This window comes from Rhinocladiella mackenziei (genome assembly GCF_000835555.1).
Source record: "Rhinocladiella mackenziei CBS 650.93 unplaced genomic scaffold supercont1.2, whole genome shotgun sequence".
Classification (NCBI taxonomy): Eukaryota; Fungi; Ascomycota; class Eurotiomycetes; order Chaetothyriales; family Herpotrichiellaceae; genus Rhinocladiella; species Rhinocladiella mackenziei.
In genome coordinates this window covers 4,206-119,067 of record NW_013550603.1, presented here as the reverse complement: position 1 = coordinate 119,067, position 114,862 = coordinate 4,206, and the positions used below count along the sequence as shown (strand labels likewise).

The 114,862-nt window shown below is 51.0% G+C and overlaps 40 protein-coding genes across 40 annotated transcripts; 22 read left to right on the top strand and 18 right to left on the bottom strand.

Moving 5' to 3' along the window:
• Positions 1-4,955: 4,955 nt before the first annotated feature.
• On the bottom strand, positions 4,956-5,675 carry Z518_01847 (uncharacterized protein; the record flags this gene model as incomplete). Its single annotated transcript, XM_013418876.1, has 1 exon — positions 4,956-5,675. The coding sequence occupies one exon, from the start codon at positions 5,673-5,675 to the stop codon at positions 4,956-4,958; it is 720 nt and encodes a 239-aa protein (XP_013274330.1).
• Positions 5,676-6,780: 1,105 nt separating this feature from the next.
• On the bottom strand, positions 6,781-8,665 carry Z518_01846 (uncharacterized protein; the record flags this gene model as incomplete). The annotated part of the gene is made up of 2 exons (XM_013418875.1): positions 6,781-8,389; positions 8,448-8,665. The coding sequence occupies 2 exons, from the start codon at positions 8,663-8,665 to the stop codon at positions 6,781-6,783; spliced, it is 1,827 nt and encodes a 608-aa protein (XP_013274329.1).
• Positions 8,666-12,530: 3,865 nt separating this feature from the next.
• On the top strand, positions 12,531-13,250 carry Z518_01845 (uncharacterized protein; the record flags this gene model as incomplete). The annotated part of the gene is made up of 1 exon (XM_013418874.1): positions 12,531-13,250. The coding sequence occupies one exon, from the start codon at positions 12,531-12,533 to the stop codon at positions 13,248-13,250; it is 720 nt and encodes a 239-aa protein (XP_013274328.1).
• A 988-nt stretch (positions 13,251-14,238) lies between these two features.
• On the top strand, positions 14,239-14,802 carry Z518_01844 (uncharacterized protein; the record flags this gene model as incomplete). Its single annotated transcript, XM_013418873.1, has 1 exon — positions 14,239-14,802. One exon carries the CDS (start codon positions 14,239-14,241, stop codon positions 14,800-14,802), a length of 564 nt encoding a protein of 187 aa, XP_013274327.1.
• Positions 14,803-15,381: 579 nt separating this feature from the next.
• Z518_01843 (uncharacterized protein) lies at positions 15,382-16,248 on the top strand (the record flags this gene model as incomplete). Its single annotated transcript, XM_013418872.1, has 1 exon — positions 15,382-16,248. One exon carries the CDS (start codon positions 15,382-15,384, stop codon positions 16,246-16,248), a length of 867 nt encoding a protein of 288 aa, XP_013274326.1.
• Positions 16,249-16,556: 308 nt separating this feature from the next.
• On the bottom strand, positions 16,557-18,288 carry Z518_01842 (uncharacterized protein; the record flags this gene model as incomplete). Its single annotated transcript, XM_013418871.1, has 4 exons — positions 16,557-16,597; positions 16,652-18,092; positions 18,153-18,232; positions 18,285-18,288. 4 exons carry the CDS (start codon positions 18,286-18,288, stop codon positions 16,557-16,559), a joined length of 1,566 nt encoding a protein of 521 aa, XP_013274325.1.
• A 710-nt stretch (positions 18,289-18,998) lies between these two features.
• Z518_01841 (uncharacterized protein) lies at positions 18,999-21,197 on the top strand (the record flags this gene model as incomplete). Its single annotated transcript, XM_013418870.1, has 3 exons — positions 18,999-19,494; positions 19,662-20,170; positions 20,220-21,197. The coding sequence occupies 3 exons, from the start codon at positions 18,999-19,001 to the stop codon at positions 21,195-21,197; spliced, it is 1,983 nt and encodes a 660-aa protein (XP_013274324.1).
• A 678-nt stretch (positions 21,198-21,875) lies between these two features.
• On the top strand, positions 21,876-22,498 carry Z518_01840 (uncharacterized protein; the record flags this gene model as incomplete). Its single annotated transcript, XM_013418869.1, has 2 exons — positions 21,876-21,902; positions 22,019-22,498. The coding sequence occupies 2 exons, from the start codon at positions 21,876-21,878 to the stop codon at positions 22,496-22,498; spliced, it is 507 nt and encodes a 168-aa protein (XP_013274323.1).
• Positions 22,499-23,425: 927 nt separating this feature from the next.
• Z518_01839 (uncharacterized protein) lies at positions 23,426-24,817 on the top strand (the record flags this gene model as incomplete). The annotated part of the gene is made up of 1 exon (XM_013418868.1): positions 23,426-24,817. One exon carries the CDS (start codon positions 23,426-23,428, stop codon positions 24,815-24,817), a length of 1,392 nt encoding a protein of 463 aa, XP_013274322.1.
• Positions 24,818-27,510: 2,693 nt separating this feature from the next.
• Z518_01838 (uncharacterized protein) lies at positions 27,511-27,950 on the top strand (the record flags this gene model as incomplete). The annotated part of the gene is made up of 2 exons (XM_013418867.1): positions 27,511-27,649; positions 27,709-27,950. 2 exons carry the CDS (start codon positions 27,511-27,513, stop codon positions 27,948-27,950), a joined length of 381 nt encoding a protein of 126 aa, XP_013274321.1.
• Positions 27,951-28,133: 183 nt separating this feature from the next.
• Positions 28,134-30,993, bottom strand: Z518_01837 (DNA mismatch repair protein msh-2; the record flags this gene model as incomplete). The annotated part of the gene is made up of 2 exons (XM_013418866.1): positions 28,134-30,914; positions 30,970-30,993. The coding sequence occupies 2 exons, from the start codon at positions 30,991-30,993 to the stop codon at positions 28,134-28,136; spliced, it is 2,805 nt and encodes a 934-aa protein (XP_013274320.1).
• Positions 30,994-31,871: 878 nt separating this feature from the next.
• Z518_01836 (uncharacterized protein) lies at positions 31,872-33,088 on the top strand (the record flags this gene model as incomplete). The annotated part of the gene is made up of 2 exons (XM_013418865.1): positions 31,872-31,896; positions 31,947-33,088. The coding sequence occupies 2 exons, from the start codon at positions 31,872-31,874 to the stop codon at positions 33,086-33,088; spliced, it is 1,167 nt and encodes a 388-aa protein (XP_013274319.1).
• Positions 33,089-33,781: 693 nt separating this feature from the next.
• Positions 33,782-34,715, top strand: Z518_01835 (eukaryotic translation initiation factor 3 subunit K; the record flags this gene model as incomplete). The annotated part of the gene is made up of 2 exons (XM_013418864.1): positions 33,782-33,951; positions 34,157-34,715. The coding sequence occupies 2 exons, from the start codon at positions 33,782-33,784 to the stop codon at positions 34,713-34,715; spliced, it is 729 nt and encodes a 242-aa protein (XP_013274318.1).
• A 710-nt stretch (positions 34,716-35,425) lies between these two features.
• Z518_01834 (uncharacterized protein) lies at positions 35,426-36,938 on the top strand (the record flags this gene model as incomplete). The annotated part of the gene is made up of 2 exons (XM_013418863.1): positions 35,426-35,900; positions 35,959-36,938. The coding sequence occupies 2 exons, from the start codon at positions 35,426-35,428 to the stop codon at positions 36,936-36,938; spliced, it is 1,455 nt and encodes a 484-aa protein (XP_013274317.1).
• An 825-nt stretch (positions 36,939-37,763) lies between these two features.
• Positions 37,764-39,925, top strand: Z518_01833 (uncharacterized protein; the record flags this gene model as incomplete). The annotated part of the gene is made up of 5 exons (XM_013418862.1): positions 37,764-38,441; positions 38,516-38,710; positions 38,824-39,211; positions 39,276-39,606; positions 39,670-39,925. The coding sequence occupies 5 exons, from the start codon at positions 37,764-37,766 to the stop codon at positions 39,923-39,925; spliced, it is 1,848 nt and encodes a 615-aa protein (XP_013274316.1).
• A 394-nt stretch (positions 39,926-40,319) lies between these two features.
• Z518_01832 (uncharacterized protein) lies at positions 40,320-42,947 on the bottom strand (the record flags this gene model as incomplete). The annotated part of the gene is made up of 1 exon (XM_013418861.1): positions 40,320-42,947. One exon carries the CDS (start codon positions 42,945-42,947, stop codon positions 40,320-40,322), a length of 2,628 nt encoding a protein of 875 aa, XP_013274315.1.
• Positions 42,948-43,829: 882 nt separating this feature from the next.
• Z518_01831 (uncharacterized protein) lies at positions 43,830-45,295 on the bottom strand (the record flags this gene model as incomplete). Its single annotated transcript, XM_013418860.1, has 2 exons — positions 43,830-44,532; positions 44,598-45,295. 2 exons carry the CDS (start codon positions 45,293-45,295, stop codon positions 43,830-43,832), a joined length of 1,401 nt encoding a protein of 466 aa, XP_013274314.1.
• A 954-nt stretch (positions 45,296-46,249) lies between these two features.
• Positions 46,250-46,456, bottom strand: Z518_01830 (uncharacterized protein; the record flags this gene model as incomplete). Its single annotated transcript, XM_013418859.1, is given in 2 exon segments — positions 46,250-46,313; positions 46,329-46,456. 2 exon segments carry the CDS (start codon positions 46,454-46,456, stop codon positions 46,250-46,252), a joined length of 192 nt encoding a protein of 63 aa, XP_013274313.1.
• A 443-nt stretch (positions 46,457-46,899) lies between these two features.
• Z518_01829 (uncharacterized protein) lies at positions 46,900-48,867 on the top strand (the record flags this gene model as incomplete). The annotated part of the gene is made up of 2 exons (XM_013418858.1): positions 46,900-47,464; positions 47,522-48,867. The coding sequence occupies 2 exons, from the start codon at positions 46,900-46,902 to the stop codon at positions 48,865-48,867; spliced, it is 1,911 nt and encodes a 636-aa protein (XP_013274312.1).
• Positions 48,868-49,638: 771 nt separating this feature from the next.
• Z518_01828 (uncharacterized protein) lies at positions 49,639-51,571 on the top strand (the record flags this gene model as incomplete). The annotated part of the gene is made up of 4 exons (XM_013418857.1): positions 49,639-49,690; positions 49,737-50,372; positions 50,588-50,883; positions 50,945-51,571. 4 exons carry the CDS (start codon positions 49,639-49,641, stop codon positions 51,569-51,571), a joined length of 1,611 nt encoding a protein of 536 aa, XP_013274311.1.
• A 2,742-nt stretch (positions 51,572-54,313) lies between these two features.
• Z518_01827 (uncharacterized protein) lies at positions 54,314-56,669 on the top strand (the record flags this gene model as incomplete). Its single annotated transcript, XM_013418856.1, has 2 exons — positions 54,314-54,486; positions 54,539-56,669. The coding sequence occupies 2 exons, from the start codon at positions 54,314-54,316 to the stop codon at positions 56,667-56,669; spliced, it is 2,304 nt and encodes a 767-aa protein (XP_013274310.1).
• A 1,143-nt stretch (positions 56,670-57,812) lies between these two features.
• Z518_01826 (uncharacterized protein) lies at positions 57,813-58,376 on the bottom strand (the record flags this gene model as incomplete). The annotated part of the gene is made up of 1 exon (XM_013418855.1): positions 57,813-58,376. The coding sequence occupies one exon, from the start codon at positions 58,374-58,376 to the stop codon at positions 57,813-57,815; it is 564 nt and encodes a 187-aa protein (XP_013274309.1).
• A 3,902-nt stretch (positions 58,377-62,278) lies between these two features.
• On the bottom strand, positions 62,279-65,222 carry Z518_01825 (uncharacterized protein; the record flags this gene model as incomplete). The annotated part of the gene is made up of 5 exons (XM_013418854.1): positions 62,279-63,898; positions 63,947-64,445; positions 64,502-64,609; positions 64,670-64,695; positions 64,815-65,222. The coding sequence occupies 5 exons, from the start codon at positions 65,220-65,222 to the stop codon at positions 62,279-62,281; spliced, it is 2,661 nt and encodes an 886-aa protein (XP_013274308.1).
• Positions 65,223-69,788: 4,566 nt separating this feature from the next.
• Z518_01824 (uncharacterized protein) lies at positions 69,789-71,571 on the bottom strand (the record flags this gene model as incomplete). The annotated part of the gene is made up of 6 exons (XM_013418853.1): positions 69,789-70,784; positions 70,883-70,942; positions 71,000-71,069; positions 71,132-71,171; positions 71,227-71,303; positions 71,408-71,571. The coding sequence occupies 6 exons, from the start codon at positions 71,569-71,571 to the stop codon at positions 69,789-69,791; spliced, it is 1,407 nt and encodes a 468-aa protein (XP_013274307.1).
• Positions 71,572-72,169: 598 nt separating this feature from the next.
• Positions 72,170-73,828, bottom strand: Z518_01823 (uncharacterized protein; the record flags this gene model as incomplete). Its single annotated transcript, XM_013418852.1, has 2 exons — positions 72,170-73,397; positions 73,452-73,828. The coding sequence occupies 2 exons, from the start codon at positions 73,826-73,828 to the stop codon at positions 72,170-72,172; spliced, it is 1,605 nt and encodes a 534-aa protein (XP_013274306.1).
• Positions 73,829-74,396: 568 nt separating this feature from the next.
• Positions 74,397-75,884, top strand: Z518_01822 (uncharacterized protein; the record flags this gene model as incomplete). Its single annotated transcript, XM_013418851.1, has 2 exons — positions 74,397-74,605; positions 74,663-75,884. The coding sequence occupies 2 exons, from the start codon at positions 74,397-74,399 to the stop codon at positions 75,882-75,884; spliced, it is 1,431 nt and encodes a 476-aa protein (XP_013274305.1).
• Positions 75,885-77,228: 1,344 nt separating this feature from the next.
• On the top strand, positions 77,229-79,762 carry Z518_01821 (uncharacterized protein; the record flags this gene model as incomplete). Its single annotated transcript, XM_013418850.1, has 5 exons — positions 77,229-77,369; positions 77,429-77,501; positions 77,552-77,673; positions 77,728-79,466; positions 79,543-79,762. 5 exons carry the CDS (start codon positions 77,229-77,231, stop codon positions 79,760-79,762), a joined length of 2,295 nt encoding a protein of 764 aa, XP_013274304.1.
• A 1,072-nt stretch (positions 79,763-80,834) lies between these two features.
• On the top strand, positions 80,835-82,590 carry Z518_01820 (isocitrate lyase; the record flags this gene model as incomplete). Its single annotated transcript, XM_013418849.1, has 3 exons — positions 80,835-81,038; positions 81,099-82,150; positions 82,233-82,590. The coding sequence occupies 3 exons, from the start codon at positions 80,835-80,837 to the stop codon at positions 82,588-82,590; spliced, it is 1,614 nt and encodes a 537-aa protein (XP_013274303.1).
• A 517-nt stretch (positions 82,591-83,107) lies between these two features.
• On the bottom strand, positions 83,108-84,503 carry Z518_01819 (uncharacterized protein; the record flags this gene model as incomplete). The annotated part of the gene is made up of 2 exons (XM_013418848.1): positions 83,108-83,793; positions 84,026-84,503. The coding sequence occupies 2 exons, from the start codon at positions 84,501-84,503 to the stop codon at positions 83,108-83,110; spliced, it is 1,164 nt and encodes a 387-aa protein (XP_013274302.1).
• A 960-nt stretch (positions 84,504-85,463) lies between these two features.
• On the bottom strand, positions 85,464-86,612 carry Z518_01818 (uncharacterized protein; the record flags this gene model as incomplete). Its single annotated transcript, XM_013418847.1, has 1 exon — positions 85,464-86,612. One exon carries the CDS (start codon positions 86,610-86,612, stop codon positions 85,464-85,466), a length of 1,149 nt encoding a protein of 382 aa, XP_013274301.1.
• Positions 86,613-87,511: 899 nt separating this feature from the next.
• Positions 87,512-88,120, top strand: Z518_01817 (uncharacterized protein; the record flags this gene model as incomplete). The annotated part of the gene is made up of 1 exon (XM_013418846.1): positions 87,512-88,120. The coding sequence occupies one exon, from the start codon at positions 87,512-87,514 to the stop codon at positions 88,118-88,120; it is 609 nt and encodes a 202-aa protein (XP_013274300.1).
• A 352-nt stretch (positions 88,121-88,472) lies between these two features.
• Positions 88,473-90,065, top strand: Z518_01816 (uncharacterized protein; the record flags this gene model as incomplete). Its single annotated transcript, XM_013418845.1, has 4 exons — positions 88,473-88,513; positions 88,555-88,586; positions 88,640-88,707; positions 88,761-90,065. 4 exons carry the CDS (start codon positions 88,473-88,475, stop codon positions 90,063-90,065), a joined length of 1,446 nt encoding a protein of 481 aa, XP_013274299.1.
• Positions 90,066-90,787: 722 nt separating this feature from the next.
• Positions 90,788-91,495, bottom strand: Z518_01815 (protein-L-isoaspartate O-methyltransferase; the record flags this gene model as incomplete). The annotated part of the gene is made up of 1 exon (XM_013418844.1): positions 90,788-91,495. One exon carries the CDS (start codon positions 91,493-91,495, stop codon positions 90,788-90,790), a length of 708 nt encoding a protein of 235 aa, XP_013274298.1.
• Positions 91,496-92,072: 577 nt separating this feature from the next.
• Positions 92,073-93,914, bottom strand: Z518_01814 (uncharacterized protein; the record flags this gene model as incomplete). The annotated part of the gene is made up of 1 exon (XM_013418843.1): positions 92,073-93,914. One exon carries the CDS (start codon positions 93,912-93,914, stop codon positions 92,073-92,075), a length of 1,842 nt encoding a protein of 613 aa, XP_013274297.1.
• Positions 93,915-96,775: 2,861 nt separating this feature from the next.
• On the bottom strand, positions 96,776-97,916 carry Z518_01813 (uncharacterized protein; the record flags this gene model as incomplete). Its single annotated transcript, XM_013418842.1, has 2 exons — positions 96,776-97,460; positions 97,516-97,916. 2 exons carry the CDS (start codon positions 97,914-97,916, stop codon positions 96,776-96,778), a joined length of 1,086 nt encoding a protein of 361 aa, XP_013274296.1.
• Positions 97,917-98,368: 452 nt separating this feature from the next.
• Positions 98,369-100,135, top strand: Z518_01812 (uncharacterized protein; the record flags this gene model as incomplete). The annotated part of the gene is made up of 5 exons (XM_013418841.1): positions 98,369-99,270; positions 99,321-99,519; positions 99,577-99,621; positions 99,679-99,737; positions 99,793-100,135. 5 exons carry the CDS (start codon positions 98,369-98,371, stop codon positions 100,133-100,135), a joined length of 1,548 nt encoding a protein of 515 aa, XP_013274295.1.
• A 509-nt stretch (positions 100,136-100,644) lies between these two features.
• On the top strand, positions 100,645-100,955 carry Z518_01811 (uncharacterized protein; the record flags this gene model as incomplete). The annotated part of the gene is made up of 2 exons (XM_013418840.1): positions 100,645-100,809; positions 100,833-100,955. The coding sequence occupies 2 exons, from the start codon at positions 100,645-100,647 to the stop codon at positions 100,953-100,955; spliced, it is 288 nt and encodes a 95-aa protein (XP_013274294.1).
• Positions 100,956-101,978: 1,023 nt separating this feature from the next.
• Z518_01810 (uncharacterized protein) lies at positions 101,979-105,428 on the top strand (the record flags this gene model as incomplete). Its single annotated transcript, XM_013418839.1, has 1 exon — positions 101,979-105,428. The coding sequence occupies one exon, from the start codon at positions 101,979-101,981 to the stop codon at positions 105,426-105,428; it is 3,450 nt and encodes a 1,149-aa protein (XP_013274293.1).
• A 311-nt stretch (positions 105,429-105,739) lies between these two features.
• Positions 105,740-106,871, bottom strand: Z518_01809 (uncharacterized protein; the record flags this gene model as incomplete). Its single annotated transcript, XM_013418838.1, has 4 exons — positions 105,740-105,797; positions 105,853-106,600; positions 106,717-106,771; positions 106,830-106,871. The coding sequence occupies 4 exons, from the start codon at positions 106,869-106,871 to the stop codon at positions 105,740-105,742; spliced, it is 903 nt and encodes a 300-aa protein (XP_013274292.1).
• Positions 106,872-107,990: 1,119 nt separating this feature from the next.
• On the bottom strand, positions 107,991-111,012 carry Z518_01808 (uncharacterized protein; the record flags this gene model as incomplete). Its single annotated transcript, XM_013418837.1, has 2 exons — positions 107,991-110,254; positions 110,307-111,012. The coding sequence occupies 2 exons, from the start codon at positions 111,010-111,012 to the stop codon at positions 107,991-107,993; spliced, it is 2,970 nt and encodes a 989-aa protein (XP_013274291.1).
• Positions 111,013-114,862: the final 3,850 nt, after the last annotated feature.

The following is a 114,862-nucleotide window of genomic DNA, read 5'->3' as shown; positions in this document are numbered from 1 at the left end:
CAGACATGGGCATCCATTACACTTTTCAAGTCACGGGTTTTGGCACCTGGTCACCTCAGTTGAGATTAGCGGGATCAGCCACGATTGGGTACATAGTACACATAATAAGTAAGATCCTTGAAGACTTGGCCTGGGGTTAGTTCGACGCTATGGTTCATGGAAGTTGGCATGCATTAATGAAAGGTGTTATATCTGGTGGCTAGCATACACTAGGAACATCGACTTTGAATAGTCAATGCTCATGCCCGTTCCGGTTCGGATGGGGAAAGAGTCGCGCACGACTGACCGTGGCAAAAGGAGGTTGGAGGGTTGTGGTTGGTCTACCTCTGATACCAGGAAGACCACCGAAATGAAACCAGCCTGAATATCGCGACGTTGATCCGTCCGATCTCTGGCCAGCCTCAGTCACAGGAACAAGTTTTCCTAGACGGGTTGAACTTTGTGGGCAGGTTGACAGGCGATAGGATGGAAGTAGAAGCCTAGAAAAATTTTTGCACAATGCTAGTGCCAAGATTGTCAACGTTTCCAGGTCGGATGTCGGGGCGCCGATGAACCGATGCCGACGTCCCCATGAACAAATCAGAATTCACAGAGGCAAAGTACAGTCAGTATTCCTCTTCCAGTGGCCAGCAGCCGGCCCAAATCTTCATGACACTGCTGTCGGTGACGAAGCTTTCTGTGGCTGTCCAACTTGGCACTCACAAGCGATGCTTGCTGCTTGCGTAATTCCCCATGGCTGGAGATGAATCAATCTCAAATCTGTTTGACAGTTATATGTGGCGCATGCGATGACTGGGTATTGACGAACAACCTAGGCATAACGGAAACACATATGGTACATTGTTCACAACAACAGCGAAACGTGGGATAGATGGGGTGTTCAGTAATTCACTCACTACGAGAACTGGTACGATGGCGCCATGGAGCATCATCCAGTCAGACTGGTCATGCACGCAATTCTCAGTTACTCATCTTTTCCTCATCTGTTCTCCTCACATAACCGACGACGCGGCGACGACAACTTGTCTCCGAGAACTGGCTTCTCCCAGTTTTGAGCAAACTTTCGAAGCGAACCTCCCCCGCCTCCTCGAAAAGGTCGTGTTCCGCGGTAATTGATAAGAACAGATTGGCGTCGGCATAACGGCGATAAACCACCGGTGCGAAACAAGCCACTGACAGCCAAACCCCTTCAGTACCGCCACGGATTGGGTGGTGGCGCCCAAAACTCTGGGGAAAAAGCAGGGTTCTAGCATGGTGATTCAGATTATGAACTTGACAGCCAATTATTCGTTGGGCGGTGCGAGACATTTGCAGATCGAAATTTGACGGCTGAATTATCTAAAAAGATCAGTTCATTTCCATGTGAACGGCAGAAGCTCTGGAGACATGTTGTGTCACTGTCTGCGCAAGGTACCAACCTCCCAGCCCCGTCGCCAACGTGCAAACACGCATCTTACGTGGCAGGGACTGCAATGATCATGAGATGACCGATCGATTCGCTCAAAATACCCTTGCAAGAGTGGTTGAGCTGACATCAAAGAATCAAGAGCCATGAACGGGGAATCGCGCGGGATCTATCCAAATAACCTGTTAAGACGATGGCAAGATAAATCGTGGAATCGGAAAATGGGGTTGAATACATCGTGACAATTGGAGATGGTGATGCAACGGGTGTGTTAAACTGGGGGAGAAATTGCAGCGTCAACCGGCTCCCCCTGCTGGGCAGGCGATATTTGATACCAAAATGTATAGAGTGATGATCTGATTGATACTCTGGACGTAGGAGGAGTCAAGGCGCAAATTGGTCAGTTCACATAGCCGTATACAGTGTATTTCTGGCCATTAGTCGCTCAATGGTCATCTCCATATCACCGCCGAGACATCTATACAGGAATGAATACTGATGTCTCAGGTACGAATACTCGGCCTTCGTGTGTTGATTGGCCAGTTTTTGGACGGGCCCCGATCGGGCAGATCTGGAAAATTTAGGAGAAAGGATTTTGATCGAAGGAATACCTGCGGGGGCCCAATGCCTGGAATAGGCTAGTGGCCCATCATGCTCACACCCATCAATGACCCACCTGGGAATCCGCTGCCGGTTTCAAGTCTGCTGTGCTGAGCGAGGCATTTGGAATCCAATCACAGAGCCCCTCCTCGAAATGGGCAGGAGGCAAGGTGGGCCCCCATCCTCCTTATCGATACGTTGCCAGACCTATACTTATCTCGGCTTGGCCTTTCATGAGCACATCATCTCCTCATCTTTGTTCGCAATATCCTCTAAATCATCGGAAGCCGGATGCCGAACAGACACTGAACATTCAGAGTCAAATGTTGATCAATTCCTTCCAGAATCTTTGTGCAGTACACAACTTAGGTCACAGCCGGCCAAGCGAGAAGATAGAGGCCCTCGCCTGCCGCCTCGCGCGACTTTTTTGCTTTTGATATGACGTACTATGAAGTGGCTTTCTGTGTCCAAGAAACCAACTTGACCAGTCGCCTTGCAGAGGCAGCGATGCTTTCCATTTTTGCTTTCCTCTTTCTGCAACTACAATGTACCAAACGAGCCGTTTGACATCAGGGGGGCCGTTTCTTTTGCATCCATTCATCAGGGCAGAGCCGAATCACCTGGCACCCTTTCGTACACGTGGTGAAGAATCATCTGACGTGCAGTTGCATCTTGAATCTCCTTGAACATCTCGCATCGAATCCCTCACTCATCCCACACCCTACCATATTCAGTACGCGGCTCTTTGTATGTTTCAGCAACCGGCGGCGGGCCTTTTACGAGGGTGAGACTCTCAGTTTGGGCCCCATTGACTAACCAAACAATTGCAACTCTTAAGCGCGCTTCCTTGGGCCGGGGCAAGGAGGATCCTCCGCCATCTCAATCTGCTTCGTTATCATTATGCAAAGCTGCCTCCCAAGTGCTGACGCCTTTTGTTGGAACTCTGGTGCAGTGCATCAATTGCAGGTGCACGTTCTCTTCGGTTATTTACCACCTATATTGCTTCTGGCGTACTTTGACGCGAGCTGTGACCTGCTCGAACTGGTTCACTTGAGTTTGCATGGACTTCCTCACTCGCCGGATCGTCTTGAGAAGTTGGGTTACTAGACGATATACAAAAATATCCAGATGATTTTGTAATTCGGCAGCATGTTGGCTTGCGAGACGCATCAAACTGTGACCTTCTGTTTCTCGCAATTTTTCGAACAGGCCAATGAATCCGTCCCTAGCATCCGGTCAGGCTCGCTCGAAGAGTTGATCTCGTTCCTTCTGATTCAGAATTTTTCGCATGCCGATGGATCAGAGAGGGCCTGGTTTGATTCCGACTCCTGACTTTCTCGCTCAGCCTGACTCACAATTCCAAGGAAGACAGGGCTAACTATTTCCGCAAAGGCTTCATCACAGCTATTCGGTCGAGTTGATTGTCCCCCTCCTCCCAAAAAAGAACTGATTGTGTTTAGCTGAGTCCTCTACCTTACCTACTCTGGGCTCACGGCACGTCGGTCACCGAACTTACTGGCCTTTCTCGTATTTCACCTAAAGGGCCTTCTGACCTCCCAGTTGGCCTTGTGTTGTGCTAGATTGTGCTCGCCATTGAACCCAATGCCCGTCGCAATAGTCCTGTCATAGGCAGAGCGGAGAATTACTCGGACAGGAAATCTTCTGACAGACAGAAAATGGCAAACCTCTTCACCAACCAGTTTGCATTGTCCGAAAGCTGTTCTCCATACTACCTGTTAGGTACCTGCGGGGTACTCTCTCACTGGTCAGTAACAAGCTACGGTTAAAGCTCCTTCTCAGAGCATCGGTATACATCCTATCCCGCCCCCAAAGCACGCAAGATATCGGCGCCGACCTCTCCGCCGCCCTTTTTCAGGCGATTGCCTTTTTTTGGTCTACTATTTGTCTTCCCTCTTCCTCCTCTATCAAGATCCTAGAATATCTTGCCAAACTTGGCTGTACCGATCTACCCTCGGGGGATACCAAGACCGCTTGTAAGGGGAATTAGAACACCGACAAGACTGCAATTTTTGTACAGGCTATTCCGTGGATATTAGTTCCGGACGAGTTTTTATTTCATCCACTGTCTCCCTTTCTCCTCAATCTTCAGGGTCCATCTAGGCTCCCCCCTTCGGGCGGGAGTGCACCATTAGAAGAATGAGTGTATGGAAGACCGGCTACGAGCATAGCAATGGCTAGTGTCAATACTATACTATTATAGTGTCCGAAACATATGTGTATCAGGATTAGGATTCATTCTACCCGCTAGTCTCGCTGGTTTGACTATTACTACCACTACTACCATTCTTCTCTGCGAATGGCACCCTTGATCTTCCTGCGGCGCATCCGTGATGATGCAAGCCCGAAACATGATCTCGCCCCTCGGCCCCGAGGCTGGTGGCAGTCCGAGGACGAATATATACACTACTCCGCTACATGGATCTCAGCCTTCGGTGCCAGTGCCAAATTTCGATTCTACACGGAACCGGGAGTCGGATTGAACAGAGGGTTTCACGCCCGAGAGATGCGGCATTGGTAGATGATCGGAGGGAAAGCCCATCAGGAAGCAGGCTTCACTTGTTTTGACCTTTGGGAAAGCTCGGCATCTTCACAGATACAGGACCTGAGAACAAGAACAACGGCATAAGTCAATGCACAGATAGGACTTTTGAGGCGTTCGCGTCATCTTGGCTTCAGCAAAATTTCCAGTTAAAGTGTTTGCGAAAGGTAAAATTCAGGCGCAGAACAGAGTTCGTGGGGATCCCGATCTTATTCCCAACCTATTTTCTGCTTTGAGCTGTATCTCCACCTACTCTACATCTTTCCTCAACTAGAGTTTCCATTTCCCTGAGCCTGTGTGTAGAATTCACCTTGTGTTCCCCCCTATCCTCGATAAGGCCCAGTTCTTTCCGCCTACCGCGCTGGCATTACCGGAACTGCCTCGACTGATCTAAACAATTCCCGGACTGAAGAAGTCGATCGAAGAGTATCCAGTCTTATTTCTGCGATGCTGGCGGTGAAGGAGGAGCAGTACCAACAGGACCATCCTCGACAACCGCGTCCCTGTTGACCTCTTGTTTTCGAGCTCAGCAATTCGGCGTAGCAGACCAGTCTCGCGCGAGGCAGCAGCCGCTTTCTCATCGAGCAGTGTAGCAATTTGGTTTCTCAACGACGCTTTCTCCGCGCGAAGGCACTTCACATGCTCTCTGAGTCTGTCGAGCTCATACAAAGCAGGAGATGAGGCAGAAGTTAGAACCGAAGCAGCGTTGTCACTGCCGACATCGGTCGTGTTGGTTGAAGAGATGCTTCGAGACATCGGTCGCCTATCTCGCTGGCAGAAATCGACCATAGCACGCTCGTACGACCCGTCTTTGAGGTTGTGAAGCACCTTTCGACGACGTCGATGGCCTCCGCGCGGAGACTCCTCTGACTGTCGGCAGAGATGCGGCCTGATCTTAGACATCTCGCTGTCTGTAGCGGCATCTTCCATGGTGCTGGTATGATAACTCGGTTCTGAAACTGGAGTAGCTTTGGGTTCACCTGTCCTTGGTGTAGCATCTGTAGCTGTATTCGCATCCCTGCCCGCAGCACTTCGCACGCTGCGCAGAGCTTCCCACTTCTTCTTCTGCTGTTCGCGCCGTTCTTGCAGACACAGCTGCTTCGCAAGCATGGTCTCCGCTGATTCTCTTTGCTTTTGTCGGGGGTCGAGGTAGGATCTGGTCGACTTCTCAGTAGTGGCGGTGTGAAAGGCGAAGCGGTGCGTCTACTCGCGGGACAAAGTTTGAGATCATCTTCACAACCACGTTTTCAATGTCGGAGTCAGTGTCGGCCTCGTCACCATCACTGTCCTTTGCTGATCGTTACTGCGCAATTGCTTGCTGTCGAGTTCTTCTTGCATTCGTCTTTCGAATCCTGAGTGTCCAACCATCCTCTATTGAGGGTTATAGCCCAGCACTTCTCACAGCCTCTGTCCGATTAAGTGGCGTCAGGAATAGAGTCGTGTTCGTCGCTAAACGGACGAGGCTTGTCATGTCGTACCAGTATATTGAGGCAACCGGCTAGATTTCTTGGAAGCTATCAATAAAGGGCTTCTAATGGCATCGTACCAAGGCGACAGTTCGATCGTGCAGGTCTAGGAAGAACAAAGCCTTGCGTAGCTGTGTGTGACCGGGGGCTGGGCATGGGAGGATCTTGAGTAGGCACATTGTTGAGGCGATGAAGGAGGTCAAGGATGACAAGGTCGTCTGGAGTGGACGGGAATAGAAGAGAAAGAGTCGAAGCAAAGAGTTGAAGCCGGTCGACACGCCGATACGAGGAGGCGGAGTGATGAAAAGGAGGGAGCGAAAATTCATCTCTCTCAGACATGCGAATGTTGATCAAGGAACACCTGACGTTAAGTTAATGACTTGGTGAGCACAAGGACCTCCTGGGCGACGGGAGAATCGCTGAGTGAGAACAGATGCATTCAATTGGAAGAGAATCTGTATCTTCGAAAATATCAGAGGACCGTGAAGATTATAGTTGTTCGTCGACATGGTCAATAAAGGATGGAATTCCTATAATCTGATAAGCACATGGGCACTGTTCGTTCCAGAAAAAGAAAGGGGGGAAAGCAGAAACATTTAGATATTGGTCGCGCCAGGTACAAAGAGTTCTGAATGGTCTTATTAGTGCTCATCTTGGAAGTCCTTCTACATGCTTCACAATAGAAAGGAACAACTCAAACCCAACCTGTTAGTGTCCAAGGAAATCCAACCATCAGGCTCGACCATCGCTCAGATGTCGATTTCAATTCCTAGATCCATGCTGGCCAGAATCTCGTCATCCAATGCTGTCTTTCGAATGACAGGCAATCCTTTCTTGTTTTCCGTCACCGGGTTCGGAGTAGTTGGTGCTGGTGTGGAGCCCTGGGGAGTACCATTCGATAGTGAGATGGGGTTGGGCGTTCCGGCTCGTGAGATGCTTGCTGCTACTTTGGGTGTCCCAGTACCATTGACTGGTGTACCGGTCCGACTGATATCACTCCCTCCCTCAAACAGTTCATCAATGCCCGGCGCCAAATGCTTCTTGGCCTTTCGTGCCCTCATCTCTGCTAGCTGTGCCTTCCGAACGTTCTCGGCATTCAATCTCTGATTTCGTCGATTGAGTTCGGCCAGTCGTTCTTGTTCCTGGTTGACGTAATTCGAGTCTGATCGAGACAGGCTCGTGCCAAATGCCAATTTCATTGGAACGATATTCGCAAGCTGGTTCTCGAGTTCTTCGGCGAGTTCGTCGTTTCCATCAGTCCTAGCTTCTGCAATCCTCTCTCGGAGGTCTTCCTTCTCCTGGTGTCTGGTAATCTTTTCTATGAGGTCGTTTTGGATCTTCATTTTCTGAGAGATTTCAGCCTCAGTGAATCGATGGGCCAGCAATCGATTGATTTGGTCCAGTTTGGAATTGATAAAACCTTTGGTGGGCATCTTGCAATCTTCATTGGCCATTGTCGACCGGTACCGTCGCCATTCATCGTCGGTGAATTTGGACATGGAGCATTCGAGGAAAGACCATGGTCTCTCAGCCTTGCCGTGAGCGGCGATAATGTACATATCGACAGGAAACGGTCTTCCGTTGGACCCAACCATCGCGTACGGTTTGCCACGAGTGAATCCTTTGATCAAGCAAAGGCGATATTCATTGACACCAGGATTGCGACCAGGACCAAGACACACACGAGCGTAGCAATCGGTGATGGCTTCTTCAAAGCCCGGAGTGTAGCATACTTGAGCAAAATTGTCGCGACCCACACGAGCTCTCTGGATATCGGCAAGTTCAGCCACGGGGTCGTCTTTGGGTGGAGTGGGTGATCGTCTCTTGATTTTCCGATCGTCGTAGTCGTTGTCGCTTTCGCCCTCCGCATCTGCATCGTTGTCATCGTCTCGTGGCGATGCTGCTCTTCTTGCGAGTCCATCCTTCTTTCTCTGTTCTTCTCGTAGATTCTTCTCAGCCCGTTGCAACTTGTATGCTTCAATGGCGCTGCTTGCTTCTCCAACACGGCCCCCTCCCACCTTGGTACGTTGACGAGTACTCTTGCGTTGCGTGTCGTCCAGATCAGCGGCGCTGGCCTTGCGCTTGTTCTTTGCAGCTTTTTTGGCCTCCTCCTTAGCTCTTGCGGCGACGAGACGACGAAGAGTCAAATCTTGTTCGTGACGTTCCACCTGCTCACTTCGCTGGGCCAAAATCTCCTCTCGCTCTATTTCGGGTTTGGCTTGGATACGCGCTTTGTCGGCGGCGTCGTAGTAGAGCTTTTCATACGGAAAGATTGGTTTGTCAGCGGCTGGGCTGAAGCCGGCTTCGGAATCAGACTGCGACATGGACGCGGATTCTGAGTGTGGCGAGAGCGATGAGCTGGTAGGGAACCGTACGTCAGATCTGGCGATTTGACAGCGGTGATAGGATATCTTACACTTCGTCCTCATCGTCAGAATAATTCTTGCGGCGCTTAGCCCGCTTGACTGTCGTAGCTACTCCTTTGCGAGCCATGTCTGGTAACGGAGATTCTCGAGACTTGCTTATGGGACGAGGCGGTGATGGTGATTTTGGTTTGGGAGATGAACGCACGCTCTCTTCACCGGAGGAATCGCCTCCAGCAAGGGCGAGGAGTTCCGCGTCGAGGTCGGCCATGGTGAGGCAGAATGGAAGGTATTACTGCTTGTGCAAGGCTGTACGTGTTGGTAGCGCTAGTGTCGGAAGAGCGGAGTCGGAAAAGCTGCCCTGGTATGTTGTAGGAGTTCTTTCTTTGAGGGTTTTCCTCTCTCAAGATCAAATGCCGGAGTGCGGCAGAAAGGTGAATGTAAGTTACTGGTCGCGCAGGGGATCTAAGAAACGTCTCAAACGGGGGACAACAGAAGACGTGAGCTGGCAAGAGAGAAGACCAAAATTCTTCGCTGACACCTTAATGCCAGAACAATTGAAAATGAATACGGATGAATGAGAAACAGACATGTTTGAATTTCAGATTCCCGAAACAGGGACCTCGCCGCCTGACTCATTATTCCTTGGCATTATAATTTCCTGACTCGCAACCGCCCTATCTAAGGCAAGCTCCAATGCTTCTCAACAAAACCATCGGAGAACTTCTGCTGACTCAAAATGAATCCTCTGAAGGATTCTGTTAAGCATGGAGTCTGTCAAATCTTTGCTGGTACGGTCTTCAGTGCTCTGTGGACGTGCCTGCATTAACTGTTCCAGAGCTAATGGCAGACGTATCCTTCGGAATGATAGTTCTCAGCGCGAAAGGATAGCCATGGATACCGTTGTTGAACTGCCTCGGAGGTGCCAGCGCAGCCCATACTGGCAGATGCCACCCGCTTGAACAAAGAATGCCTCTCACATCGGAAGGCTTGAGACCTTGTTAAGAACTATGGGCCAACCCACTCCACGTCTTACCGCTTCCACCTCGTCACCTATCCTGGATTGACATCAAAACTCAAGCGGTGGGGCCCCTGACGACATCGCCTTGCTTCTGTTGAAAATCCCTCCACCTCGACTGATGTTGCTCCCTCATCTAGTCTTAGAGTGGACCTATTAGACTCTGGAATGGTTGGAAGCGGCATCTTTTCATCCTTTTCCTCTGCTCATGAGCCTTCCCAAATTGGGGGCGCAGCAGTATCCTACAATATGTCGTACCCAAATGTCCGATTCCTTTGCATTCTTATATATCCCACCTGGGGTGACTGCCTGGGAATTCCGATCAACAAGACCATTCCTCTTTCTTTGCGTCATGGTTGTTGCTTCATCCTCGACATCGCAGAAAATGGCCACAGATAAGGAGGTCAAGCGAATCATAAGCCGCGAAACTCTGTCCGAAAATGCAACACAACTTATTTACTACTTGGATTGCTGGTTTTCCTTGCGTGGTAAGTCGCTTTCTTCATATCACTGATGGGCTGTATCTAGGTATTTGTTGAAGATCGACACTTTGTGCTGGACTCCGTTCATGGACGAATGTCTGCAGAAACCGCTTGAAGAAGAGGAATTTCCATCAGATGAGATGTTTATTCATCAGATTAAATTGCAGTTGTTGAGCAAGAACGTGGCAGAGATTGCGTCCTCTGACGGAGAGATTGGATCTGGAGGGTCGGGGAAGGATGCCCCAATACTTTATGTTCGAGCGCTTCGATCATAATATGTCTCACGTCGATCAAGTCATGGTTCAACAATTTCTTGCCGGATTCTCTTTGTCTTTCTTAATACAATTCGCTCGCAGCATCATTGTATTCAAGCTACGGACATTGACGATCCTGTCTGGAACAAGAACCTCGCCAGAGATATTGCTGATCTACCCGCCCCACTAGAACAGATGATCAACAATCCGCACAAGGTATGAAGATTGAGCGATGATGTCTCAAAAGATAATATACTTGGGAGAACCGTCAAGATGTTCAAAGCTGTTAGATCTTGGCGCACCGCGAGGCTATTTATTGACACTCTAACTGAACTACCAATGGGTAGTGCTATGCACGAAGCTTTCTCCAGGGAGATATTTAATGATACGTGGCTCAGGGATGTGCTTGATTCTTGGGATAATTGAACCATCTGCAGGCGATCCACCAACACTAGCTGCCCATCAAGCATTCCAAAGAAACCACAACCTTTCTAGCCAACAGGCTTTTCGTCTGGGCATCGAAAGCATCCTGCATATGTCCGAGGCCCTTTCCAACGACGGACGGTTCTGGAGCGGTGATGAATTTCCAGGGTATGTGGCAGAATGTCTCCATATACGACCTTGCAGATTTCGTCCATCGAAAGTGAGTTACCAAAAGATGGAACTTTTCCCCTACTCTCTTCGTTCTGGAATCGGATCCAGATGGAAAGATTCCGCCGCATCATGGAGATTGCCAATAGAATGATTACAAGTGATTTGCCAGAGCCAGTGGGCCAGGTCGCTGGCCACCGATAGCTAGCCAAGGCTACGAACTTGTATCTCTTAGGTTTGGCTACAATGTCAATACAAGCTTCAGCGGACCTATTTCCGGTAGCAAATACACCGACGACTTCCCTGCTTCGCAGTGCCTGGACAATGTCTCTGACGATGGTCTTGCTACGATAATCAAAGGCCCTCTTTGCACCGAGTGTCCGCAAGTACTCATGATTCTTTGATGAGACGACTGTGAATACGTCGTATCCAGCCGCTGCAGCGAGTTAAATGACATTGCAACCAACACTTGTCGGACTGCCCAGATTCAAAACTGCCTTGCCATTTGGCTCTGGTACCACTGATGGATGTCAGGACCCAGGAAATCTTTCTGAAAAGGGCTGGAGGCCGCCGTGGAAAGACCCAAAGGCGGAACGGAGGTGGCCTCGTACGACATTGTGTTTGGGATTGGTGATGCCATTGTTTTCAGTGACGATGGAGTACATCAGCAACGCACCCGAGGCTGCGATGGCCTTACCCATGCCGTCGCAGGACCTAGTACACGATCTCCCACTTTGAAGCGAGTGACGTCCTTTCCGGCTTCGACAACTTTACGAGCAAGGTCTGAGTCGAGAACGAAAGGATATTTGATATATAGAACATAAGGTCATCGGCGTGCTGTTTTACCCAGCCAATAAGATTCACAGCCACGGCGTCATTCTTGACAAGGATCTCTTTCGCACCGGGTGGAGTGTATGGAGCAGGACTGACGGCAAGTGGTCAGGCTGATTCGGTTGTGAGCCAAGCTGCCGAGATTTTGGAAAACATTCGAGCGATTAGGAAAGAGGACCACTCGGTGCTGGGTGGAGGGATCGAACGCGGTCCGGGGGCGGGCGGGCGAACTGGCTGCTATACCTACGCATAAACAGATCGTCAGGCGGACTCATTGTTCTCAATCCCGCCGGAGCTGATCATGGTCTTATATCAGCCTACCTACCAAATCCAGAGGAGGAAGTGGATTTTGTCACAACACAAATCCCAATCGAGCTGTTAAAAATATCAATAACCCACCAGATTGGTGTCAAGCGCGTTGATGCAAGTGTCATGCAAGTTGATCCTATCCCTGTTCGTTCTCGTCGCAAGAGTTGGGAATATATGAATCTCTGCCACAGACTGACCTGTACAAATTATTCGTGGCATGTTGGGTCTTGCGCAACATTCACATGCCGTTTGACCTAGGGGAGGGAAAGGGAATAAGCAAACAATCTGTCAGTCTTTGAGGCTTTTACCTTCATGCTTTCCATCATTACATGAAGATAGTCGAAGGAGTCAGCATTGAAAAGAAGTCGGCTGGCTCTCGCAGTACGTTGTCTCAGCGTCTCAGACTCTCTGTTTGCCACGCGCCAAGCCGCGTGATTGGCGCAAGCCAATCAAAAAATTCGAAGAATATTTTGGCAAACGAACGGAAATGGCCTAGTGTATCCACGCTAGGCAACTGAGCCGAGGGTCTGAGAAACCCGCGAAGCGCTACGGCGGAACAAATGGACAAAGATGCGAAAACTTTTGACCTCTACTATATTGCTTCGGCCGTCTTCTAGGTCTAAATACCAATTGAATACGCAGACAGTCACCATGCGGTCTTCGCGAAGCTCTGTGAAGCTGGCAAGATGTGTAAAGCCCCCGCCCCTGCCGGTGCCCCGTCCACATTCGATCCGGTCAATAGCCTCACAGAGTCACAGCACTTCAGAGACGCCTCGGGATTCCAATAAAACCAGAACTATCCTCTCCGACGAACAGAGACAATTCCTCGATAGTGCTCTACGTGTGAACCAGGCCGGGGAACTGGCTGCAACCCTGATATATACTGCTCAAACGCCGCCCGTTGTAAAAGCACATCCTCACCTACGCCCACTGATGAAACACATGTATGATCAAGAAGCGGGGCATTTCAAGACTTTCAACGAACTCCTTGCGAAGCACCGAATCAGACCGACCGCTATGTATCCGGTTTGGCAAGTTGCAGCAACAATCCTGGGTTGGACAACGGCAATGATGGGAAGGGAAGCCGCAATGGCGTGTACCGAGGCTGTCGAGACAGAGATTGGAAACCACTACAATGAACAAGTCCGGGAGCTGCTCAAATGGATGCAGGAACTGAAAGAGAAAGGAGAAGAGCTTGATCCCGAGCTTAAAGTTTTAATTGAAGATATCAAGCGCATCCGCGACGAGGAACTTGAACATTTGGATCACGCGGTCGAGAACGATGCGAAAGAGGCACAACCTTATGATCCTTTGGTAGACGTCATTCGATATGGCTGCAGAGGGGCCATCTGGATCAGTGAACGAATTTGAGCGACAAGAAACACCTCGTTCAATCAACGTGAATGGTGTCGATGCCTTGATGGCACACGCATTGTATTCAATTGCACTCATCTATTTCTTGCCGCGGAGGGGCCCCAGAACCGACTCCTTCCCTCGAGGAGTGACAGATTCGTCTCGTATGTCGTCCTTCGACCATTTCCTCTTTGCGGACCTCTTCGCGTAATGGGACCACCCGACGACCACCACCTCCTGGCTTCCTTCTTAGTTTCCATATCCGGTTCACAAAAGCGACATCAACTCATCGCCCAGCTCTCCGACTCCTTCCGCCCCTTGCCGACTTCTTTGAAGCGCATTTTGAAGATGTATTCCGCCCCTGCTTTGCATTAGAGCCTCAACAGCCTCAGAATGCTTTGTCCTCGCACTCAAAATGGACAATTCTGATGACACATTACATCTTTGGCTCTGGATTACGAAAATGTTGCTGTAGTCCGGTCCGTTCAGAGAAACCTGGATTGTGACAGAGCGAGATGGCTCTAGGCAAGAGGAACGGCGAGCCTAGCCTGTCCAGAAGAGATGCTGAGCTCCCAGATCGATCGGGCATCTGTCTTTGGAGGTGTCGAGGCAAGCGATCTTGCTAATCTCTCTCGACGCAAAACCAAAAGGATTACGTGTTGCTACACGAAACGTGATGAAAGAAGACAAGATGTGTACTCTTGGATGATATCACGGAAGAGGACTTCGCGCCAGCCTCAGAAGCGAATGGTGGTTGGAAGAGCAGCTTTGTCGTCTTACCTCCGCTACAGTTTCCTAGTTCGCTCACTCACTTTCGTTCACTTCACTATGCCTTTTGCATTTCATTCGTGATCAAGCATTCACAAGGCATCCAGTGCCTTTTGGCTCCTCAAAATATGCTTACCTACCACTTTCGCTCTCTCGATGAGAAAGTCAACAACTCCACATGTTTGAACCCTCCTTAATCCACGTCCACCCTTCAGGCTCAACTTCCGGCTTGAACACCATGTGCCGGTTCAAGCTACAAATTTGTCCCTATCCTCACCAAGACCCAATCTCTGCTCTGATCTTCAACCCTAACAAGGCCGATCACTGGGAGCGCTGTGGCAGACCACAACCCTGGGGCCACCTTAGTTGCGGCAATCTCATCGTCGAGCACCCGAAAAGCCGCTCACAATCCGAAACATGTCTGGCACATGAACATGCCCTCGCTACCCTCTCCAACGCCCCAGCTAGTACCAAACTTTACAAGCCAATAGGATCTACGCTCCTTCAGCGACGATCTTCAACCGACAGTACCATTGTCCCAATTGACGCAGGCGAGATCAGACCCGAAGGTATACCATGCTTATGGTGTTCTACAGTTCTCAAGATGGTCGCTACAAAGTCCAAGGAAATTCAGAAGGAGGCAAGCAAAACAATCGTCCATTTGGAGAACAAAATGGATGGCAATGCGGAGTTGAGAAATATACAACGAAAGATCATGGACAAGGAAACAGAGCTTGATATTTTGAGGCGTGATGCGTGGAGAAGAGCAAGTACCTTGATGGGTGGAACACTGGGCGAGTGAGACAGTACGGAGTAAGGCTGACAACTTACCGCGCGGGATCTGATTCGTTGCACAAGGCTTGACACTGGAATCTCATATCTTTGGTATCGTGACGGTGTGGACGAGATAGGAGGAAGCTCCAAGACTATCAATAGGCAGAGGTCATCAGTTTTCTACCCCCTTCCCCAAAATATCTGTTGCTCATGCCCAAGACTTCTACCATCATCCTGCCGTGCCATGGGATCTACTTCGCAGAAATAATATGATTGCTCAAGGGTCCTCGAGCCCAATCCTCCACTATTTCTTAGACTTGCTTTTCAAAGCGCCAGGGCAAATGGACCTATCTCCACCCTTCCTACTCATGAAGAGTTTCCTCTCCCTCGCTGGCGAGCTGTAGCCAACCTGAGTCTAGATCTCTGCATGAGGGAGGGCCAATGAAATTTTACGGTGGAGTATACACGTCAATGCACAAGCCGCTCGAGGCCATGTACTTGCAAATGTCATGCTTTACTGTTTAGGAGCTCGCGAGACGTTTTAGTCCAAATAACCTCCCCAGATATTAGTTCTCCCTCCTAATCCAACCTCGTCACTTTCACAACCATGCCGCTGAAACCTCTTACATTTAAAGGCGACAAAAAGCCCAAGAAGCGGAAACACCGATCTTATGAAGACGACGAAAGCAAAGTCACCACAGCTGCTGACGGCAGTGCTGAGGCTGTCGATCCTTCACAAGACGACTCATGGACAGTGCCAGACCTCCCATCGGACCTCGCAGGACCAGTCATTCTTGTCCTCCCAACTATGCCACACACCTGCCTTGCCTCTGACGCTCATGGCAACATCTTCGCCTCACCACTCGAGAACATGGTAGAGAACTACGCAGAGACGGCCGAGCCACATGATGTAAGACAAGTGTGGGTGGCGAGCACGGTTGTGGGAACGGGCCAGTTGAGTTTCAAGGGCAGCCACGGCGGATATCTGTCTTGTGATTCGATCGGAGTGCTAGGAGCCAGGAGAGAAGCAAGAGGAGTTGAAGAGGGCTTCGTGGTAGAAGCAACCGAGAACATCGACGGCAAACCACGCTGGAGGATCTGTACGGCCGCAACAAAGACCGCAGAAGGAGACAAGGGGAAAAGATACATCTCTGCTGAAACAGAGACATCTACTTCAAAAGGGGACGAACCGAAAAGGAAAGTATCCGTCTCCCTCCGCGGCGACGGCGAGGCGGACTCTGACACCACACAGATCATACTCAAGATGCAAGCACGTTTCAAGCCCCGCGTGCAGCAGAATAAGGAGACCAAGGCGAAAGAGAAGGTCAGCCGCCGTGAGCTCGAACAAGCCGTGGGAAGAAGGCTGGAGGACGATGAAGTCAAAAGACTCAAGAGGGCAAAGAAAGAAGGCACCTTTTACGAAGAAGTCCTCGATGTGAGGGTCAAGGGGAAGCATGATAAATTTGCGAGCTAATGCGCCAAAAAAACCAACGTCTCATGAGGATACCATCAAACTTTAAGGGGAAACAGATCCTCAACGAAAGACACCAATCTTCAAATTCGACTCACGACAACCTCTGCGTATTGAAGTTTTTCACAACGCTTAAAAAACACCCTGCGAGGCCGGCTGCTATAACATACTCCAACCCAACGGGATATTTTCATCAGTTTTCCCAACATCACGTCATATATCCAGGCATATATTCTGTACAGCCCGAATTCCGTCTGACAACGCCTACGCTATGCAAATATCCATCCAAATAGGTGCCCTCCGGATCCTTTTTATTCGAGGCTGGGGATCACACGACCAGCTATCCGGCGCCCTGAAAGACAGTCAGCGATGTCTCAGAAAATTTTTGGAATCGGTTCCACTTTACAGAGAGGCCTCGAAACATCCACAGCACGGGCTTCGTCAGCTCTTTCGTCATAACTGCGCTCTTGTTGCCGGGCAAATCGCTCTCGCAGCCATGCCCTTCGAGCGGACACGCCTTGTGCTCGAACCTCGGCGGGTATTTCTTCCTCCGCTCGAGTGTCGCTGTGGCCCTCCGTTGACCGCATTTCCGACCCTGTTGCGCGCCCGCCTTCCGGACTCGGATAGGTAGGATGTCTCGACATGTTCCGAACAGTGCGATTCAATGCCACTATCGGAGCAGAGAGTCTATGTGAGCTTGAATTTGGGAGTGCTCCCGGTACAGCGCGCTGCGCCACCCTCCGCATCAATCTTTCCCTCCGGACCATAATGTTTGTGACTTCCACAGGACAGTATCCGATTGGAAGCGCTGATTTCTTGCACATGGGACACAATGAACTGTTGTCTCGAAGGAAAGGATCGATGCACTCGGGATGGAAAATATGGTTACAAGGAAGTTCCCGTACTGTTGTTTCACCGTGCACGAAGTCGTCTAGACAAATCGGACACGTTGATTGAGTGAATAGAATTTCGCGGACTTCGGAGTTGGATACATCTTCATTGTTACTCTCCTTCGATTCTGGCCTCGTAACTTTGTCCGCATCGTCTTCCGCGGTGGTGTTGTTCGGTTCCGTTTTGGAAATGTAAGTATACTGTGGCATCTTGTCCAAAAGTTCTTGGGGCACTTTGAGCCTTTTGATCCCCAATGCTTCAAGATCAACCTCACCATTAACAACCCGACGCTGGAGTTGTCGTCGCTGTCTCCGCTGCACCAAGTGCATGATGACGGATGTAGTCAGAACCACGGCAAGGAGGATGGCCAGAACAATGATCAAGAACACCCACAGGGAGGGTATTCCATTTGAAGAATCAACATCCATTCTGGCATAGAGCCTGACGGTGTCGTGTAAATCGTATATCTGCTCCAATTCATTGCCGTATGGTACTTGGGATATATTCCCGGAATACTGCGCAAGTTCGTCGAGAAGGAAGGCTCCCACCATCCCGGGTATAGCGTAGACTGGATAATCGTTGGCCGACTTCCATTGACCGCCATCCTGGAGACTCCAGGATGGATCACTGACAGGAGGCGGCTGCGCACTGTCATTGTTGGGATGGAAGAAAACGGCCCCGCGAACCTCGTCGGAGCGCATTACAGACAGGTAGGAAAGCACGCAGGCTGGATCTGTCCATGGTGCTATAGCAATTAACGGATAATCTCCTGGAGGTATATCCGCTCGTGTGGTCACATTCGCAGGTATCAAGGAGGATGTTGAGTTATCGCAGGGAGTAGACAGCGGAAGTTCAGGAACGTAGAGGAGGCCCTGGATAGTGTCGTAGTGACGAGGGTTGTTCGGCGAAAGAGTGCGGATGAGGCCCGAGGCCCTCAATGCGAAGCCAAAGGACTCCTTTCCAATATCAGAAGTGTTCTTGCTAGAAAAGAGAATGATATTCTGTGCTCTTCATACATTGACAATCCGAGCACCATTGGAAGGGTCGTACTGAGGATTGGGGAGGACAATCGTTACCACGCCAAAGTCCTGTGCGGCTAGAGCGGATCAATATACAGTCAGAGAAACAACGAATGACATTGAACTCACACATCACGATTCGAGGCTCCTCTAGACACACAATGCTCAAGATTGATTCAGCCGGTCAGTTGGAGGAGGGCATTATATAGAGTTGTGCAACCGGAATGAAACGGATATGTCATGGAGATCGGACAGGCCCCTATTAGAAAAGGAAAGCTCACATAGAGACAAAAAGCATCGAGCCAGAAGAAGGCCACCTTTCGAGGGCAGTGACGACGTCGATACAAAGAAGGGAGGGACTGAGACAGGCCTGTGGAAATGCGCAAGACTTGCCAGTGGAATGGTGGCGGGCTACCGGGGCATCCAACCCCCCCCATCAATTCGAGTCTGTCCCAGCTTCAAAATGCGGGTGTCAGATCCGCCTTTTCCTGAAATATGAGTGGCACGCTAGGCCGATTCGAGCAGGAGGGGTGGCTGAGCTGTTCAGCCTTAATTACAACAGGCATCTTAGCCGAGACGCTGCTTGGCGTCAACGTCTGATGACTGCAAATTGCACCTGCAACTTTCGGTTCGCGCGACAACGAGAACGTGAATAAACGTATATCCTCAGTTCAACCCTCCTTGACGTTGACAAGCCGAGGTGGTGATATACTTCCCCCCGACTCCCTATTCTAAGGCTCTCGATCGAGATCTCCAGCAAAAGACATGAGGCTAGTTTTGCCTTTTTGAGCGACGCCCTTCCTCCTCCTCATTGACGACGACTCCCTTTTAGAGCCTTGTACCATGCCGGCCCTCGGGAGTGCCAGCAAGAGCAAGGGTAAGAGCAAGGATAGCCGTCAGTCACGAAGTCGTAACACTACCCCGAGTTCAGTCATCAGTGCTGGCGCGGCTGCTACCGGCCCCACGATCACTCCTCTCTTGGAGTTGGAGACGAGTAAACTTCTGGTCTCTGCAAAGCCGACCTATTCAGAGATCATCGAGTATCTGGAGAGCCATGGCAGCAGACTGGAGCCCAAGTCTCTCCATGATATTATAGACCAGTTGAAGCATCTGAGCGAGTCGGCGGAGAAACGCGCCGAGTCTTGCGAAAAGGCCATTCGTCTAATTCATGAGCAGAAGAAAGAACTGGAGTCAGATCAACAAGATCGTGAGCGGCAAGCGGAACAGGCCCGGCGAGCAAAGGCCCGAAAGGAAGAGTCGCACTCGCAAAAGAACCCGAAGGCGAAGAAGCGCAAGGATAGACCTGAAACCTTTGACAGTGTGGAAATCAAACGGGAAGGTATGTTGGTTCATAAGGGCTGTTTTCAAGGATGGCTGGCATTCAAATCTTGCCTTTTGTGCCTGTCTTGGCGAGGAATGGCTCGATTTGCTGGTATCCTATTTTGGCTTTTCCGATGGCTTCATGATGTTAACGCGATGTTCAATATTCACTGACAACAGACACAGATGAACCTACGAAGACCAAATTAAGCCGTGCCACAGGCACCCCAGGGCCTGTAGATAGCCCTTCTCCATCAAAGAAAACGAAACTCAGTCCCGGCACGTCATCACTGTCAGAACCCGCCGAATCACCAGACCCTGCGGCGGCGAGTGCCCACGCTTCCCCGACCAAATCCGATGTGTCCATGTCTGATGCTGAAGACAATCGTGTCATTCATGGACAGCCCCCGATTCCTCAACAAGGCTTCTTTCCAGACCCGCTGGCGCCTGATCCGGTGATATATCACATCCGGGAAGTGACTCCGGGAATGTCGGATGCAGAGAAGAGAGAAATTTACAGCGTCACTGCATATCCTGCCAAAGACCTGAGCGATCAAATCGCAGGAACGCCTCCTGACAAAGACTTCAGCAATACCAAACCGACGAACCAAGTCGCTGCCAACACTTTCCTCACCTATGTAGAACCGTACGTTCGACCTCTCACGGAAGAGGACATGGCATTTTTGAGAGAGCGAGTAAGTGCACCGGTTTTACATTCAACGCAACCTGGCTAATTCAGAATAGGGCGACCGAACCACTCCCTTCCTGACAGTACCTCGCGGCAAACGCTCATATCAGGAAATTTGGGCTGAGGAAGATGGAACAGTGCTAGTGGATTCGGGCAATGACAAGCTTGCACTGAACCATCCGCGAGGCGGTGTGGAACAAATTAATGATGATAATGTCGCAACAGATCAAATCTCGACCGGACCATTGGCCAGCCGCCTCCTTTCCCTGCTCAAGTTTGAGCACCGGTCCCCGCCAAATGACATGAATGGCACGAATGATCTAAATTCGTTCATGGCGACTGACGGGAACGACACGATGGACCTAGACGGGCTGACAAATGGCCATGACGGATCGGAAAAGCCACTGGCACCCGCATCGGCCGTTGCAGAGCTGGCAGGTTCCAAATCTTCCAATTCTCAGCGCCTTGATTATATCCAGAGCGACGAACGAATTAAGGGTGAACTCCGTCACCTTGGTCTTCTCGGACAAGATGAGAATCCTGACTATGATGCTCACCATGATGATGATATCAGTGAGAGGCTGCGACTCCTTCAAGCCGAGCTTCGTCGTGTTATCATTATCAACGGGGCTCGCAAAGCTCGCCTACTCGATCTGGCGAAAGAACGCCTTGCATATCAAGAGTACAGCACTATTCATGAAGATCTTGACAGCCAAGTTCAACAAGCTTATCTCAAACGGACCAGAACGTTAGGCAAGACCAAGAAAGGTGGCCCTGGAGCCAACAAACCTCGACCTGGCGGCCATGGTCTCGCGGGCCCTGGGACAGCATTAAGCATCAACAGAGCCAGGGACATTGGGGACAATGCCAGAATGCTGATGGATAGGAGAAAACGTTGGGAGAGTTGCATCGGACCGGTGTTCAAGGATATGAAGCATGGAATTCCGGACAAGGACACGACTTTATGGGATCCGAAAATCATGGAATTGTATGAAAAAACCGAGATGGAATCCCTGGAGGAAGAAGCCGAGTAAATTGGAGCCATCAAGGAGTCTCTTTGGAACAATGCCGGAGGCGGAGGACGGTGTTGGCAAATCCCAGTCACGTGAGAAAGACCACGTGACGTCACACATCCAACAAAAGCCACTCAATTGTCGACCCCTCCTCCTCGGAGCCACAAGCTTCAAACAATATCGAGAGCATTGACCACAGTGTCAATGTTTGTCGAGTTCACAAAGCCGGCATGGCTTGCAGAATGAACAGGTCGTCACTCAATCGAGTTGGGGTCTTAGCGACAATGAACTGGATATGCCCCGGCTCCGGCATGAAGTCACAATGTATTCTCACTCGAACTGCTCAGACCAAGAATACTGAGTCTGCTTATTCTGAGTTTTTAATTACGTTTTCCCTTCTGCGGTCGGGCATCATTTTGGCTTCCCTGCCTGCTGATCGGTGTTTAGTTTTGCCAATCCCAAGGTTTTGCTGAATGACACAAGCTACGATAATATGGTCCAAGGTGGTTTAGATGATGTTAAGGTCGATTGGGACGCATCCGATCGGTAGTCATTCACCGTTAAACACGACAGTCTGTTGCCTATTCTCCCATTAAACATTTTTCGACTGGACAGAGCATGACGCAAGAAGAAATATACGCCCGGTTGGGACGAAGTTCCGACACCACTTTTTCTCGAAAATCGATTTACCCGACGACGATGAATGACGGTTCGAGAGGGTGCTCGGTAAGGGTCCTTATGGCGCCGCGGTATTGTATTCCAAGGTGAATGCGACCCCTGAAGGTGGAAGACATGAGTGCTGCTGTCATGATTCATCTCCTTTCGTCTCTTAACGAACACAGGCATTCGCTCTGAAAATCACCAATGTCAGGCCAGAACTCGCCCTTCACAAGAACAAAGTTGACCTAACCCTGGATGCTGCGATCATGGTTCAGACAAATAGGCCGAATCAGACAGCATCATGCGTTTATGCTAGAACAAAGTCGGTGAAGGATTTTGCTTGCACTCAATTCATGAAGGACTACAGAAACTATTACTTCCGACAAGACGTCCCAGCATCGCCGAGCACACTACCCCGAGACCTCGACAGAATTCGGCCAGAGGCAAACTTATGGGGTATTGGCGCAATCATGTGGAGCCTAACGACTCCAGAAGAAGTTGAGATCCTTAGACAGAGAGTGAATGACATTCTACCTGGGACTCGTCCAGCGTATCGTACTTTCAACGGCCACGATGTCATTGAGCGAGCCCTTGCCAAGTCAAAGATCGTTATAGCCCTGAGCCCGACAATCTTACCCGACTATGCACGAGATCGGAACTAGAGGACCGGCCATCGCCGATCGACCTTCTTAGGGCCCGTTCTACATAACCTCCAAGCACGCCAACAGCGTGAGATGGAGAATTTGCAAAGAACGCCAGGCCGACCATTGTGTTGCCACCAATTTCCTAGGCTTTCCGGGGGGGCTGAGATATTGTCTTACGTCGAGCGCATTGAATCCTAGTCTGGACTATTCTATAGAGACCTCCCCATGGTGGTGTTATCGAGGTGATAAATGCAATGCTATCATCGAGAATCAGAGAAAGCCATTTGCGGAGCCACACGGTCTGTACTGTAGCACAGAGAGATGCTAACACAGCGACAGAGAAGCGGAGGCCAAGCAATGCGAATCACTCTTATGGCTTGTCTTCTGGGAAGCCGCTTTCTTTCAGAACCAAATTGGACTATCAGGTCTCCTGTCCTGGACCCAATTCACCCTGGTGTTATGATCGCGGTAGAGAATAGCCATAACGAGACTGTCGAGTATGCTATTAGAAAATGGACAGAGTCCGGGCAATATCTCTACAGAACGATAAGGAACGCCCAAGAAAAGAACAAGGTAATGAATGAGATATGTGAGAAACACCAGGGCGTCATCCAAAATTCCGGGCATGCTACCGGAAGACTCTGACGTCAGCCGTTTTGATGGCATTAATTGGTAGGGAGCAAGGTCGATCTTTTTGGATTCTCAGATTGGTCCTATCCTCAGAATTCATGATAGAAATATTACAGTTTTCAATTTTTCCCAGCCTCGTCACATGACTAGCAGCCTTGCTTACGTCACATCATTGAGGTGCAACTTCGTCTTCTCCCCATTGTTTTGATCTGATATTCAAGTTCATCATCAACTATATCATCTCCACAAACCATGACCTAAATTTACAATCTCATCCACGAGAACAGGTCCCATTAATCCTCCTCACCGCTCAACATGCTCTCTATTTCCCAAAAGTTGTACCAAATCCCCTTCCTCTCCTCGCTCCTGAATCTCACTCCCTCACTCCATCATCACACGAACCACCACAACCACTGTCCCAATCCTCCAACGCTCTCCTGCCCCTTCCCCCTCCCTCGCAGCATAGATACATGCTGCTTCAATCATCCATCAGGACACTTTCTCCAGACGCAATTCTGGGACACCTCACCAGCCCTCGGCCCCAATGACTCCTGGACGATCCACGGACTCTGGCCGGATCTATGCACCGGTGGCTTTGACGCGTACTGCGACTCGTCACGCTCACACCACGACATCCGACGTATCCTGCACGCGCTGGGGCCCGAGCTGACAGACGACCTTCTCGCGTTTATGGACAAGTACTGGCTCTCGTTGTACGGAGGGAATGTGCACCTCTGGACTCACGAGTGGAATAAACATGGAACGTGCATTTCGACTCTGGAGCCGGCGTGCTATGGCTCTAACTCCGACGACAAGTCAGACACCACTAATCTCGACGTGCTTGACTACTTCGTACACACGACATCGTTGTTCAAGACGCTCGACACCTATGCCATACTCGCGGACGCCGGCATCCTGCCGAGTGAACACACGACGTATACGCTGCGCGAGCTTGAAGATGCCGTGGAGTCATCCACGCACGGCTTTCCCGTCACGTTCCGTTGCAATCGTTTCGGCGAACTTGATGAGGTGTGGTACCATTTCAGCGTGATGGGTTCGATGCGGCGACGGTACGGCGACTCGAAGACGGGGATGGGAGCAGACAACTACGGCTCACCGACCCTCAATGCTTCAACCGTCCGTGAAATCTTCATCCCCACGGCTCCAGACGGCGCACTGTCCAACTGTCCCCGCCGCAGCATCACGTATAGGCCGAAAACGAGTTTTTCCGATCCCAACCCGTCCCCGACGAGCAGCAGCACAGCCACGTCGACATCTACATCCGCGCTATTCGCGGGGAAAGGCCATTTGGAGATTCACATTGTCAACAGGGACGACATATCCGCTCCGTCAAAGAAGGGCTGCCTCACACGCATGGGTGACTGGTACGCGTCAGGGACTTGTGCGACGTTCAGAGCTCAGCCCGATGTAGCTGACCCGGCACATTCGCCACTCTTCTCGCTGTCTTCCAGCTATAGTCCGTGCTTGATCAATCCGACGACGGAGAAGTTTGAATGCACAAAATCCAGCGCCGTCCAGGGGATATTCTCTTCTGACGCAGTGCATCCGAGTATACTGGCATACCAGAACAGGAGCACGTTCTATGCCGATCACATACCGGGTCGGTTTGAGAAAGTTGAGGTCTATGCTAACAATGGGGATGGGAAGAGGGAAGTTGAGTTGGACATTCGTTGGGTATCTATATAAACCCGACTATATACTCTGTACCTTTCTCTAGAGTCGGCCAATTATGCCGGTCGTTGTTGCCAAAGACTGAATACGGCCTTGTTCGATATGACAACCGGGCGCCCATGTATCGAGCAGTCAGCCGTTCCCGACTTATTCCCTAGCGATACTCGAGCTCTCGCTACGTCCCAAGCCCATCCCGCCAACTCGCCGCCCCATCTTCTTCATCTCTCGCATTCCGGCACCAAAGAAACTCTTTAACATTTCCCTACTAATTTGCCGCTCTGTCCCCGCGACGGGTCTTGATCACCTTCTCCTTTCCTTTCCCAGGCATCTTTTCAAACCCCACCCTAGGAGAGACCGACTCCTGACCGGAGGCGGAGGTACGACAAGCCCGCTCTCAAGCATATCAGTCTAGTGACCCAACCGCGCTTTTGTATGCCTTCGCCTCGAAATCGGTGGTTTCAAGTGTGTTCCGACTCAGCATGGAAGCAACGTTGGGAGATGACAGCGGCATTTGGATGTCGGTTTTTACCACACTGAGAGACAACAAACACAGACTCGATCGCCGATGAGGCTCTGCTCCCCTCCAGGCGGCGCAATCATCCCGTTCTTTCATGATCTTGGCCCAAGTTTCACGTGAACACTCAAAATATGAAGTCTTACGCCTGCACGACGACGGTTCACTAGCATTGGGTTTGGAGGCAGAGTTGGCGGGAAAAATATGTTGCTTCTTTGGTAACGAAGGAATGAGCGACGCCAGATCACCGGTTGCCTTACTTTCCGCCAAACTACCTTCCCCATAGAATGCTTTGGGACCACTCGTCATCACAGCTTCGGCATTCACGCTTGAAATTCTGCTCGTTGTCGTTGAAGCATTTCCTGAGGATTGTGACATATTCCATCCAGTCATCAGCTTCAAGCTGCCACAGCTAGAGAGTCTGAACTTTTTTTTTAATGCCCACCCCTGCCTTCAAGTGCGAAACTGCCGGCACGGTGAAGACCTTGACAAGACATTTCCAGTTTCTTCAAAGATGGTATTCGAGTTCCTCAAAGCTTTTCGAAGCTTTGGTTGTTTTGCAAACTGTTTCAGTTCGATGAGTGCAGCTTCCATTCGGGCGTTCTCACTGGCTTCAAATACAGGCTGGGGTCTTGTGTCCGCCAACTCTTTCATTCAAAGCCGATCACTCAACTGATATGACGACCAACCCAGTATGGAAGACTCCCAACGATATATACCTGCTTAGTGCTTAGTATTCTCAAATTCTGGCGGATATTTATGAATTCCTTGGGAACATCCTACCTGCTGGTTATTGTCGTTGCCCAGGCGGGTCTTCGCCAGCGCCGTTCTTATTTGCGAGAGTTGAATTAACGAACAAGAGTCAGTCTGAAGGGGAGTTTCTTTGAGTTTCTCAAGGTGACATGTATTGATAATATCATTCTCTGACAATTTGGTGGCTGATGCAGATTCATTCTTTATCAGAGACGAGGGTATGACCGTACTCGGTTCCTGCAGATTTCTACGAGCTGGATATAATGGTCTTGCAATCGAGGGGCGCCAATGGAAGTTGGCTTTTCTGGTTGAAAGTGTCTGACTTGGCAGGCCGAAACATGATATATGGCCTAGTGTCTGAATTTTGAATAATGGTGGCCCAAGAGGTTGCAGAAAGTGTCTTCTAGGCCTGATGTCGCGAGGGATGATAGGAGGTTGCTCATGGTTTTTAACTTGGGGATGGAGGGGGGATGTCTGGGGATTGGCCGAGGGAGGCGAAGTAATGGCATTGGGACTGCCGAAAGATTGTGTGGAGAATTTTTGAATGTACAGTTGTTGTTGGATGTCCCGAAAGATCTCTCCCCGGACGTTCGTCGTATGAGAGAGAGACCATTCCGAACTTGTCGATAAGAGTCGAGCCATACGACATGATGACGGATGACATGACTTCTGTGCCTATGAAACTTCTTGGAAGTCGGTGACCCCGATACGGAATCTCTCCCACCTCTTGGTACACCCGTTAGTGTGCATAGTATGATGTACCAGGAGTAGGACGTAGGATCGCAGATATAGATGAGCGGCGACTTCTAGCGCTGAGGAAAGCAGGATCATAGTAGTTGACTGATTAGGGCATTACCTTTCGGTATGTAGGATTGACGAGACAGAACAAAAATGAAGACTGTTCTGTACGTATTGGAGATCGCAGTTAAGTCAAACAAGCACAATGAGGGCGCAGGTTGAAGAAGTGTTGGGGAAGAACAGCGCGCGCTCTAATGGGCGTCCTACATTTGGATAGCGTGTCTTCCATTTCCAATTGGGAGCAGCAAAGAGAATAGATTCATTGGGGCCACAAAGTCAGTAGAACCGGCATCTGTTCTCGGAGACGGTCCTCTATTCTCATGGCAGTCCATGTTCAAGCTATGTACCAGATCGTTATTCGTTCGTCAGCCATTCTCCCGCTGAAAGCCTGACAGCGTGAGAGGGAGTCCAGCTGATCTGCATCTTAGTCGCAGTCAGCCTCACGCAGCCTTGTACCGCCCAAATTGGTTAGCATATGCACCAAATCGGATATAGATACCGTCTTGGCATGACGTTAGCCAATGACATCACGACATCTCTATTTGAATGGACTGTGGTGGACGCTGAGATACTTGGGAATTTTTTCAAGGCCACAAGCGAATTCCACTGCACGAATTAATGAACCTCAGAAGAAAATCGAACCATGTCTCAAGAATACAAAGGCCAAGACCTTCTCAACATCGCGGTCCAAGCGCAACAAGACCTCGCGGATCCTAAGAAGAAGCATGGCGCTCAAGATAGTGGCTTTGGAGGCAAAACCGTCCATGGAGGCAGTGTCAGTAGTATGTTCACTCCATGCAATATCCTCAAATCTGGATTATTCGACTAAGCAACTCAACAGCGACCGAGTCCGGCATCGATCAATCTGTAACGAACCAATTCCCCGGAAGCACGGCCAACTACGGTAGCAAGGTGTCTGGAACTGGAAACAACCGCGAAATTCCTTTTGAAGAAGGAGGAGATATTCAAAAAGGAACAGGAAGAATGACCAAGGCGGGAGACTTTGACCAAGGTACCCTGGTGAGGGACCGGAGCACATTGCAACAAAATATGCCGAGCAACATGGAGGGGAAGATCATGTGAGGAGGAACATCAAGAACAGAGCGGATTGAGAAAGGCCTGATTTAAAATGGAACAGATGGCCTTTTAAGTCCATCCTCGATAGGATACAACTCGCCCTATTACCCTAGCAATGAGGATATTGTACAATGTCTAACACAGTCACCCCAGCTCAGGCACACAGCCTGAACCTGGCCCGTTTGCACCTTACAATGCCTGAACGGTTTGGAAAAATCGGTTATTCACCAACCTCTCGTCACTCTTGACCATGTCCCTCATCAACCTAAGCTTCTCCTCTTTGGTAAAGTTCTGACCTTCCACCTGTTCTTTCCATTTTTTCAACATTTCTTTCAATAATATGCTGCCCTCTTCTGCGTCCTCCTTGGAGTATTCGTGTTTCTTTTCGTCACCTATCACGCTGGTGAAATCTTCCAATTCTTCGGCTTTTCGCCGGGCCATGTTGATCACTTTCTCCGGAAATCTCACGAGTTCAGCCACATGAATCCCGAAGCTTTGGTCGCTGACACCAGGTTCGACTCGGTATAGCAGCGTGACTTCTCTCCGTTTGTTCGGTCCGTCGCTGTCGCCGTTGGTCATGGCATCTTTCTGGTCACCAACAAAAGCCACCACGTGGAGATTTTTGACGGCATTGGGGAATTTATCTGCCAGTGCCGTCAATTCGTGGAAATGGGTGGCAAAACAGCCAAATGCACCAATCTGAGCCACGATCTCTTCGCTAATGGCCCAGGCCAGACCGAATCCGTCGTAGGTGCTTGTGCCTCGACCGAGCTCGTCAATGATGATCAAGGAATCTCTGGTGGCACTCTTCAAGATGTTGGCGGTTTCCAGCATTTCAGCCATGAACGTGGAAACCCCTTTGAGTTGTGAGTCGGAAGCTCCGACACGAGCAAGGATACAGTCAAAAATTGTCAACTCGGCTTCGGTGCATGGTACGAAACAGCCAATTTGAGCCATCAACGCAATGCACCCGATGGTCCGAATGTAAGTGGACTTGCCTCCCATATTGGGCCCGGTAATGATCAAAAATCGCGAACGGTCTCGTTTTAGTTCGACATCATTCGTGATGAAATTGACGTCGTCTTGGGCTTCCATGCACGGGTGACGAGCTTCTTTCAAAATCGTGTCTCCCGTTCCACGTTCATGCATCTTTGGGCGCACGTACGCAGTAGGGGCATGCACAGAGACGTGAGCCAGGCTGACCACCACGTCAAGGTGAGATATAATGGCAGCCAGTTGCTCGATAATTGGAGTGTATGACGCAGCGACCGAAACGACTTCAGACACGAGGGAGGACTGTTTTCGATTGTAAGAGCTCGATAGCTGGTCGTGCTCGCGCCTCAACGCTTGGAGTGTCTGTGTCGTGAAATAGACACCATTCTTTTGGGTTGAAATCTCCTGATAGTGGTGTTTGTTTCGGATACAACTCGCTTCATTGCGGGTGAGTCTGAAGCAGTACCCGTGCACTCTGTGATTCTCCAGGAAAAGCTTCTTGTCCAAGTCCTGGTTGAGGTCTTTTCCGGCGCGACGATGCTCAACGTCCATGTCGTGTTTGACCTTGTCGAGCTTAGCTCGGATCACCCGGAGATGGTCGTCAAATTCTGGCTTAATGATGAATTCGTGTCGGTCCAGAGCATCCAGGTCGACCGTCGTTTCAACCATTTCAGCCAATTTACCCAGAAAGCTGGATAAGTCTTTCAACTTGGACGTGTATTGTTCCTCCAGCGGGATTTGATACCGCTCGTCGACGACAGTTTCCAAGGCTTCAATGAAGCCAGGCAGCCGGATGACAACCTGATAGGCACGGACCACGTCCTCTAGATTGGCCAGTTTGCGCTGGAACTTCTTAGCTAGACGATAAAGATCCGGTATCGAGCGAAGATGCTCTTCTTGCATGGTTTGGCGGAGTTCTGTGTCGGTCACGAAAGCCTCCACCAGGTGCTGTCTCTTCTCGATCTCCGACAGGCTCATCAGGGGTTGCTTGAGCCATTGGGCCAGTAATCGACCTCCTATAGGAGTCTTGCAATGGTTAAGGAGACCAAATAGGCTCATACTTTTCGACCCATCCCTTGGGCCCGGCATCAGATTGAGAGCTCTGAGCGCAGCAGCATCCAATTTCATGAACTGGCTTAAATCATGCTGGTACAGCTGGAATTGACCAAAGTTGCTCGGATCTGTCAGCACGCCCAAGTATTTGACCAGAGCAGCGGCACTGCCCATTGCGAGCTTGAGATCTGTCTGAGGCAGCAGTCCGATGGCGTTCTCCCCTTTGAGAAGTCGTGCCAGATCTTGCTCGATGTCTCTGGTTCCAAAGTCGGCCGCAGATCTCTCAGAGATGGCAATGCCACACGACTCCGCAATTTGTCGTATCTTGGCGAGCTCAACATCCTTTTTCTGGCCATCACTGGCCACGACACACTCTTTGGCGCCGAGCTGAATGAGGAGACTCTCGAAGTTGGAGTAAAGGTCGTTGTCCGGAAATTCGCTGACACCAAGTTCTCTGGCACTCGCGTCGGCAAAACAGACGCCCACATTTCTTGCCTCGCTGGCTTTGGCGCTGACCTTGACAGCGAGAATGATGGGTGCACTATCGCCTTGACTGTCCAAGCCGGTACCCAACTCTTCCTCGACCGCCTGCAAATTTCCTGGGCTGGCCTGACGCACCAGTTTCCATTGGCCCTTCCCACTTGCCTCCCAGATTTCTACTCTCTTCCCAAGTTTGAAGAGTGCTTCTCGAAGGAGATTTCGGAAAACCGTGGTCGACATTGTCACACTGGCCAAGGCGTTGTCGCTGCGACCGAGATTCCTGATGACCGCGGTCGTCTTATAGACTGTTCGGGCGATGAATTCCGCATCTTCTCCGTGTGCCGAGTACCAGTCGGTTCGATCGAAGACGCGAATAGTGTTGCTACCATCTGGCTTGGGAGGTAAGGAACGAAAGGTGTGGATGAAGCCACCCTCATCATCGACCTGTTTTTGAAGAAGCCCGTCAGTGTGGCGGGATGGTGTCGAGGAACGGTCTTACCTTGAGTTCTGGTCGGGACGACATCTTGAACTGAGTTGATGGTGCGGCAAAAGGTCGTCGTGAGTGATGGCGGACGATTTCATGGAACGCGGGACGCGATTCTCACGCGTAAAGTGGCTAAGACGCGATGTCTTGGCCGAGGTTGCGGGGCCGGAGGGGACTCGTAGGCAAGGACCTTTGAGGCTCATACAAAAGGGGCTTCCGGCATCCAGGCTCTAAGTTAGGCCCCCCCGGGCTGCCCAATTCGATGCATGTACGGAGGGCTGCCAGATCACTGCCATCATAACCGATTACATGAGCATCTCAGGCGCTATCAGCCTCCTCTCATCGTCTCTTCAAAGCGATGGTGAATTTCAGTGATCATCTATTATCACGGCACTCTCATCCAGATCATTTGCCCCAGACCCGTCCCAGCATGCTTGATCTTTTCTCTTTTCATGAGTCATTGTCGCCTCAGGCTCGCTCTTTTCTCACTTCTCGTGTGCTCTCGTGCCTGCTGACAACATGACAAGCCTCGTGCCTTCCAACCATTTCGTATAGTACCTGCTGTGTGATCAGCTACTATGATACCTCCTGCTTCAGTTTCGATCATCTCTCTCATTTCCTCCCCTTCTCCCCCAACATCCATCTCTCATCACATGCCCATCAAATCCTCTCATTTCGTATCTGGCACGCTATCATTACTGTTTCCCCCAGTCACAAGATCGACCCATCCCCAAATCCTTTGAACTTTCCTGCTGTCGCAGATCTTTATTCATCATGACCAGGTCAAGAGGAAGGCGGCGCTCCTCGACCGCGTCGATCAAAAGGCCCATGAATTCCCTCTCGAAGCTGGATCCCGCAGAGAAGGAAATTTCTATGACATTGAAGAGAGATTGCCAAAACGCTACACTAGGTCCGAGATGGGCTTCATCGGCAAGGGCACCGGTATGTCGTAGACCGCATGCCTAGATGATAAGGTACTGATCTACAAACAGGTCTTTTGAGCTTGCGCAATCCATTTGGCAAGAAAGCAACCCCGACGGAGAACATCGTATGGCTCTTGGATAACACCGCCTATAGGCCTACCAAACCTGGGAAAGATTCGGCTCAACCTTGGGAGGCCGAATTTGTGGCTTGCTTTTTCCGTTCTGGGCGAAAGGACTTGACAAAATATGTCGGCAGCATCGCTGATCTGCTTGGTCTAGATGGGAAAGTGGGTGGCGATCCAGCAGCTCGAAAGCGAATCGAAGAACGTCTCAAGCCTTTCATCATGGCTGTAGCGTCTAGGCGTACGATTGAAATCCAGATACCTTGTCCAAACCCCGATGGCAGTCCTCACAGAAGGCTCCTTGGGCCCTCCAAGCCCAACGGAATCAGCAGCCAGACGATGCTCACGGGGGGATCTGACGATGCCGATGGCAAAACAGTTGTCTGCACCAGTGGCGGTCATATGTTTCCCGACCTGAAATGTAATACTCGCTTTGCTGGTCCTGAAGGTTGGGCAGTCATCTCCGACATTGACGACACCATCAAAGTGACCATGACATCGACACCTACTGGAATCCTGCAATCCACCTTCGCCGACATTCCCAAAACCATCCCCGGAATGCCAGAATTCTACAAGATTCTGGATGATTCATTCCGATCTCCCGCCTGGTTTTTTATCTCTGCGTCACCTTACAATCTGTATCCATTCCTCCGTCAATTCGTCAATTGTTACTATCCCCAAGGGACCATCATCCTTCGTGACGCCTCGTGGATGAACTTCGGATGCCCGCTTCAATCCTTCACCCAGGGTATCCAAGAATACAAGACTAACCGTATCGAAAAGATACAATCCTGGTTTCCGAAACGGAAGTTCATCTGTATTGGCGACTCCACCCAGTCAGACCCAGAGGTGTACGCACAGATGTATAAGAAATATCCCGATTGGATCAAAGCAATCTACATCCGCAAGGTGACGGATATTCCCCATATGGAGAATAAGAACAAAAACGAACGTTTCATCGACGCCTTCAAGGACGTGCCGGATCACATCTGGCGAGTGTTTGTCCAACCACAGGACCTGGCTGATCATGTCAAGCATCTGGCCGGTGAGGCGCATTTGGACATGATTGACCACTTGCTGGGTTTGTAGTGCCCAATCGAACGTGAGATGAAAGCCCAATCCTCCGAGTCGAATATCAACCTCCCGGGGAAGCTCGTACACCTGAGGCAGGGACTCGACGATCACCGGGTCTAGCACCAACAAAGGAATGGAACGCAGTGAGCCAGGATTTAGGAGCGGTGAGAAAAGGATATGTCGGCCCGTACACAAAGGCATGTCATCACGGGGGGAGGGAATTTGGGATCCGGAGCGAAAAGCCGTCGATACTCAATCAGGTTACCACATCTCCTCAGTGATGGGATCTATGATCGAAGTACTTGTAACCTACATGAAGGGCGGGATGAGCATAACACTGACGCGAGGTGCTCTTTATCTCCAAGAGAACGGTTGTGGCGTTCGACGGATACTTTGTTGACTGTCGATCTTGTCAAAGGCATGGACGAGAGTGATAGGGTTCCTCAGTAGCTTCCTAAAGAAGCAAGACTAAGTCTAAGTTGTATCTGGTCCCTTTGGAACAAGGCTGAACCGTGAACCAGTAGCCAAGCCATCTCTCCAAGTTGGTAATTCGTGCCGAGCCGGAGTTTTTTTGGCAGCCTCGCCACAACATGCCGCAGGAACTTGGGAGCGCGCACTGGCCCTGCGAAATTCATTTCTTGAAGACTTGAACGCCAACCCCCGCGGTACACCCCAACAAGCGATCTGCGTGTGTGAAATCCGTCCAAGATGCCTCAGGGCTTCGACAAATGCAAGGAACGACCTGCGCACATTGACGAAATCCTTAATGGTCTGAATCGATACAACCCTGAGACCACCACCACTTTTCAAGAATATGTCAACCAACAGTGTGAAGAAAAATTCTTCGATGCATACGCCTGCCTGGCGCTGCTCAAATTGTAAGAATTCCCCTTTGCAAGATCGCCGAACTTGTCTGTTTCGATGATGAAGAGATTTTTCATACCACGTTTCCTATTACCTGACTGGTCCTTCGGGAATTATGGAGAGTCGAATTATTAGCTCTATCTGACCTTTTATGTCCCCGATTACTTTGTTGTGTCGAATTTTGAATGACAGGAGAAATGCTGACCTGCCACGAATCAGATATCAATTCAACCCACAACTCCTCCACCCGGAGACGGTCACCAACATCCTCGTGAAAGCCTTGACTGTGTTTCCCTCACCCGCCTTCTCGCTGTCCCTCGCGCTCCTCCCTCCTTCAACAATCCCATACAACCCTGGCAATACCTCAATGCCCACCACCGATCTCACAGAGTCGATACAAAAACTCACGCGTTTAAATACGTTGCTTGAATCGGCACAGTATGATGCATTTTGGTCCACGCTGGAATCAGACGACTTGTACTCAGATCTCTACGCCGACGTGGCCGGATTTGAGGATCTGGTCCGAATACGAATTGCAGGTGAAGTGGGGAAGACCTTTCGATCAATCGACCTGGGAGTGCTGAGTGGGTGGCTTGATTTGCGAGGAGACGCGTTGACCAAATTTGCTCAGGGTGCTTGTGGCTGGAAAGTCAGAGGACAACAAGTGGAAATACCATCGAACGCCGAGAACGAGGCAAAGAGCGAGGTCAAGAGCGAAAGAGTAGGTGTGGAAATGTTTGGTCGGGTTTTCAGGAGAGGGTATGAAGCACCGGCGTGAGAAACATAATGGGGGTCCCTCATGTTTAGTGGAAAATGGAATCTCCGATGAGATGGAATGATCTGGGGAGAACATGATGCAGAAGCCAGGAATCGGCCGAATTTCGGTAGCCTGGAAGAGTGATCAGGCATCACATGGCTTGAGAGGAAGCTGCGGGTTGAAAAGAGGATCTCTGGCCTCCTATTGAGTCTTTTTTAGGAGGGGAGAAAATTCACGAGCCAGTCGAGGGCATGGTTCAAGCCTCTTGTTATTGTTGGCTTCCAGGTGGATGTCGTTCCGCCACCGTTGATATGTAAGACATGATCAATGGGTAGATGTTGATCGAAGCAAAGGTGCTTGAGAAGACCAACCCTCAAAAGGTGTCTCTTTAAGAACTTTGCTCTCTCGTTCAAGCCGTTTCGCTGCGTTGTCACGTGCCAACTGCGTCCTGCCGTTGAAAGTTGGCCAACTCGCTTGACATCAGGTGACATGGCCATCTCGTGTCGCTCAGCTGCCTTTTGCCTCCATTACCCCCTTCTATTCAACTTCATCACATCGCCAAAAAGCTACTTCGCCGTCTCTGTGTCTTATTTATTATCTTGTACCTCTGTTCTGATCTTTACATCTCTCTTCCCTCGCACCGGACCACGGGACCCCACTTCCACATGCAAACCCCTTAGACGACCCGACCGACCACTTGAAAGTCTCCCATCTTCCTGTTCCTGCCCATCATGATTGCGCCGACGCCAAAATCTCTGCTTTTGCTTCATCTTCCGGACGAGGTTCTTATTACAATATTCAGTTTTCTCGACTTTCGGACCCTGTGTGACGCTATTCTTGTGTGCAAACACTTTGATGATCTTGCCGAACCCTTCTTGTATCACACTGTCCAAGTGCTCAGTGGACGTCAGGCCGAGGCCCTATCTGCTGGTTTGCACGCAAATGCTCGCCGTGCTACTTGGATTCGTTCTCTGCTCGTCTCCACTAAGTTTGGAGAGGACCCAGGCTTGGGCACTTTACCGCCTCACATTGGCCGAATGCGGAACCTTCAGCATTTATGTCTCGAAACGCCCGACTGCAATGCCAAGTTTCCGGAAGAGAGGGTGGTTTGGGTCAACCTGCAGGACCGATATGAGCGAATTTTTGAAAGTGCCTCTGCTGTCGTGCCCAGAGCTGATGAGAGGGCTTTGCCCAATCTGAAAACTTGTCTGTTCATCCCACTAGCACGTTGCCATGGTTTCCTTAGCTAATGGTCCTGTTTCAGGCACGTTACACTTTGTCGATGGACAAAAGGAACTCTATTCAATGACGAAATATGCCATGCTCTTCTTGCATCCCAAGTTAAGGTCGCTGACCATGTCTTGTGCGAGTACCGACTTTCCCGACAGATTGCTCACAGCCTTCCAAGACGATGAAACTCTGGCCAAATCCACCAACCTGGAATACTTGCACCTCGAAGAATGTGACATCTTCTCTCCGTCCCTGGCGGTCCTCCTGAGCTTCCCCCGCGCGCTGAAGTCCCTCAAAATCAGCGAGGGGATTCGCTACGATGGCATATTCAATGCCAGAAACACTCGCATGCATGGAAATGTTTCTCCAGGCCCCTTTGTGGACGCCATAGCCCAGCACTGCAGCGATTCGCTCGAATTTCTGTCCTTGAGTTTGGGATACTTGAGGCAGGGGTTTCAGCACATCAATCAGCCCAGCCAGCATCTCAATTTGACCGGGTTTCGTGCAATCAAACAACTAGATCTTGATGTTCGGACGGTCAATCTAGTCAGGGTCAGGGCCGGCTGCGACCACGCTACTTGGCGCAGACTTCCCCCCAATCTAGAAACCCTCAAGGTTTTTGGGATTCCGCTAGGTGACCGACCTCCGTTCCAGGCTCGGAGGAGGGTCTGGTTTCCCTTTGAAATTTGCATAGCCACCGATAAAGCAAAACATGGAGTTCGGCTGCTGAAAAATCTCATCTATTCGTATGAATATTACCGAGAAGACGACGAGATCCCGAGATTGAGCATATCTGACGACGGTGATACTGTGGAAGGGATCAGCGAAGTTCTTATCGCCCATCGACGAATGACCGAAAAGTGTCGAGAGTTGCAACCTACCCTTAAGAAAGCCGGCGTGAGATTGGAGATCGAAATGGTTGCTTTACCTAACGGGTTCATACCCCCATATTTGTTCCAGGAGGACAAGCCGAAGTATTTCACTCTCTGGGAATCCACTCCGCGATCAGCGTGATATCGATAACGGACGTGTACTGCGACAGCAATTTTTCATGGGTTGTCACGAATATTACGAGCGTTAATGGCACGGACATGATTGCGGCCGCAGAGCGGAACAACTACACGAAAACAGACGTACGGTTTTGCGCCAAGTGGTGGCTTTGAATGAGCACACCAGAAAGCAGCCTTGTCCACACGGACGTATTTGTCGACGAAAGTCGGCTAGAAGTTACGCCCGGGGGTTACGTAAGATTAGTAACCACTAGAATCCGGTTTGACTGGCCCAGCGAAAGAAATCCATTACTACCACTGCCGAAACAGGGTTCCCGGCCCTTCCGACAGCTTCGGTTTCCACCTGTCTGCAGTCGACGGCGATTTCTGTCGTATCTGATCTGTAAGTTGACTCATCTACACGCCCTAACAGAGGCAACTTACCGAATAGCCTCGCAGGAGGGAGTCACGTGACATGTCCATGTTCAGGCGCACTGGTTGAGTCTTTTCCCACCAGACGGTTTTACAAAGCGAGCTCCCCAGCTGCTGACAAAGTCGCCAGATTTTGGGTTTTATCAGAGTTTACGGCCCTAAAGCCACATCAAGGTCGTGTCCGATGAATTCGTATCCATTCTCATCGCAATCATTGGTCTGCCAACAACTGGAACACCACGTGACGAGGAAATGCCTTTCCCAGAAGGATTAATAACCGCCATTGCGTGAGAAGTGGCTGGTTTTTCATATATTAAAAGGGAGACGTCGGGTCATCACTTTTTTGTTTGGTATCTTCACTCGTATTTCTCCCTTTCTCCGGCCGTGTTCTTCCAACCCTACATAAGAACCCTTCAAGATGGGCAGCTCCGTGGCCGATATGATCCAAGACTCCGCTTTGGGACAGGCCATTAGATTCATCACGCGGAACAAAGCATTCGCCTTCCCTGAAGATGATCCTAATTTCAAAATTCCTTGGGAAGAAGCTCCCGCATCAGTGAAGGAAAAGGAGATCGACGTTGGCCCAGACGCAAGCCGAATCACCAGCAATGATACTACTCCAGCGACTCTTTCGCACCAGAATTCCTTCCTCCATCATGAGGATGTCGAAGCCCCACCAGCTCTGAGCACAATTCCTACAGCTCGTTCGTTGGCTCGCAGCCAAGTGGGCACGGTCACAACCAGAACCAGGACCAGAGAGCAAACACTGCCTTATTCACGAGAACGTTTTGAAGTCGAGCAGGAAGAAGCTATCGAACGTCAACAGAGCAGCGTGATTGCCCCTCAAAGAACCGCCGACGGCGTCATTCTCGTGGACTGGTACACTACCGATGATCCTGCCAATCCGCAGAACTGGAACAGTTGGAAAAAAGCATGGGTAACTTTTGTGATTTGGCTGTATACCTTCGTTGTCTACGCCGCAAGTGCCATCTACACTTCGGCGGAACCACAGGTCATGGAGAAATTTGGCGTCGGCACGAGCAAGGCTGCACTGGGCTTGAGCATCTATGTACTCGGATACGGAACTGGACCGATGGTATGTCTCACTAAAATCTCACCCGGTTCAGCGCATGTGAGATCCAGATAGCTAACGTCATTGTGTGTTATTAGTTATTCTCTCCACTCTCAGAAATCCCCGCCATCGGCCGAAATATTCCCTACGTCGTATCATTTGGCCTGTTCGTTATCCTGTGCGTCCCGACTGCGTTGGCCAACAGCTACGCCAGTCTGCTTGTTCTGCGATTTCTGACCGGTTTCATGGGAAGTCCCTGTCTGGCGACTGGCGGTGCTACAATGGGAGATATGGTATGTCCGGATCACACCCCCTTCGGAATTTTCTGTTTCAGAGCCTCCCAACTTTCTGTCTCGCCGATGACGTGCTCGAATATCTGCAATGACACGCGCTAACGGACCTCCAGTACGGCCTCCTCAAACTCCCCTATGCCCTGACTGCCTGGGTTGCGGCCGCCTTCTGCGCTCCCGCCGTGGGCCCACTGTTATCCGGCTTCAGTGTGGCGGTCGAAGGCTGGCGCTGGGCACTCTGGGAAGTCCTCTGGGGTGCGGCACCGGTCTTTGTGATTATGTTCGCTTCCATGCCTGAGACGAGCGCGAGCAATATTCTCCTCCGCCGTGCGCGGCGCCTGCGCAACCTTACCGGTAATCCGAACATCAAGTCTCAAGGCGAGATTGATCAGGGAACCATGAGCTTGAGCAAAGTTGCAGCAGACCAGATGTGGAAGCCTATTGAGATCTTCCTCAAGGATCCCGCTGTGTTCTTCACCAATATATACACAAGTCTGATTTACGGTGAGTTTCACCCCTCGTCTTTCTTCCGTCCGGGAGACCTCAAGACTAATCTGCCCTGGGTCAGGTATCTACTATTCTTTCTTCGAGGCTTTCCCGCTCGTGTATATCGGAATCTACGGGTTCAACATCGGCGAACTAGGGATCGTGTTCACGTGCATCATTGTAGGCTGCATCATCGGCATCGTCATCTACTGCTCCTATGTCTACTGGTACCTGGAGCCAGACATCAAGAAGAATGGTCTACGTGCCCAAGAACACCGGCTCGTTCCAGCCCTGTTTGCCGTCACCCTGATGCCCGCCGGTATTTTCTGGTTCGGTTGGACCTCCAAGGCCGATATTCATTGGATCGTCAGCATCATCGGCATCACCTTCTATGCCATTGGTGCTTTTGTCCTGTATGTCCCCTCTCCCTCTCCTGTCTCTTTTTGGAACTAAACTAACATCCTCGTCTCCTGTAGCTTCCAATGTATCTTCATGTACCTGCCGCTCACATACCCGCAATACGCAGCGAGTCTGTTCGCGGCAAACGATCTGTGTCGGTCCGCGCTGGCAGCCGGCGCCGTCATCTTCGCACACCCGTTATATGTCAATCTGGGCGTTGGCCGCGGCATCTCTATTCTCGGCGGTCTTCTCGGCGGTGGCGTAATTGGAATCTGGCTTCTCTGGTATTTTGGTGCCAGTCTCCGGGCTAGGAGCAAGTTTGCCATATCTTAGACATTGCAATGCAGCGCTTGAGATTCCATCAGAGCGGAAATATCGCTCGAAGATCATCTCCCTAGGGAAAAGAAACTGTGCCAGGAAAGAGAATGAGATATGTTGAGTGTATGGGTTTTGAATGCGAATCAGTGAAGAAACGAGAAGTGAGCATTTGTCCACAAACCATGGAGGGGTCGGCTTCAAGCAGAGGACGAAGCAACGAGGGCTGGGAGGGACCAGAGAGTTTCAATAATCACTTCGGCGACTATTTTACACTCGATATTACTAGACAATCACAAATCTTTGTTCTCCTCACCCTTCCACATCAATCCACTCTCCGGGGTCATACACAGCACGACGCTTTTGAGCCTGATCACCTCTAGCATGTCAAGCGGCTGACTTCCGGTGTACTCTACCCTTGAGAATGCTTCAAAGCCATGGCGTCTGCAGCACGAGCGACTCGAGCCATCCAATCCGCCTCTTGCAACAGAAAAAGCCTGGTCTCCTCATCCGATGGCCAGCCAAGAGGTTCACAGAGGGCCCTTGCTTCTTCGACCGTTCTTGGCGTCACGGCTAAGGGCGTCTCGAACCAGAGAGTTTCCTGGTCATTTGGTTCGTCTGCCACGTTTCCTTCGAGGAAGAGACGTAAAGCACACAAGACAGTGCGGATCCCGGCGGGAGTTCGATCCTGATCCTGTGCTAAATCAATCTCGACTCTGACCTCGCCATCATGTTCGGAATGATGACTTAGTGACCCGAATACTCCAGCGTGTTCGTTCATCCATCTCAACAAAGCTAATAAGCCGTCAACATCGTGAACAGACACCAGGATTCTGACCATCAATCGCAAGTCGGCAGCTTCAGGCACAGCGACAAAAGGCGTGCTGGCCGAAGGGAGGAAAGTTTTGGTCGCTCGCCCATAAACCGCACGGAGAAACGTAAATTTGGCCAATGAACCAAATCTCTCGGTCGATACCTGAAGACGCACTTCCCTGACTAGTACTATCAGGGTCCTTGCCAAGTATCGGAAACTGTTTAGGTCCGGGTGGATGTCGAGGTCTGTCGCAGTTTCCGAAAAGGTCCTCCATAAACGGCGCCATACTCCGAGGCTCAAGGCCAAATAATCAGCGGCAGCGAGTTTTCCTTCTCTGCATCTCACCCTGGCGTCGCTCAAACAGCGGGAAGCTCCTCTCAGAAATGCATTCCAAGCGCGAATGTCATGAGCATCTCCGGCATACAGTAGTTGCCAGGCGTAGCTCAGGGGAGCGATGACCTGTCTCTCTCGCGACAGCTGGTCGTTGGCAACATCCACGCCTAGCTCATAAAGGGGCGGCTGGCTGTCATAGCCGTACTTACACAACAGCCAAATGAAAGCGGCTAATGAATGGCCTGGGATTCGATTGAGAGTATCTCGGATGATTGCGGGAGGGTATTTTTCAGCGTGGCAGAGAACATCTTTGGTGACTTCGTCCCATCGACTGTCCTGAACGTAGGAGAAACCGGCCTCGATGTCCAATGCATGGTTTAACAGACCACTAAGGATACTGCCTGCCGGTTTGATGCCCTCGCGTAACATGTTCTCGTAGAATTCATCGGCGGAAGGAATTTCTTTTTCCAAATAAAGAAGATCCCTGGGATTTGTCGGGTCCTCAAACACTTCTTTAACGTCACCTGGGACGTGTGCTGATCCGAGGGGCGACGAAGCGTCGGCGGTCTGAGCGAGCAACTTGTCCAACATGGCGAAGTACGGTAAATATCGTGTCTTGGAGTGTGTTGCAGATTTCTCGTAGGCACAGAAAGCAGCCCAAGCCTCTCTTCTGCTCCTTGTAGCTCGGATGCGTGCCGCCCACAATTCTGGTTCGTCATCAGAACGGCGGTCGAGGAGGTCACGGCCCGGTTGTGGCTTGAGCCAGGGTTGGCGTTGGCGCATTAATATCGCTCGAGTCTGTATCGTCGGGCTTTTATCGGTATCCCACCCGGCCAAAACTGCAGCGCTCTTCTCCCAGACACCGTGAGTATACCCCGCCTCATTCATTCGTCGCAGGAGTCTCATGGCACGGCTCTCTTTGCCCGGGTATTGGAGGTCTTGTTCTATCCCTGATTTTATCCGCCTCCATGGTGGCCAGGAAGGAGATTTGGCCTCTGCCCACGTCCGTTCATGCCTACTTTTGCGGTGCAACAATTGAACAGAAATGAGAGCTCGGTAGCCTTCGCGATTGAGCGGAAGCTGGGGTTGAAAGCCCACCATTAGGCGGACAAGAGATAATTGCGCATTTTGTTGGAGAAGATAGGCATTGAATGGTGTCGTGAAGGGGGCTAAGGCAATCAGGGTCAAGAATCGGTTGAAAATGTGAGACAAGCGCTTTAATTCCGGTGACTCCAACGAACGAGGATGGACCATGTAGTAATCAGAGAAAAGATGTTTGACAATCCGGGTGATATCATCAAGGCAATTCGGATCAACCCGGCGAGCATGTCGAAGAAGTCGAACGACCAAGCAGACTCGTGTTGTCCAGCTCCAGCCAAAGTATCGCTTCGTGTCCTGACAGATTCGCAAGTCGGTCAACATGCTGTTGATCAGCTCTTTCAAGGCGAAAGCGCTGAGATTTCCTGCACGGAGGAGCTGTAGTGGAACAAATTTCGGAATCCGGCCAGCTTTTGATCGACGGAGATCTTCAGCCAACGCCGTGTACCGGGCGACAGCCAGATCAACACTCTGAGAAGAGAATATCCAGGACCAGCTTGCGACGTCAGTGGCATCGAAACCAATTTGACCAAGAACATCGAGAGAGTTCCCACCAAATGTGGATCGCAAAGCATCCGCGAGCTTGTCCTCCACTTCGGGAGAATCAACGTTGATGCTAGGGTCGTGAAGAACTGGCTCGACATGGCGGAGATAGTCGAAAAGAAGTTTGCGTAAAGGAGTGGAAGTCCTGAACGACAGCGTGGCTGGCTGTTCAAGTGCGCGGGCATTTTCTTCCCACTCAACCGGATTAACGTAGGACAGGTCAGCTTTCTTTCGTCGGATATGGGAAGGCATAAACATTGACATCAGCGGATCAAATCGTTTGCGGATGAATGATTGTTGCTTGAGACGAGCCACGTCACCATTATCCAACGCATTGAGGTCGAGATGTACTTCTGTTGTCGCATCTTCCTGCTCTTCACTCTCGAGACCTGTCACACCAGACAAAACATCTTCCTGGCTCGCTTCTGGTCCTTCAGCTATAGATGGAGACGATTCGCAGCCTAAAGATTCGATTGTGTGCGACTCTTTATCGGTCTTGCTACCAGAGTCGCTCGACGCGATAGCCTCTAGCTTCGAGGTGCCGAAGGGAGTAAAGAGAGTTGAGGGCTTTGACGTGATGGATTTACGTCGGACTCCATGTGGACAATGTCTTAATGATTCCTTGGATCCGTAATGTACGAGGAATGCCTCCAAGGTGTCAACCAGTGATCGTCAGAAGGAGCTTGAGATCTTACAAGACGCTTCCCAACAGTGCCACGCGGATGCGCACGAGTCGGAGAAAAGAAGAGAACACGGTGCACGCTGATCATCCATTGATGCTCCAACGCAGAAGCAGTGGCGTTGTAAGAGTAGAAGACCTCAGATTTCAGGAGTGCCAGCCAGAACGTCAATTAGAGTAGAAGAACTGCTAGTTCCCATGCAATGCTGGACTGCGCAGGTGAAAAAGTCATGTTCCGATGCATTCTGGAGTTCCGGCGTCTTTCATAGAGTCGCGCTTGTCTACTTTAGATCTAGCTTGCTTTCTAGCAGCACAACACTAACCGCCAAAATACTAACCCAAAATAGCTCCGTCACAGTTATTAACACCCCAACGGGGAAGTCTTTCCAGCCTTGTGAGAGAAAGGTCTCGATGTGATGTGCCGAACACATCAAGGGATTTTCCCAGTTCCATTTTCAACCGTAACGCGCATTTTCAATCTCATCGTCGAACCACGTGGGAGGCACCCGGTAATTTATGACCGTGCTCTTGACCTTGGTGTAGCTCTCGAAAGCTTCAAGTCCATTCTCCTTCCCTATGCCACTCTCTTTAAATCCACCCCATGGTGAGGAAGGGTCGTTCAGATGATGTCCGTTAATCCAAACGATCCCGGCCTCAATTTTATCCGCAACCCGATGAGCCTGGGCGAAATCGTTGGTCCAGACCGAAGCTCCCAGTGCCAAAGAAGTGCCATTGGCAACGCCTATCATGTGTTCCTCCGATTCACATTTGATGAGTGCAATAACGGGGCCAAAGACCTCGTGGCATGATAAATCAGATCCGGGGTGAGTTTCGATGATCGTTGGTTGAAAGAAGAATCCCTTACCAGCAACATTGGTAGCATTGCCCCCGCAGATGACTTTGCCGCCCTCTTCCACAGCACGCTCCACAAAGGCAGCACATCTGTCGACGGCCGTCTTCGAAATCACGGCTCCAATCTGCGTTCGGACATCCGTAGGGGGACCTACCCGGAGGACTTTGACTCTTCTCTCTAGAACTTCCACAAATCGATCATAAATGTCCGCATGCACCAACAGTCTGCTTCCAGTGACACAAGTCTGTCCACTCGCGATAAAACTGGCAAAAAGCGCTGCCTTGACTGCAGTTTCGATATCTAAACTGGGAAGAAGGCAAACTTAATCGGGACCATGTTCTTGCCGGCTATTGGCGCAATAGCTTGGTACGTTGTCAATCCTCCTGTTAAATCAATTTTAGCCAAAAATGGGTTCTCGCAGAGAAATTTCCCGGTGTCGCGCCCGTAGCCACAGACAATTTGCAACGTCCCATCAGGCAGGCCCGCCTCCTGGAATAAAGCCCCGAGCTTGAGGACGGATAAAGGGGCCAGCTCAGATGGTTTGACCACCACGACATTCCCTGCAGCGAGGGCAGCCGCAATCTTCTTTGTTGCAATCAGGAGCGGATGGTTCCAAGGGGTAATCTGAGCGACCACACCTAGTGGAAGGCGAGTAAGAGTATTAACGACAGGACCCTTGAACGGAGTAACTCGACCTTCGTGGACTCGGGCCAGCGACGCAAAATATTCTAGCCATTCTGGTATACGAGCTAATTGAGCACGCATCTCTCGAATCGGGCGACCTGTCTGTGCCGTTTCCAGTTCAACAATTTCGGGGATGCGTGACCGTAACAGCGACGCTGCCTTAGAGAGCACAGCATATCGCTCGGACGCATCCGCGCGAGACCATGGCCCCTTCTGGAAGTTGACAAGAGACTGTGAGACGATGTTGTTGATGGTTTCGCGAGATGTCGCGTCGATAGTAGCAAGCGTAGACTCAGTCGCCGGGTTTATGACTTTTATGCGTTTTGCAACCGGAGCAGCATGAGCACCGTTGACCCAGTTCGAAATATGAGGCAGCTCTAACATCTTTGACGCTTGCTTGTGAGAGAAGCAAGAGGCGATTTTGTCGCCAGCCTACCCAATGAGGTTTAATGTCGCACGTGACTATCATTCTGTCGTCGAGCCAAGCCACTGTAGCCGTTTATATCGTCTGATAGTTGACCCCAATTATAAAAGAAGCTAACGCTTCAATCACATCGTCATTGCCATGACCAGGAGAGAACATTGCCCACGAAGGTGATGCTGAAAGTACCCATTGGGCGCTGAGGCCTGCTAGTGTATAAAAGTATGTTGAGAAGAATGACTGAATTGTCCATCCCACAAGCACCTGTCTGCCTCGTGGCGCACACACTTTCAGTCCGTCGGCGATCTGGGGCCTCGTCTGACGCAGTCCCAACAAGATGTCCCAGCGTTCAGATCAGGTTCAAGTTGCGTTGTATGAACCGTCCAAGCCAACATATCTTTGGTTTCGTCTCTGTTTCTGTCGAAGATTCGGCGTTACTGGAATAGAGGTGACGAATAGGTTTTTCTGCCTTCTGCAATCGGTTTTTGCGAACCAGTTACCAGGGCGATGGTGGCACAAATAATAAAATAACGAACAATGGGACAGGCCAGATTCATTGCCCATCAAATGGAATGCTTTGAGAGTTTTGTTAGATGATAAATTGCACGGAAAAAGGGGGCAGATCGAGCAATACGGGTAAGACCATTGACTGGGATCGTCAACTAAACTCTGCAGCACTCCAGCCGCAATGAGGGGACCAATAGCCCAGCTCAAGCTGATGTACGAGGTAAGATAGCCTCTCAGGGCTGTTGGACAAACTTCTGAGGTATATGATGGCGCGATTGTGTTGAAAACCTTCCATTGCAGCCCCCTGAGAATCTCACCCATCAAGAGCACCGGGTTATTTGGTCCCAACATGGTATAAAGATAAAACCATTCAATAACATAAGAGCAACGAGCAGAACTCTTTGGTATCCTCAAGTGTCCACCATCCAGCCATTGACGAAGATTCCAATGACAATTCCAGCATTCGGGCCAACACTGAAACCGACCTACACGGTGCCGGGATACTGTACGAGGAGTCCAGGAGCCGCTCGTCGTATTTCTTCGCGAATGATGGAGAGGCACAGACGGGATTTGATGAGTTGCAGACCACAACGTTCCATGATCACGACCATAGCCATGATGACCGACCACATGACAGCTTCCCAATGCTTGAGGATCGCTCGACGGACTGATCTCCTTGTTCTACGTCTGCATTTGGACAGACTGCGTCTGAGGGCTGCCCATGGTTGCTGGAAGTGCAGAATGAGTATCAAGTGATCTGGTATTCTCTCCCCTGCCACAATGCTCTCCCATCTGAAGTCAAGCTTCTTCGCCGAGTTGCTTGGAGTCTCTTCTGCGTCCTATCCATCGGCCCAATCTGGGAGAAACCGCCATTCTGGCTCACGGCGGTGGTCTAATATCCTGACTGGTTCGTCCCTCGATTAATAGTCGTCCGCCGTAGGCCCCGCAGTCACGACAACATTCTGGATCGAGGACTTATTTAAATTTTCATCTAGCTAACATTTTCTCTCTTCCATTCATTTTACCTTCAACTCTTGCACTTTTTTAACACGGCTACAACATGTCTGAGACCTCCCTTTCGGTCCACTCTGGGCCACCGCATAGTGAAGACCCCCGAACTCCACCACCTGCGCACCGTTGCGACAGTCCTCCGCCTTTCGTTGATCATGGCCAAGGTGCAGTGAACCTGCCCGGTTTTCGCACTGAAGCTCGATACAATACCTTACTCCAGGCTATCTATGGTCTGGATGCCATGGATAGGAAAGACAAGTCGGTCGTCATCGTCGGTTTCTTTAGTCCCAAGGCGCTCAAAGACAACCATCCAGATACAAAACAGTACATCATCGCTTCAGAAAGCTCACAACTTGTGGTGAAGAGCATGCTCGAAACTCAAGATCTTTCCCGAAAAGTCATTCAGCTGGCAAAAGATTTCAAACAAGACAGCCCAGACAGAGTAAAGCACATAGACAAGTACCTGCGAACCATCATTACCCTGCACCACATGTTGTCTCTTGAGGCCCTGAAGGTTCACCAAGTTCTCTATGAGATACAAGAGAAACGTGCAGAGATGGATCGGATAGAATTGACAGACGTGAGACCCGAGATCAGAGAAAGCATTCGGACCGGTTAGTTTGAGTTGATTCTTCCCTTCATAGGATACATTTCTAACGTTCTGTGACTAGGCAAGAAACGAAAGGCTAGCTCAACGTTTCCTTCTGGTAACTTTATCGAGTTTAACGAAGACGATCTCGAGATGCTCCAGGACAAATACAACTCCCATAGCCGTCTCATGGAGCATGCCGAGACATGGCGGAATGAGATTCTCAATGCTGTCACCGATGGTGCGCCTTTGAATGCGATTGCAATGATGTTCTCCCTAGATACCGTTGCCAGTTGTCTGGGTGCGGCCGGAATTGCAGAGACCGGGAACGCCAGAGCTGATCTCAGAAAACAAAGTATTGCATACTATGACGCTAAGTATAAGCGAGAGGACCGAGAAGAGCAAGAAGAGGAAGAAGAGGACACAGAAAACCGACACTGCCTTCTATGGTGTCCAGTTACAAAAAGATGGTGGCCTCGCGAAGTGATCAAGAACGCCCATATAATCCCAGCCAACACACCCGAGGGTACAATCCGATACTGCTTTGGAGAGCTCAACGCTAAGGCGATGCTCAATAGCTCACGCAATTTCATCCTTCTGCACGCACGAATCGAGGAGGCTTTCGACAGAGGACAGATTTCGATCGTTCCTGTCTCCGATGCGGCAGAAGAAACTTCGCAGCAACCATCGGAGTTCCGAATCTTTTTCATTGACCGTTCTCTCGTGCTCCGACGCAAGGCGGCTGTGGTATCGAGCAAGAACGAAATCCTATTCTGGGGTGATCTCGCGAGGGACCCTCAGTTGAAGTTCCAAAACAACAATAGGCCGGGACATCGAAACTTGTTTTGGCATTGTCTGACAAGCTTAGCAAAGGCAAAGAGTCGCGCGCACATCGGTCTCACAGCGGCTTTGACAGAATTCGAAAGAAAAGAGGTGTGGAACAAGCCAGGAAAATGGATCGAAAAGGGTATGTTGAGGGACATGGCACACCAACATATGATGCCACAAATCTACCGAGAAGATGCCACATTTGTCGACGACGGAACACTTGAGAAAATGGAAAAAGACATTGCTATTACCGCCTTGTTCAGACTGTCTTCGCCCCGAGTACAGTCAGACCTCGACGTGGAGGAGTCAAATCTCGAGGCTTTGACCCATCCGAACTTTGCGCCGGAAGAATATTTCTCGCCACAAGCGCTGCTTCCTCTCAGTCCAGGCACGGAGGGTTTCTTAGCAATTCCTGTACCCAGCCCGACGCCACGCTGGGAACGTGCTAGATTTGAGGGCCCAGAGAGTCCTACTCCTGGCGCTCGTTTGTTCGACACGTTCAGAGGCCAAGCGTCCCGAGCTTTTGTCACTACAACACATGGAGCTTCCAAAACCTATAATCGGGTTTCCAAGCTTTCTCTACGATTGAGAAAGGATTAATCGTCAAGAATTCTGCATGGCGATACTCTTTCCTGCCACTATTGTCCGGTAAGACATTACCCAATTGATAGACTATTGCTTACCATCCGTCCTGGATGCATCAAGACGAAACCCACAATGCTTACGCTCGCTTCAACGATACAAGCATATCTACTGTCCCAGCAAGGGGCTCTGGGCTGGATGGCACTAGCGGTGGAGGAGAAAGAGAAAGAGTGGGAGCTGTTTTGTTGTGGGGAAGATCCATCCATTGGAGGGAGATAGCCGAGCAGAATGACGGCACTGCATTGCGGGCACAACGGAAAAATCATCCATTAAGTTGTAAGGAATAGAAGAAATATACTTAGTGTGCGCTAGGTCAGACAGTACTGGGTCGGGGATAGCGAGATCAACGAATCAAAGGCGAAAAGCCCGCATAAACAGGCCGGGGTACCGTTTATTGAAGCCCAGAGTCCATACCAAGTTTTCGTCAAGTCTTATATTACTACACACATAGATATCGAATGAAGCGGGGTTCAATCATTTCTATATGCTTCCACAACTTTATACCCTGGTCAATCGACGCAGAAGCTGGAAGGACACAATAAATACAGCATCAGTCGCGGGGGGGGGGCCGCAGCTGGTGCAGTTATCGCACGAGTTCTGAGCACATGGGAGGACCGCAGCCCGAACGATGATCGTCAAGTATCGACGGTTCCTTTTTTTCCAATCCGCATATTGCGATCCTTCGAAATTGATTCGGGAATCTGTTACGCCTATTAACCGCCGTCGAACATGAGTGGGCTTCCCGTTCGGCCCGTGCAGCTTAGCCTGAGCGAGCGATTTCGTAAACGCTTCAAGTCCAGAAGCCCAGCGTCGCCCTCGATTCAAAGCCGTGGGTAATGTCGCTGTCAATGCTGACCCTGTACATGGCAAACCGACTAAACTCGTATATGGACTTCCTGCACGAGCTGCCAGCGACGCTGACACGATTCTCGATTTATGGTCCCGGCTGCCCCAGATCAAGCCTATTCGTCTCAGACTCTTTCTGACCAGCCGACCCGATCTACCTATTCAGCTGGGATTCAAGAACATGTCCGTCGATGCTCATCAGGACCTGGTTCTCCACGATGAAGTTCCCCCAACGACGATTCAGCATGACATCTCCGCTTTTTTGAAAGACGCATTTTCGAAGATCCGAGAGAATTACAATGCTGACCTGCCTTCGAGTACACCACTAGAGGATGACTGGCCGGGCGACAAGGTCCTTCAAGCTTTAGTCGATATGGCCGTTCCACTATTTATCGTTGCCGCGACTGTGTGTCGCTACGTGGGTGATCTTAACTGGAATCCTCAAGAGCCACTTGAAGACATCTTAAAGTCTCAAGGGACCGGTCGTTTGGACCAGATGGAACAGACATACCTTCCCGTGCTCACGCAACTGACAACGACATTAAGCAACTCACATGACAAGGAGAAGCTGTATCAGGAATTCCGATTGACACTCTTGCTGAACCGCTTTCCGTGGCGTCCTTGGCAGCCCTTCTGAAAGTGTCTTCGGACACCATTGTACGCCGCTTGCGCCCGCTGCATTCCGTTTTGCGGGTTCCCAAGGACCCTGACATGCCGGTCTGGCCCCTTCATCTGTCTTTCAGCGAGTTTCTGTTAAGTGGCAAACTTCAAGATAGACCTTTTGGAGTGGACAGCCGGACCACACATAAAATACTGCTGACGAGGTGTCTAGAATTGCTGTCAGGCTCTAATGGTCTACGAGAAAACTTATGCGACCTTGACTATCCAGGCCAGCCACGACGAGAGCTTGACTCGATCATAATTAACGAACGTCTCTCACCCGCATTTCAGTATGCGTGTCGATATTGGGTACACCATGTCCAGCGTAGCATGGTTCCTATTCATGACGATGACGAAGTGCACAAATTCTTGCGGAAACACTTCCTGCACTGGCTCGAAGCTCTCAGTCTAATAAACAGGATCGCTGAAGTCATTGTGTACATTAGCGCATGGCAATCATCTGTGTCGGTAAATGAACTCCAAGAAGAACATCGAGACAGTGGATTGGCTCTAATACTTGACGGCGTAGGAAAATGATTCGACTCAGTTGTTCTCCTTTCTTGAAGATGCGCGACGGTTTGTTTTTGCTAATCGATATATAGCCGACCCTGCACCCCTGCAGGTTTACTCGTCGGCAGTGATGCAGAAGAGTATAGTGAGGAACGTTTGTGGCCAAATTCGGGCGTGGATCCAAACGTATCCGATCACTCCAACGATGTGGAGTCCGGAGCTACAGAAGCTGGAGGGACACACTGACTTGGTGCGCGCGGTGGCCTTCTCGCCCGACGGCTCGTTGCTGGCGTCTGGCTCGGACAATTACACCGTCAGGCTGTGGAATCCGACCACGGGCCAGGAGCTACGGAAATTCGAGAACGTACCAGAAACCTCCACTATCAGTCTCACAATCGACAATAGCATTGTGCTTACTAATCGAGGGGCTATATCTGTCGACAGTGGATCTTGTCCTCATCTGGCGCTCGAATCTTCGACTCGTAATACTATCACGATCAACAAAGAATGGGTTCAATGGAATAACCGAAATCTTCTTTGGCTACCACAGGAGTATTGCAGTGATTGTTTAGCATTTTATGGCAATATGTTTGCCATTGGCCGACACTCTGGCCAGGTTAACTTCATCCAAGTCGATGTTGCTTGAATGGCTTCATTGCCAGTCCGGGCAATTGGTCGCCTCAAGAGTGTCAGTGTGACCCCGGTTTGGAAATCCTTAAACGCAGCCCCGGGATGGATCATGTCTACTCTGTGAGTCATGATGCAAAATAGCATCTAGTGGCGACTGAAGAAAAGTCGACAGTGGGGTGTAAATCTCGGTCCCTTGACCAATCGAGTCAGTGGATTCCAACTCGGTGTCTCTGGTGTTGGGGGCTGTCGTTCGTAAATGGGAGTCCGAGATCAACTGAAATCCATGGTGAAATTGGCTGCGAAGCGCTTCTCCTGTTACTCGAGCGGCTAGTGGTCCATCTAGCCAAAACGGATACAAAAGCATGATGGCTGGCTAATATGAAATGGAAACAGATAGTAGCCACATCTTGGCTAAGTAAGATGAAGCCTCGTCCCGATGCAGTCGGGTTACGGTCGATTGGGAGGACTGAACACACGCAATGAGCGATTCTGCAAATTACGGCTCGGAGGGGTGAAAAGAAAGTGCAGGACGATGGGTAAGTAGTCGTCCCAGGTCGGCCAGAACCGATAGTCTGAGCAGCGCAATCCGGACGGGATGACTGTTTTCCAGGTTGACGGCTTCGTCAGACCTGGATGCGTCTTTCCACAAACGGAGTTTATGTTCGAGATGTGCAATCCTAGCCGCCCCGTCCCTCCTGTTCCAAGTCGGGTAAGCCAAATCCAGAATTTCAGAGAATATCTGATAGATGAAAATTTGTTGTCGAAACAAGCTTAGTGCATTTCCTTCGCCCGGAATCAAGACTAGGAGCTGTTGGACTCTCGTGTCGGGAGAATCAACATTCATTGAGCAGTCCACATCGACATTGGTGGGATGAATGAGTCTGGGAAGGCCTTGATGGAGGCTGGTATTGCTGCGGAAATGCCGTTAATCGGGCAAGAAATTTGACTGGTCCATGGATCCAAGAGACTGAGCAGCGAGGACGACAATGCCGCTGGCTTGGACGACTAGGTGATACCGATCTTCCATCTGTAGGATTATAGTGCAGAGAAAGAGACCACAAAGGCGAGGAAAGAGAGTGGCCAAGAGAATGTCACCACAATCAAGGTGAGGATGTTGATTGCCATGATGGCATAGAGTTGGAAAACAACGCTGAAAGTGGTCTGGAACCGCTCCTCGGACCGTCAATCTCGGACCGCGTATCTCTTACGGCTTTTCCGAAGCCCGCGCAGTCGACAATGGGGCATATAGCTGACCAGTCGAGGCAAAAGAAGTCGATCTCGTTCGCATAGAATCCTGTAGGCTTGCTCCGGAATTCGGCCCTGTAGTTTGTAGTCGGCATCCAAGGACGAAACAGTGGTTGAACCATGGATGAATAATTCAGCCCAGAGACCCATTCAGGAAAAGTGAGGCCTCTCGGTACGCACAACGAAGAAAATGAATTCCCGTATGCGCTCCGAGAAATAGTTCTGCACCTGTCTCGGCTTGGAGCATGAAACCGATGTGTCTGATAATAGGGGCAGGTCGATGACTCTGGCTGCGAAAAGTGTCGTCAGGCCGAACGTTTGAACTGATATGCTCCTGAAAGTTGGTTTGCGGAGCCCATTGCGGTAGATGGTCTTTCCGAAGAGTAAGTTCCTCCTCTTTTTGAAGGTGTATTTTCAAGTCTTCCTCTCTTTTAGAGTAGAGTCGCAATTGTTCCTGTAGAGGCTTATTTTGGCTTGGCGGGTGATCAAGAAGAGCCTCTTGGTGAGACACGTAACTTAAAACTGGGGATCAGTAAAGAGCAGTCTTACGGATGGAAGAATATCAAACCCTCTTGACTTGGTGTTCCGAAACAAAGTGGCAGACACTGTGCAATCGGCGTGGGCAGTCGGTGGTGAACCTCTGGGAGTCGTGGTCATGAGACGAACTTGAGGTCGGCGTCCATCGCACCTAATCTTTCGTCTCGACAAGGGTAAGCAAAGACGTCGGAATGGATAGAAATGAAGCAGGAGCCAACCTTCTATGTCGGTCGCTTTCCTGTTGGTCAGTATTTGTTGGCGGTGGTATCAGAAATGCTTTTGATTGAGGTGTCGCACCATACTTGGCCGTCCATTTCCCAGCATGATGTTGTATCTTTCTGGCTGATAAATGGGACAATGAGAAGATTGTGGAGTACCGAGATGCCGTTAAAAGCAGCATAGACGAAAACACACTATAACGACTAGTTCTCGCTAATTGCACTAGCGCCATACTAGCGGATCCTCGCCTAACATGCGCCAAGCCAACGGCTGCTGGGTACCGAATTGAACCTGGTGTGCAGGAAAAACCGCAAGCACCACCTTTTCACGGATGACTCTTGTCGACGCGGTGCGCATTAACTTCGTTCCAATCAATTATCAAGGTGAAGAAAATTGGCCGACAGAAGCGCGAATCCCTCAACACGTCCTGCCCTCATTTGGGAAAATCCTTTCGAGTTGTGCCGCAGTCCACAGCACGCGTGGAACAACGACCTGCCGATCACCCACCCTTGCAAACTCCCGTCACTCTTCTCACCAATCTGGCATTGCGACAACAGCTTCTCGACGGTTTACGAATAACTCAAACATTGCGCGCCCTAGTCGCAAGGTGAACTCCAGGTCACATCAAATGTATTAGATTAAGCTAGTTCCCATATCTACATGTGGTCAAGCCGGCCCTGATATCCTGCCGACCCTTCAAAGTTATCCGCATCAGCTTCTGCGCAACGGGGGGGAGGCCACGCTCTCGGCGCCCATCATGGCCGAAGTCAACGGCATATCCAAGCACGAAGACACCGTTTCAGTGTCCACCACGCATTTAGGAAAACGAAAACGCCGCACCGTATCTCCCGACCCTTCAATCTCACCCTCTAACCTTGCCACGTCTCCATTGCAAGCAGCCCTTCAAGATGTCCTGCGACTCCTCCGCAAGTACGCACCCGGCTCAGGACAACCACACTATTCAGCTAACGCTTTGAAACAGACATGATCCGACGCCCTCACTCCTCAAATATCCTCTCTCTTCCACATCTGTAGACACCCCTGATGCGAAACGAGCACGCCTTTCCAGACGTGAACCCGGATCCGAGACGATTGAAGACCGAATCACATCAGGCAATTACGCTTCCTTCCAAGCACTGAAAGAAGATGTCAACAGCGTCAAAGTTGCCATTCTCGACAGCTTGTCAGACCTGAGCGTCAATGCGAAGTCTCGATCCTCAACTCTTTCGGAGTCCGAAGCGCAGGAAAAATTGTCGAAACTGGTCAATGTGCTGGAAACATATGATGTCGGAGCATCGAAGACCCTTGAAACGGGTGGTGCAGACGCTTGTGAAGAAAATTTGGCCAAGGCGAGCACTGCGGACCTGCCCTCTGGAGAGGTCCTCTCACTTCGCAGTCAGGTCAATGGAAACCCTTCCGTCATATTCTCTGGACTCCAAACATCGGAACGACTCGAGAACGATGGTGATGATGCAGCACCCGATTCAGACGAACCCGGTCTGCCGAATGGATTTGAATTTATGACCTTTGCGCCTGTCGAAGGCGAGCACCCGAACCAGAAGCAAGAGAAGAGGACTTTCGAAAAAGTATTTCCTCCGCCTAGTCGATCCAAACCTTTGGAATTCCCACGGCCGGCAAGGGATCAGGCGAGAAGCAGCGTTTTACAATACGGGCCGCAGTCAACTCGAACGGAAAGCAATCCTCGGAACAAGCATGATTACAAGTATGAGAGATTACCCACGGGTTTGTGGCTCACCTATGGAGTGGCGGGCATCCACAGTGACCAGGATCGTTGGCGAACCCATCATGGTTCTGGTGTCAGTGACTTCAAAACAGCTCTGGGGGTCAATGGGGTGCCAACCAAAAATCCATTCAACGAAGAGGCGGCATTTACCTCGGCCTATTCGTCTTTTGCTCCGACGTCGGATAATTCGCACTCACTGGTATCTGATGAGGAGAGAAGTCGGCTGTGGTTGCACAAATATGGCGAGCAGAAGCTATCTCAGATTTTCCGAACGAAGAAATCCGAGGACACTGACCCCGAAGCAACCGATGAGCCCAATGACGAAGATTTTGCAGATGCTGTTGCACACTGGGAGCCCACCAAACTCGAAGATGTCTACGAAGATATTTTCGGTCCTAAACAAGAGGATAAGGATGTTGACCACTTACTTGCAGAGGTTTCAGAGATGATCGCGACCTTGAGTGCCTATAAAATGAATCGCGACCTCCCGCCTCTCGACAAACGCCCCGTTACCGAGCCCAGCTCAGCCGAGATGGAAGTTTTCGAGATGCTCAGGGCACAATTAAGCGTATTAGTGTCGACGTTACCGCCTTTTGCAGTGGCAAAACTCAACGGAGACCAATTAGAAAAGTTGAATATTTCGACCAAGATACTTGTCGAAGCACCCGATTATCCAGGAACCGGACAAGTAGATGACTACACTCTGCAGCGGCAAAGGATGGCTCAACAAGCTACCTCGGCGGCGAGTCGTACTGCAACTACCCCTCAAGTTCGCCCTGGCTATGGTCAATCTCCAGCGACCTACAGTTCACAAGTTCGGGGCTACAATTCTTCGGTCCCAGCCACGGCGGCTTACGGTATGAGAACATCAAATTACCAAACACCTACGGCATCACGACCAAGCTACTCGCAGACTCCATATCAACCTCCCAACAATCTCTATGGGTCTCGTCCTTCCGTACAACAATTCCAGCGACCCACTCAAAATGGCTATGGCAATTACGGCGGTACACCCGCACAGACACAAACTCCAAGCTTTGCTCAACGTCCAAGTCAACCAGGATATCAGCAGCGTGCACAAGATACCGCTGTTGCCAATGCAGGCCGGTCCGTCTCTCCTCAGAAGCCATTGGTCAATGGCCAAACGTATTCACCAAGACCGTATCAAACTCAACAAGCGCAGACACCGTATGCATATCAGAGACAAGGATCCGGAACTCCGGCGACACCTATCGCTAGCGCCGCCACTCCTGTCGGATCCGGATACGGACGAGATGAAGGCAATCGAATTCAAGCGGGAACAGAAAAGAGTAGTTCTGCTGCACTAACGCAGACGCAATCAGCTCAGACAGTGGAGGTTTCTCGATAAAAGGAAAAAAAAAATTCTGCAAAAGTTTTCTCATTGAAGAAAACACTGCCTGAATCTGTCTGATACTCCCTGGGCGGTTGGCTGGGCTTGACGGGGTGTTTGATCTTGTACGAGTACTCCGATACGGTTTCTTTCTTTACACAATGATAAAGTCCTGATATGTGGTGGTAGGTGTGGCTGAACCTGATCCGAAAACTCGTCGATTGATTGATCGATGGGCAGTGTACGAGTCTTTACTTTCTTAGACCAAGAAGAGACCAGTGATTATTACTGTAGGCCGACTGAATTTAATTCATTTCAATTCCCAAAAAGAGAACCCTGAATTAATTTCCCTGATCATTCCTTTCTCTCGTTCGCTACGATAGCGTGACCTAGTCACCCACGATACCAAAATCTTCCATACTGGGGTTCTCGGTCATTGGTCAGAGACCGAAAAGGAATCAGCAATCAATTTCCCTCAAGGCTTCGCAACTTCTTGACATTGATGGGAGTGAAATTTCACGGTATCACCCCTGAGAGGCAGACACTGAAAGTGGAGGGAATCGAGAAAAAGGAGAAAACAGAAAAGGTTGTTCTATATGCGGTACTGGTATGGAAATGTTCTGATTGACAACTTGAACAACCTACTTATTCATGTTCTTCATGTCTCATGTTATCCTTCCATTCACTGACTCACTCACTCGCTTCTTGGCTCAGAGTCAATACCTCGTGCCTCGTGCTCAACCAAGCAATTGCAGATCTATGTGAACTATGCAGACTATACCAGTATCTACCGTCTACCGAGACGGGAAAATAGACTCAAGAAAAGAGAGTGCAACTCCATGCTAATGGCCAATTGATGGCTGAGGGCATCCGTGATTGTTCCAACGTGGATAAAACTAAGAGCTCCTCCACCCCACCGCCAAAAGCTATTTCGATGTAAAACTGCGGGTGAACATTCCAAAGGTTGCTAGGTCTAGAGAAACAACGTGTGGATGCATGAATGTATGCCTGCCAATTCAAAAGGATTCGTGAAGTCCGTTCAGAGATGGTCAATCCAGATAACATATCCAACTTGATTCACGGTTCCGGAGACAGAACACAAAAGTTTCAACTGTGCTCGACACAATCAAAGGCCAAGATTTTGATGTCATGTCTATGATTTTAAGGAGTAATAGCAGGTGATCCGGAATCACCCTTACACCCTGACGTAACGGGACTGAGAGAATCCGAATCGCTGACCTCGTCCACACGAGCACGCTCGGCGGCTTCGGAGGGAGTCATTTGCGATCCGGCTCTTTTACGCGCAGCCTCGCGCTGGGCAAGCACGGCGTTCCAAGCCTCGTTCGCTTCGTCAAGGCCTGCCCGGGCAGGTGCGGTGCTCGTGACTGTTGCAGCGTGGATCGCCGTGCTGATAGTCCCGTTCTCCGCGTCCGCTTCCATCTCAGGGATCGGGGTGGCGCCCATGCTGCGACGGGCTTCGTGCTTGGCGACACGGAGCTCAGCTTGAGCAGTGAATTCGGCGTGGTGCTTCGCGAATAGAGGGACGTGTTTGTCGAGGAATTGTGTTGTCGAGGCCAATGGGTGAGGGGTCGCGATGTGGACGTGGTGATGGTGCCGGGAAGATTTCTGCGACGATGACGGTGGCATAGGGATGTGCATGTTAGATTTGGTCGAGGAGCGTGTTGTGCTCAGGGACAGGGAGTCTGAAGAAGAAGAAGAAGCCATTGTTCTGGTTTTCAGAAATGGTAAATGGTTGATATTTGAGTATTTGAGACGCGGAGGGTGGGTTATTGGAGATATAACTGTCTTGTTTAACCCCTCCCGATAGAAAACTGGTATTATGCGCGAAAGAGTCCCAAAAGACAGGAGAAGACAACTCTTTGATCGCCGCTGGTATACTTCCGGGCCGTTGAGGAGTGTCGGATACAATCGTATTAACCCCACCGTCTTTCGCCCGTCGGCTCGAGAGCGCCCCGCAGCCAAAGGGGTCTGTCTCGGAAAGGAGAGCTAAAATCTTGGGTTACTGACGAGGTCGATTTTGGGAGAGACGGACTGAGCAGTGGTAAGTGAATGACGGAATGGTAAACCAATGGATTGCGAGAGCGGTTGCTGACACAGCATGCAAGTTATGCATCATCATGGGTTAGACTTTTCTCTTGCCTGTCGCAACCAGGAAGTTGATTCATCTCTTTCTGTTCGGTAAAACAGTGGCCCTCGGGTCGAAAAATGTTGAGTAACAGTCTCATTTCTTGTTAAGGATAGAAGCGGGCTAGATTGACTCAGCAAATTGGAAGAGCGAAAGGACGAATATCGAGCCATAACCAGCAACTGCAGTCCCGATGCCGTTCTTGTCGAAGTTGGAGGGCATCGGCGAGGCGAGGCAGGGGGAAAACAATTGGCTGGATGAATTGCTGACTGCTGACTCACTGCAGAAAAGATTTCCAACTTGCTGCGTTGGGAATGGCGTAATGAGGGTCAGCAAACCCCAACTTTGGTCGAGGCCAATATCGATCTCTGTCGAAATGCATGATGCAAATCTGTTAGAGCGCCTCATGGAGAAGTCGTAATGACATGAATGATCTGAACGACAGCGAGGCAGTCCATATAACATCGACTAATCGCGCCTTGAGGAGGCATGAAGGCAACATGCTCCTCGCAGGTATGTTCGTCTTATGTCCAGGGGGAAAGGTTTCATGGCGAAATCTTAATCTGAAATAAACGACAATGGCGAAGGGGGAAATTGATCATGTCGTCGGCCGTCTTTGTCTTTCTCCCTCCTCCGAGACTTGCTGGACCTGTGTCATCGGATTCGATTGGATAGGAACAATCTGTAAACAAGACATGAAAGGAGAAGACGGATGAAAAATCAAAAACTCCTGTCTTACCAAGCCTTTGGAATGACTATTTGCCATAGTCACCACCCTGGACTTCGTCATACACCAGACAGAACACAGATCGACTGGCTGTTTGCCAACTAACCACGAAATCATATTCATGACTTTCCTCTTTTACTCTACTGATCCCCAAACTTCTTGCGTCATTGTCACGAGGAATCCAGTTCGGCTCTCTAGGAATTTCTTTGGCGGTGGAACATCTCGGTGGCAGGAACTGTGGATTGGAGAGACCCATTTTTCACCTATGGCCAAGACGCAGACTTGCAACACGGCGGAAGGTGCATCCGGAGTTAGATGTGGGCGCTTTGAGAGTAGACAAGTTTCCTGTCCCGACTCATGGAAAATATCCAAATGTGAGATTCCTGCTGGCCGCACTCCGAGTGCCCCCGACCTGAGCAAGAATCTGCTGTTGGCGTTGGCTGTTCTCGCCCATCGATCACTCGACAGACTTTTGAGCAGGTCAAGAGATTGTCAAGGATACCGATCCTTCACCGGGAGGATCACTAACTTTGGCGCATTGGGATGGGGAAGCTCACCTTAATATACTCAAATGGGAATGATTCGATGAATCGAAATCTGGAGGATTGGTACCGTGTGTCCTCGGTATGTGATTCCTCGACGGTTCAAAATGAATATCAACACAACATTCTGTTGAGCCCTTGGGTTCTCCAAACGACGTCTTCGTCTGTTGAAAACACAAGAAATGTTGAATGGAGAAATTTGCTCAAGACACAGAACGTTCGCCCCACTGCTGGTCGGTGAAAGGTACTTAGAAGGGAGGGTTGAGCTCGCGAAATGTTCTTGAAGCAGCTCAGCATCATTTTCCAAGAAATCCAAGGGGTGCGTCTGAGTCCATAAAATACCGAAACACCTCTTCATGGACCTTGGTAGGGCATAGACCATTTGGGAAGTGCATATAGCTCTTGCTTAGAGGTCCCCATGGGCAACACCTCTCTCACATATGTGTGAGCATCGTCCTTTCGACGAGGATAAACCTTGATACTGTCGGGGAGCTGATTTCCTTCTGGAAAGAAAAAAATTTTCATTTAGTTCAGTCGTCTTCTCGACGGAAATCTGTGTTGCATAGCGTACTCCATCACGTCATCATCACTCGCTTCTCGAAACGGCGTTATTCCAAGCGGAGCGTGCAGATTGTGAGACAGAATGGCAGGTCACTCTACTCTGTAATGCGGACAGTGATTGAAGAAGCCAGAATCCCGTTGCAAAGCTGCTCAAGGAGCTTCATCGTGGAATTTTCCAGCTTTAGAAATTTTGCGAACAAAAAAGGGTAATTGGGAATGTAGATCTGATCTCGCAACGGTTCAGGCGCAATACCATCGTGTCACTCATGGGATCCACAGCGGCACGCATTGAAAAGAGCCTGGAGTCCCGTGGCGTAATTAGATGATTTGCGCAAGGATCGGTGGGATTACATCCCTATGGGTCTGCGGCAGTTTCAGGCGCCCCGTCCCCCCTTAAGCGACGTTGCTCGTTGGTCCTCGCCCGATAGGGGAAAGGCGAGTTCGGTGCTTCAGGGCTTTGCAGTCTTGTTTTCCCCCTACGTTTCAGATTCGAGGAGCCATACGTGCGCATCGCCGTCGGACTGGACAGTTCGGATGTGATGGAGGAATGACTACGATGTTAGTCAGGCTGGGTCCGGTGGGTCAGTGGAAGAGAGAAAAAGAAACGGGGTCGACTGCAGTTGTCAATGGATAGGATTCAGAAAAAGGCAGTCGGACTAACGTAGCTGTGAGCATTTGGGCTATAGGTGTGGTCCCTGAACTGCTGTCTTTATTACCTGTGTGCTATTTCTATTTGGAAGGAAGGGTTATGCGAAAGCCAGTGGAGCGGTTACATAGCCAGTCAGATATGAATGAGCGAAACACTAACTCACCCGCTGCGGAGGGCGAATATGTATGACACACCGGCAGCAGTGATGATAATTCATACAGTAGAGTGCTCTAGCAGTGAGACATGCATGCTTTGGGTGCTTGGGACAAGGAAGACGTCAACCTTCTCGAAGGCTCTGGTGATCGGGGGGATTGCTTTGTATCAGTCAGGTAGACGAAGTCGCATCGTGGCTGAGGCGAGGCTCAGGCCCGCAAATCTCTGCCCAAATTTAGCAATGGGGGCATCTCGTCTAATTCGTCCACTCTCCACAAATCATCCCCGTGACCATTGATGACGGTCGCCTCTATTGGGGCGCTGGTCCTTGCATCGGCCTTCATTTCCGGTCGGAAGGTCAACGCGAGGGCCCGCTTGAAATTTGGAAACTTTGTCAACGGATTGGAATTGGAAGGGAAATGACCAGCTCACCGGTCATCAAAAATGATCCATCGTGCTTTGGAAGTGGATGTAGATATAGAGTGGTGGATACCATTCACCAATTTCGCAAATCTGTCTGGACTCTGTTTCGCTCGGATTTTCCCAGCTCTGGTACATGCTGTTCTTCGTTTGGACTCTGGATTCCCTGTACCATATATGCACCCCCGGAATCAGCCAGCCATACTCCGTAAATCAAACTGGAACCTAAAAGCCCACATGCGCTAAATATCGTCTTGAAACGCCATATCTCTTATCTCCATCCCGTCCGTGCATCGCCGAGAAAACCAAAAAATGTTGGTATCAAACACATCGCAATCAATCGATCGTCAATATCGTAACGTGCCATCATGTCGTTGACGTTGTACCTCCCAAACCAAAGAGCCATCAAACCACCTCCCCAACTCCGCTTTAGAAATGTGATAGTCGACTGCGTCCCTCCACGAGTCGATAGAGTACCCGCTCCGCTTCATTCATGAGTCCGCCCAAGAAGAGTCCAATTTTATTGAGCCGGACGATTTCGAGAAGTCCATGCGTCCGGCCAAAGATCTGTGGATCCAATCGTAAAAGTTCCTCCACCGTTTCCACGTTCGTAGCTTGCAAATATTCTCGGGTCGCATATGCCGCCTCGTGCGAGTCTAGTAGTGCCGGATGCGCCGAAGACAAGCTAGAGCTGCGTGACAGATTGGAATTGGGCTCGCTCACGGTTGATGCAGCCCCTGACCCTTGACCACTGCTTTCTAGCACGGTCGATGCGGTGAACCCATACGCCCAGCAAACCAGTGCTGCTAGGTAGAGTGCCCATGGCTCGTGGAGCATGTGGGTGTCGTGAAAAGAGACAACGAATTCAGTGTTTGTAGAATCAGACGGGGTGAATTTAGCCGTCGTCCGGATCAACTGCGTGGCATGCCATAGAGCGACCCGGCTTTCGTAATTCGAGTCAATCCAGGCTCTGAGATTACGTTTGGCGTCTTGAAATTCCGCTTCATTCTCCAGCTTCTTGCCCATGATCCAGGACTCGCCACTGACCACCAGCAACTGGCGGATGGGCGTGTTTTTGGCCATTTCCCGCATATGACGATTGAAAGTCAGGCGAGTGGCCGATTCGTCGGGCGGATCTTTCTGGAGCAAGGTTTGATTACCGGCGAGTGATGGATTGGCCGCTAGGATGACTTGAATCTGGAAATAGTCCAGAGGCGCCGGAGACGGTTGATCATGGCCCACCGGTCGCGGCTTAGATGCTTCACATTTGGAGGCCATTTCGACCCATGCTTCGATTGGACTGACTTCCCACAGCTCCTCCGGACAGGGCATAGAGACATTGCAACGTAATGTCGGAGTTGCTCGTCGAGGTCGCTCGTGATGAACAATGGTTGCCGGCTGCTCGAAGAGAATGACCTGTTGGAGGTCGAGAACTGTCGAGGCCTGAAGAATCCGTCGTCGTGTTTCGTACTCCAGCCAGAATTTGTGCGCTCGGGCGATGTCCTCAGAGGTCCGGTCTTTGCGAAGAGTGCGAAAGACGGCTAGCGGATCCGTGGCCAAAGTTCGACGCGCCTGATCCAGGCTGGCAAAGAGCGAGCGGAATCTCGCCGACATCTCGACTTCGACCCTCCTGGCACAATACTTGCTCAGAACTTCCAGCAAGAAAACGGTTTGAAGGTCGACCAGCCTCGACCGACTCGTAATGCTATCTCGTCGTCTCAGGAGTTTCGTGGCAATCTCCAAAAGCGTCAGAGAGTATGTTTTGGCGTCGGGTCGGTCGTCATATTGCGATCCAATGGCCGCCATGGCACTCGCCAGGAGAGGACTCGGTTTGGTCGGCAGAAACGTCGGTCTGTGAACAACGGGAAAATGAGGGTGAAAATATTGCCAGTAATAATCGAGACAATGCCATCTTATAGTGTCGGATATACCGGCTGAGGCATTTCCGGGCAGTAATCCAGAGGCACTTGATAATTCTCGTCGAATGACAGACCATTCGTATCCATCCAGGTCGGAGAGGGGTATTGGTAGGGTAGAGTCTGCGGGAGACTGATCAGCCTCAGTATACGCGTTAAACCAATGAAAAGGAGGACATACAGGAAGATAGGCACCTTCATCAAGCATGTTTGATGGAAGGATGTTGGGAGGAGCAGATGATGGAGCCCAAGCGCCTGGTATATTCCCGCCGATCAAAGGAGATGTTCCGTTATTGGGATCAAAAGCAGCAACGGAAGAAGAGGAAGAAATGCTCTGACGATGGGGGTATCGGCCGTAGTATTCTGAAACAGGAGACTGGCTGCTCTCAGGAGTGTACATGAACTCGTCGGAAGAGTTGAAGCCTGGAACATAATGCATCGACTGCCGTGGTGCAAAACCGTTGAAATCGGGCGTTCCCAGATTGTATCGATACTCCGTTTGAGGGTGGACGAGGGAACCGATGGAGAGACCCCCTGAAGAGGATCTGGGAGCACTTCGGTCCGCTTGAGGGCTGCTCATAGTCGTCGAAGGCATCATCGAGGGTGGTTCTGAAGCAACCGTCATCTGCCCCATCTGGCCCATTTGTCCAGAGGGAGCCTCAGCTGCGCTCTCGAGGTCACTGCACCGAGGATTAGAACCCCTCTTCCTGGTGAGAGTTCGAAGGAAATAACTCACTGTCTCTCTTGGTGCCTTTGAAGAAGATCAACACGATGAAATGCTTTTCGACAACCGGGACGAGTGCAAGGAAACAATGCTTCAGGATTGTGATTGAGTTCATGTCTCCTGTTGACGGTTAGAAGAAGAAGGGAAAGAAGATCTCCCGCAGCTTCCTGTCAGACTGACCTTCTGTGTTCTGCCCGGGTGAAGACCTGAATGACGACGTCAGTGAGGCGTTCTTCCCGGGGGGTCCAAATCCTGACGGCCAGGAATCAATTGGCTTTTTGGGGAGGGCCGGGAGGGACCTTGACCGCTCATTGACAGTACTTACCTTTCCGCAACCTGGAAACTCACAGGCGTGCACTCGTTTCCCTTTCTTTGCCTTGCTGATACGCCCGGTCGGCGTACACGTGGGCGGGCCTTCGATCGAGATAGATGAAGTCCTCATGGTGGAGGTGCTTTCGCGACGCGAGTTGGAACCTTGGGCAAGACCTTCGACCGGTGAGCGGGGAGAGTCTGGTACTATAGGCGATGGATTTGAGGCAACCGTGTCCTGGGTCGGCGAGTGGGTTGAGAATATGGTTCGCGGGCTGTTTCTCGGCCGGCGATGTCGATCTTTGTTGGACGTATCTGAAAGGAGTGTGGTGGTGGTGGTGGTGGTGGTGAGGGAAGGGATTGGCGTAGAAGGTTCGGCGACGCCAGAGTGTCGAGGAGTTTGAGAGCGCTTCTTTGGGGCCATGATGAGGATATTGTATAGAAGATATAAGAGTAATACGAAGCGACCAAGAAGGTCTGCGCCAAACGTTTCACGGTGGAGTCTTTGAATGCTTGGAAGCCTCCGCCCCCTTCTGAGCCTCAAGGAAAGATTAAGCTCGTTTGAGCAAATGGGGAACAGGGCATGGGTTGAGGAAGGGAAGTGTGATGAGGGAAATGACGACTTGATGCTGAAAGAAGGGGAGGCTCGGAGACTAGAGAGTTTCCGGCACCTATTGGCAGGGCTGAGTTTCTAGGAGGCGGGACGGACTTGGGACGGGTTTTGGGAGGCCGGAGGCACGTGGCGGGGCGAGCGAAGAGGTTCCAAGTTGTGTACGACGGCGAAAATAGTTATTCTTGTCCGCCGCGACGGAGGCGAGACTGGGAGGTGAGTTGGAGTGAGTTTAGAATAGTGGTTTGTGCTTTGGGAGTGGCAGCATGGAAATGAATGGGGGACCCAGCATACAGGAGCAGGGGTGAAATTAGGTCCAGTAGCAACGCAGCATGCGGCCATCTAACATTAGAGGGCGGGTGTAAGAGAGGCAAGCGAGGTATATGGCATCACGGACCAATCGAAATAGAGCGGCTGTGTCGTGAACATGAGACTTTTGGGCCAAGTGTGGCCGGTTCAGGTCAAAATATAGACTGTCTGATTAAGGGACGTTGGCGATGTGATTGGGCAGGAGGTCAAAATTTGTGGATATATGCTTACTCGGTTGGTGAACATGCCTTACCCTATTACCTATTTTCCCAAGTGTATCCAGGGGGGAGGGGGGTGGATGGTCGACGGAGGAGCATGAGAGACCCATTTCCACGAGGGAACTTTTGAGAGAGCAGATCAGTTGCGAAAAGCAGACAGCCGATTCTCTAACAGACAAAGGTCGATGGGACCGAGTGAGTGGATCGAGAGCAACGGCAGACCAACTGCTATGAAGCCACCCCCCCTCTTTGGCAGGAATATTAACCACTCATCAGTCAACCACGCCGTCATCTTCGTCGATTTAGGCATCAGGCGAGTGCAGCATGTCGTGAGATGGCTGTCAGAATGCTGGTCATGGTGTGTGAGCATGCGTGGAAATCATGTATGAGTTCCTGAGGCCATCCACCAGTGATTGGGCCTGATTCCCGGTCGCCTGCGAATGGCAGGGGGAGGGGGAGGAAGCGTTTTCTATCGTGAGTGCGGCGCAGGCCGATTAGACTCAACTAGTTCACGTACTAATATGGTTGATTCTATTTGGAGATTCAGCTATGCCTAATCCAGATGAGCTTGAAACGCTGGTTAACCAAACCCGCATCAAGTCTAAAGAAGAGTCTAACTATACACAGTATAGTCTAATGTCTGTTTAAACCGACACGGCGAGTCTGCCTTACCTGAGCACTAACTCTCCAGCCCTTTGCCCCCCATGAACCCCAGTTGATTACCCTGCGATCATAAGTCATCTCTATTTCCTGTAACGAACCATCTCGCCATCCGTTTGGCTTCCCTCGTAGCTCGATCGCAAGCTCAATTCTCCGTCGTCCGATCTGTCCATACACTGTTGACTCCCGTCACCCCGTACAGCAACCGGCCTTCCGTCACACCACTTCACAACAAGGTACCTCTCCAGCAGATGCTTTAGAGGTTCGCGAATGGTCGATCTGATGTATCAATCTACGACTGAAAGAGCATAACCGCTGGTGGGCGACACAAGCCAAGCCAGCCACAAGGAAGGTGGCTAGAAATTGCATTCAGAACATCGAGGACACGCAATCTGCAAACAAGACGACCGAGGCAGGGGATTCTCTTAGCAAACGGTTTTCTTTACGAGCGGTCGCAAAACTTTTTTCAACAAAGAGGATGAACTTTTGTGCTATTTACCCACTTGTGGGCTCTTGGGTTGCTGCCCTGTCAAGCTGAGGTACACACTGCAGGGTCGAGAAGGGGGGTCTCTTCCACCCGGTGTGTTGGGTGTGTTGGTGCGCTCGCAACTCGAGCTAATTATGCTCATTGAAATCCTTCCGAAAGTAATCCATGTCGGATACTGGGGTGTGGGCTGCAGATACGAAGGAGAGCTTTTCCTTCTTCCACTATCTCGACGCGATCACGCCGCTTACAATTCCTAGCATTCGGTTCCATCAGCCACTTGTGGCTTGAAAGATATGCTGGAAATCGTACACAATCCTCGGCCCTTGTACAGCGGTCTTTCGGCGATCATCTGACCAAAAGTGGCTGAGAAACTGTGGCGCTTCCGTCCCGTTTGAATCACTCTCGAGAACTCAAGGCCCCGAAGGATGGTCGATCCCTGCTTACGGCTGAAGCATGAAAGACGCAAAAGAAAGGGACCTCTAGGGAGTAGTAATCATTACCTTGGACCAAAGTTAAACAAAAGTCCCGGAACTCTTTTTTTGGAGCTGGCCAGTGAACTCCAGGCTCTTCCGCAGAATCTTCGGTAAATCTTCAAAGCCAAGCGGGGAAAGTTGTTCCTTTTTCTTTTCCTCCGTCTTCGAACCGGGCCGCTTCTTCGATTATCACCTGTATCTGAGTTGCTTCTCTGGCCAGGAAAATGATCCTCAACAAATTGTTCCCTAGCATCCCCCCTGCAATGCTATACGACATGCAGAATCCTGGAGAGCGAAAAAATTTAGCGGGCAAAGTTTCGAACGAAGGATTCCATATGCATTCGGCACTCTTGCACCGCGCTTGGAAATGTGAAAAAGAAACAACTTCCCACCACTGACGGGCACTGTGAGTTTTGTGGCGGACTCTCCCTATCCAATCTCTATTCCCTCCCATGCCGCTCTTCCAACAACGCATGTACCCCTTTCTCCTGCAGCTGGTAAAGGATCTTTATCGCGGCACTTAGAGTCGCAGCACGATACCGTGCTCCGAACTATTTTCTCCCCCGAAACCCTCGTGGTACGGGGGACGTCATGTTGACCACAGCAACCGTCACGTGACCTCGTCCGAATTTTTCAAACCAGAAACCCCCCCTTACCCCCTTGATTGCGTTAGTGTTTCAAAACACGCCCATTTCAACCTTAGCGACCGTTTCAAATTTCTATAGGATGGACCCCCCCCCTTTTTGCGGCAACGCCCATATTTCCAAACGCATTCCAGACTCCATCCTGCCGGTTCCCGACAAGACAAGGTAATTCAATGCGCGTACCCCAGGCCCGAACCGTTCCGTCCAATTGATCCCTTGTACCCTACTACTCAAAGGAGTACAATGTTGTGTCTCATCAAACCCGTATTATAACGTGGACCATCTGCGTGTACAAAGTCCGCCAAATCTTGCCAGTCTAGACTTCCTCCTAGCCAGGCTCATCACCTGTTTCAGAACCCATGATTTACAGCGGTCTAGACCTGTGACCGGAACAGTGATAGGGGGGAAGCGCGAAACGAGATACTGTCCCCGGCTGGTGTCGTTACCTCTGTTCATTCCTGAGACGCAATTAACAGTCGTATGTTAGCCAAGGAACGGACTCACGAAGTATCAACACACGCCTGACAGCAGTGAGCGCCAAATGTGACTCGAGTCAGAAGAAAAACAGGACTTGCGCATGGGCAGTACGGAGTATGGGCTTCCTTTGTCCTCACGTCTTCCCTCCCCGAGTGTCACGCGCCATGTTCCCCGCAATGAGAACGCTTTGGTCAAGAAATTCGGAGCTTTACAAAAAAAAGGTCATGCTCCGTGATACACCAACTTCAGCCGGGCAACAATCCGGTGCGCTATCTCGGTGGGGATAGGTTCTGCGAGCAGGCAAAGAACTCTCAAGACGCTCTCTTTTCAAATTGCAGATATTGTGAGACTCATAGAGGCAAGTTCGATCGTTTCTGCGTCACCCCCCCCCGACTCGCTTGCCATCCATCTCATCTTGGCTGATGCTTCATTTTACCTTATCACGCTTATATCGTTCGATACCATTGCGGTTAACGGGTAACAACTAAAAATGTATCGACCAGCCATCAACGCCCGGTAGGGAGGTCGGCATGGAAACAGGATGACTCTGAGCATCGACATAAAAAGAGCTATCACTATGAAGCGCGACCCAAGTCGATTTATTTATATGATCATATGACCTCTATATTATTCGACAAGGACGGACCCCCCCAATGCTCCAGTTCCCAGTGTAAATGCCAACGGAGCAGCAGCAGAACTCCATAGCACCATAGCTTAGTCTATCGTCTTAATGTCATATTCCATCACAGGTCTATCCATCAGGGGCGCAAGCAGTTGTGCTCGCTTAGTCTTACCAAGCCCGTGGCTGGCCTCGCCTTCGTCTTTGTCTTTGCCTCCGCCTGTGTCTCGGCTTCGGTCTCGTCCTCGTGCGATCAATTCATATCATGTATACATTTTGGCCCCCATAAAAGAATCCTGGTCCCATCAATCAACCCCCACCATATCCGTTTTAGCATCTTGAAAGTATATTAATTCCCGTCGGCCCATGGTTGTGGAATCGGGACATGACATGAGGTTCTCCCACAAATGCACACAGAAGGGACCCGAGGGCAGCGCATTCGATCCCACCCTCACACGTTGGCTTCTATTTGAACAATGGACTCTTTGCTCGTCTATACATCAATGCCAGGTTCGGGGATAGGATCAAGGCGGAATTCCCTCTTATCCATACCCTCCAGTGTGTTTTTGCCATATTGGGTCAGCTCAGGCCTGCCACTGGGCTCCGTGTTAGCGGTGAAAAAGCGAGGTTTGTACTCGGTATTCATCTCCCTGCGCTTCGCGGCCTTGTCACGCTGAGCCTGCTCGAGGTCTTGCTTCAGCCTAGTGGCGTCGGAGTATCGCTTTTCTAGGATTGCCGACGTCACCTCTTTCCAGAATTCGCGCGACTCGTTGGGCAGCTGATCCGTTGTGGGGGGCACGGTCTTCGGTACCGGCATCAAGGGTTGCAGGTCAATGAGCAGCTGTTTCTCAGATGTCGGCTCTAAATTATTGGCCTCCTTGACCGCCGCACTGTTGGGGATGATGTACGTGATCTGCTCTTGCCAGCAGCCTTCGATTTTAACCAGAATGTCCTTCTCTGGTACGTCTTTGACCCGGGTGTACTTGTCATCGTCCGGGTCGTAACGAAAAATGAGCCCGTGCACACGGTTTTGGGCCTTACCAAACCAACTCTCCTCCACGTAGGTCAATATACATTTTAGCTTGGTCTTGGTGCACGTCACGTAACATGAGTCTGCCACTGAAACATACAGGGACCCTCGCAGAAGACCACCCAGCGACGCAGCCGGGTGTTGAAGTTGGTATTCCTCATGGTCCCGCTGGGTCAGTGTGAGGAATATGCCCCGATTAAAATTGCCGGGAATTACACGGACAGAGGTGCCCGTGAAGCGCGCAGAGAGCTGGTCATAGCCTCGTGCATAGATCCCCCTTTCGGGGCAATTATACCAGTAAGCTGAGACGGGTGGATGATGGGAGGTCTGTTCTGTAAGGAAGGATATCCGGATGGGTTTCTCCCTACCGTTCGGCTGAAGGGGATCTTTGGACGGTTGGGGTGGTGCTTTGGAAGGCTGTGTTATTGGAGGAGCGGCTTCATTGATCTCCCAGTTGCACTACATGGGCGTATACCTCGTTAGTTTTGTTCCCTCATCGAGACCTCGCAAGCACCGAGAACATATGGGGAGGGAAGAACGTGGGAAACATTACGAACCCTGAAAAATTCCCCCAATGTCGAGTTGTATGGTTTGCAAGGCTTTCCCTTGACGTATTTCTGCACTCTTGCTTAGCATTGATACTCGTCCGTGCCCATGATCGGAAGTTAACGAACTAGGTCTTTCGTGAACCAAAACCTGAGCACTTCTAGCATACGTCCGAGAGAGTCATCTGATGTCCCAATACTAGTAGCCATGTCAGTAAGACGTTACATGACACGATCGTGCTCGGCCCGAGTCGGCCATACCTTGCGAATGTCTCGGGTCTGTCGAGGTAGTGCCAGTATTCTGTCTCGTATTAGCTCTGTCCCTGTTCAAGAGGTCCGACAAAGGTCACTCGTACCTAGGTTGGGTATAGGTTCTATTAATTGAGATGGTAAGGAAAAGCGAACGTTGGCAATATCTGCAACTCCGATAAACCTGCCAGATTGTCCGTGAGTCAGCAAAGACAGCTGAAAGTGTCCCACAGCCTTGTGTCGAGCAGCCAACGGATAGTTCTCGACTCTTTATCCAGAGCGACGTACTTTCTCAACAAGCTCAGAAATGTTCTGAGCTTGGAGGTCTCATCTTGCAACTGATTGTCTGCAGGGACGCCAATAGGAGTAGCAGCAGGACTGGGAGTGGTGGGTCTCGAATTCGGTGTAGAGGCAGCAGGCGTTGCGAAAGGAGTATTCGAGGTCGATGTCATGATATTGGGTTGGACTTTGGCCCCGGGGGAGAGCGCGGCGGCGCAAGAGACTGCAGTGAGGTCGTGCGAAGGCTAGATTTCAGGTGCAATGGTAGAGACAGTAGTGGATAGGAATGAGAGGGTTCGGTGTCGAGGAGGAAATTCGGACGCGTATGGGAAGTAATCAAAATGAGATAAGTTACTGGCACCGCCGAGGGCAGCTGTTGCGAGAAATATCCAACCAGGTGCGGTAGATTGTGATCGTGGTATGGGAAATGCAAGATGGACGAAGCGCATTGGGCTCTGTAAGCAGTCGTGGCGGCAAGGGGGGTTGCCAAATGACGTGCACACTGCAGCCCGCTCGGGGTACCGTGGCTGATGGAGGTACATGTATCAGCGTCAAAGATGCCTGGAAAATAGGTACTAAGGCGTCACAGATGTTGAGAGAGACGATCCACGTACCTCTGTGTTAATGATAACTCGATCGCCCCCGGAACGGGGGAATTAATTACCCTACCCACCCTGACATCCGGATGTCCAGTACTTATACAAGGAAATAATTTTCAATTTGTGCCCGCGCACTCGCTCGCTTTGCTTCCCCATAGAATCATCCATCCTCTCATTTGCCGGCCATCAACGGCCCCCTCGCTCCAATCAGCATTCTGAGCGCCAGATAAACACCAGCCACCAGCGCTGCTCTCAACGCGCCTTTCGACGCACTCCCAGCGCCCATCGTAAGAAAAGTCCAGAGAAGGCTCATTTTTGGATTGCCCTCTCTGTCGAAGTCCGGTTCGAGATTTCCCATTTTGCTAAACTGCTCGAGCTTGCCCGTGCCGACATATGGCGGATATCTCACGGCCATGAGCTTTTCCATCCAGTTTGGAGTATTCGTAATTGATCGATGATGTGTAAAGGTGTCAAATGAAGCTTTTCCTCGGTATGATCCGGTGCCAGAGTCACCCACGCCTCCAAACGGGAGAGTCGGGATGATGCCGTGGAAAAAACCGTCGTTGATACTGGCACCACCGGAACGAGTTCCGGCGAGAACTCTATCCGTCTCAGCCTTGGACCCGAATGCGTAGACTCCCAAGGGCGTCTCGTGAATTTCATTGGCGATGCTGATTGCTTGATCCAGGTTGTCTACCGGCAAGACGGGGATCAGAGGACCGAAAGACTCATCCACCAGCAGCGAGTCTTTGGGATCGGAAACTTCAATGACCGTGGGCTCGATGAAGAGCTGTTCGGCATCCATGGTTCCTCCGATGACAATCTGGCCCGACGTGTTATCCAACATCTTCTTGATGCGATTGAATGCACCAATGTTGATAATTCGACCAAAGTCCGCACTCTTCTTGGGGCCATCGGGGAAGAATTCTTTCATGGCGATCCTTAGTTCTTCAATTAGAGTTGGCATCACTTCTCGGTCGACCAGGATGCAGTTTTGACTGATGCATATTTGGCCGGCATTCATAGTCTTTGCCCACAGTAAGCGTCGCGCTACCAATCGCATATCTGCCTTCTTGGTGACGATGGCTGGGTTTCGACCTCCGAGTTCCAGGTCGACGGGGGTGAGATTCTTCGCAGCCGCTTGAGCAATGATTTTGGCCGTTCGCACTGAGCCGGTGAAGAAGATCTTGTCCCATTTCTGTTCCAGCAGCGCCGACGTCTCTGGGATGCCACCCTGCACGCAGGCATAGCAATCTGGATCCAGAGCGGCCTCCATGATCTTTTGCATCACTGCTGCACAGCGGTAGGACTGTTCCGACGGTTTCAACACCACCGTATTGCCTGCCGAGATGGCTCCGATCATAGGGCTGAAGGATAGATTGATTGGGACATTGAAAGCACTTGATGCGATGTCAGTTTTCAGCGGAGGGAGTGTGCGACCACAGGCTTCCTACCCAATAACGAGAACAACACCCAGAGGATCCTTTCTGATCCTTGGGTTCACGAGCCTATTGCTCCACGCGATGTCGGCCGGCTTCTCATCTTTCATCCATTTCTCTAGATTTCGAGTCATGAAGACGATATCATTTTTCACCCAGTTGATCTCGGCCGTGGAGGCTTCGAAGAGGCCCTTGCCCAAGTCCCGTTGACATGCTTCCACGAGCTCTTTTTCATGATCAACAATGGCCCAGTAGAGCTTGCGCAATTGTTTGAGGCGAAATTCGGCCGGTCGAGTCCTTTGGGAGTGGAAGGTCTTTCGAAGACGAGAGACAATGGAAGGAATCTGTTCGACAGGTGTTGTAGTGAATGTTGGCAACTGAATCGAAGTCATTTTTGGCTGGTTCGTGACACCCCTACTTCTGGCTCGTGAGGCCGTTGAATTCGCATTCAGTTCGAGGAAGAATTTTCAGGAAAGAACAAGGCCTTCAACAAGCGCGAATCTTGCATCTGCCTTTGCTTTCGCCAGTGCCGCTGCTGAGGAGATGGGTGCTCTTTGGTAAAACTTTAGAGCTTGAAAGCGAAAAGAGAGCTGAACAAATAGCTACACACCTACTTACTTGGTACATCCCCAGCCAAACTTGAACATTGTCTGTCCACCCCGGTGCGGGGTCTTTTTCTTCCTCAGCCTCAGTGGTTAGAAATCGTCGCCCCGTGCCTCGTTCTTAGTGGGGTTGCTGTACATGACGATGTGGCTCAGCACCATATGGCCCCTTCCCCTCCATCCGTCAGTCTCAACCATTCTCTTTCAACTCGTTCCCGTAAAACTGTGCTCCTGGATGCTTCCAGTCTTCTTTCATTCTTCTCAACTCCTTTGGTTTCGCATTCGTCCTTGAATCGGCCTTCGCTTTGTGTATGAATTTTCCCGTTTTCTCCTCACTTGGTCGGCTTCAAATGGCACCATGGCGGTGTTTCTCAACCTTGATGAGGACGACTGCGAATCCCACAATCGATCGGCCGCGCCTGGGATCCGTGATTCGGCTCACCAAGATCGGCTGAAAGCTGCTGGCCAGGGAGGATCAGCTACGGTGGAAGGGATGAACACGACGAAGAATGTCCTGGCGGAGTCACGGAGCACCAACAAAGTGGCTGCTATTTTGACCTGCTATCCGTATGCTTTGAAAGTGGTCATTTTGACCGAGGTTTCTCACTGATCGGTCATATCTAGCGTGGCCTTGTCTATATCCTCCAAGCTCGATCTCAATGATCTGGATGCTCTAGCAGCCACATGCCGCAGCGTCCACACCAGCTTGACACAATATGCGCGCCAGCTGAAGGCTCATTCGTTGCGATGCACCCACGATGCGAGACCGGTGCTGGCGGAAGTGCTTGCTGCACCAACAGAAAGATCACACCGGGAGGGGTCATACAACAATACACTCTTTTCCGGAGGGCCAGCAGCCTTGCATCTGCCGGTACAGGTCGAGGCCGCCGTAAGACCACGGCCAGCCTCGCAACCGGAAGGACTTTATTCCTCCGCGGGTGTATCAAGTAAAATCAGTTCTTGTGCCCGAGACTTGGTGGCTCCATGCCGTCGATGCGGGACTGCCGTCTGTCGCAATTGCGCGGCAAAATCTCCCAGTAATGCCAGCTTGAAGGACCGATATCGAAGGTTGTGCAAGACCTGCCTGGATGCCCCAATAGGGGCACATCTACAACCCCTCACTCCGGCCCACGACACGGTCGACGGACCACCAACGTCGAGTGCCAGCTCCATCCGGTCGGAGAGGTCATGCTCCGGGTCGTCAACCTCGAGTTCCACGTGTGCTCTCGAGGACCATGAGCCCGAAATTGACTATCGGCGTTCTTTTACCTGGCCAGCCCTCCTCCGTGGTCCATGCACTTGTGCGTCTCGCGGAGTCTTCCTGTGCGCTCCGTGTGGACAAAATCTCGGAGCGGCGGACACCACCTATAAGAGGGTGTGGACCTGGCGATCTCGCTACTCGACCCATATCGGCGGAGGCCTGGGGACGGGTTTAGGAGAAGGAAATCAGGGACAGAAATGCGGCCGGGGTGAAGATTGCCTCGAAACCAGTGGCAAAGCTGTGTGTTGGGTGGAGATTGATTGCTCGGAAGGCAAGGCACACGACAGTCTACGTGAGAACGAGGGAGGCGGGCCCAGTGGAATAGGTACACCGGATTATAGCAACAACAAGCCCGGATATCTGCAGCAAGAGATTGAAGGCATTGGCGGGGTGGTCAAGAAGAAAGTGAAAAAGCGGGTCAAGGTTGGGGCCACGGTGTGGGAGTACGAGGATGAGAGAGAAAGCGGCAAGTATTTGGAACGAGAAGCCCAAGGCACTGTACGAAGCTGGTGCGGCTGGTGCGGGCGGGTGTGCCCGGGAGAAAGGGATAAACAAGTCCTTGGATGGACATGTGCAGAAAAGTAAATGACACTGTGGGAGTGGTACTTATAGTGAACCGCAAGGCGGGTGGTGTGACTGGATTGGTGGAGGAGTAGGCGAGCAATGATAAGCACCGACCAGATACGGAGGATAAAGAGTGACAAAGATTTCAGTCGGATGTGCCATTAGTGTTTGGTTCCGGTTCAATCGCAGTTAGACTCTGGAACCCAGATCTCGGATGTGCCATGGCCATGTGTGTGCCTTGCAGGACGGGACGCAGTTGTAGAGCGAGAGCACGGGGCAGAAGATGGTGGCTTCGGAAGCGGAAGCGAATGGTGAAATCCGGGGGGGGGGGATGCGGAGAAGGCACAGCATTGGGCACGATGGCTATGATTTGATTTCATCCTCTTCAGCCAAGTATATATATATATATATATATGGCTCTCTGGTACGACTCTTGTTAGTACAGATACTTGGGTCGGCGCTGGTAGCCGATTGTAGTACAAAAGCCCACAGCGGATTTGGTCGTTTACCCGGGTCACTTTTTGATGCTGCACGGACTCCGAGCGCCCTCTACTGGGGTGAAGAGGCTCTTCTCAAAGCGGGACGATTTCCACATTGGATGATCGCGCCACGAAATGAATCATGTCCTGGCAGAAACAGAAATCGAAACCGAGACAGAGTCCAGTGCCAATGGCACAACAGATGCAGAGATTTCCCTTGGAACAATCTCACTTTCTCCCCGTCCATTTTCATCTTCAGGGCGCAGACTCTGTCCGTCGAATAAGAGACTCAGCAACTTCAACTTCGAGAATACCTGAGGCTGCCGTTCCACTTATTTACTTATTCCTTGTTGCGTTGTCCACCTGACCGCTCTTTTTAAATCCATCTTGCTTTTTCTTCTGGTCGCAACTACTTCTTTTCTGCAGTGCTCGTTCCTATATCATTGACTCTTTGGCTTGCTCATCGCCCCGAACAACGATATCTACAAACACCGCTATAGCCACTACACCTTTGTGTCATTCACCAGCAAATACCTCCTCATCTCGTCGGCCATTCCACCGTTCGCATTGTCTGCTTAAATCCGTCCAAACTCGTGGTCGTGTGCTCTACGATCATCTCGGCAATAACGGACCCTCCTCCTATGCCAGTTGGTGTTCGGCGCGCCGACTTCAAACCCCCGGCTTCTTTTAAACCTGTCAAAGCGGGTCCGAACGACATCATCGCCCTCTCGGACCTTATCTTGGTGGCCTCTTCACTCCCACCGGCTTTTCGGCCCCCAAACCCTAAATACCTTCAACCCCAAGTACCGGGCAACGTCCTAACACAGTTACAGCCTTCTCCTCCCTCTGTTCTCCGTTGGACCTTTCTTGAGAGATTTGGTTAGGTATGACCTTGCCACATGGGCTTAACCGCAGGCGGAGCTCATCTCTAGAACGTCGTGATCCCTATTCTTCTCCTTCAGAATATTACGACGAGGAGGCGGTTAGACGCCAATTATTGGGAGCGCGCAATAGATCCATTTCGTCTGTCCGTCTCCCCTTTCGGTCCTACGCTCGCACATTTGCTAACATACACTCTATCCTTAGTATATTAAGCCTGCTCGAGACACTCAGTTCGACGCTACCAAGGGCACCTATCCTGCTCGTCGAACCAGCCACGGTCCGTTCCTGCCCTCCTCCCTGATCCTTGCTGACCGACCATCCTTCCAGACGAATACTACCAGCAACATCAAGAACTCTTGGTGGACGTCGATCGGACTCTGAAGGATCTCATTGACCGTGAGGACATTGATCGAAATCAGCAGATCACGATCGAGGACAATGGACCCAAGGTACCTATATCCTGCAGGCATCTCCGAACCGTCGGGAGACTGATCGTGTCACAGCACATCAATTTGGGCACCTTGGCCTCTGCGGGTTACCGATCAGCCGAAATCCGCGGGAATTACATGATCAGTAATCTCCTTCAGGAACTGACACTGGCACAAGACCTGGGAAAGAAGGTGGTCAAGATACATCGGTCCCGTCTGAGTGAAAATCCCGTCGATCGACTGTCACGACGCATTAGAGATGAGTTTTGGAGCAATCTGACCCGGTCCCTGGATGCGGCCACCATCGAAAAGGCGGGCCGTGATCCCAAAGACTGGACACCGGATCCGCGACCTCGCATTTACATCCCACGTGCCTGTCCCGAACAATTTGAGTACTATACCCGGGTGGCTAAGGACCGCTCTGAAATGCGATTGGATGTTTGTTGGTTACCCGAGGGCCCCATCACCGCCGAATATGTTCGGAGTCTGAACCACGCGCCCGGCATTTTGGCCCTGGCGATGAAGAAGGACGTGATCAATGGACAGGAGACCCTGAAAGGACTCCCATTCATAGTTCCGGGTGGTCGATTCAATGAGTTGTATGGCTGGGATAGTTATATGGAATCCATCGGTCTGATCGAAAATGGGAAGGTGGAAATGGCCAAGTCAATGGTCATCAACTTTGCCTTCTGTATCCAGCATTATGGCAAGATCTTGAATGCCAATCGCTCCTATTACCTCACTCGATCTCAGCCACCGTTCTTGACGGACATGGCCCTCAAGGTCTATGACAAGATTAAGCACGAAGCCGGTGCCTTGGACTTTTTGCGGTTGGCCATTAGGGCTGCGATCAAGGAGTACTATAACGTGTGGATGTCGACCCCTCGTTATGACCCGGCAACCGGGCTGTCACGTTACCGGCCTGATGGTCTCGGGGTTCCTCCGGAGACGGAAGCGTCTCACTTTGTGCATATCCTGACCCCCTATGCGAAGAAGCATGGGATGACGTTCCATGAGTTTGTCCGGGCTTACAATACCGATCAAGTGGTGGAACCGGAGCTTGACGAGTACTTCCTGCATGATCGCGCGGTGCGAGAATCAGGCCACGACACCTCGTACCGTCTTGAAGGGTGTGCCGCAAATTTGGCCACCATCGATCTGAACTCATTGCTGTACAAGTATGAAATTGATATCTCATGGTGCATCCGGCAATATTTCAAAGACCGACTGACCATCCCCGCGGAGTTCCAGACCGAGGCCAATCGGAAGGGCGGATTCGAGACTTCGGCGACGTGGGATCGGAGAGCCAGACTGCGCAAGGCTCGCATTGACAAGTATATGTGGAACGAGGCCAAGGGTATGTACTTCGACTATGACACGGTCAACAAGAAGCGTACGGCCTATGAGACCGCCACCACATTCTGGGCGATGTGGGCAGGATGTGCATCACCCCGTCAGGCGGCGGCGTTGGTACTCAACGCCCTGCCCAAGTTCGATTGCTTCGGAGGGCTGGTGTCGGGAACGGAGACGTCTCGCGGAGAGGTTGGACTGGATCGTCCCAACCGACAATGGGACTATCCGTTCGGTTGGGCCCCTCAGCAAATGTTGGCGTGGGGGGGCTTCATCAAATACGGATATATCGAAGAGGCACAACGACTGGCATACAAATGGTTGTACATGGTGACCAAGGCGTTTGTCGACTTCAACGGCGTTGTGGTGGAAAAGTACAATGTCACCCGGGAACTGGACCCTCACAAGGTGGAGGCCGAGTATGGCAACCAAGGCTCCGACTTTAAAGGTGTCCCTAAAGAAGGGTAAGTTTTTTTTGAACGGGGAGGAGGGGGTGGGCCTTTTTTGAATCCACGGTGATGCTGATGTCAATGCGAACAGATTTGGTTGGGTCAACGCCAGCTATGTGTACGGACTGTCTTTCATTCCCATGCACATGAAACGAGCTCTGGGAACTCTCACGCCATACGAGACCTTTGCCAAGGCCACTGAGATCAAGTTAGGCGGGCTGGACGATACCATCCAGGAAGGCTCGGATGAATCCCGACAAGACTCAGCAGACGAGGCTGAAACTGCGATCAGCACAAGCCCAGAGGAATAGATTATGCGTTGCTGATGACGTGTAGATTTGAGATTCTTTCAGATGCAGCATTTGGCGAGACAGACTGACAGCGAGAAACAGCTTTGAGACGCCGATTGGCGCAATGGTTACATGAGCAGGCGTGTAGATAGCATTCAAGTACGGTTGGAGGCATTTGTTCCCAGCGCTCATTTTGGGCGGCGTCAAATTCGAAACTTGCTCCGGTTCTTTTTCGCGAGGCCAACCGGGGAAGACACCCCGGTACACTTCCGCTTCCGGAATATAGGTCACGTGATGTTGAACCGAGGCACTACGGAGCAATCAACACTGTTGCGAATAAGGTCGATGACAACGACCCTTGCATCATCCTGGAACCGGGTGCCGAAAAGACTGCAACAGACAGAGAGATTAAGATCCTGGAAAGTGTGCCAGCTTGTGCTCGTTATGATGTGGAAAATATACGAAGAAATGCTCCCCTGTTGCGGTCGAACGGAGGGAGTCAAACACAAAAACGTCATGCCAGGCGCAGGTGAGGAGCCACAAGGGCACATGTTTGAAAACTCATTTCCCCACAAAGCCGATCCTCTACCGAAGACCTCACCAGAGATGGCATGGTGTCGATGCCTCTCTTCTTTGCCTCCCTTCGAAAACTCATCCTCCAGCCCGGCTTTTTCCCCAGTCCGCACCTCTCTTCCACCAATCTCTGGTCGCCGCTGTTCCTCCCTCGCTCCTCTAACCCGGCGCCCAAAGCCCAAAGCTTGGCCAGAATGGTCGACCATGACCATGAGCCGGACCGTGCTCGGTGTCATGTCCTCTCATGCATCCTCAGCCCATCGGAGATGGAGGGATTCATCATGGACCACTCCCAGTCCTCAGCCGATCCGCCTTCTGGCGTGTGCATTTTTACTTAACTATCCTGCATACTCCTCTTTCTTTCCCATGACTGTTTGTTCCTCGGGCTTAGTTTTCCGACTGTTTTTGATACGACCCCTCTCCTCTCCTATCGCTGTCTGTGCCTTCAATTTCACTGTGTGAGTCGCGTGAGCCGCACTGAATACTTTGAATAGCCCTGTAATACTCGTGACACCTCAAGATGGCTTCAATTGAGCAAGAAGAACAGCAATACCTTCAAGAGATCGAAGCTGTCAAGAAGTGGTGGACTGATTCCAGATGGAGATATACTCGACGACCATTCACGGCTGAGCAGATTGTGCAAAAGCGAGGCACTATCAAAATTGAATATCCCAGCAACATCCAGGCCAAAAAGCTATGGAAACTGGTCGAGAATCGATTTGCCGTATGTCAGTCCCCCCCCATTTTTTATGTGCACGGAGATGCTGACTCACTGGTTCTCCAGACGAAAACCGCTTCGGCCACGTACGGATGTCTCGAGCCAACCATGCTTACCCAAATGAATAAATATCTCGATACCGTCTACGTCTCTGGCTGGCAGTCCTCTTCCACCGCTTCCTCTACCGACGAACCCTCTCCTGATTTGGCCGATTATCCCATGAACACCGTGCCCAACAAGGTCCAGCACCTGTTTATGGCCCAATTGTTCCACGATCGTAAACAGAGAGAGGAGCGTCTCACCACTCCTAAAGAGAAACGAGGATCCGTGGCCAATGTGGACTATATGCGGCCCATCATTGCCGATGCTGATACGGGCCACGGCGGTTTGACAGCGGTCATGAAGCTCACCAAGTTGTTCGTGGAGAAGGGCGCGGCTGGTATTCACATTGAAGATCAAGCTCCCGGCACCAAGAAGTGTGGACACATGGCCGGAAAGGTTCTGGTCCCTATTTCTGAGCACATCAACCGCTTGGTGGCTATTCGAGCCCAGGCGGACATTATGGGGGTGGACTTGTTGGCCGTTGCCCGAACAGACTCGGAAGCGGCAACTCTCATCACCACCACCATCGACTACCGGGACCATGCATTCATTCTGGGATCCACCAATGCCAACCTACAACCCCTCAATGATCTCATGGTTGCCGCCGAGCAAGCTGGAAAGAACGGCGATGAACTCCAGGCCATCGAAGACAACTGGATTCAACAATCCGGGTTGAAATTGTTTGACGAGGCCGTCGTCGATACCATCAATGCCGGCGTTCACGTGAACAAGCCAGCCTTGATCGCCAAATACAAGCAAGCAGCCAAAGGCAAATCCAACAGCGAATGCCGCGCAATCGCAAAGGGTCTGACCGGGGTGGATATTCACTGGGACTGGGACGCCCCGAGAACTCGAGAAGGCTTCTACAGATACCAAGGCGGTTGCCAATGTGCCGTCAACCGGGCCATTGCCTACGCTCCCTACGCCGATATGATTTGGATGGAAAGCAAATTGCCCGATTACGCCCAAGCCAAGGAATTTGCCGACGGAGTCCACGCCGTCTGGCCCGAGCAGAAGTAAGTGAATCATTCGCATCGACGAGGTTCAGGAGTGAAGAGTATCATGCTAACAATTCTTTTTTTGTTCTCCCTCTCTCAGACTTGCTTACAACCTGTCTCCATCCTTCAACTGGAAAACCGCCATGACGGCCCGGGACCAAGAAACATATATCCAACGCCTCGCTGAGTTGGGTTACTGCTGGCAATTCATCACGCTGGCAGGGCTGCACTCGACAGCTTTGATTTCCGACACTTTTGCCAAGGAGTTCGCGCGGCGCGGCATGCGTGCCTACGGCGAGCTGATCCAGGAACCTGAGATGAACAATAAAATCGATGTCGTCACGCATCAGAAGTGGAGTGGTGCCAATTATGTGGATAATCTGCTCAAGATGGTCACGGGTGGTGTGAGCAGTACTAGTGCCATGGGCAAGGGTGTGACAGAGACACAATTTCATTGAAATCTGAATTTAAATTCAAAAATTGAGACGCGGGGATAGAGACATGGAAAAGAGGCCAGGATGTGAAAGAGAAGGAAAAATCGCGAAGCATTCGGTATGGCTATGTACCTGATCGGCGTGGTTTCGCAGGTCAGATTTGAACGAGCACTTTTGTATATGTTTGATAGATCCATTCTCGTTACTTAGCTGCCATGAAAATAATCCGAAGACACCATCTTGCCCTCTAACTTGGCTCTCAGCCCGCCCCCCGAGCCAGGCCCTTGTTGGGAGGGGGCCCGGGTTCGTTTGGAATCACGTGACGAGGCTGAAACCTGGACGACCAATATTCCACTTTGCTTCTTCATGAGCTCACTGCGCTTTATCTTATCTTCCCGAGTGAGGGCGTGTATACCACGGTCATCGAGGATTGAAAAGCCCTAATCAGTGGAAGAGAACCATATAATAGAAACGAGCGAATAAGATACATCGCCGATAGATTACAATTTACCCACTTACGCTCTCATCTCTGCTCGTCACACTACTTCGTATGCTGACCAGCCACATCCTTCTCCGCTGTTTGAGTCGCCGGATGCAGGGTCGCTCGCTGCGTCAACGCAACCCAATCCGGCAAAAACCTCAGCAACGTCCCCATCCACATCCATTGGGGGAAGAAAACACTCCCGCTCCTCCCGCTCAAGACTTGGCGCACAGCTCCACCCGCGACATCGCGCGCCGTCAATACGTGCTGTCCCGACTTATTCAGCTCCTTTTCCCAGGACCCGATCAGCGGCGTACGCGCCCATATCGGATGCACGATCGACGCCTGGATACAGTGTCCTCCATGGTCTGCATAGCGGTGTGCGAGTTCTTGAACCAGACCCTCATGCATGCCAAGAACCGCAGCTTTGGTCGCGGAGTAGTCAACCAGACTGGCGACGCCGACGTAACTGGCCATGCTGGCGAGAGAAACGATGTGGCCTTTGCGTTGGGACATCATGACTGGCAAGAGGAGGCGGATCAGTGTAAAATGTGAGAGGACGTTAACGCGGAAGATCTTCTCCAGGTAGGCGTCGGTGGTGTTGAGGATGGTATGCGCTTGGGCGATGCCCGCGTTGTTGATTAGGACGGTCGGCGGAGGGTGGGAGGTGTTGAGGATTGTGGTAATGGTGGAGGTGATGGAGGATGGGGACGTGAGGTCCGTTTGGTAGTACGTGAGACGGGAGACTGGTGGAAGGAGAGAGTGTTCATTAGTATTGCTCGCAATATTTGTTCGGGAGAAAAACAAGGAGCAAGTGAATAGGGTATCTGTCTGGTGGGATGGCCTGTAAACAAGGTGGTCATGGAGGTGTAGTATCCCATTTCAGAAAGCCCATCACTTTCTGTGTGGAGGACTTTGAATGAAGAGCAGAAGCCGAAGCCAAGTCCTAGGAGGTCAAAGGAAAAACTGAATACGTACTATCCTTCATGTCGGCAGGTAGATCCTGAATGTCCAATACCAAGATATTCGCCCTGGTCTGTTCGGCGAACATTTGGACCATCTCACGTCCAAACCCGGAACAGCCACCAGTGATCAAAATGGTCTCCTTGCCCTCGGCTTGGAAGTCCCACGGCACTCCTTGTTTTTGGAGGTGCCAGTAATTCAAAGCCAGACGGTTGAGGAAGCGATTCACGTACAGAACCAGGCCGAGGCCGAAGAGAAATTTGAGCGTCTTGAGAGGCGGTGAGGCGTGGAGAGTCACAGAGTTGCGAATGTTCAAGGGGAGTCGGAATGGGAGGGTTAGTGTCAGGTCCGGAAACCATGGGAGCTTGTCCAAGGCGGAGGGGTTGCGTTTGATGTAGAACAATAGAGCGCCAGTGATGAATGGTGAGAGGAGGGTGTTGTCGATGATGGTTCGGGTGGAGGGAAGGATGGACAAGGTGGATAAGACAGCCATAATTGATGGCGATGGGACGATGTTTTGGTTTAGCAATGGATCCGGAAAGGGTCTGCTGGGATTCAAATCGAACCACGCTGCGTGCTAGAAGATGATCAAGACAAGACGATGATGCTCAGAGCTGTCTGGTCTTTCCAGGGCCTTCTGATGATTAAAATATTGCCGTTCAATGTCAAAATTCGGGCCAAAGAGGAGGGGGGGGGCAGGACCCTTGCCAGGGAGAATCCAAGTCTGGTTGGCAAGACAAGATAGGAATATCACGAACTTCTTCTTGTGAAGGGTGAACTTGAGAGCAAAGGCAAAGAATGAAGCAGCCAAAAGAGGAGGAGTGAGAAGGTATGCGGGTAATTAAGAAGCCGACCCTGTCACTCATCTCCTCCTCACGTACAGTACTCGGTATGAACACGACAGGAGTAAGAGCAAACACGAGAAGCGATACGAGTGACGCCGTAACCTCGTATGATAATAGTTTTAGCCATTCCGTTCCCAGATCAAGGCTGGCGAGAACGAGTTTTCTTCTGTAAACTTTAATAGGCTGTCTGGCCTCGGTTCTTGATCCCTGAACGACAAAAGAGGGAGCCTGGATGAAGAAAGTGGAGCAAGAATCAAACTTATATTCATGTGGGGGTGGGCCTTAAATGTCCCTTTCTTACGTAAGATGATAAATGCGAACCCCCGGGGAGGGGTTGATATAAACCAACGGGAAATAGAGTCAGTCGAGCCATGTCTCAAGAATCATCAATCATTCAACAACAAATGGTATCTAATGTCCTAACATCGAGACACCTCCTGCTGAGAAGGTTGGTCGTAAGAACGCCCTCCAAAATTACCGCACTGGAGAAACCCTCGTCCTCTCTCCGGTCCCAAAATGCATCCCGGTGCCATCCATCATGAAATGCGCCCGCGTAGATCATGTGTCTCGTCTTATATCCACCCCCAACCGTCACGCTTTCCGTTCACTTATCTAAAGGGTCGGTCATAAGTTCCATCATCGTTTCCTACGGCACTGACCGGAGCACTACGGAAATGGCTGAGATCTCCACTTCCTGTCTTTCGGAGCGCCTGTCTCATGGTTTCGATGTTGATTTCACTGGCGCCGGTCAATGGCGAGCTTTGCCCGGGTAAAGGACTTGCCGCCCCTCTTTGGGCTCGGTTGGGAGACGTTTCGAACCCCTTGACCGATGCCGTTATGCTCGTAGGTGGTGACGTGCCAAAGGCGGCCGAGGATGTAGGAGAACGAATAGGAGACGGCGATCGAGGAGGGATCAGGGATGGATGGCCCGATAGATGGGCGGAATCACGTCGGACATCGCCCAATTCCTGTTCGCCGTGGACAACATCGGCGAAGGAGATAAAGCTCAATCGACGCACATCGGTCGAATCCAAAGGCCCGTAGGTGGACGCATTATCCGTATCTTGTCGATGCACCGAAGCCGGGGCGGGAGGAAATTCATCCTGCATCGAAGACGCCATGGACTGGTCGGCTCCGAGGCCAGTAATGGTCACGACGGCCGGCTGATGGGTGGCGTGAGTGACGATTTCAACCGTATCCGGGTCCAACTTCTCGTTCGTGATCGCCTCCGCCGACGCGTCCAACGCCGGTGCAATATGGTTCTCCATAATAACATGAGAAGGTAAGTGTGGAGAGGCCTCGGGAAGAACGACTTCCTCCTGAACATTGCGTTCGAAAATCATCGAAGACGCGGGGGATTGTGGCCGCGGAGACGTATTGTGCATTCCATAACTGGGTGAACCAGGAACACCATATGACTGAGTCAAAGAACCCCGGTGAGGTGATACAGATCCGCCGAGGGCATCGGGTGATTTAATGGGAGATGCCGGGCTCAGTCCCACCAATGGACTGGCTTTGGAAGCGGCGGGTTTGGAGGAAACAGGAACTTTGCCCTTGACCGGTGGTTTGTCTTCATCCTGCTTTTTACCCAGCTTCCAAAAGTCTCTCTTGCGTGGCTTTGATGATGTTTCTCCCCCCCCAATTTCGTCGCCCGCGGTGGGGGCGGAGGGATCCTTCAGTAACGGCGAAGCCGAGTCCTTGGATTCGGTGCTTGGAGCGCTGATTTTATCATTGATGGACGGTTCCTTCAGGGACATGTTGGTGAGTCCCGCGCGAGGTGCACGGTCGAGGTCTGGTTGACCGGGAGAAAATGCTCGGGGTTGGACGTGTGTGCGGTCAATCAACAAGAACTCGTGGAGTGGTCGAGAAAGGCAAGGAGATTCGGATTCAAAGAGGACGCCGAATGCACAACATGGCGTACCGGATGAAGCAAAAGGGTGAAATTCAATGTCGGAGTATCAACAGAGGTCGACTGAGGAGTATGGAGTCGGTCGCAGGATATATAATGGAGAGTGTTGTCGGGGGACGATCGTTCTGGTTCTCAGGACAACAAGCGATTCGGGAATGACAAACGATGGCCTGTGCAACAGGTCGATATATGAAGGTGAAGTGGTAAAGTGTGAGTGTGAGGATGCGGTGTTTGTGTTGGATCGAGGGAAACGTGAAGAAACTCTCGACGGTATGGAACCGAGTTCCTCAAAGTGGGTGAAATAGCAGGGGATTGGGCAGAAAAAGCGAGCAGAAAGAGGTAGAGAGATCGAGCCTAAAAGCGTCACAAGCAGGGCACCGGGAGGAGGCACAGGGGCCCATAGGCATGTCTTGTGACAGTCCGAGTTGGCTGTACCGTGCGCTAGCATCGGCACGAAATTAATTCGACCCTCTTCTATTCGTGGCTTGCCTTTGGCAAAGGAAACTCTTCCGAATGCCAAGTTGAGATGGACAGGCTGTGTCGGCCGTTGATCTTTCGTGGCTCATCTTCTCCATTGACGATTGTCCTTTTTCAGCACAGGAGCTCCCGTCCATCCTCTTCGCCGCTGTACGCTCTCCGCGAACTGAATACGATATCTGGCACCATGCTGATCTGCCGGTAATTCCGCCCACGTCTCCGAACGGCAACCAATTCTTTTCCGGGTGAACGCGTTCAGAGTCGCCGACCATGCAGCCCACAACGGTCTTCACATCCCCTTTGTCGGCATCGTCACGCTTCTACAAGATTTGCGCCCAAATTCTCCCACCATCATTCTGTCGGCATCAATCATCCTACCGACGAACAAGATCTAGGCTCAACATCAAACCCGATCCCTCTTTCCTCCCATCGAAAACTGAGCAACATGACCATATCATCTTCAATCCTCCTCCGAGCATGCCCAGTGTTTACCACACTCCCAACATCTTCCTCCCGAAGAATGACCGACGAAAAGTCTCACCCGACCCCGAAACCCGTACGCTACAAGTGGAGGTCGCTCAGCAGATGCCTGCCGCGAAACGCCCATACGAGAAGAAATATCATTTGACAGAAAAAGACGTGGAGGAAATGAGGGCGTTGAGAATAGCCGACCCAACCCAATGGACCATCAATCGCTTGGCGAAGAAATTCGACTGCTCTCCCGTGTTTGCCATGTATGTGTCTCAAGGACTGGCCAAGGAGAAGGGGGAACAGCAGAAATTGGTGGGCCAAATCGTCAAATCGAGATGGGGTACAAAGCGAAGAGAGGCACGTGAGGACCGTGAACTACGAACAGAACGTTGGAATCGAGATGAATGATCCATCCAGGAGAGGATCGTGATGCTGTAGATGATAAAGAGGCATCGGTGATTGTACCGCTATGGGTTAGGGAACTAGCGGATTGTAATCCTGTATATTTTTAAAAATCCAAGATGGTCTACTCGGATTTACTCCATTTTCGCCCAGGCCCCGAGTTACCCGTGCTTAACCAGTCTGATAACACATGTCCCTCTTGTTCTGTGTCCGTCGCTTCTCTCTGGCAGGATCAAATATTCGGTACAAAAGATTGTCGGTGTCCAATACGCTATTTCAATCCAGGTTCTCACGTCTGCACGCTTTCCAAACACCAGGGTCCATTCGAACCTTCTACGGCCATATCTCCGACGACAAAATGGCACCACAGCTCCAGCCATATTTCAAGAAGTGTGACAAGTGAGTACCATTGCCTCAATACATCCACTAACGGCCTGCAGGGTCGACGAGTTGGCCGACTCCTTCATTGAACGTGAGCATGTCTATCAAGATCCAACGGCGGGGTACTGACGGAAGGACCGCCAGGTTTACGAAAGGCTGTTGCCATCCCATCGGTGTCTGCGGACGAAGATAAAAGAAAGGAGGTGGTTCGAGTACGTGGCCGGAGACCGGGTGGGGGATGTCAGCATGACTGAAGAATTCACAGATGGGACAGTTTCTGGCCGGCGAGCTCGAAGCATTAGGCGCAGAGGTCCAACAAAGACCCCTCGGGAAACAACCGGGCAAAGAACACCTTGATTTACCACCGGTGGTCATCGCGCGCTATGGAAATGACAAGAACAAGCGCACCATCCTCGTGTACGGGCACTACGACGTTCAACCCGCCCTCATCGAAGATGGCTGGGCGACCCAGCCCTTCCAACTGACCATCGACGATCAAGGTCGCATGTACGGCCGCGGCAGCACCGATGATAAAGGACCTGTCCTGGGTTGGCTCAACGCCATTGAAGCGCATCAAAAGGCGGGTGTCGAGTTCCCCGTCAATCTCCTCTGCTGCTTCGAAGGGATGGAAGAGTATGGCTCGGAAGGTCTCGACGCTTTTATCCAAGAGGAAGCGAAGAAATTCTTCAAGGACGCCGACGCCGTCTGCATCTCCGATAATTACTGGCTGGGCACAGAGAAGCCGTGTCTCACGTACGGCCTCCGAGGATGTAATTACTACTCCGTTTCGGTCTCGGGACCCGGCCAGGACTTGCACTCGGGGGTCTTTGGCGGAACGGCCCAAGAACCCATGACGGACCTGATGGCCGTCCTCAGCAAACTGGTCGACACCAACGGAAAGATTCTGATTCCCGGCATCAACGAGATGGTCGCGCCACTGACCGAGGAGGAAGAGAGCCTTTATGGCGGGATCGCATTCACCATGGACAATCTGTACGAGTCCCTCGGGAGCAAGACGGGCATTTTCCCCGACAAAGAACGCACGCTCATGGCACGCTGGCGGTACCCATCTCTCTCGATCCACGGCGTCGAGGGCGCCTTTTCTGCCCCCGGGGCCAAAACCGTCATCCCCGCCAAAGTCATTGGCAAATTCTCCATTCGGACCGTGCCCAACATGGAATCCGCCCAAGTCAACGAGCTCGTGTTCAAATACGTCAAGGACGAATTCGCCAAGTTGGGCTCCAAGAACACATTGGACGTCTACTGCCAACACGACGGCAAATGGTGGGTTGCCAGCCCGAAACACTGGAACTTCACCGCCGCCAGTAAAGCGTGCAAGGAAGTTTTTGGCGTCAAGCCCGATTTCACGAGGGAAGGAGGCAGTATCCCCATCACGATAACGTTCGAGGAGGCTACCGGCAAGAATGTGTTGTTGCTACCGATGGGCAGTTCCACGGATGCGGCGCACAGTATCAATGAGAAACTCGACCGGAGGAATTACATTGAGGGAACCAAACTCTTGGGTGCGTATCTGCATTATGTTGCCGAAGAGCCGATGAATGAGGCATGAATGACGGAGGACGTCCGGGGGATTACAGAACAGAACAGAACGGGAACAGAATGTAGCTACCCTCTCCTTCTGGAGGCTGAATGAGTGGAACGAGATGGATCAGAGGCGGTCACGGCGAGAAGAGTGTGATAGAATGTCTTACTCCGAGTCATATATAGCTATGAACACGAATCTCCCAAGTCAAGTCCCTGACCCAGCAAAAGTCTTCGAATTTCTCTTTCGAATGCTGGGTACCATGTTAAGTCCAGCCGGATAGTGGTTCGTGGTGTATTCCCGTTCACCCTCAGCTTCTCGGCTTCAGCTCCAGCTCCAGGTTGCTTTTCCATGCGTCGATGTCACCATATCAGCCCCATTCATTCCTTCGTTGCCCTCATCTCCATCCATTCTGGAATGACTCCGTCATTGATTGGTAAGGTAGATTCTCCCCTTTTTATGTCCGGAAGTCCTAGGACAGGGTAAATTGTGCCGACTTTGCTCCAACGCCATGCCGCTGTTGTTCAGAGCCTGTCGATCGATTCGACTCGACGACAACGAAAGTTCAGCTTTCCTTCATTTCGCATAACGACCCTTTTCCCCCTGAGATCAGATTCCGCCGCCCACGCGGACAGAGGTCATCTTTCGTCATATCATGATTGGTCTTGGTCTTGGTCCTTTTTGTTCATCCCATTCCAACTGCTATGCCTCCACCACTCGCTCCATTTCTTTCTCCGTTTCTGTGGTTGTCACTTCGGAGGATCCGTCAACGGCACATATCTAACGCCCATGTCCTTCCTCTTGGTCACCTTTCCATTCTTGTCCTTATCCACGACCCAAATCCACTGGCTTCCCCACCCATCCCTATCCTCCACCGGTATAAACATCCTTCCCGGACTCTTCAACTGATCCACTAAGTCTTGATGCAACTCGCTCGCCGCCGCACCGACGTGTATCGCATCATACGGCGCGGCAGCCGCATACCCCTTGCGTCCGTCCCCTGTGACCAATTCGACTTTTCCCGTGTCGAGAAGTCGACGCCCCTCTTCGCTCCGCCGCATGTTCTCGCGCGACAATTCCACAAGGCCCTCAATGTGGTCGATTCCCACGACTTTGCCGGCGCCAGTCCCCTCGGGGCCGCAGACGATGTTGGCCAGGACGTGAGTCAGGTAGCCGGAGCCGGAGCCGATGTCCAGGACCCTCGCGCCGGCGTTCTCGGGCATGAAAGGGAGTAATGACTCGCACGCCGAGGCATGCATGTGGGGTGCCGAAATGGTGGCGCCGAAACCGATGGGTTGGGGGGAGTCTTCGTAGGCGGCGAGGGGAAAGGATGGACAGTAGTGTGCGCGGTCAACGGAGGACATGGCGTTGCGGACACGGGCGGAGGAGATTAGACCGGAGGAGATGAGGTTGGCGACGAGTTCGCTGTTTGTGCGACCACTGCAGCGCCACGCCATGGCGGTGGAATGCGAGTGCTGAGATTGGTTTCTGAGGAATGGGAAAGGGAGTGGGAAAGGAAGGCCGTTCGAGGCCGGTACGAGTTGATAGAGAAGAGTGGCTAGTATAAGAACTAAGAACGAGATGGTGATGCACTGAATGTTGAACGTGAGAGTCAACGGACGCGGAAAGGGCATGCAATGGAACGGCGAGTCCAGCCTTGAAATAGGTTAACCAGGTACTGTGAATCAAGTTCGTGAATCGACATTCCACATCATATGACGTTGGTATGACTTGAGGACTGAGGGGTGGAAATTCCCCGAGCGGAGCGGACGCTTTCACACCACCAACAAGTCACGCGGCCTTTTCCGACCATGGACATGCAAGTTTCGTTCATTTTCTGAGCCTGTATATCTCTACTTGTCCTTTTTTTTCTCCTCGTTTTACATGATCCTGTGGAGAAAATACCCATCCCAAGGACGACCCTCCTCCTTCCATAGCTAGATCAGATCGTTGAGTTGAACAGCGAAATATCTGCCCTTCGCCCTCCCTTCCCAACTACAAAAGTCCATCAAGTCAAGACACAATCTGATGCTCTCATCTATTCTCGTTCATGTCTGAAGCATTCACCCTTTCGGCAGCCTTCAATGCACGATCTATCCTCTCCGACAAATCCTCAGGCTCTTCCAGTCCAACGCTCAGCCGAACCAAATCCGGCTCCACGCCCCACTGCGCCGCCCATTCCAGCTCAACGTAATGCGCCAGGACCGTGTACGGGCACGCGAGCGTGAAATTCGTGCCCAAACTTGGACCCTTTTGGACCTCTAGCGCGTCGAAGAATGCTACCGCTTGCTCGGGTTGCTCGAACGTCACAGACAGTAATCCGCCATATCCGCCGTTCGGGGTGCGGCAGGCATCGTAGTTGGGTCGTGACGGGCTGTAGCGCGGGTAATAGACTTGTTTGACGAAGGGGCAGGACCGCAGTCTGGACGCAATGGTCTCGGCGTTGATGTTGATCCGGTCGATCCTCGAAATGAAGTCGCGGGAGTTCCGCTCCATAAACACGGCGTCTTCGGCCCAGTAGTTGTCCTCGTACTCTCTGCTCAAGGTCTGCTTGAGCTCCGTGTACCATCGACTCTGTGGATTGAGCACGGCGCTGCCGCCCATGACGTTGCTGTCGCCGCTGAAGACTTTGGTCAAGCTGCTCACCACGACGTCCGCGTGGGCCAGTACGTCGATGTTGATGAAATTGCCCACGGTCTCGTCGACGACGACTGCAAAGTCGTATTGGTCGGCTAATGTGCGGATGCGGAGCAGGTCGGGCGAGTTGAGGAGAGGATTGCTGGGGAATTCGGTGAAGAGGGCAAGATACCGTTCGCCGGCTTCGAGGCGGCGTTCCAAGTCGTCTAGGCAGGCTGAGCTGCCCAGGCCGTAGAAAAGGCACCCTGGTCCCCATTTCTCGAGGATCTTTAGGGTGTCGATGTACGGGAAGCCAAAGCAGATGCTCTTTCGGGGTTCTCGGCCGTGAGAAGCCGCGTTGGCTAGGAGGATGCGGTGCGTGTTGAAGATCGAGGACATTCCGCATGGATAGAGATAGACATCATCTTCTGAGAGTCCTCTTTGCCGGCCCTCACGGTTTGGGGGTGAGTTGGCTAGAGCCTGATCCAGGTCTGAGTCGTCGATAAGACAGCCGCTAATTCTGCGTCGAATGGCGAGTTTAGCCTTCGAAGCTAGCTTAATGTTGAGGTTTCTGCCGAATCGCTCCTCCACGAATTGGGCATAGTCTTTGTCCTCCACTCCATCTGTCGTGGCTGCGTCGTGTTGTACTGTCACCTCCCCAGGGCCCGCATGGGAGTGAATGATGCCGCTTTGAGATGTTGGCCGCTGATATCGCCGCGGTCCCTTGGTGTATAACTCGTCGTGTTTCGGCTTCATGGGCTCTACGACCGGTTTGAGAATGCCATCTTTCAAAGCCTTGAGGCAGAACTCGCCTCGTCGGCTCGAAATTCCATCCCCCGAGTGCTGCCACACTTGTTTGGCCACGCTGAAATAGTCCTGGGGGAAGAAAACACAAGCCAGGCCGGAAAACGTGGTCTCGTGGCTCTTGTTTCGGTTGATGACCGGTTCGAGGAACAATATGTGCACGGCACCGACTCCGAGACCTTCAATTTTGTCGTAGAAGAATTTCTGACATCTCTTCGCGGTCGCGAGAGACGGGAAGAGCATGACATTCTCTCCAGCACTGCCGTAAAGACTCAAAATTTCCTTTTGCAGTTCCTGGATGGTTAGATGGATGAAGAATCTTGGGTATCCAGTTTGCATCTTGGATACAACCCACTCTTCCCCTTCTTCGTAACCCACCGTGGCTTTCCATGACGGTAGTGAGACACTGACCGCATGCTCGGTGTTGGGCACCGGCTGCCCGACAGCTGCGAGCATGGTGGAAGGATGAGGCTGGGGGATATAAGTACTGGTTATGCCCAAAAATGCCTTTATTGTCAAGACGGATCAGATGATTAGTGGCGAGACGATTCAATCAAGAGTCACAAATGCACACCTCATTCGCAGATTTTTCCCGATCTCGGAGTTGACTTTGGGGTTTTAGGATACTTTTGCATTCCGTGATACAATACAATACATAGATCAACCTCCAGTGACATTTGGTGGTTCGGGAAATCTATGCATGTGGTGCCGGGTTCCATCTCGTTTCTGTGGGATTTAAAGTCCCTTTTCACCCTCCGGCGTCTTTTGAGAGAGAATTCATAGAGAGAGAAGTGTATCCAGACTCTCACAGCGACAGATGTGGAGATCTTGGCGTCAAAAGATCAGTAATAAGATCTTTAGGTATGTGCTCACGTGGAAATGTAGGGGGAATGTACCAGAAATATCTGCCGAGTGGCCGCTTTTACTTGTATTTGTTCCGTAAACGAGCGTAATCTAGCATGTGCTCGAGTCCTTGACAGAGATCCACACGTTGATCTGTTGTTGCTCTGCGTCTTGTTCCTCCCGTCTATCTAATCATGCTTGTAGTAGCAGAGAGACTTCGTGGTCAACCCCGTTCTTATTGCAAGCCCAACAAGCTGAGTAATAGTTTCGCTCAAGAACATTGACTCGCTCTAGACTCATGCTCTCTTGCTGTGATATTTTGTCCTCCTCCCGCCCGTCAGGAAACTCGTTGACTCGTGACACATCATGTGGAGCGGATTCAGAACACTCCGCACATAATTAGTAATTGCTCGGCTGAGCTCCTTCCCACAAGACGATTGAGCTGGAGTAAAATTGTATGTTCCCGGCCGGCGGGGATCTCTTTTTGCCCCAGGTTCTTCTTGGTTGCATGGCGAGGACTCTCCGGGTTGTCCAATTCAGGCACCGACCAACATGTGATGGGCATATGTAGGAAGACGAAAATCCTGTAGCTTGTGTAGTTTGTCGATCTAAGAAGTGTAAGGTAAGCTTTGCCCTCATACTCACGGCTGCATGCGTGCTGCCATTTCAATCGACTGAGTCTTATTCTGCACGCTCAGTACCATCGCAAGCTGTTTGTGCAAGGATTTCCTTCTCTGGAACTAGTTCGTAAAGCTGACAGTTTAACAGACCATCGTGCTCCCCATGTGAATCTACAGGCTCAAAATCCCCATACCCACAGAGCAATACGGTAAGTACTCGCTAGAGAAGATTCGAGGAGCCGAAATAGATGTATGAAGCGATAAATTTGCTGCCGGCAGGGGCATTCGCACAGAACATATATCGAGCCTCGAACCGCGGCTGTTGGAGACTGAAACCGCACTCTTTCGACCGCTATCGGCAATTCACAATACACCGGAATCTCAAGATGACATGGAACTGCTGAAGTCAAGTTTCCACTGCTGTTTGCCGAACACCATCCCACGCAGTCGAAAGCTGCCAAAGGGGAAGAATGGAAGCGATTTCGTCTGGATTCAAAACCCCTGCTGTACGCCGGCGCTAGAGATAAACTTCGAATCCTCAAGGCATCGAGACAACACAGTGAGCAGCAGTTCAAAAGATGCCAGGCCCTGTTGAGAATCATGGGCGGCTGCAATCCGACCAAGAATCTCCTGCAAATGGCCTGGGTATGACAGTATGGCACCTTCCCGGCGTGCTCAGCAATATGAAAGCTCAACATCTCGCGTCCACGAGCGCAGTCGCCAGAACCATCAAAGAATCTCCCGGCTCCGGCACCCATACAGCGGCATGAGTCCTGTCTGCCGGTGAACCTTGGTTCTCTGACTACAATGATCTCGCCCAATCAGGAGCCGTGGCTGCTTCAACCGACAATGTCATATCTGGAGCAGGAGAGGGAAGAAAAGAGGGAAGAATGGAATGCCACAATGGCAAATGTTGATTGAAGTAGTCAGTATTATTTGTCTACACGTACATGGTTCTTGAGAGGGTTGCGTGAGGTGGCAGGAGTCGAAGAAATAGTCACGTTGCTATAGCGGGCTAGTCCCAACCAGGACTGGTGTGTGTCATGTGACAGACAAATTGCCAAGGCTTGGAGTTGGTGGAACTGGTTGTCAGTCCGAAAATGACGACACACGCAGTCCTGGAAGAGGGTGGCCTGGATACGATGTATAGCATACAATCACGCGATTTGGCCATCGAATAGCAGGCAGCCACACGGCCGGGTTTTCCACGGCCGCGTGCTGCTTCCAGAGCGATCTGAACAAAGCAGATCATAGCGTTAAGAAAATCGCATCTGTCTGGCATGTACTCGGAGAGATATTTCCAGCGAGTGAGAGACAAGTGTCTTTTGGATCGACGTGGGCGGGTTTGCTTTTCGTCCAACGTCATCGGCCTCCGTGATCGAGTTCTCGACACAGGATAGTCAGGAAATGACAGGCACATATTTGTCCCACATACGACCATTTCAACCGATTACCTCCCTTAGAGTATTCCCCGTTGATCATCATCCATCCAGAAAAGGAGCCACCAGGCCGTAGAAAAGATCCACAGTGCCGCTGTTGTTGAAGATGGGAATCATTACTGGGATCGTGCTAGCCGAGGCCAGGTAGATTCTACCACCATCGTGCTTCGGGAGATTGAGATGCTTCCGAAAAGCGCCCAAACTTCGTCTCCTTTTCAGTGCAGTGGCAGGTCCAATGCCAATGTATCCTCTCTCCGAAATGAAAAAGTTTTGGTTTACGATCATACTGTGTAGTGACTCGCATATCTCACTCCAGCCTCCGTCAAAGGCCTTCCGATAGGAATGTGGAAACTATCAAGGGTTGATCGACATAGTCGAAACTGAATTGGGAGGTTTCTGACCGTACACGACAATCCTACGTCGGTGTCAACTTCGAACTCCAAGACCGAGGAGGGACTCCAAATACGAACACGTTCCAGTAAGCATGAATATGACGATTCTTGACGTCCTGCTTTGCCTTGGCTAGGAGAACCTGGACATCGTCGAAGCTCATCCCCAGGATTTCCATGAATGGACGGAGGGTAAATCCCTCCAGACCATCGAGAATGTTGACCAGGTTCCACGCCCCCATCTCTTTGAGAAAACTGTCTTTGGGCCACGGATTTTGTGGCCATTTGTATGAAAGGCGTGCAACGTCCTGAAACCCTACTTCTCTCATCCATTGGTCGTACTTACCAACATCTTCAGGATCGCGGCCGATTTTCCTCGTGGCTTCGAAGAATAGATCTTGCCACTGGGCGAAGGAAGAGCCTTTCATGCTATCGTCATCTGAAGTAACGGGCATGAGGACATCTTGGATCTCCAGCCAACCTCCTGGCTTGAGCGAGTCGTAGGCTTGTTGGATAAGCCTCTTTCCGTCACGGAAGCTAGTTAATAACATCCTTCCATGGACAAGGTCGAAATTGTCGGTCCAGGACCATTGATCCTCAAAGTCATCAACAATAAACCTGCAGTTGGGAGGCGTCAATGTTGGCTGCATCGGGCTGAGATCGGTCCCGATCACATTGCTCTCTGGATGCTCATCCGCGAAATCAATGGCCCTAAGGATCCGGTCAGTAGACGTACACAGGATCTGGCCTTGGTTCTCGTTTTCACCAGATCCCGGTGCCTGTGCCAATATCCAGGACGTTGTTGATGCTATGGTTTTCAATTGGAGCCAATATCAGCTTCCGGCCAAACGTGCGAAGACACATTTCATGCTGCATGTCGAGCCGGTCGCGTTCTCTCTCATCGTCGGGGAGGATGTAGTGTCCATCACGATATCGATGGTAGGCTCGGCCGTTTTCCCGCACACTTTGGAGGAGGCTGGATCGTAAGGACTCTGTGTACGTCGACTCATCACTACCGAGAGTCGAATCACTTATATCAAGAGAGGCCTCTGCTTCCTGTGCCATGAGGACGTCCTGGGCAGTTTGTATATCAGAAAACGGGCAATCTGTCGCAGGTGGGAGACCATGTGGTGGTCTTAAAAGCTCCTCACGTTGTAAATACAGCATTGCAACTGGCAGAGCGAAAGACAAGCCAATGAAGAAAAGTTCGGGGCGTCCGGAGGCCCGGAACCATCCGTCAACCCATCAACCTTGTCTGACACGGTTACAGCAAGTTAAAGAAAGACTTGCGAGGAGCATTGCCTACGTTTCGAACGCTGATAAGGCGCAACATGGACTCGCGTGGACACTAAGGAACGCTGGCCGCTAGGTGGCGCCTGTGGCTAAAGGTGATCCCGCGCATCCCCGAGGCACTTGTTGATGTATGTTTATCGTATGTCGCGAAGCATTTCTTTTGTCCTGTATTGACTCCAGGCCAAATGTGAGGTGCATGATCCCACTCTTTAAAGTGTTGTGATCGATCTCAGTACACGCCCGTGATCCCATTGCTCAATGTCGTCTTCTTCTTTTCGCATTTCCGCCCTGGCAGAGGCGAACAGATTCCCGAAGAAGCTCCCCGAATGGCTCTTTCAATCTTCTTTTCGATGCCACTGTTTCTGATGTCGGGTGGATTGTTGTTGATCTGCTACCTTGTCGTCTCCTTTATCTCATATCGTCGTCTCAGCCACATCCCCGGCCCCCGCCTCTGGGGTTGGTCAATTCTGCCCCTCTTTCACCTCCATGGAACGGGTCAAATCTACAACAAGTTTGGCGAATTGGCGACCAAATATGGACCTCTGGTTCGAATTGGGCCAAATTATCTTCTGGCATCGGATCCCGAAGTCCATCGGAGAATGGCCGCTCCCAGGTCACCTTACACCCGTTCTCTCTGGTACCGTGCGGCGAGGCTGACTCCTGGAGTCGACAATGTCTTGTCGGAGATTGACGAAAGTCGACACAACGAACTGCGTAAGCGGATGGCCGCAGGGTATTCGGGCAAGGAGAATCCCCATCTGGAATCTGATATTGATGAATGCATCCTGGATTTGATGAATCTCATCAACCGGAAGTATGTCTCCGCCGACGGATCAGTCCGAATGGAGTTTGCTCGAAAGGTTCAGTACTTTACAAGTGACATCATGAGCAAGCTATCGTTCGATGCCAAATTTCACGACCTGCGCGATGACAATGATAACTATGGATACATCCACGAAGTGGAGACAATATATCCAAACATCTTCGTGGTCAGCGTCATCCCGGCTGTTATTGACTTTTTCACCAAGCTGGGTGTGCTCGATTGGGTGACTCCAAGCGAAGACAGCAAGCTCGGTGTGGGCAAAATCCAAGCTATAACCCGTGCGCAGATCGCATCGCGGTTTGATTCCGAAGAACAACCAAAGGATGGACAGCATGATATGCTCGGAAGTTTCATTCGACACGGATTGACGAGAAAGGAGCTTGAACAAGAAAGCATGCTGCAACTGTAAGTCACCTAGTTTTGCGGAAATATGGGTCACTCTAAACTCTCGTTAGAGCTGCGGGTTCCGACACCTCAGCAACGGCCATACGAGCGACAATGCTGTGTATCCTGAGAGACCCTAGAGTTCATAAGAAACTCGTGGCAGAAATCGACGAAGCTGTGAAAGAGCATAAGATTTCGTCCAGTGAGACAGAAGTTATCCCCGATGCCCAAGCCCGGACACTTCCTTATCTCCAAGCCGTGATCAAAGAGGTCGGTCCATGCTATCATGGCAGAACGACTCTGAGTTCGTCGATTGACTGAATACAGGGAATGAGATGGTTCCCACCAATTGCGGGACTGCTAGCTAAACAGGTAACAAGAAGCCGTGATTATCTGCGTGGCATGCCCGGTCTGAATTTTATGAGATAGGTTCCTCTGGGTGGCGATACAATATGTGGTCGTTTTGTGCCCGAGGGCACAGCTATTGCGTAAGTTCCCATTGGAAACCAGGAAGAGAGCACCTCATTAATACCGGCCGTTTAGGTATTCCGCAAATGCGATTCATCATTCCGCGTCACTGTTCGGTCCAGATGAGTATACCTTTCGGCCAGAGCGTTGGATTCATACCTCTCAAGGAGGTGACGAGCCGTCTGCAGCGAAACTCTCTGAAATGGAGCGAAATAATGAACTTCTCTTTGGCTATGGCAAGTATCAGTGTTTGGGCAAAGGCATAGCCCTTATGGAATTGAACAAGATTTATGTGGAGTTGCTGCGAAGATTCGAGTTTACACTCCTCCACCCCGATGATCCCTGGAAGACACGTTGCTTTGGCATCCACTTGCAGGAGGGTCTCTGGGTGACTGTTAAGAGAAGAAACACGGCATGAACTGCGAGGTGAATCAGCGTGGATGGCTTAGCGTGTTAATTCAAATGAGAGATCTACTTCAGTCCAATCTCTAGCACCACACGCCCAACTTCCTGAAACACACTGAAACTTTCTAGCGATGTCTAGAAGTTTATGGGAATATCTCTCAATGCGTCCTGGGACGGCCAGGACGAGTGGTTCAGGCCACCTCGATCTCGCAGATTCGACGAAAGTCGGTGCACAGAGTGCGAGTGAACTTGTGGAGGGGAGAACAATGGAGCATTTCCTTTTTGATTCCTCAACAGCACCTGATCAACTCTCGGTTAGAGTGCCTCATTGTGGAATCGTAGTGATACGAAGGCGTGGGAGCTAGGTATAGATCGAAATCGCAGCGAGGCTGTCCATATGACATCAACTAATCGCGCTTTGAAGAGGCGTGAAGACAACATTCTTCTCGCAGGCGATTCGAGAGGTGCCAGATTGCTGGCCGGGCAATGTTTATCTTCACGCCCCGTCACAACTGGATCAAAATGATCTCCAAAAAGATTGATAGCGACTTGCAAGGCCTCACCCCATCCCCAGTTACTCCATTCAACCTCGACGGTGGTGTCGACTATGCCGCCATCCAACGCCTGGGTTCACGGCTGGACAGTATTGAAAGTGTCAAGCACATCGTCATCCTCGGCCAACGCCCGGTGAGGGCACCTTTTTGACCCAGGAAGAGCAAGTCTCCGTCATCACCGACATCACTGCTGAAGGCACGGAGGTCGCTGCTTTGGAAGCTAAGTTTGCCGAAGCAGTGGGCGATTCCGCTGGTCTCCCTATATCCCTCTACGGCTAGCTTCGATTCGGGTATCACTCCACCAGATCGATACAAGCGTGTATAAGAAGCCAGCGGCCTACCATTGATCCAGGTTCAATATCTAGACCACACCAACGCTACCTCTAGCCCGGAAACGATGCTAGACATCACTGCACAACTAGGTGTATTCGCCATGAAAAAACGCGTACGCAACATGTGCCGCTGGGACGTTGATATTCCCATCATTCGCCAAAAACGCACCCCGTGATGAGTATCTGTTGCACACTGCCTTTGATGTGGATGGTTTTCTTGTCGGTTATGGCAACATTGCCTCCGAGGCTCTGCTCGAGCTTCTGAAGGCTGGTCAGGAGAAGAATTACCCCAAGGCTCGCGAGGTGCATGATAGCCTCTTGTTCGTCACACGTTGCGTGTATCACAGAGGCTCGCATACGGAGGGAACTTGTGGTCTTGAAGCACGCTCTTGCGACCAGAGGAATATACAACGATCCGATCATCATTGCTGCTCCTGGAGGGAGGTACCGCCGAAGAGATCATTGCCGCGGTACAGGTGCTAAGTTGAGCAGGGTCTTATGAATGATCAAATGACTTGTTTGTGGGTTTTGGGGGATGCATGTACAAGAAACTTGAGGTTGGTTGGGCATTCTGGCTCCAATCTTGACATAAGATTCTTCTTTACTGATCAATAAATTTCGTGGATTGCTTAGGCTCTTTGCAATGTACCATATCCGTCCTTCAGATTGGATAAAGGTTGATGCGCGTAGTAACCAGAACTTCGGCACTAAAACCGTTAAAGAAGTTGTGTTAATTGCGCAGCAAGTCCTAAAGAGGTTAGCTCAGAATACGTCTAACAGCAGCGTCAGACGAGGCGAAGTCTTGGCGTCAAGGAAAAATGTTTCTGAGACTCTCAAGATGGAACCGGACTTTTTATATTTTTGATATGGGTCTATCCGGAACGCGTCTGCATTGAGAAAAATTGCTGGAAAATACCTGTTCAAACATGAAAGTGTACCTGAGGGAAAAAAAAGGCCCATCACCTTGAGCATGTCCATCAAAGGTATCATGCCTGAAGACCGTTCTTCGAAACGACGGAAACTCAGTCATGGCATGGACAATGACGATTTCGATATCTTGGAGAATTCGATTAGTGCTGACGACACCCCAGAAGCTTCTCAAGAGGTCAATGAAATTATATCACCACCGAAAAACCAACCTTCCAGAACCGGTCCCAAACCTAAAAGGATTTCTGCAGCAAATCCCACTGTTTTGCCCACTGGTGGAATCAGCAAGTCAGCCGTTCTTGCTCTACAGGTTGCGGATTTAGTTGCCGAGGCTACACCAAACTACGCAAGACTTCAACCGAAATGGACCAAATTTTCAAATCAGCTGGTCGCCATTATCACTCAGATACCGGAACATTCCCCGGCCACGGCTGTTGATGCGTTGAAATCCTTCCGCAAGCAAGGAATCCAAATCCCCTTCCCACCCCCTCAGCCATCAAAAGACACAAACTACAAATTCGAATTCAAGCCTCCAAAGCAAGTCATGGTCGGTGGACCACTGCCTTGGGAACTGAGTCTCCAGGGCGAAAAAAGGATTGAAATCACAGCCGTTATGCCCGAAGACATTCTTCAGGAAAAGGACTATCTCAACAACAGAGCATTTCACAAAGCCGCTTTCTATCTCGCGTGCATTGCAGCCACGATCAAGGAAGGTGAGGGTGACAACTTCGATTTGGCCTTTGCACAGCTCTTCGACGTGGATCTCTTGCCTATCATTGAAATTGTCCCAAGAGAAGAGCCTTTGGCAGGGTTCAAGTTTAAAATTGGCGTTGGTTTCCCAGGACAGTCTATACCAATGGCAAAGACCTTGCCGAACAAGAATTGCCTCCGGCAAGGAATGTCAGGTGATTCAACTCCAAGCGACCAGCCTACCCCTTTTTACAACAGCTGTCTCCGATATGCAGCATCGATCCCCATTGTTGACGATATCATCCAGTCGACAAAAAGCCCGGCATTTAATGATGCATGCCGCCTTGGGCAACTCTGGCTAAGACAGCGAGGGTTCTCCAGTTCAACCCGGTTTGGAGGCTTTGGCTTTCTGGAATGGTCACTGACGTGTGCGTTGTTGCTTCGCGGAGGCGGTCACCGAGACCATCCGCTGTTCTCAAAGCAATATAGCGGCCTTCAACTTTTCAAGGCCATGCTTCAAGTCCTCGCTGGGCGAGATTTGCGGGATCCGATGGTCCTTAATGGCTCAAGTCTCGATATCCCGCGTTCAGAGCTGCCAGTGCTGTTCGATGGAAAGACGGGGGTGAATATCTTATACAAAATGTCTCCTTGGTCATATCAATCGCTCCGTCATTACGCGCAAGTGTCTCTGGCTGCGGTCAACTCTCGAAACCATGACAGCTTTGACTCAACCTTCATACTCAACGTGTCAACACCGTTATTGGAATACGATGAGCTGTTTACTGTCAGCGTCCCTACCGGAATCTTTAACACGGCAGCAGAGCAACGGCAGCTCCTTCACCAAATGCACCGCACATTAGTGCGAGGCCTAGGAGACAGGGTCACTCTAATTGTTTTCAAGCTACCCCAGCAGGAGAGTTGGTCTTTTAACCACTACCCAAGTCTCAGCGAAGCGCATTTTGAATTTGTGATATCATTACTCATCAATCCCGAGACTGTCGCACGTCTGGTGGACCATGGTCCGTCCGCAGACCAACCAGAAGAAGCAGCAGAATTCCAAAAGTTTTGGGGAGAGAAAGCGGAGCTACGCCGATTCAAGGATGGAAGCATATCTGAAAGCTTGGTGTGGGCTTCAGGAACTCCCGTCACTCTGCAAATTATCTCTCATCTTACTATGCGACATTTCAAATTGCCACCCGGCTCCATCCAAAGGCAGGAATGGGATTTCATATCTGACATCCTGGAGGAGGACATCTCTGTGAGTGCCAAAGACGGCTTCCGAATCGTCAACTCGGCCTTTCAGACATTGTCTTCGACCTTGCACAGTCTTGAAGGCCTTCCGTTGCCGATCAGATCAATCTCTCCAGCCGGACCGGCTCTCCGTTCGTCCTCCACTGGTCATCCACTTCGCCCGCCCACAACATCTCCAATAGACATCCTCATCCAATTTGACACTTCTACGAGATGGCCAGACTCTCTCCCGGCGATCCAACATACCAAAATAGCGTTTCTCCTCAAGTTGGCCGACCTTCTCACAGCATCAAATTCAGACCTCAACACCCGCGTCGGTCTTGAGAATACCGACTCTGCCAAGGAGGGATACTTCAACACCTCATTCCTTGATATTATCTACCCTTCTCCGGCCCCAGGCCTGAGCTCCATCTGTTTCCGAGCGCGAATCCATCACGACCGGGAAGTCCATCTCCTCCAAACGGCCCTCGCCGACAAATCCCTGCACGGCGCCGTCCGAGACACCCTCACCACGGCCCTGGCAGCCGACAAGCGCGATTTTCTCGCCCAACCCACCCACACAACTGCAATCCGGAACCTCAGTACGCGCTTTCCGCCCCTGTCAAACACGATCCGCCTTCTCAAGAAATGGGTCTCGTCCCATCTTCTTCTCGCGCACATTCCAGAAGAAATCCTCGAGATGGTCGCCGCACACATCTTCCTCCATCCGTCACCATGGTCCATCCCGGGCTCATCAACAACCGCCTTCCTCCGCTGCTTGCACCTGCTTTCCCGTTGGGACTGGGCCTTTACGGCTCTGATCATCGACCTGAGCCTCTCGCAGGACATGAGCGCATCGCAAGTCTCGGAAATTGAAACCCGGTTCCAAGCCTGGCGCAAACTCGATCCCAACATGAACAACGTCGTCTGGCTCGTCGGCACCAACCTCGACACAACAGGCACAGTGTGGACGCAAGGCAGCCGTCCACCTCGCGTCGTGGCAGGACGGCTCGCAGCCCTCGCGCGCGCGGCCGTGCAAGTTATCGAAACCCAAGGTTCGAAGATGGATGACTCGGACTGGCGCCGTCTTTTCATCAGCCCGCTCTCGGACTTTGACTTCCTGATCCACATCAAACCGTCCGTGCTGAGGTCGTACAGGCCCCGGTCGAAGTCGAAATCAAAGTCTGATAAAATTAACGGCGGTTCTGAATTCAAGAACCTCCAGATCCACGACGCCCTGGATTCTGCGTCCATCGGCTACGACCCGGTCGTATCGTTTCTGCGCGATCTCAAAACGGCGTTCGGCTCGGCGGCTCTGTTCTTCCACGAGACTTCTGGCGGAAGCGTGGTCGCCGGGCTGTGGAAACCTAGTGTCCTTGGGAAGAAAGAGTGGCGCATTAGATTGGGTTGGTCGAGCGTCCCGGTCTCGGCAGAGAAGGGTCGTCGTGAAAAGGATGAGGATGAGGACCAGGGAGAACGTAAAGATATGTGTGTGTTAAATAAAGATGGCATGCTGGCGGAGATTGCGATGCTGGGGGATGGTATTGTAAAAGAGATTACGGTGAAGGCGTGATTACCCAGGGAGAGAAAAGGTTGAACGTTGAATATATTGACACTGGGTATCAGTCGGCCCTGGAATTCCTCCCAGCTCCACTTTCTTTCGTTTCAATCCCCTGCAGATCATACAGTTACAGAGATGGCCTCCCCCGTCATGCATCCCATTGAACAGGTCTAATCCGGCCGAACCTATTACTTTTGGTTGCTGCTGTTGTCGGTGAGTTTTGGTCTGATCTATCTTGATCAAAAGTATTGTGCGCTAGATAACGTGGACTGCCTGGCCATCGGTTCCCGTCGGCGTCGTCGAATTAACGTATTCGCTGAGTTTCAAATGAGCGTTCTCTGCGGATCTACCAGGTCTAACAGCTCCATCGTTTTTTCGTACCTAAACAAGACGGTCAGAATATTCGTGGCACGACAAGACTAGAAGAGGCACTCACATTGTAAAAACAATACCGCCACTCAATGTTAGACGGCCGAGTCGAGGTAATGCACCAGACCAAAATGTCAGGATTCCTTCGTTCTTGTAAATGGTCGCCGCACAGCGGAAGCTGTTCTTGTAATTTGTCTTTGCTTCTAAGCTTTGCATTCGTGTCTTGATAGTATCGAGGGGCATGGTGGCATATACCGTCACGATACCAGCGATGCCGCCGAGTCCAAAAGTGGTGATCGATCCCAGTTTTTCTCCCGGCGCGACATAACCTTCGGCGAACTGTTTGAGACTGGTGTATGTGCTGAATCGGACCGCGCTGTTCGCGGCTTGTCTGGCCGTTGTCGGGACAAACCCTTGGAAGAAACCTCTCACACCTTTCTCCCTAGCAATGACCACGGACCCATGAAGGAACCCTCGCATTCGTGGTTGTGCTCTCTTGCGGTCGTCCACCAGTTGTGTCTTGACGGATTCTGACGGCGTTACCGCCAGTAAAGATTCTGTGATACCTGCTCCAAATCCAGCGGCCACGGTTCGAGGTCCAGTTATGTGTCCATCCTCGTCTGACAAGAGATGTTTGTACGTATCAAAGGCGACGAAACGCACCCCTGCCTTGACCGCATTTCCTACAATTGCCGTGGTGCATCCAGTGTACCATTCTCTCGACGGAAACGGAGGCCACGGTAGTTTCTGCGAGTCCGGTAATCGGCGGTTTAGTTGTGATCGGGTCTTGAGGAGATCAAAAGGATAAGTTATAGCTGTAGAATCAAGACGTGAGCGAGTGAAAAGAGAATCGATGTGAAATATATGCCACTGAGCGAAGCGCGACCGCCGATATCGTCACATTATTGACGTACATGAATGAGAGACTGACCGATTTCAATTGCCCCAGCTGTCGAACCAGCTATAATGGACCGCAGTGCGCTGGGCTGTCAGGGAAATCAGCATGAAGCTGACTGGCCAACCATGTATAGGGTTTGAGCGAACCTTGGGCTTTTGCGTGTCTCCATTTGCGACGGCCGAGGCCATCGTTCGAGACAGAATAAAGACTCGTTCTCGACGTGCTACCGAAGTGTGCAGTTGAGCATGCTGCAGGCAGTGCTAGCGGACATTGGTACCCTGCAAATTCACCACTTGCTGCGCTCAGGGAAATTTATGCCGTACAACTCTGCATCCTGCCCTCCAATCGGTGGATTTTTGAAAATTCCCAATTCCATGTCACGTGATGTGTTCCACACGCGATTGCTCACGCTCGAGACATCACGTGATTGAGCCGGCCACATTGATCTTGGCAATTCTTGGTGGCGCACACACGCGGCCCGATTCACGTGATTGGCCAACTCCTCGGGATCCGGAAAATCTATAATCCGGAAACTACCAAATCCTTTGCTCTGATTGGCTTAACCCATCGGATCCAGTCCGTGGGGCCAACCCCCGGGCACTCTCGTATCACGTGATTAGCCACCCTCGGCAATCCGGAAAATCTATAATCCAAGCATTACGTAATCATGTGCTCTGATTGGCTGGGCCCATCGGATCCAATCCACGGCCCATCCAGGAGTGGGTAGAGTGCGCCGTAGCCCGGAAAATCTATAATCCGACACACAATCACGTGCACTAATTCGCTGACCCCATCGGATCCAATCCACGGCCCACCCAGGAATGGGCAGAATGCCGCCTTTGTCTGCCAGACCCCCTGATCGGATCCAGTCCATGGATCATATATAGACGATGTTGATCACGGTGTCCTTCATCGGATCCAGTCCATGGACCATGAAATAGACGACGGTATCTTATGGCTTTTTATGCTCCATCAGGTCCGGTCAGAGTTGGCCGATGCGACGTGTTTACGATAGTTCGCTTTTCACCAATGCACGCTGGGCTAACACGGAAAGTGTTCATGGCACAGATTTGCTCGTTAGATTGAGTGAGAGGTATCCGCTGGGCAGATTTGCTCGTTGGACAGAGGGAGCTGTTTATCAGTAGATTGGCTCGCTGGGTTAGTGAGTAAAATTATCCACTAACAATGCTTAAAAAGGGTCACCATCCGCCGAAGATCTACAGTGTACAAATACTCGCACTCTGCTCCAATCACCGACCCTTTCTATCAAGCCAGAGGCAATAGCTCAGTCAAACCTTCGGCGCAACCTAGTCGAAGTCGTGGTCTTCTTTCTCCGAGCGTTTCCGAAACGCGAGGTCCACATCCTTTCCCTTCGATCGGGTATTGCTTGCTTCCCCTTCCTGCACTTCGGTATCAACCACTCCGCCTTCTTTTCTAGCCTCGTCCACCCTCTGTTCCTGCACACTGGCCTCACTCCCTTCCGCACTGGTTTCCCCTTCTTGCTTAAATCCTTCATATCTGTAGTCTACCTCAAGCTGAGAGAACATTCTATTTCTCCGAGAGAGTTGGTCAGCCAGAGTTTCGTTCGTTTGTACCGAAGCAAAGAACCGGTCGCTCGAATCTGTAGCCTTCATATGCTCTAAGCAGCCAAAGATGGTGTGGTCGTGTCCTCGCGAATGAATCGCCCACAAATCAGGTTGCTGTCCACTTTCGCTCTGCATCACTTGGACAAGTGGAGCGTAAGCCCTACCGCTTCTGACTACCCCTAGATCGAAGAGGAGGCACAGGATAGGGTACTTCATCTGGTTGAATACAAATTTCGTCGGCTCGCGCTTAGAACCTTTCTCGTCGCGCTTAGAGTCTTTCTTCTCGCGCTCGGAATCTTCCTCGTCGCTCTCAGAATATTTCTCGTCGCGTCCAGAATCTTTCCTTTCGCGATTAGAGCTTTCTGTCTTCGATTTGCCCGAATTCGACTTCTGGTCAACATTAACAAAGTCCTCTCGAAAGATCTCTCTCACTGTTGTAGCATTCTTCTTGTTCTTCACCTGTACTACGATGACTCCACAATTCGATGGATCGAACTCCTCATCCTCCGCGCCATAGTACACGGGAATGAGCAGATCGTATGTTTCCTGGCACCAAGATAGCTGCATCGCAGCGCTCCGGCGTAACAGGTCGCGACATAGTTCAGGGATGACCTCGGGGGTAAGTGCTGAATCGGTTGGTAGAAAATGAGTAAAGTTCATTCTGGCTTCGAGTATCCGCTTAGGCATCTTTTCAATTAAATCGTGATGATCCTTAGCATACAATGCTAGGAGAAAGTCGGAAACCGTGAAGGTTGGTGCAAATTCTGGCGTATGACCTTGTCGAGCCCATCGAACCCAGTCGTGTGCCAGAATTAACATTAACCGAGCATAGAGTTCCCCTTTGCGCCCTTTTTCTATCAATCCTTTCTCAAGAAGCTCCTTGCAGAGTGTTTGAATACTACCCGGCCAGTTGACGTTGCTGCAGAGATGTTCCATAGCCGCTCTAACTAAGACTGGCTCTGATGGCGTCATTGTGTCCATCACTCCGGTCTCGTGATCCATGGATATGACCACCCTCATGAAAGAATTCACCGCAGTCCTTGTGAGAGAGATGGTGACAGGGTTCTGCAAGCAGACATCCAAAGAGAGACGGAAGGACAGCGCAGCAAATACGTGGTTCGGGTCGTCAGAGTTATAATACCCCTGTTGCTGGCCGCCAATGAGCTTCAATTTGGCCAATTCGATCATCCCCTGGCCCTCATTTGCATATGCATACCAGAGAGGCCTGCCGAATTGGGCCATGTGATCTAGATTTGCAAATTCCTTTAACGACTTGCGGAGCTCCTTTTTCCTTAGTTTTGGATTCTGCATCTTTCGTCGGTCCTCGACGTCGAGCTGAAGACTCACAAATGGGGGAAATCGCATTAGTTCGGTTTTGGTCTCTTTAAAGCTGATACGAGCGGAGGGGTCCAGAAGATAATCGCCAGTTCGAATGATATTGCTCGGCGGTACAAGGTATCCGATGAGAGATTCTGTTGAGAGGAAGAAAGACCACGCACGAAACTTCTTCAAACAACTGATGACTCGATTGAGCGCTACATAGAGTCCGATGTTGGGTTGGTCAGACGGCCGCATTCTCATTAAGCTTGACGCCTCGTCGAACACGATCACCAAGAGTGGGCCCGTGTCGCTGGTGTCTCGACATTGTTGAAGAATTTTCATCAGGTTTGTGATAGCATTGAGAAGGCCGTTTAAGGGATTAGAGTGAGCTTCACTGTCCGCCTCTTCGAGATGATGGTGAACCTTAGACGGTCCGTCATCGTCGAACTTCTCCATCCAATTTGGGCTGGAAATTAATTCTTGAGCAATCACTCGAGCTCTCTTCGCTACCGAATCGCAGAACTCGATGCGCATCTTGGACCGTTGGCTCTTAGCGTCCTGAGCATCGGTAGCTGGTTCAAGTGTTGCCATCTTTGTATGTCTGCTATCCGCAAGCTCTTCTAGAGTCATCGTGGTAAAGGGCTGACTCTCCACCCAAGTATAGACTAATAAGGTTAAATTAAGGAGGATTTCGGCAAAAGAGTATCGGCAACTTACATGTCTCGAAACTAGCTTGGAGCAATGCAGTAGCGAGAGTATGATTCCACGCTACGACTGCTCTCCTCTTCAGAAAATTAGTAGATCTCTCTTGTCGATTGATAGGCTCGGGGATGTTGGTGGGCGGCGGGTCGCGCAGGAATAATAGTATCTCTTCATCAGGAGGTGGAAAGCCGGAAGTCCCAGGCTCGCGAAGAATGAAGTTGATCATCGGACAGCGTTGGCCGAAAGCATCTGCTAATCTTGATTTACCCATACCACTGCTCTGAACGAATACCAAGGTATTTGAGTAATACTTGCTCACATCGAGTAGCTGGTATCGCCGAATGAGGTCCTGTAGCGCAACTAAGGAGTGCGGAAAATAGGCGTTGTTCCAGTCTTTTTGCAGAGCGCGAAGGACAGCACTTGTCTGAGAGGGGGAACGTACGTGGAAGGCGGCATTGGTTGTCCTCTTTTTGACTCGACTCGGCAACATCTTTTTGAACTCTTCTGGGTGATTTTCCTCCAACCACTGATGTATTTCGTCGGAAGAAGTCATATGTTTTAGCTTCTCTTCGAACTCTTTCGGAAACGTTTTCTCCAGCCAGTGAAGCAGCTCGAACATACTTATATCTTTTGGCTCTTCTTCCGTTGTGACGGGTTTGGCCTGGACTGCTTGAGAGCCTGACCCGGGGAGTCCCGTGTTCGGTTCTGAAAAAGTGCTCATCGTGACGCTACCAAGAATGGCCGGGGACGTAATGGGAAGAGAGGCAGGGAGCGGAGGGGGTGATGAATCGGGTAACAAGAGAAGATAAAGATGAGTATGACGGCGGAGGAAGAGTACGTGAGGGCAAAGCGTTGATGCTGATGGACTGTTCAGTCCCTTAAATGATTGGTTCGGTTCATCTCTCTCAGAGCACGCAAATGAGTAGAAAGGTTTGAGGGTGCGAGTTGTCTCAAAATGACACGGCAGGCGAACGCGACACGCCAAGCCGGCTGCCTATTTCGACGTGTGTTCAACAAAGACGATGGTGAAGTAGGTTTGGCTAGTCACGTGATCACATTCACTGACCCGGGAAGAGACTCTTGGCAGAGTGTAGCGTGCTAGAGAGAGTTGCCTAAACACCGATTGAGCCCAGTAAAACCGCACAAATCGAAGTACCCAAACCCCCAAAATTGACGTGCTCACACACCCTGACCATTTTGCGAGCTCTTGTCGCTCGATCCGCACTTTGTATAAACCTGATTTTCTTTTTTTTCTTTTTTTTCAATTTTGGAATCGCCTGGTTAGGGCTTGGCGTTGTGTGGTGACGCCAAGAGCGACGTGCTGGCCAATCACGTAAGCCTATCTATGGCTTGGCGGTTTCACGTGGGCACTCCCCTTGCCGCACCGTCATCGGATCCAATCCGTGGGACAAGACAAGCTCTTACTGATCACACTCGAAATGGCTCGCAACGGAGCGTTAACGGACGAGCCTCGATATCGAGATGATCTATGGATCGGATCTGATGAAAGACTACCGCCATCGGATCCAATCCGTGGACCATATGGCCGGGGGGCATCCTACTCGATAGAGGTCGACGTTCTGATATCGAGATGATCCACGCATCGGATCCAGTCTGTGGACCCAGATAAGCTCTACTGATCACATTCGAGATAACTCGTATGGAACGTTAGCGGACGAGCCTCGATATCGGCATGATCTATGGATCGGATCCCATGAACTATGTGGCGGGGGGGGAGCATTCTACTCGACAGAAGTCAATCTCCTCGATAAATTCGTTTTTATTACGCAACGTACCACGAACGTAGAAAAATTAGTAGAGGACTTCCTAAATGTTGCCGGGTGCTCCGCGTTAGGATGTGGCGCAGTTGCGGAATGCGACGCAGGCACACAAGGCTATCGACAGCCACAGTGGGTCCATGGCAGGCACCCGGCGGAGCCTGCCAGGTTGTGCCGTAACACATTATGAGGGAGCCCAAAGGGGCACACTCTCCACGTCCTCGAGACGCCATGTTCGGGGCGAGGAGTTGACAGTTCCCTGGCTGTTTCTGAAGGGGACTGTTTCTGGTCCCGGTGATGATACGTGAGTGGGATGGGGAAAGACCAGGTTAGTGTTCTTGACATCGAGGGAACAACGCCTCCAAAAGCGGCGGCACCAACCGCCAAATTCGGCGGAAGATTTCCCTACCACCTGTGCTGAGCTGTAAAGCGAGAGGGACTCATCGGATCCAGTCTACGGCCCATCTAGAGAGTACTGTCTGCGTCGGTGAAGGGGCTCATCGGATCCAGTCCACGACCTAGCCAGAGAGCACCATCCATCTCCGCTTATCGACCCTACATCTACGCACCCTTCCCATTGAACTTGCCTCCAACCGCATCTCCATTTTGTTTTGTATGTACTCGTAGAAATCGATGTTGATGCCGCCAACACCAAGCCAAACCACGAAGCCGACAAGGACAGCGAGGTCGGATGGAGACGCAACTTGATCGATAGCGTAGAGCATTCTGTCACTCGGTCGTCTCCCAGATTGACTTGCCTTCCCATGCACCACATAATCATCTCTGGGGACCAGAAACAGTCCCCTTTCAGAAACAGTAAGGGATCCGTCCAACTCCTCGAAAGCGACGGGCGCCTTTGACTGCACTACCCTGACCATGACACTCGAGAACCTGGAAGGGACGGTCCCTCTGGATTTCCTCACTGCCACAGAAAGAGAGGGCTTTGTCCGACCTTCGCAAAACCGACTCAAATCGCGTCAATCAATCAGACCTCTCTCAGCTACAGATTAAAGCCAGGGAGATGTCGAGGCGAAATTCGCGCTTCTGTTTCTGCTCATGCTGATATCGTGCTCATGCCAGGTGCGCTCTTTTGCCGAACTGCTCGTCCTCGGGACTTTCTACTACGGTAAGTCTTGCTTCCACTTCCTGCATTCTGGCCTCACTCTCTTGCTCATATCTGAAGTTTTCATTAATTTCGGAGAACAGTCTATTTCTCTGAGAGAGTCGATCGGCCAGAGCGCTGCCCGTTTGTATCGCAGCAAAGAACCGGTCGCTCGAATCTGTAGCCTTCAAGTGCTCTAAGCAGCCAAAGATGGTATGGTCGTGTCCTCGCGAATGGATAGCCCACAAATCAGGTTGCTGTCCACTTTCGCTGTGCATTACTTGGACGGGTGGAGTGTCAACCGCACTGCTTCTGACCACCCCTAGATCGAAGAGTAGGAACAGGATCGGGTTCGCCATCTGAGTGAACACAAATTTCATCGGCTTGCGATCAGAACTCTTCTCCTTCAATTTGCCCGAATTCGACGTGTTCGGGCTGACATTGATAAACTCCTCCTCGAAGATCTCTCTCGGTGTTGTGGCATTCTCTTTGTTCTTCACCTGTACTACGATGACTCCGCAATTCGAAGGGTCGAACGTCTCATCCTCCGTGCCACAGTACACCGGAATCAGTAGATCGTATGTTTCCTGGCACCAAGATAGCTGCATCGCAGCGCTCCGGCGTAACAGGTCCCGACATAATGCAGGAATGTCCTCGGGGTTAAGTTGTGTATCAGTTGATAGAAAATGAGTGAAGTTCATTCTGGCTTCCAGTGTCCGCTTAGGTATCTCCCGAATTGAATCGTGATGATCTTTAGCATATAATGCCATGAGAAAGTCGAACACCGTAAAGGTTGGTGGAAATACTGGAGCACGAGCCCACCGAACCCAGTCGTGTGCAAGGATCAACACTAATCGAGCATAGAGTTCTCCTTTGCGCCCCTTTTCGATTAATCCTTTCTCAAGGAGCATCTTACAGAGCGTGAGAATGCTTAACGACCAGTGGTCTCCGATGCAGAGATGCTCCATTGCTGCCTTTGCTAAGACTGGCTCGGATGGCGTCGTTGTGTCCATCACTCCCGTCTCATGGTTTATAGATATGACCACTCTCATGAAAGAATTCACCGCCTCCCTTGTGAGGGAGAGAGTGGCGGGGTTCTGCCGGCGGACATCTAAAGAGAGACGAAAGGACAGCGCAGCAAATACGTGATTCGGGTCGATTGGATTGTATTTTGACCGTTGCTGGCCGCCAAGGAGCTTTAATTTGGCCACGTCGATCATATTCTGTTTCTGATGTACATATGCGTACCAGAGAGGCCTACCGAATAGAGCCATGTGCTCGAGGTTCGCAAATGTCTTTAACGGCTTGAGGAGCTCCTCTTTTCTTAGCATTGGATTCTGCATCCTTCGTCGGTCCTCGACGTCGAGCTGAAGACCCACAAATGGGGGAAAGCGCATCAGTTCGGCGGTCTCTGTAAAGCTGATACGGGCGGAGGTGTCCCGAGAGTAACCGCCGGTCGGGATGATATTGCTCGGCGGTACCAGGTGTCCGATGAGAGATTCTGTTGAGAGGAAGAAAGACCACACGCGAAACTTCTTCAGGCAACTGATGACTCGATTGAGCGCCATATAGAGTCCAGTACGTGGTTCATCAGACCACTCGTCTATTAAACTTGAAGCCTCGTCGAACACGATTACCAAGAGCGAGTTAGTGTCGCTTACGTCCCGGCATTGCTGAATATTTTCGATTAG